Source organism: Eretmochelys imbricata, chromosome 8, assembly GCF_965152235.1.
Source record: "Eretmochelys imbricata isolate rEreImb1 chromosome 8, rEreImb1.hap1, whole genome shotgun sequence".
NCBI classification, from domain to species: domain Eukaryota; kingdom Metazoa; phylum Chordata; order Testudines; family Cheloniidae; genus Eretmochelys; species Eretmochelys imbricata.
In genome coordinates, this window is record NC_135579.1 from 46,623,203 (window position 1) to 46,765,413 (window position 142,211).

Sequence of the window (142,211 nt, forward strand, 5' to 3'; positions counted from 1 at the left end):
CCGACCGATGTACGATCGGGATGCCCGATATTCAGGCGAGGAGGTGGGTGGGAAGGCGAGGCGGGAGGTGGGCAGGAGGGAAGGGGGTGAGGAGGCAGGTGGGCACGCGGGATGGACTGCAAGAAGACTAGCGGGGAAGCGAGCGGCAAGTGGGAGGGCGGGCGGGGGTTGAGGATGCAAGTGGGGTCGGGGAGGGGGGTGAGGAGGCAAGCGGCAGCCGGGCAGGACACACCAGGCGTACAGCGAGAAGCGGGAGGCTGATTTGTCCTGGGCCCTGCACCTTCCCTAGGGACGGCCCTGCTTTTGCTATATGTATGTACAGAAGCCGGGTCTCAGCTGAAGCCTCGAGGCATTACTACAATAATAAAAAATAATAATTATGTGAATCTTGAGCGTATGTGACTATGTGCCTTCCCTTAAGTGTATCTCTCCCTTTATTAAAAACAATGCTTAGGTTCTTTTAAATTGTAATTTTCCCTGATACACGCATTGGAGCAATTTTAACATGAGGTAACAAAGTATTTTATCCATTAATCTCCTTGTTTGCTTAAAAAAAATAAACATACCTATTGCTTATGTCATTTCACAGAAAATGCTGACGTTTTGACTTTGACAAATTTTATAATCTTGGAATCTTCCATTGGACAGAAACTCAATTTTCTGACCAGCTCTGGGATGTGCATTGCTACAGCCGTGGCCACAGGACAGAATCCTTCCGTCTTCAACTGGTCAGGAGAACTACGTGCCCTTGTGTCAGATGGGGACCTTGTCATCTCCCCACCTCAGACTACTGCAGGCATCTCAGTCGAAGGGTGAATGAAATAATCAGAAACAGGCTGATATTGCCCATAGCGCCCCTCATAGGAGACAAAGGCAAGTGTGAACACATCATCCCTGGGCTCTGCAAATTCTATGGGCTCCCTCTTCATTTCAGAAATGAATCAATATATCGTCCCAATGTACGAAAACCTTTAGCAGACGTAGAGCCAGCTACCTCAGAAAATCTCTCATTGGCCATGAAAACTCCAGGATAGCTACACTCTACAGGGGTTCTGCAGCTGGAAAGACCCTGGTTTAGGTAATGAGGCATTCAAGGTAGCACGGCTGCAGTGGTATGATCTCAGCTTCTACTAGAATGAATCAACCTGAGCCGCAGCCTGGCTGGGTTTCAGTCCAAAGGCAAGCTAACTTGGTTTGAGAAGGATGTCTCCAGCTATGGCACCTGTACACAACCAACACCAACACCTTACCCCAAGAAGAGGGATGGTTTCGCAGTGAAGGGGCCAGACTAAGGCTCTGTCTTCAATTTACCATTAACCTGGGTGATCAGCCCCTGGGTTAGCTTAGCCCAGCTCTGAGCATTCCCACAGCAAATCCCTACCTTTGTTACCATGTCCTCACTCTTTCTGCACTTGCCCTTGTGTGTCAGGAGCACATCCCATGGTTCTTTGCGCTGAGAAGCTCTAGGATCCTTTCCTGGTCAGTTGTGGGAGAATTTGTCTGTCCTTTGAGCGGAATTGTGGGAAAGCACTGGAGGACTACCAGCACTTGAGTGATTTCACCTGAATCCTCACTGCAGCGTGGGCGGATTCCAGCCCAAATTGAAGTAGAAGCTGGGTTCTAGCCCAGCTAACCCTGGCTTAAAGGTCTTCTGTGAGGATGGTAGGGTAGGTTGGGTTAAAACCCGGGTTAAGTGTTCAATGAATACATACCGTCGGACTCAGGAGTTCAAGGTTAAATTCATAGCTTTACCACAAATTTCCTATGTACGTTTGTACAAACCCTTTATCTCACTGTACCTCAGCTCCCCCCCTGCGAAATGAAGATGACAATCCCACCCTCTGCCTGGCTTGTCTCTTTAGATTTAGCTCTTTGGGACAGGGACTGTCTCTCACTATGTGTTCGTACAGTGCCGAGCAGAATGGTGCCCAGACCCCTGTTGAAGTTGGGTCCTAGCTATTTATCATAGAGGTGGGTGAATTTTTTTTTGGGGGGGGACACTAGTATATTTGCTGAAAAATGCATTTTTGGGGGCACCAAAACAATTCTCAAATTTGACAAATAGTTTTGACCAAAAAAAATTGCATTTTTTAAGTGAAGTAAAAACAGTTTGTTTGAGCCATTTCAAAATGAAACATTTTGACCTTTCATTTTGGAAAGGCATTCCATTTCAAAACTTAGCTAATTTTAAAAAGGGGAGGAACATCTAAAAAGGACCCCAAATTGAAAACCAAAAAGTTTTGGTTGAACATAATATTTTGATCAGAGACTATCTTAGGAACTTACATGGCCCCGATTACCATAGTATCTCATGGCCTTTAAGAACCAACAAAATTCAGCTTTGGTTTGAAATGAACTGATTTGTTTTCTTATTATTTTTCTGTCCAGCCCCTGAATCACCAAAAGCAATTACTTAGATTGCTTAGAGCTGAGCATCTATCTATCTATCTATCTATCTATCTCTTTCCTATAGAGCAGCAGTTTTCAAGCTGTGGGTCGGGACCCCAAAGTGGGACACAAATGGGGTCGCCAAGTCTGGCATTAGACTTGCTGGGGCCAAGGGCTGAAGCTGAAGTCCGAGCCCCACCTCCCAACCCCAGGTAGTGGGGCTCAGGCTTCGGCTTCAGCCCTGGGTGGCAGGGCTCACAGGTGGCAGGGCTTGGGCAGGCTCAGGCTTTGGTCCCCCTCCTGGAGTCATGTAGTACATTTTGTTGTCAGAAGTGGGGTCACAGTACAATGCAGTTTGAGAACCGCTGCTATAGAGCCATCATAATAATGTCGAAGCCCCAAGAAATCAATTCCTGATATCTTTCAGGAGACTGGCAGGATGCTAACAAGAGAATTATTTGGTCAAGGCCACTGGAAGAAACATGTCAAGAAGGCAGACACAGTGCGACAAAATCTGCGGGTGAAGTCAGTGGGGCTGTACAGGTGTAACTGAGGGCACAATGTGGCCCACTAATTGGGGATGTGAGGTTGTGATGTCTATCACTCACATCATTCCTACATAAGGGAATCCAAGGATAACAGTGCACTCTAACCCGGAATCAGACTCCACTCGAATCAGTGTTCCAGTGGGTATTGGTTTGCAAATCAAGAGTCTGAATTCCATACATGGGCTGTACTTTGCATGACTTTCTCCAGTGTCCAACACAAATGGGCTCTTCCAATGCATTCCAGAGAGGGCCCTGATGAAGGATGGAGCCTGCAATCCAGCTTATTCACTTCCCTTTTTCAAACAAGCCCCTTTCATGCTCCAGCCTCTCTCTGGAGAAACAAAACCATTCTGTTTTGTACAGTCCTGGGCGGGCATGTGAGCTGAATGCTTTCGGATTCACAGCCACTGGAAAAAAATACCAGTTGCTGCAAACTTCTCTGCCTGCTAATGACAGGACAGACAAATCCAGGGCACCTCTAGAAAGGAAGGATGGTTCCAGTGGTTAAGGTGCTAGGCTAGGACTTGGAAGACCTGCGGTCATGTCACCAAGCCTCACTGTGCCTCAGTTCCCCACTCCGCGGAATGGGGAGAACAGCTGTGTCCTACCTCCTAGGGGTGTTGGGAGAATAAAGACAGTGAAGATGGTGAGGTGCTCATATACTCTGATTCTGGGGGCTAGACAAGGATCTAAGAGTCCGACAGTAATGATGCCAAGTGAGACAGGGAAAACTGATCAAGCCCTAAAAAGACAAGGAAAGACACAGCCCAAAGAAGGGAGTGACCTCCTTCAGGTCCGGAAAGATACACAAGGCATTGCCCCAGCTTTGGTGCAATACAAAATGCTATCAAAGACTTGGCACTTGTTCACTGTGCTGGTGGCTTCCAAATGGGGCTGGCATGTGTTGGCAAGAGCTCTTACAGCTGGGGTGATTTCCCATCGAGCTGACTCCTGAGCAATGGAGTTTTACAGTCAGGGCAATTCTTCACTGACCAGCGCAGTGTGGGACAGCAGCAGAACTGTTTACACTGGCACAGCTACTTTAGCAATGGAAAAGCACCTACATTGCCTCTCCATTGCTGGAATTCCCACCGCTGCAGGGCTGCCCCAGTACTAAAAGCAAGGCAACGATATTGATTTAACTACAGAGATCTATCAAAGGGCAGCAGATGCGTGTGGGTTTATAGACATAAGCCTACACCCTGAAATATGGAGAGCTACGTCAATCTGACTTGTGTGCAGACCAGGCCACAGAGCTGGAGATGGAGCAAAGATAAGCAGATGAGATGTGAAAGGGATATGATCTGCAGTATCTGGATGGTCAAAGACTTCAGCCCTTTGGAAACTCCTGAAATCATACACCATGGAGCAGGAGACTCAGGATTTGCTCATTTTCCTGCTTTTCTGGTCTTGCATCCATGCTCTGTGGCTGCTGTTCCATGCAGACTGAGGGTCAGTTCTTGGTCCAGATATTGAAGGTGTCCCTGATGCATGGCAAGAAAGCCTAGTATGGATTGTTCCAGAGGCCTCTGAAGTTCCTTTGGGCAAGCCGGTCATCTGATTATTAAACACTTTCCTGCAGTGCATCTTTCCCATTCTTCAGGGCTAATTTTCAGCATGAGGGCAGGGAGCTGACACTCAAACCCGGCCAACTGGTATCCTCGTTGCATTGGAACTGGGGTGGGATAAGAACTGGGACTGCATTTCCTTTTCCAGCACGTAGGGGCCTGCATCCTTTCAGCACAAGGAGCTGCATACGGCCAAGGGGAGGCTTACTGGTTGAACAATGTGGGGGAACCTTGTTCTGCTTCCCATTCTGTACCTGGTCCATGGGTAAAGAGAGGACGTCAGTCTAGCACCTCTCACCCTGCAATTGTGGGACGGTGCTCCTCACCCTAGTTCATGTACACATTCAGGCCAAGTTCCATGGAGCAGCATCTCCTGACTCTCTTGACATCTTCTTGGAGCAGTGGTTGCTGTCCAGGGGGTATGCTCAGTGTCGCTCACTGGTTCCCTTTTAGTATCCCTGGCCTCAGTCCATGCATTTTTGGATTAGTTCCCCATGTTCTGCTGACCCAGGTCCTTTTTTGGCACCTCCCCTGTGGCTGAGGGGGTAGGCCATTGTGTCCATCGGTGAGGCTTCCTTCAGAGGCCGTGTCTGTCAAAATGGAGATCAAATAGGTCATCACTTTTCACCAGTGCCTACTCTCTCTCTTTCTCCACATACACACTTCCTGTTAAAAGAAGTTGGCAATAGAAGGCGGACACATTAAATCCACCTACCTGATTACTGCTATTAAATCCAAGCTGCTCAGCGAGTCAGTAAGGAAGTAACTTTGGCAACAGTTGCCCACTGTCCCTTGTCACACTTACGAAGGTTATCAAAATAGGGGGGGAAAATGAGAAAAAAGGAAGAGAGCCAGAGTAGACAAGGGTGAAAGAGCCAAATGGGAAAGTGTTGGTAAGTGAATATCTGGAGGTGGAAATGAGGAAAAGCTGCCCACAAAAGAAAATAGGGAACAGCTAAAATTTCCAAAAGCACCTATCTGACTTAGGAACCTAAGTCCTATATAAAGTGACTTAGACACCTAGAGTACATCTACACTGCAATAAAATCCCCCCAGCACCAAGTCTCAGAGCCCATGTCAATTGACTCAGGCTGCAGGCTAAAAATTGCAGTGTAGACATTAGGGCTTGGACCGGATCCTGGGCTCTGAGATCCTCCCTCCTCGTGGGGTTGCAGTGTCAGGGCTCCAGCCTGAGCCCAAATGTCTACACTGCAATTTTTTAACCCCACAGCCCGAGCTCAAGTCAGCTGACCCAGGCTAGCTGTGTGTCTTTTATTGCGGTGTAGATGTACCCTTGGGAGCCGGTAGCAGCACCATCTACCTGCTCTGCATCAGGCTAGGCACTGTGCCATCTTCCCCTCACTCAAGCTGGCTCTCCCAACCTGGCTTGGTAGCGGCAGAGACTTGCTGCAGGGATGTGACTCTCCACCCAAGTCATTAAAGAGAAAGTCCAGCCCTTCTGGGTATCCATGTCCAAAACAAACACAGAAGAGTCCAAGGTTGACCTCGCCCCTCCCTCCTGAGAACCTGGAAGAGTTCTCTTCTCCTCTTCTCAGCTCTCCATTCAGCAGCAGCTCTCAGGGCTTCCAGCCAGCAGTTTCCCTTTGCTCTCCACAAGCTTCTGCCTTACCTCCCCCTCCCCCCCCCCGGAAGACTTGGTTTAGCCAAATGACCTCCCTGTCATGTGTCTTGGCTCATTTTCTCCACCTGGGGAGGTGAGCTAGGTGTGCCACATGTGGGGCTGACCCCATGTCCCCTGAGCAGCCCAGCCACCCTGTGATAGATGCTAAGTCACTTTCGAAAATGGAACTTGGGCCCCGAAGTCACTCGGGTGCTTTTGAAAGATTTTGTCTAAAACTCGAAGGCAAGGTACACAGTAAGGGATGAGGTCCAGACTCAGCTCACTGTGTACACTGTGTACTCTGGAACAATGTTGCACAGTAAAGTGCTCTATTTGTGGAACGATTACCAGTAACTGATCTGTAGAGACAAATCCCCCTGATGCTGGCTGTGGATCTGTGCACATGAATCTGAGTTCAAATCCTGCAGAGTTTGCAGAAAACTCCTTCTGAAACCCAAGCCCAGGCAGACGCCTCTTTCATGTCCCACAGCAGAGCTGTCTCGCTCCCCTGCAGATAATATGGCAGGGCAGTCTGCTACCTCAACTCAACAGACAGCGTCCTAGCTAAGTCCAACAGTCAAGATACATTGGGCATGTTTCCTTAGTATTTTCCTAAGATAATAGAACTTTATAGCTACTTGATGGTTATTTTCAGAGTGCTGCACTTTCCCACCAGCACTGAGTCAATGTAGAGGGTAGGGATTCAGGCCAGCCACTGGGCTGCAAAAAAAACAACCACCATCCCAAACCTCAACGCACACTCCAAACCTCCTCTGAGTTTGGAAAGGTTATGTTCCCATTTTCCCCATGCCTTCCAGTCTTAAGATGAGGCCAGAAGCAGCAGCAGCTGCCGTCTTACATCCACACAGCGAGATCAGAGCCTAGATCACAAACACACGCTTAATTTGCCAGCCAGAATGCCATTCCCAGCTCTGTTCACATGATCTTCTCTGAAGCTGACTCCAGCCCAATGGGCCACTTACATCGCCTGCTTCTCCCTTGGAGAGGTACATTTTGGTGTCACCTTCTGGTTTCCTGGGTGGTCGGAGATGGTGTTAATAAAGGGCCCCTTTCTCCACACTCCCCATTTAAGGGAAGACCAGGATGGGTCTGTATCCTTTCTCTCTCCCCTGAAAGGCAAAGGTGCCTCTTTGCTTGAATCTCCACCTGGAGGGAGAAAAGTGAAGCAGGAGAAGCCAGAGGAGACATCCTCTTGGCCTCCCCTTCTCTTTCCAGGGCACGTGTATGTGGGGAGGGAAATTCTAGCTGTAGCCCAGTGCAGGATTCTCTTGGGATACCAAGAGACAGTGATACCAGGCAGATGTTCATAAGCACCCAGGTGAATAAGGAGCACAAATCTGACTTTCAAGCACTTTTGAAAATGCCACCCACAGCCTTCGTGAACCTGGCAGGTGACTAGTTCTGGGAAAGAAAGGCCAGTCTCTTCCCAGCACTCCTGTGTGCCGCGCCTTGAGTACCGGGATCAGCGGAAATCATCATCTATGGCAGAGATGGAACAAATGAAGCCTCCTAAAAGAAAGGAGCTGGCAGAGAACGCAGCTGCAGCACTTCAAAGCTTTCCTGGAAGCCAGTGGTACTGCAGGGAAATCCAAAAGGGTGACATTCTCCCCACTGCTACATATGGCCAGCCCAGAAGCACCAGAGATCTCAAATACATTCCAGTGGACTGCAAAGCGCTAGACAAGTCATACCAACGTTTGAAGGACAGGGTGATCCAGATATGGACTTCCCTTGGGAAAGGCTCCTGGGGCCAAGTTGTCTGCTAGAGAAAAGCCACTGAGGCCAGTGGAATTATACTAGCAAGTAACATGGCCTCTTAGCTTTCTAAAAGGTGATCTGTCAGGTGAGGCCATTGACCATAACAATAGACCTATGTCACAAAGCTAAGTCCTGTAACACATGGATTAATTAGTTTCCTTAGCTTTTTTCCCCTTTCCAGAAGGAGCCAAAGGTTCTAGGGGATGCGGACGGAGGAGCATGCTTATTGAAATGCCTCGTCTTGGGGCAGAGTGCCATTCAGGGCTGTTGTGTAGCATCTGTCCTTTGTGTTCTGACTCCCTCTGCACTTTATGCTGCGTAGTTTTTATCTGTATAATCAGAATACATTGCCATGGGATGAGATTCCATTTTTATTAAGCTAATTGTGAGTCTCTTTAGTATTTCCGGGACTCTTGGATTTTCTTACTGAGCGGAGACCTCATAATGAAGAAGCCTCATGTTGTTGCCTCCCTGTACATGTGCACATGTGTTTCCCATTAAAGCTTTCCCATTGAAAACAAATCCGACGCCTGTTAAGGCTGGAGTTAAAGGTCTGGATTTATTCCTGCATGAGCCTGAGAAAATGTTACACCACCAGATTAACTCTGTACTCACTGAAAGCATCTCCTAGGCATTGGACTTGTCTTTCCACACTTGATTTTCTTGGTCTAAGGCTTTTCAAAGTCGCCTAAGGAACTTAGAGACCCACTCTACGCCAATCAGATTTGAGCACCTAACTCCCATGGGCTTCTTTCACAATTGCAGATCAGGAGAGGACGGTGATGAATGTAAAAGAAAGTACTTTATAAATCATGTTCCATTTGTGTAAAGCAGGTTAACATTTTTTGACAGCATGCAGGAGGAAGAGATAGCTCAGTGGTTTGAGCACTGGCCTGCTAAACCCCGGGTTGTGAGCTCAATCCTTGAGGGGGCCACTTAGGGATCTGGGGCAAAAATCGGGGATTAGTCCTGCTTTAAGCAGAGGGTTGGACTAGATGACCTCCTGAGGCCCCTTCCAATCCTGATGTACTATGACTAAAAAAAAAAAAAAAAAAAAAAACAACTTTCCTAACAAATGACAGAGTTTCCTAGAAATTGATATTTTTCACAGGGAAATGTTGATTATTGTGACAAAAAGAAAATATTTTCCAATTGGAAAATGATAACCATGAACACTAATTATAAAATGTTTCCCTTTGACATTTTGAAAATATCAAAACTGTCAACACTTCAAATGTGAGACAAGGTGGGTGAGGCATCATCTTCCAATGGGTTACCCTCTGTTGATGAAAGAGACAAGCTTTCATGGAGCTAAAGAAGAGCTCAAAAGCTTGTCTCTTTCACTGACAGAAGTTTAAATCTACATTTCAAAAGGTTTCAGTTCCCTGCCCTCTTCCTACCAACATGGAAAATGACAACTTTTTCCTTTTTGATATTTCCAAATAGAAATATTTTGGAATTTTTTTAACCCCATGGAAATTTTCAATTATTTTGACCTTTTGTTTCATTTTGGGACAAACCCAACTGCGAAATATCATCATTCCGAGTGGGATGGAAAGTCCATATTCAAAACAACACTATTCCTGAGAGAGACACACATGCAGACAGAGACAGAGACATTCAATCTAGTAGTAAAAGACAGCGTCAGAGATGGGCAACTGTCAAAATGTTCCGGAGCCAAAAGTTTGGATGAGTTTCTGAGACTCATTCCAACTCATTCCTAAGCACTTCGATCTTAGTATCAACTTAGACATTTTCTGAGATCAGTTGGCAATATTCATTCCACTTCTTTTGGCTCGCTAATCATTGCATTTAAATACAGTTTTTCATCTACAAAGGAGTAAATGACTAATTCTCACAAGGTGGGGCTGAGTTAGACTTAAACCACAGAGACAAGTGAAAATGCAAGAAAATAAATATGTTACCCTAACTGTTTCAAGAGTCACAACATTTTAGGTCATGTTTTTGGGAGTAATTTGCAGAGCTTATTTTATCCAAACCGAGAGAGAGAGTACAGAAAACAATTTAGCATTCGGGTCAGTCAAAAGGAGCATGTTTCTGTCTGTCTCTTTCTCATCTGTGGGTTTTGATTGTGTTGCGTTTTGCTACAGAATAATTCTATCCATTTGCACCTCTGCGCCACACGGATCCAGCCCTTCTGGCACTGAGTTAATAATCCAGAAGGATTGACAGTATTTTGGATTTTACTGGGTTTGGTCTTATTAACACAGAAATTTCCCCATCAAAAACATAATCTTGACAAGAAAGGCCCAGCCAGGCTTGGCCCACCTGCTCCCTCCCCTCTTTTATAACAAGTTCTTAAGAAACCAGCTGCAGCAATGAGTCATCACCCTCTTTACCCTTTCTAGCTAGCTCACTCCCAGGGAATGAGGTGGGTGTGTGAGGCAAACCTGCCTGCCTGTTACTGGCTGAGGGGTCCTGTTCTCTGTACCTACAAGCTCTGTTTTAGACTGTGTTCCTGTCATCTAATAAATAGTGCTCTCCTCTTGAGTGCCTTTGTTTTCCCATCTAGGTTATCGGCCCTCATGCCTGTCTGACCGTGCTGCCCACAGATCCATTCTCTCCCCCGCCTCATCTGCGGAGTGCCCCATACTATTTCCTCCCACCTGCTGGTTCCTCCCCTCCCTGATGTCTCCCCAAAACTCCAGTGAGCTCCCCCACCCACCTTCTTCCACCTGCTGGTATCTTTCCTTTCCCCTCTCGAGAAGGCCCTATTTACTTTTCCTGTCAGCCACTTCCTCTCAATCTCTAAACTACTGCCCCTACCCAACAGGGAGTCAAAAAACATAAATGGAGGGATCCAGGCGCTAAACCCACAGGAATGTTCTGGGCTGGCCTGTCCATAGACCCACCCCTTTCCCCACTTAGAGAAAAATCTACGTGTTTTACTTGCATTGATGCCAAGAAATTCCATTTGAGGAGCTACAGCTAGCAGCTCTGGGTGAGACACGGGTGAGCTTACAGTCCATTTTCCCTGCCCTCTTCCTACCCACATTGAGACATAGTTAGCTGCATTTTTAGAGTTGTGCAGAAGGATAGTTGTAGGGTGGGTGGGAATCTTTAGAATTAGAAAAAGGGGCTGGGTTTTTTTGGAAAATGAATTTTTTTTCTTCAGAAAAATTATTGACATTGTAGAAATGTTTCATCTTCTGTGAAAAATATCATGACTATTGCATCAACATTTCCCCCAGAATTTTAATAAAAAAAAAAATTTTGACATGCTTCTCATGGGTTTTTGGTAAATGAAAAATGTCAAGACCCATTTCATTAATATTTTTAATAAAAGAATTTGGAGTAAAAACATCACATTTTAAAAAAAAATATCTAAAACCAGATCCCTTTGACGTGAAAGCCTTAAAACTGCAAAATTTCTCCTGAAAATATGCTTTTATTTTTTTACCAACTCTAGAAATTAGGGTGTGCATCTATTATAGACTCTAATCCAGTACCCAGTGAGGTCTGAGCCAGTGCCCTTGGAAGTGATTAGAAAGACCCAGTGAAGTCAGTGGAAGTAACAACCCAGGGCTGTTGGTGTTACAAGCGGTGGCCTGTACTGGGGACCCTCTGAAGCTCCAGGCTGCTCTTTCCAGGCCAGGGGAGAATGTAAGCCAGGCAGGCCTGCTCAGTGTGACACTCTGTCCGTCTCTAGTGGTGGCCAGGCCAAGTGGAGATCAATGATCCTGCTACAATCTTGGCTAAGAGACCACTTCTAACCCCAACACTCCTAGATGTGTTGTTGACAGGGGGAAATCAAACCTGGGACCCCTGGAACTTAAAACATGAGCCTCTGCTCTCTGAGTTAAGAGACGCAGCTCTCTTAACCAAGGCTGTAGCAGGCTCATCAGTCTCTAGTTGGCCTAGTTACCAGTAGAGGAGGACAGAGTCCCATGCTGAGCCAGTTTGGCTGGCACCTGGACTTGTTAGGGGCTACTGCATGTCAAATGATGCTCACCCGATAATCCACCCTGTACTGTAGGAGGAATACAGTCCCCTTCGTTATTGTGTCCTACCTCCCATTCTTTTTTAACCAACTTACAACCATCTTGAGAGGAAGGCTGGTGAGGTGATTACGGGTCTCTGGAGCTCTCGAATTTCTGTCTCTGCCCCAGGCTCCCTGAGTGAACTCACTTGATGACCGTGGGCAGGTCACTTAGAGCAGGCTTTTCCAAAGTGCCCAGCGTTGGCCTAACTCCGCGGTAAAACTGTTGACTTCAATGAGAGCAGAGAAGGCCAAGACTGAACACTGTGTCAATCCCCCACTTAATCTCTTTGTGTCTCAGTTGTGAAATACCTGTGAAATTGGAATAAAAACACTTCCTTTCTCCCATCCTTTGTCTGTCTGATCTGTTTAGACCATAAGCTCTTCAGGGCAGGATCTGCCTCTCACTGTGTGTATGTGCCACATCTAACACCATGGGGCTCTGATCTCAACTGGAGCCCCTAGGCACTTCTGTGGTATAAACCATAATAGTAAGGCCAGGTCTGCACCACAGCAGCACAGCTGCAGTATGGTACCTGTAGTGCAGACATGGAAGCACATGTCCTCACCTCTAGGGTGCCCCCTTTTGCCTGGGCATGGCATTTAAGGGGACTTCACTTCTTTTTCTCCCCTTTGTGGCCACTTCCTTGGCCATGATGTAGGGTTGCCAACTTTCTACTTGCACAAAACTGAATACCCTTGCCCCACCCTGTGCCCCGCCACTCCTCCAAGGCCCCACCCTTTCTCTGAGGCCACACACCCCATTCACTCCATCCCCCCTCCATACCCTCACTCGCTCATTTTCACTGGGCTGGCTCAGGGAGTTGGTGGTGTAGGAGGGGGTGGGGACTCTGGTTGGGAGTGCAGGCTCTGGGGAGGGGGCCAGAAATTAGGAGTTCAGGGTGCGGGAGGGGGATCCAGGCTAAGGCAGTGGGTAGGGATGACGAAGGGGGTGAGGGCTCTGGCTGGGGGTGTGGACTCTGGTGTGGGGACTCCGATGAGGGATTGAAGTGTAGGAGGGGGCTTTGGGTTTTGGAGTGTGGGAGGGACTCCAGGTAGGGGGTTGGAGTGCAGACTGTGTGTGAAGGCTCTGGCTGGGGGTGAAGACTCTGGGGTGGGGCTGGGAATGAAGGGTTTGAGATGTAGAAGGGTGTTCTGGACTGGGACCGAGGGGTTTGGAGAGAGGGAGGGGGATCAGGGTTGGGGCATGATTGGGGATGAGGGCTCTAGTGTGGGGCAGGGATGAGGGGTTTGGGGTGCAGGAGGGTGCTCCAGGCTTGGACTGAGGGGTTCAGAGGGTGGGAGGTGGATCAGGGCTGGGGCAGGGAGTTGGGGCACAGGAGGGGGTCAGGGGTGCAGGCTCTGGGCAGTGCTTATCTCAAGCAGCTCCCAGAAGCAGTGGCACATCCCCACTCCGGCTCCTATGTGGAGGCACGGCCAAGTGGTTCTGTGTCCTGCCCCATCTGCAGGTGCCACCGCCGTAGCTCCCATTGGCCATGGTTCCTGGCCAATGGGAGCTGTGGAGCCAGTGCTTATGGCGGGGGCAAAGTCCTGAGCCCCCTGGCTTCCCCTACATGTAGGAGCCAGAGGCGGGACTTGCTGATGCTTCCAGGAGCTTCACAGAGCCACGGCAGGCAGGGAACCTGCCTTAGCCCCACTGCACCGCCGACTGGACTTTTAACGGCCTGGTCGGCAGTGCTGACCGGAGCCACCAGGGTCCCTTTCTGACTGGGCATTCTGGTTGAAAGCCAGACACCTGGCCACCTTACCATGATGGACAGTCGCAGCTGATGTCTTCTCCCATCTCCTTCTCTGGACTCTCTGTGGCTCTGCCCTCTGGCCAAGTCACGCAACAGTTCACTCCCTTTCTGGGGTAACAAAGGTCCAACTTAAGAGTCCAAATCACATGCATAAACTAATAGTGCTTCTGTCCCTCTCAGGCACCATTGATGCCCTCTGCTTCTCAGCCCTGGCAGAGCATCTCTTGTCTTGCTTCTTCCCCAGCAGGATTCCCTGGCTGCTTCCCTTCACCAGGGACTCCAGTAGTTTGCCTGTGGGGATCTCCCAGCTCCTGTCACAGGCCCTAACTCAGGGCTCCCCCCACAGAAGCCTGCTGTGCTCCCTATGGGTCTCTTTCTCCTGTGCTCTGAGAGGGTGACTCACCCTGACTTCCTCAGGCTCCTCCAGAGGGAGCTCCCCTTGTTCCTCCCTCCAGGGACTCCCCCTCTACTGACTTCCCAGCTCTGTTTAAGTAGCACTCTCCCTGCTGCACCACCACAGCTGCGGGTCAGTCTTTCTAACTAGGCCTCATCACACTTGGCTAAGGTCATTAATTAGCCCTTACTCTCTAGCTTCTCAGTGAGGCTGAGGGCTAGCTGCTAAGTCGGGGCAAGGCTGAGCACAGCTTGCCTCCAAGGGCTGGCCAGCCTGTGACAAGATGCTTCCTACGTTGACAGAAGGTGTTTTTTCTGTTGATTCAGTTAATCCACCCCTCTAAAAGGTGATAGCTAGATTCACAGAAGTTCTTCTATTGACCTAGCCATGTCTACACCAGGGGTTAGGCATGAATTTTTTTCACAGCCCTGACCAACGTAGATAGGTCAAACTAGTTTTGAAATGTAGACCAGGCCTCAGTCTCCAGGAGCAGAAAGAAAAGTGACACTGGGCTCTGGTTCGACTGCCATTCCTCCAGTGCCCTGCCCTGGTGCTCTCTCCAGGCTAGCACAGCAGACACAAATGCATGATAACAAATGGAAAGGGTGGCAGGGGCTCCATTTATTGAAAATGATCATTTCTATTCTAGTGCAAACATAGTATATTTTACATCACAAAGCAGGATATAATTTACGGAATATATTTTCACAAAATCTCAAAACCCCTCAGTGGTGTTTGCATCCAGTCCATCATCTTCCCAGTGTTTTTATTTCCCACCACCACTTAAAATTCCATACAGTCCATCACCACCTTGTTTCTGGACAGACCAAGGATGGAGAGTTGCTCATCAGTATTTGTTCATGAGTGTCAGAGGGGGATATGTCTCATGAACATGTTCTACCGTATGGGTCCCCAAACTTTGTGACACTAAGGGTTAACTAGGTAGCATCTAAGGAGCCCAGACAGAATGCACCTGGAGCTTCCACTAAAGCTATGGAGAGTTTCATGCCTTCACAATCAGGCCCCTAATTTGCTTGTATATTGATACAGTTTTATAAAATACAGAGTAAACACATGTGATCACACTATTGTGCTTTTGCTGGGTAGATGAACAGAAAATTGTTTGTTGGTTGAAGTCATCAGCAATGAAAACCTGCAGTTGATCAACTTTGTCCGTGGACTATATTTACAAAAGCTGGTGGGTGCTGAGTGCATTTTTGGATGTGGTGGTTTTGCATCTGGCCCTTGTCGGGATACTCCCACTCTGACCTGGTGGAAGTTTACCAATGGGAGGGTGAGAATCCAGCAGAAGGGACAACTTCACCAAAAATAAAATCCTTCCCGCCTGAATAATAAGGCAAAACCTGGAGACATTTCTATGGCTCCACTGCTGCATATACCTATGCATGCGCATAACTTTACTCATATACAGTGAATGCGATTACTGTCATGAATGAAGTTAAGCATGTGCATAAGTGTTTTCAGGATCAGGGCCTTAGTTAAGTCCTGGTATTTACAGGCATATCTCAGTTTAAGAGTGACAACAATTCAGGGAACACAAATTGGGCAACTTTGGTCCCTGGAGTTTGTACATTTGTCCTCTCTGAGCGGTTTTCCCACCAGCATGAGAAATGGATTTCTTTGCTGAGACTCAAGGTGATTTCTGCCTCATAGTGTATCAAAAAGTGGAGAAGGGCTAGGGTACCACAAAAATGCAGCATTTATTGACTGAAAACTTTGGCCCAGATTCTCAGCTAGACTTCATCAAAGCCATGCCAATACACACCCACTGAAGATATGGCTCTTGATTTTAATTTGGATGTGAGTCCCCTCCCCCAAGCTCTGCTTGGCGCAGGATTGGGTGAGCTGAAAGTACCTCAAGTGTCAATTTAAAAGCTGAGAAAGAAAGGAAAGCGGAAGCTCTTTGGGCCATTTCCTAGAACAAGGGTCAGTAACCTTTCAGAAGTGGTGTGCTGAGTCTTCATTTTTTCCCTCTAATTTAAGGTTTCACGTGCCAGTAATACATTTTAACGTTTTTAGAAAGTCTCTTTCTATAAGTCATTAATATATAACTAAACTATTGTTGTCTGTGAAGTAAATAAGGTTTTTAAAATGTTTAAGAAGCTTCATTTAAAATTAAATTAAAATGCAGAGCCCCCCCAGACCAGTGGCCAGGACCCGGGCAGTGTGAGTGCCACTGAAAATCAGCTCGAGTGCTGCCTTTGGCATGCATGCCATACCCCTGTCCTAGAAGTTCACTACGGTGATTGGACCGCTCCACACAGCATCTAATCTCAAAAAGAAAAGGAGTCCTTGTGGCACCTTAGAGACTAACCAATTTATTTGAGCATGAGCTTTCGTGAGCTACAGCTCACTTCATCGGATGCATACCGTGGAAACTGCAGCAGACTTTATATATACACAGAGAATATGAAACAATACCTCCTCCCACCCCACTGTCCTGCTGGTAATAGCTTATCTAAAGTGAGCAACAGGTTAGGCCATTTCCAGCACAAATCCAGGTTTTCTCACCCTGAAGAGTGAATTTGTGTGGGGGGTGGAGGGTGAGAAAACCTGGATTTGTGCTGGAAATGGCCTAACCTGTTGCTCACTTTAGATAAGCTATTACCAGCAGGACAGTGGGGTGGGAGGAGGTATTGTTTCATATTCTCTGTGTATATATAAAGTCTGCTGCAGTTTCCACGGTATGCATCCGATGAAGTGAGCTGTAGCTCACGAAAGCTCATGCTCAAATAAATTGGTTAGTCTCTAAGGTGCCACAAGGACTCCTTTTCTTTTTGCGAATACAGACTAACACGGCTGTTACTCTGAAACCCATCTAATCTCAGGAGTTCTGTGAAGATGAACCATCACCCTCCTTAACCCCAACACAGAAACACAGTTATCCAAAAGGAGACAATTTCTCGCTGCTGGGAAAACTCAGCTCCGAATTCATAGTTTAAGACACCACATGGTATTTTGTGCTGAGCTATTTCCTTTCATCTGAACATCTCCATAAATGAAGCCTCACAACACTCCTGTGCGGTAGGTAAGTACTAGTCTCCCCATATTGCAGAGTAGGAGAGCCAGGCACAAGAGGTGAAATAACTTGGCCAGTGTCACACAGTGAGTCGGCAGTGGACACAGCAGCTCAACCCGGGAGTCATGACTCCTAGTGCCCTGATAGATAATACAATGCACCTCAGAAAATGGGAGATAACATTAAATGCTTTCCAATATTTACACTTTCTTGTAAATGTATTCCTATCCCCTTCCAGAATGTATCTGTAGGCTGGTGCTGGAAATAGTGGATAATTAAAGGGTCTCTTTGTTCTGGCACATATCTAAGTCCCATTGGTTGTGTCTACACAAACATTTTTCATTTAAATTTCTCCCTATTGCACTACCGTCCACTGATGGTAACAGCAGACGGAGGTTGAGTGTGGGCCAGTCACAGCCATTTTAACCACTGTGTTGGCTCAGTCTGCTCTGGGGGCTATGCCCCACAGTGATTTGAACACCAGTAATTGTTGATTGCTGTGCCACCAGCAGAATGGCACTTTTGGTAGCGTAACAATAGTGTCATCCCCCAGGTAATCAAAAATCATGAGTCAGCCACCCCCAATAAATCGTAAGATCGACTTAAAAATAATAATTCATATAAATGTAAAACTGGAAGAGACCCCAAGAAGTCATCTGGCTTGTCCCCCCGCCCACACACATGAGGGCATTGGGTCCTGTAAATATTGGGTCCTTTTTCTTTACTGTCTAACTTTTGAGCCTTTAGGTGACACTTGGGTCACCCTGTCTCGCTTTTCTCCACAACCACAAGGGTTAGAATTTTGGGGGGGTGCAGTAGGGGGATGCTAAATAAAAGCTGAGATTTTCTTGCAATCATGTGACTCCAGGACCTGTGGCTTTAGGAACCCGTCAAATATCCAAATAGGGTCATGAGGGTCAGCAGCCTTTATGCAATGGTGGGAAGTCTGAAGCGGAATGCTTGTGCCGACTAGGCAGTGGCTGGCTGTACAGAACTCTTAGGGACATCTACAACTGTACATGACCCGGCTAGCTAGAGCTCAGAAGCTAAGCAGAGTTAGATAGAGAACTAGAGGGGTAGGACAATCTGCTTAAAAATCTGAACTGTTTTGAAGGGCAAATTCTACTCAAGTCGGAGGGAGGGACGGCAAGTCTATCTGACCGGCATGGCATGTGGACTCCTAAATGGACTGTCCTGTAAGGTTGGGCAGCACAGTTGCACCCTGGTGTTGGTGACTCAGCAGGAGGCGCTCATCCCTTGGATTCAGTCCTGAACCAATCCACACCAGAACACATGGAGGCGCCGTCTTTTAGATACAACCAAAATCCCGGCTGCATGGGGGATTAGCTCCTCACCTCATGCAAACCAGCCTAGCACTGCAGTCAGCGGAGCGACACTGTTTACACCAGCTAAGGATCTGGCCCTTGGTTCATATGCTTTTTGCAAGTGTTAAGCCTGATGCTCAGGCTAAATTCTAATTGATATTCTGCCTACATAACATTTCACCTTCATTTTAAATGGCTGTGCGTGGTTTTAGAATGGTGGGGCCCATTGCCAGACCAAAGCCACATTCCAGCCAAAAGGTGCCTGCTTCAGCACCTAGATATAGATCTACGGTACTGTTTGGGAAATGCTCTGTGTAGATATAATCATCAGATCAGTGCCCAATGCTTACTCACATCGAGTAATACCTTGAACGGTCCATTGACTTCAGTGCGGCCATTCAAGGAGCAAAGTTCTACTCAGTGTGAGCAAAGGTCTCAGAACCTGTCCCTCAATGGCTCTCCTTCTGTACATAAGTGTTACTCGGCATGAGAAAGGCTGGCAGAAGCAGGTCCTCAGGTTTCACTCAGGCATACTCCCACTGGCAGCAGCAAAAACACAAGGGGATCATCTTTCCCTCAGGACATATGCATGGGGGGAAACTTTCCAGGCACACATCCAAGACAGCTCCATAATGTTGTCCCTCCTCTCTCTAGACCCAGACAAGGTGGGGGGGAAGTACAGAAGGGGATTTGATAGGAATCTCATTCCTGTCTGAGTCTCACAAGAGGCAGGGCGTTTCAGGGGGAAAAGCACTGCTGGCCCCTGCTGTCTTACCTTAGTGTGGAATCCCTCCATGGTTGGAGAACCCCCTCTATCACCTGGCACGGTGCCTAGTGGATAGTCCTGTGTCTTCGGTGGATTTCCCAAGATCTGGCTGGATCTGAAGTGCTGGAAGGCCAGAATCCTCACTTCTCTGGAGGAGCAAACCTTACTCACTCCACAAAGGGAACCTCACAATATGTCTTTCCCCAGAGCCTTGTTGGATGGGTTTTCCCAGAGGAAGAGATGATCTAGCCCTGAATATTGACCTCCTGATTTGGATCAACTGGACCCTGAGTTTTGCCTGACTAAAGACACAGGGATTTGGCCGATAGCTTGTAATGTGCTGTGGCCTTCTGTGAGATGAAATGTTCTAAGCATAAGCTATTTATTATTACTATGATCGTGAGCAGCATAAGACCATAAATGGGAACCTGGCACTCCGTCTCTATAGAAACTTGGCTGGAGCACACACATCTTGAACGTTTTCAATGTATTTTTATTTTGTTTAATAAAAAACACCAACCAAGCTTGCATGTATATCTTATATATATAAATATATACAGTATATATAAAACAAATGCGTTTGGACAACACTTTTACCTGTGGCACAAAACATAAGGCATAGAAAGAAGCATAAGGCAAAGTCCTAATCTTTGAGCTCCTGAGCAATCTCCCCTATGCAGACGTGCACTCTGGCTTGAGAAGGATCTTCTCTTCTTTGGCTTTTCAAAGAGGCTGGGCCAGAAATAATCAGAAAGAGGCGAATAAGTTCTAAACTCAAGATGGCTGTGAATGAAACAATGAACATTCCAGACAACTGGACTAGAGGAACTCACCGCGTTGCTCAAAAAGCCTCCTCAGAGGCTAATGATAACGACTTTGCAGCTGCAGCCTTGCTCTGGAGTGATGGAAGGATACTTCGATCTCATGCGGATACAACGGAGAGGGCTTTGGCTTCGGAATTCCCTTTTCTAGAGTGAGCTGGGGCATAGGAAGTGAGGGACACGGTGCTGAACCTCAGGAAAGTCTAGGGGAGAAGTTCAAAGGCTGGATCGATAGGGTTTCTTTTGCAGTCACGTATAAAATAAACAAGAAGGATGGAATTGTCCTTAACTGAAGAAGCTCATAGTATACTGAGCAGAAGCGATAAACCTGACACAAAGTGGTGACATTATCCCATAAGGAAAGAGGAACACCATAACTAGTTTGCAGTTCATTTTTCTCCTGCTTTTGTCCCAATAGTCAGTTCAGGGTTTATTTTTCAGCATGAGCAAACTGCTAAGCAGGACGGGTGTCATTTTGTTTTACTCTTTCTTTGAGACAGTGTTTAATTGACTGTCGGTACTTGGTTCCTCTGTAAACTATATTCCTTTGCTTTCAGTCTCAGGTTGGCAATGCTGTTGGCCATGTTCATGCCCTGGGCAGGGCTAGCATTGGTACACGTAGCAGAATAGGTAGCCATGGCGCTGTTGGGGTGGAGAGAAGAGGAGAAAAGAAAGAAAAACAAAATCAGAATCCAGCTGCAAATCAGGGCTGCATTGAACTCGGAAATCAGTCGCTAGGTGAGCGGGTGCTGGCGTGGGCATACATCATGATTATAATGTTTCAGTTATTGGGTGCAACATTCCTTACCATGACTGGACATTTTAGTAACTTGTCTTTTAGCGCACTGATGGATCACCCTGTTTAACGGCATTTCCCAGGCTACAGCCAGCTGAAGTCAAAGGGTTTTGAACCAGGCCCACAATGATCAGTTTATGCGACCAAAGTACACAAGAATGTACTACAAATAGTCACCAGATGCAAAGTTCACATCTAGAGCCAACCTTTGTCAAAGTTCAGGGGAGCTCAGGTCTGAGGTCCTGGTTCTAGAATATACCGGAAGGAATACACCTGCATTAGCAGGAAGATAGACTAGACACAGCCCTTTTCCACTTCTGACTTCTATGATTGGAGAGTCTTTCTAATGGCAGGTCTACCTTGGGAAAATTTGGGGGTTTACTACAGGTACGGGAGCAACGGTTTTGCCAGTGCGGTGCACATATTCCAAATTGCTGGTGATATTTCTAAGTGGCCGCACAAGTCAGAGCTGGACCCTTACAATTTTACATGCAGTTCAGTTATATTTGCTGCTCGAGACAGAAACGTTCAGATGATCCAGAAGAGACCCTATTCCAGACCCAATTCACAGGAAAATAAACTCAGGAAAGTCCATTTTGCCACAAAGACCCGGATGGACTGTGCTGCCACTTCCTGTATGGAATGGCAAGCAGTTTTCTGTCATCTGTGTTCGAGCCAAGTTTAGTCAGTCACTAGCGTTCATTGTTACATCACCTGAGTGGCCTGGCCAAGGAGTGAAAACTGAGCTTCATACCAAATGCCACCGAGAAACATAAAGAACAGATCGTGAACACTCACATTTCTTACTGCCCAGCCTAGACACGGGCACGGTAGCAGTGCCATGCTTTAGCTTTAGGGAACACCATCTCCTAGACTACAGGAACTATTTGACTCAGCACATCCATTCGGACATTTTTTTCTAAACACTTCCTTTGCATTTTTGGTGGGGCTGTGGGATAAGATGGACCTTTATCACCGGATAAAACCTCAGCGGCATTCCTATCGGGACACTTTACTCCCATGGCCCTGCTCCATTTTCTCTGTTGTCCCTTTTCCTGTTTAACTGCTGATTGGTAACTGTGAACATGGATGTGGCATATCCCTTTACAGCCACCATACGGCTGTAACCTGAGATGTCTAGCACCAATTGGAGAACGAATGCACAAGGTGTTACAGAGTGTGATGGTAACTACCACTAAGGATCATGAGACTGCGGGTGCACCTGGGCAGCACATACATGATCTAACAGTCATCTCCCATAAGGCCTGACCCAAAACCTACTGTAATCAAGGGAATTCTTTGCCCTGACTTCCCAATAGCTTTTGGATCAGGTCTGTCAGCCAAACTGGCTTTATTACAAATGCTCAAACTGATTTCAACTCATATTAACTTTGTGGATGTAAAAGATACTCAGCCTGACGCAGGGAAATAATGGGGGAAAGAGGTCAAAACAGCATTAAGGATGAACAGCTTTGAATAAAATACAAACCCACCTGTACCTTTGTCCTGTATTGTAAATTTAAACCTTCAACCCTGAAGTTTTCCTGAGGTTCAATAACGTTTGGTTAAATTTATTATTAATATTTATTGGTATTGTGGTAACACCTAAGAACTGCAGTCATGGAGCAGGACCCCCTTTTGCTAGGTGCTGTACAAACACAGAAAAAAAGGATGGTCTCTATCCCACAGGGCTTGCAATCTAAGGGTATGTCTACACTCCTCAAGCTGATGTACCCACGCTAGCTTGAATCTGGCTAGCTCGGGTCTCAGAACAGGGAAACTGTGGTATCAGCATATCTGATCCTGCCTGGAACCCGGGGTAATCACTTCCAGGGCTAGCCCGTGCTGCCACAGCTTCACTGCTCCAATACCTGAGCTAGAAAGATTAAGGCAGACTTGGATATGTCAGCTTGAGCTGCAGTCGTACCCCATGATTGCAGTCTCGACATACCCTGTGCAAACTATGTTTAACTTTAATGCTACATCTACCTTTCCAGAACAAAAGTAGAAATTACTTGTTCCAGAGAAATTCCCTGAGCAGTTTTTCAGGAACAATAGGTGTGGGTCATTCAGATAAAAGCCCGATCTGAACTGAGGAACTTGCATTGATTGCCTGATGCTGGTTTAAAGACCCCAAGGAAATAAAGTGCACTGAATGAGTGACACAATTTTAGAAAGAATCCTGAGAGTTTGATAGGCTACATTTCTCACGTGTACTGCAGACAATTGAGGAGTATCAGGAAATCAGTTCAGTTTGGGATTTTGTCAAGGCTATTCCCAGTTTTCTGTGATTTTTGGCTGTATCTAAATATCATAATGTAATTTATGCTAATAGGCTGGCATACACCCCTGCACAAAAGGCCATACACCACTTACGTCCTTAAAATACATTTTGTATGAGACTCAAGTCGTATCTGGGCCAGGGGGTGGGAGAAAACCTGGCGGTGGGCGGTGTTGGGGGGCCTAACACCCCTGCAATAGAAATACGCTGGGAGTTCTGCTCCCATGTAAACTTGTGCATAGCTGGGGGAGTGATGAAGGGGACCTGGAGAAGCCGGAGTGGCACCCAGGACTGGGCTGGGGAGCAGAGAGTGGGACCTGGAGGGTCTGGAATGGGCCCGGGAGCAGGTAGGATCCCCCAGGATCCTCCTTCCCAGCCTAGAGCCAGCTCCCATTCCCTCCTGCCCCAGGCTGAGTCTCAATATCTCCCCTTTCTCTCTCCTACCCTTCTACCCTGCACCCCAGCCTGCCTGGTCCTTGTGCTGGCCCTCTGCCCAGAGCTGAATGTCATCCTCAGAGTTTTGAAAGCCCTCTAATGTATGGAAACCTATTTTCATTATACTGGTGTAGAGCACACAGCACAACAGGGCCCAGATCTTTTACTGGGGCCTGGAGGAACTCCCACGATACAGATAGTGAATAATAATTACACTACCCAGAATCCCAAACAGGAAGAGTCTGCTTGGAGAGTGGAAAAATACTGTAGTGTTTACTAGCACAACTCAAGGTTTCTGTTTTTCATTCAGTTAAAAATCCCAGCAACCTCATCTGCACGACTATATCACAGATCTGGCTAAATTTCATCTCCCCTCACCAGCAAATGGGTAGACATAAATCCATAATAGGTGCCCAGTTCAATGGGATTTGGGCATCTAATTCCTTTAAACTCCTTTTTCCAAGCTCCATCTACACAACAGAGGCACAGCAACGGTGCTACAGCAGTGCCACTGGACCATAGAGGCTTCCTACATCAACAGAAGGGGTTTTCCCATTGATGTCGATAATCCACCTCTCTGAGATGTGGATTGACAGAAGAGTTCTACCATCAGCTTTGCTGCACTTACTGTGTGGGTTGGGGGCCATGAAATTTTTCTCAGCCCTGAACGATGTAGCTAGTTTGACATAAGTTTTAGGTGTAGGCCAGGCCTCAGTCTTTTTGTTACAGTGGCTCCTGATAGAGGCTGGTTTGGCTTCAGTGCTAACCATCCTGCCTGCACCATGAGTTATAATAACCAGGTGGTCAAAGGTCTCTCAACAATAACTTAGGATAGGGGAATTGGAGGAGAGACTAAATTTTCCACTCTCAACACGTTCTACCTCAACAGCAGTCGTCATACAAAAGAACAAACACCTGTCAGGGATGGACTAGGTATATTTGGTCTTGACTCAGCATAGGGGTCTGGACTAGATGACCTCTCATGGTCCCTTCCAGCGATACATTTCTATGATTCTGTGCAATGCAGCATAGAGCTGTGCGAATAAAAAAATTGTCAGTTTACCGGCAAGTCAAAAAAAAATAATTAAAAATTTCATTTCGAGTCTACCCAGAACATTTTTCAAAATTTTCAGAGAATTGAAAAGTAAAAGAAAAAAAAAGTTTCCTTCACCCCGAAATGTTTCATTTCGGTTTCAAGCATTTTCAATTGTTTTTTTTCATTAAATGAAAGGACATTTTGAGGCAAAAAAGTTGTTTCAAGCTAAAAAAAACATCGATTTTGAGGGGAATATTTTGTTAGGGTTTTTTGCAAAATATTTTGATGTTGCCAAATCTGCATTCTTCACTGAAAAAAAGATTCCGCTGAAATTCACCAGCTCTAATGCTACAGGCCTCTACAACGTTTCCAGACACAACAGCTAACAACAGCGTCCTTGCAGCATCTTCGGCCATTATTGGAGAATACTAGGGGAGTCATGGAAAGGGGTTATTATACAACTTGGGAGCCTGGAGCTGGATCTCTCTTTCACTTACTTACGTTGTACTATAGCGACCCCAGCCCAGTGAACTACTCCATAGTCTGCTTCATAGTTTGTGTGATTCTATTCCAGTGCATTTCTTAATCAACTCCAGAATATGTCCAGCAACTGACTGAATTTTGAGGGGTGCAGAGAACAGAGTACACACAGGAGAGCAATTGGCCTATAAAAGATCAACAGTTGAATACCCCCACTGCTGTCTTCTTTTGGTTCCAACATAGGGGTGTTACATTTAACTCCCACCAACACTAAGAAGCTTTGTTTGCATACATTGTAAGATGGTGCAAAGAGGCCAGGATACAGGATTTGAAGCAAATACCTCCTTACTTCTAATTTTGACTCTGCTACTGTGTTTCTATGAGGCCTTGACCAAGTCACTTGCTTGCAGTGGAATTTAGGGGCCAAAATACTTTTGAGGATCTGGGCCTTAATATCTCTGCTTCACTTTGCCCATCTTCTAAATGGGAATAATACATCCCGAGCTAACAGGGGTGCTGTGAGACGTGGTGAGCTAATGGTTGCAAAGTACCTCAAAGATCAGCGGTATGTGGTTTGGTTAAGCACAATGAAATGTATAAGCTCCTGGGTCTTGCCTTTCTCAATTATAGGGATGGCACAAGAGTTGACAGCAGCCCATTAACTTATTTTTCAGACTAGGATAGCAACAAGGGTGTATAAAACTCACTCAGGTGTTTCCAAGACCCACTGAAGTCATTGCACAAATGCATCTTTCCTGTGTCTCCCAATAGCAAGGCAGATCTGGCAGAGATGCTGGGGGGGGGGGGCCCTAGGTGACAAGAGTTTTTCCCTCCCCCCCAGAAGCAAGCCCCCTGTAGACCTTCTTGTGATCACCCCAGCTTCTGTCTTGTCGGCTCTGCTGCTGGTAAAGGGCAGGGACGGTGTGGAAAGAAAGCATTAGCACGGGAAAGCAAAGGCAGAGCCATTTATTTCCCAGCCACCTACCTCAGGCAAAGCAGATCATCTCTGTGGATCTCCTGCCTTTGCTCGCCTTACATCTGCCCTTGGCCACTGCCTGCAGGTGTGAGCAGCAGAGACCACGAGTTTCCCCTACTCTGCCATCCTGCCTTGGGCCTGCACTCCCCCCAGCAGAGCTCTCGTGCCTGCAGAAGGGATGGCCCCAGAGCACAGAGGGGTGTGCTAACTAAGACACCTGGGCTTCACTAGCCCAAGTAGCCCACAGAGGAGTTTGTCACTGGGGGCACGGAGAAGGGGAGGGTCAGTGATTGGGGGGGTGGAGGGGGCGTTGGAACAGGGCTGCTTGTCTTTGAAAGATGAACTTGGGAGCCCAACTCTCCATGTCACAGCAAACTAGGGGGTCGCAACAGGAAGCTGGAGGATGTAGGTGTGTGCTGGGAATGGATGCTGACAGAGCCGGACCCCAAAATCACTGAGCCCTCTGCAGGCCACACGCTTGCCATGTATTTCTGGGCCAGCCATAAGACTTTGTGTACAAACTGCATCCCTGAAGGGGAGAGGACAGCCCTATGAACTGTGTTACCCTGAAAGGGAAGGGGTAGCCCTATCAACTGTAATGTGGTGGGAGGGGGAACCACTATGAGCTTGACTCAGGGCAGGGGAACCCTTATAAATGGCCTGGAAGGGACAGAACATCCCTAAACACTGTGACCTGGATTGGGCAGCGCACCCATCCACACGGACCTGGACCAGCATGGGGCACCCCTCTAAACACTGCATCTGGCCTAGGCCCACCCACCTAATCCGTGAGCCTGTCAGTTTCTTCCTGCTGCCGTCCCTTCTGTGCTCACTGCCCAGGGCCTGGCGTGGCTCGCGTTCGAGCCCACTTCAGTCCCTGCTCTCCACAGCAGCCCAGACCAGCCTAGCCAGCTGGCAGTCTCCTCCTTGCCTTTCCAGTGACCATGCTGCCTCCACCCCATACAGCCCATACAGAATGCCCCCTGCCCCCTGGAAGTTACCTTTGCAGTGTCTTCTAGAATCCGTTATGAAGCCCCTCGTGTAAACAACATCTTGGGAGGGACGAGGATCTATTTTTAAAAGTGTGAGAGGTAGAAATGAGCCACGCGAGTTCAGCAGGTCCCTGGTACTGTGACCATAACAGCCATAGGGGGTGGGAAGGGAGCGGACATCTGCACTCATCTCTCCTGGACCATCTCACCACCCCACTCCTCCCCAGCAAGCAACACTGCGGGCAAAGCCCCCAGGCTGGGATGCATGCTGGGAGCTAACCCCCATGGGAAGGGGCTTTGCCAGCCAGGCAGGTAAAAAACAGAGGACAAGTCTGGCCCCAGTGTACAGGGCAAAAAAGTGGGTTCATTGAGGTCATCTAGTGTCACGACCACACTCCTTGTCTGTACAGAGAGGGGGCGTCCTCAACCCCTCTTTATTCTGTGAGGTGGCAGTGTGGACATGGTTGAGGACCACCGAGCGAAGGTACCAATAGACAGGAGATGCCACATGGCGAGTGATTGTTTGTTGCATGAGTGCTGTGAGAAATAGGCCCGACTGACTTTGGACAGCAGAGACCTTTGATTGGGTACTTTTCTCTAAGGCCAGCACAGGGGGATGTGGCTTAGCTGGGCTGACATTGGGCTGTGTCAGGAGGGAACAACAGCCAAAGGCCTCGAGCCTTTCATTTAAATTCAAGCCACAGTGCTAAAAACATCCTCCAGCCACCTATCCCTCCCCACAAGCCAGCACAAGCTGAGTTCTCTCCTTCCCCCAGAGAGCAGGCCCCAGCTGGCTGGGGACTGCCCAGAGAAGAGAGGTGAGGGCTGTGAATTGTATGAAGTGCAAATGCTAAGGAGATTTTTCCCCTTCTGATTTTACGCTGGCAGCATCTCTCATGGCCCAGTAACTCCCAAAACATGATATCAGGCCGGCTCCCACTCCTGGAGGGGAAAGCACACCCCTCCTCCTTTTAGCAACCGTATTTATCACTTCCTCCCTCCACCGCTCCAGAAAGCTCCCTCTGCTTCGCGGTTCAGCGGAGAGGGAAGCCAGGCCCCTGTTTTGCTACCCTGTTTGTATATTTCCAATACTGGCAAGTCACCTACAGTGTGAGTGGGAGCAACCAGACCTACCAGAGCAACAACGCCAGTGCCAGGAAAAACACTTTCCATGGCAGCAATGAACCTCGCCTGCTCACGTTTTTCCCTTGGCTGAGTCTTGTCCTTGTTAAAAATAAAAGACCTGAGACTTTTAGAGCTTGTCAGCTTGTAAGCCCCAGAACTGAGCAAGTTCAGGCTGGTGCTCTGGGGCCCAACAGCTGAGTCTTGTTGTCTCCTTACCCAGCCCTGTCCCTGTGCCCTAAAGCTGACCAGACAATGCTGGTTCAACCCAGATGAGCCTATTGCTAGACCATGGCACAGGAAGTTCCCAGAACTTTCCCAACCTGTCTAGAGATGGAAGAGTCACGTCAGTTGTTGGCCTCTCTGCTGGGACTGCCAACAAGTTGATGCCTGTGCACTAGGAACGAGAAAGAGGAATCACTCACTAATCTCATATTTGCCACCAGAAGATGGCTTCTTTCAGAGGCTGGTGGCACCCACACCTGCGTTCAAACAAGCATCCCCTAGAGGAAAGACACAGAATTCCCTCTCTGCTCCTGTCAGCCACCCCAGGGCCCAGTGGTTCTAGTTTTTTAACAACAAAAATGGCCAGCTCCTTAAAAGTGCTCAACAAAGGCTACCATTGTATCAGCGTTCCCTTACCAACATGGGTGTTGTTTTGGCGACCCCATTTAATCTAGATGCTGTATTTCAAATGAAGCAAGCCAGAAATTAGTCACGTTAAATTCGATTCTTTATTTAAGCAAGCTCACAAAATGTAATGGCTCCGCCTTTCCCTTCTCCCTCCATTCTTTCTTTAAGCTGTCTGAACTGCGTAAAGGGGCCACAAAGGGAGAAGAAACAGCCCCCTAGAGAATCTCCTGTTGCAAGGGGGTTCCTTGCCTGGCACAAGGCTGACATAAATGTTCTATGCTGGCCCCACTTGCAGCCCCAAGCAGAGGGGGTGTGTTGAGGATGGACCAGGGGCAGGAGAGGTTTGGCCAGAATGCTGTGTGCTCCAGCTGTGCAATGCCTATAGCAGTGCAAATTAGAGCAGTGCTGGGGTTGCTCTAAATTGTGCCAGGAAGCCTCCCAGGTCAGAATTAGGGAAGCACAAAGGTGGCTTAAAGCCTGTGTGTGGGAAAGGAGCAACAGGAAATCCGTCCCAAGATGTGGCTCTCACAGGGTGCTCCCGGTGAGCGTCACTGTCAGATGAAGAAGGAGCTCTGAAGGTGGTGGCTGGACAAGGCCAGAGGAGGCTGATCACCTAGAGATGGGATATGCATTCACCTGTAAGGCGAGGCTGTTCCCCAGGAGAGATAGTCAGTGGGTCTTGGAGCTGGGCGAGGTACTATTGGCTGCTCCACCGCAGTCACGTCCCCTGAATAGGATTTGAGAAGGGAGGCGTTCTTGTTGGCCAGCATGGCTCTCTCGTTCCTGCGGAACTTTGCTCTTCGGTTCTGAAACCATACCTAGGAGGAGGGGGAAAGACAGACAGGCCAGAGATTATAACCTGCTCCACTGATGCTCTGCTTCTCTCCCTGCATTATCAGATACTTGGTGGCCCAGGCACCCTAGTTTGATGGTGGCCTGGAGAGCCAGAACCCCATTGTGAGGAAAGGACCAGCAGTGGATGGGTGCAGTGTGTTTGCAGGAGGAGCTTCCATTATGCCTGAGCAGCTAATTATCTTCCCTACCCGAGGTGAAGCGGCAGCATGTGGGAGGTCAAGCTGGGACCCACAGGGGTGATGCTCATGAGCTGGACCTCTCCTGCTTCTGGATATTCCAGGACCCAGGATGATGCTGGTGGCTTCATGTCTCCACCCCAGTGCCTGAGCACCAAGGATCCTCTCAGTGAAGATGCGGATGTCCTATCTGGTCTTTAAGATCGCTGCTGCTCTGGGACGGGCTGCTGGCTGCTTGAACCTCATTCCTGAATGACAGGGATTCTTGAGAAGCTGCTGCTGGTCCATTGCCCTGAGCTGTAGAAACGGCTGCTTTTATGTTAGGATTTGCCCTCCTGTCCGAATGCGTGGTGATCCCTTTCCCTGATTATGCCTGGCACTCATGCCCTGCCCTAAAATACAACACACATACCTTTGCTGCTAGCCCGTGAATACGCACACATAAGTTTTCACACATACAAACACTCACGCACGTGCGCACAAGTTATTCGGCTCAGTACAGGGGTACTACGTGAATTTGAATGGCCTGTGTGGTGCAGGACATCAGACTAGACGATCTAACAGTCCCTTCTGGCTTTAATCTCTCTGAATCCATCAATGAACAAACATACGCACATGCACATAGGTGTTCTCTCTCTCACACAGGCATGCACGCACACACCCACAAGCTCTTTCCCTTCAGTCCAAGAAACCATCAGAATTTAAAAGGCTGATTTCATTCATTCTCTGACCCATCCCACTCTTGTGCTCTCAAACTCAAACTGCTCAAGGGCTTTACTCTCACCCTCTGCACATCTTGGGGAAACCCCGCTCAGCTGAACTAGCAAAATGTAAAAACAAGAGAGAGTTTATGCTGTTATAACTCTGGTGATAACCGATGTGAACAGAGGTTTGGGAGGTGGACTGTATCCTGCAATGTCACTCTAGGCCTGGATGCTCACTGGGCAGTGGGTTCATCTGTTCTGGTTAAATAAATCTAACTCAAACCTTCATCAGAACCTCTGGTGGAACCCAAGTCTCCTGACACTTGGATAAGGCTGTGAGCAATTTGTTTCCTTGTAACTTTCAGTTTCATACAGCTCTGTGTTTCTGGGCTCTGGCAAGGATTGAGAAAGGTCAAGAACAGCTAGCCAAAAACTCAAAAGGTAATAACAAAATGTTTTTTAAGTACATCAGAAGTAGGAAGCCTGCTAAACAACCAGTGAGGCCCCTGGACGATTGAGATACAAAAGGAGCACTTAAAGACGATAAAGTCTTCACAGAGAAACTAAATGATTTCTTTGCTTCAGTCTTCACGGTTGAGAATGTTAGGGAGATTCCCAAACCTGAGCTGTCTTTTGTAGGTGACAAATCTGAGGAATTGTCACAGATTGAAGTGTCACTAGAGGAGGTTTTGGAAGTAAATGAGAAACTTAACAGTAACCAGTCACCGGGACCAGATGGCATTCACCCAAGAGTTCTCAAAGAACTCAAAAGTGAAATTGCGGAACTATTAACGATGGTTTGTAACCTGGCCTTTAAATCAGCTACTGTACCCAATGACTGGAAGATAGCTAATGTAACACCAATATTTAAGAAGGGCTCTAGAGGTGATCCTAGCAATTACAGACCAGTAAGTCTAACATCAGTACTGGGCAAATTAGTTGAAACAATAGTAAAGAATAAAATTGTCAGACACATAGAAGAACATAAATTGTTGCGCAAAAGTCAACATGGCTTCTGTAAAGGGAGATCATGTCTTACTGATCTATTAGAGTTCATTGAAGGGGTCAACAAACATGTGGACAAGGGGGATCCAGTGGACATAGTGTACTTAGATTTCCAGAAAGCCTTTGACAAGGTCCCTAACAAAAGGCTCTTACATAAATTAAGTTGTCATGGGATAAGAGGGAAGATTCTTTCATGGATTGAGAACTGGTTAAAAGAACAAAGGGTAGGAATAAATGGTAAATTTTGAGACTGGAGAGTGGTAACTAGTGGTGACAAGGTCCCTAACCAAAGGCTCTTACATAAATTAAGTTGTCATGGGATAAGAGGGAAGATCCTTTCATGGATTGAGAACTAGTTGAAAGAACAAAGGGTAGGAATAAATGGTAAATTTTGAGAATGGAGAGGGGTAACTAGTGGTGCTCCCCAAGGGTCAGTCCTAGGACCAATCCTATTCAACTTATTCATAAATGATCTGGAAAAAGGGTAAACAGTGAGGTGGCAAAGTTTGCAGATGATACTGAACAGCTCAAGATAGTTAAGACCAAGAACTTCAAAAAGATCTCACCAAACTAAGTGATTGAGCAACAAAATGGCAAATGAAATTTAATGTGGATAAATGTAAAGTAATGCACATTGGAAAAAATAACCCCAACTATACATACAATATGATGGGGGGCTAATTTAGTTACAACTAATCAGGAGAAAGATCTTGGAGTCATCATGGAAAGTTCTCTGAAGATGTCCACGCAGTGTGCAGTGGCAGTCAAAAAAGCAAACTGGATGTTAGAAATTATTAAAAAAGGGATAGAGAATAAGACGGAGAATATCTTATTGCCCTCATATAAATCCATGGTACGCCCACATCTTGAATACTGTGTACAAATGTGGTCTCTTCATCTCAAAAAAGATATACTGGCATTAGAAAAGGTTCAGAAAAGGGGAACTAAAATGATTAGGGGTTCGGAACAGGTCCCATATGAGGAGAAATTAAAGAGGCTAGGACTTTTCAGCTTAGAAAAGAGGAGACTAAGGGGGGACATGATAGAGGTATATAAAATTATGAGTGGTGTGGAGAAAGTGAATAAGGAAAAGTTATTTACTTGTTCCCATAATATAAGAACTAGGGGCCACCAAATGAAATTAATGGGCAGCAGGTTTAAAACAAATAAAAGGAAGTTCTTCTTCACTCTGCGCACTGTCAATCTGTGGAACTCCTTGCCTGAGGAAGTTGTGAAGGCTAGGACTATAACAGGATTTAAAAGAGAACTGGATAAATTCATGGAGGTTAAGTCCATTAATGGCTATTAGCCAGGATGGGTAAGGAATGGTGTCCCTAGCCTCTGTTTGTCAGAGGGTGGAGATGGATGGCAGGAAAGAGATCACTTGATCCTTACCTGTTAGGTTCACTCCTTTTGGGGCACCTGGCATTGGCCACTGTAGGTAGACAGGATACTGGGCTGAATGGACCTTTGGTCTGACCCAGTATGGCCATTCTTATGTTCTTATGTCACTCACAGGGTGTTTCCAGCCTGAGCAGAAGCAGAAAGCCTTGGCAACCCCATGAAGAACCCTATCCTCTTGTGATTCCCTACCCAATCTTGAAATCTCTTGAGGTTCAGAACAAGTCAAGGGGATCTTTAGCTCTGATATGGACCATTCATGGCAGTCTGGTGGTGTGATGAGACTCCCTGAGTGCACAAAGCTGGGATAACCAGCTCTCTCTGCTTCCCTCTCCCCAGGATCTCTAAGCAATGGTACACGGTTAGAGTGATGCTGCACTCCATCAACTCCCATCCAACATAATAGCCCCTTGGGGCCTGTTACTGCTGCCACAAGTCCTGAGGCTGTTTCAGCTTGCACAGGGGCACAAGGGGGGTTCAAACCCACGTTTGCTTGCCATACGGGGTCTACATGGAGTGCAGCTTAGCCAGACCAGAAAGCTAAAGCCAAGATGCACAACCGAACTTTGGGATCTCAGCTGAACATCTCAACCTTTTGAGGTTTCCCTCATCATGATCCAGAACCTCTTCTCTACCCCCAAAAGTAGCATAGCTTTGCCACTATAATTAAATATTGGGTGTAATGCCTCCATAGGAAGTTCAGTCTACAGTGTATAACCCACACAGCTCACTTTGGAGAAGGCTTCTTGACTTGGCATTTTTGCCTGTGTCGTCAATCTGATTACAAAAATGGACACCACTTCCAAGCCCCTGCTGAGTTGTCTCTGATTGCCAAAGCAGATTTGCACTTGCGTTTCTTTCCTGACACATTCCTACAGAACTTAGCAAATTCTCTCCCTGCTATAGAATTCCATTATCTGGCTGAAAAATTCTACAGAAAGGATCCTATTCTCTATTCAATTCTTTGGATTTTTCAGATATATTTGGGGCAGGGACTGAGGATGAAATTTTCAAGAGTACCTAAGTGGCATAGGAGCTCCCATTTTCAAAAGTAACACGCACCCAGGATCCTAAGTCCCATTGACTTTCAGTGAGACTTTTGAAAATAGGCTTCTAAGTCACTTCTGAAAATTGTGGCCCTTGTCTTTGTATGGATTTGTACAACACCTAATGCTATGGGGCCTCGATCCCAATCTGGGGCTCCAGGGCTCTACTGCAATAAAATTATTGTTATTGTCCTGTTTGATTTCTATAAAACCCTAATGTTTCACTCTATTCAATATGATAGAGCTTTTCAGAACGATCTCTATGGCATTTATATGTTTGAGAGCTTTACTGACAGTAAGGCCCATGTTCTTTAACAATCCTCTATCTCTGCAGCCATCGTGCTGGCTGGGTGAAGGCTAAAGCCATGGCTTGCTGACAATACCTGGATGAGATGGGTGGAAGATTGACTTCTGGCATTACTTACCTGAACTCTGGCTTCAGTGAGGTTGACTCTGCGTGCGAGGTCTTCTCGTACAAAGGCATCAGGGTAATGTGTCCTCTCAAAGACTCTCTCCAGCGCCTGGAGCTGGCTGCTGTTGAAGGTGGTCCTGTTTCTTCTCTGCTTTCTTTTCTTCTTCTCTTCCGAGTTCAGCTGATCATCTAGAATGGGAGAGAATCAGACAGGTGAAGTGCTGGAACTAGATTACTAGTGTTTCTGAAGCATCAACAATTACCTTTAAAAAAAAATTTAGATCTCTGCATCATTAATTTAGATCTCTGCATCATTTGGATGAGAGATAAAAAACAAGATCCTGGCCACTTGGATCAAAGTTGAGACACACATTTTTCATAGATTCATATAAATGAATATATTTGGATGCCAGAATAAATCATCCTTATCATCTAGTCTGACTGCCTCTGGAACACTGGCCAGAGAACTTCCCCCAGTGATTCTTGTATCAAAACCCATAACTTCTGGCTGAGCTAGAACAGACCTTTTAAAAGAGATTAAACATCAATTTTGGAAGTCTGGGCCTATGGCTTCATGTCCCTTTCTTCACCAATTGGTCCTGGGACTGGGACTTTTCAGCTTGGAAAAGAGATGGCTAAGGGGAGATATGACTGAGGTCTATAAAATCATGACTGGTGTAGAGAAAGTAGATAAGGAAGTGTAGTTTACTCCTTCTCATAATACAAGAACTAGGGGTCACCAAATGAAATTAATAGGCAGCAGGTTTAAAACAAACAAAAGGAAGTATTTCTTCACACAGTGCACAGTCAGCCTGTGGACTTCCTTGCCAGAGGATGTTGTGAAGGCCAAGACCATAACAGGGTTAAAAAAAGAACTAGATAAGTTCATGGAGGACAGGTCCATCAATGGCTATTAGCCAGGAATGGCAGGAATGGTGTCCCCAGTCTCTGTTTGCCAGAATCTGGGAATGAACGACGGGGAATGGATCACTTGATGATTACCTGTTCTGTTCATTCCCTCTGGGGCACCTGGCATTGGCTGCTGTCGGAAAACAGGATACCGAGCTAGATGGACCTTTGGTCTGACCTAGTAGGGTCATTCTTATGTTCTTTCTTGAAGCTGTCTTTCTAATACAAATGTTTCCCTCTGTTCCACATTGCAGAGGGTAGCAAACCGACAAAAATCTTCCAAAGTTTGGATAGGAAACATGTGGAGGGAAGTGAAGACTAGACTGAATGCTTCCCTCTGCCCAATGCTGGTAGAAGCCCTTCTGTGCAGACAACTTAATGCAGACATAGGGTCAGAGCTTCATCTAGTATACACTGGCATAGCTCCACTGAAGTCAATGGACCAGATCCCCATCTGGTGTAAATCAGCAAATCTCCACTGAAATCAATTTTAGGAAAAGAAAATAGGAACTCTGGACCTATTCAGCTTGGGGAGCTCACCAGCAGTGTGTAGGGCCCTTGATGTGGAGAAATTACGCTGCTAGAGTAGATGTCGAAGGTCCATCAGGTCTGGGCTGGGATTCCTCAAACCCTTCAAACTCTACTGGATTTAGAAGGCCATCCTCCTTGCTTCTTCTACTCTAACATTAATTCATCTTTCCGCCCCATTAGACTATGATCAAGGGACTTTTCTGTGAAGGTAGGGCAGCCTTGGGATGAAGGCACTGGCATAGCATTTAGGAGACCTGATCTGCCATGGATTTTCTCTGTGACTTTGGGCAAGCCCACTTTACATCTGAGGCCTGCAGAGGTTAAGTAGGGATAACATCTCCTTCCTCCCACCTTCTCCCTGTCTGTTCATTTACAGAGTGAGCTCTTTGAGTCAGGAATTGTATCTTACTGTGTGTTTGTACAGTGACTAACATAATTGGGCTCTCATCTCAGTTGGGACTGCTAGAAGCTATCCTAATACACGTTATTATTGGATGGTTTTTGTATTCGGTTTTTCTCTTGGCACATTTTTTGTGATGAAGAAGATAATGTTGTTCTCCATCACTAGCTGTTGCGGTCGATGCATGCTTCTGAGGTCTCCCTAATTTCCAGCTGCTTTGCTTTTTTGCAGCTGAAATTCTTTGACTCGCTACCTTCTTCTGCTCCAAAACTTTGCCAGTGAGACCTACCATAAGTAGCGGCTCCTGCATATTCCCCCTCCTCCATCCCTTTACCACCAGAGGTGATTGGTTCACATGGCTGAGCAAAGGACCAGCTGTTCTAGTACCACTCATTTCAAGTACCTACCCTGTTGCGCTGAAGCCAGAGCCAAGTATTGAACTGAGGATTTAGAACCACCAAGATAAAAACCATGCCCACTGCATTAATAGGGAAATGCAAAGACAATCCTATTCCCATGTGCACAGATGTGCCAGGATACTGAACGAACAGCACAGTGGTCAGATACAATGGTAATCGATCCGCTTACCCATTGTCCTGCCACGACGCAGCTAGTTATGGGTATGCCCAACCTCTGCTGTTTTGTGATAGTGAACTGGATCTGGATGAAAAATTCACCACCAAATTATTTATTGATTTAGCCCCTTGCTGCGAATGGTCCACAGACAGGTGGCGATTTTTACGTATTTGTTTGCTCGTCAGCACTGCTTGGTTCACGCTCAGAGCTCATCCATTTCAGCTTAGGCCTTATTCACAAAGTGTCTGCTGCCAGTATGCATTGTTCCCGAGTCACTGGTTGCCCTACATGATTAGTCAGGTTTCTATTTTCTGCAGTTTGGAAGAACTATACTTTATAAACAGGAAGACTACTCGAAGAACTCATTGATTGGTTGCTTCTCTCAAGAAAGCACCGGAAGATCATTTTCGGGGAGAGAAAGAGGAAGAGAGTGTGCTAGCAGGAACTCAGCAGGGGTTGGGAGTTTTTCAATTTTTCTTTCTCCTCTTCTGCAAAGGAAAAACCATTGCATTTGCCTGTGTGCCTGAGCCTTGGGTTTTTAACAAGCTAGATTCCTTCGTGATTGACAGAGAAGACAGATTTATTTGCTGGCTAGGAGGCCCAATATTCAGCGTTCTCTTGTCATAGTCAAGAAAAAGCAATTGAATGTATCCGTATTTGCTCAGTCCCAGCTGCAAAGGTTACAGAAAAATCCTTGTCTGGGTCATTTAATTGCCTTTATGCCAGGGCTCTGGCTGGGGGTAGGGAGGGGAAATTCACTGTGCATGTCCCTATTCCCTATATAACGTCACACACTATTTCACAAATCTGAAGCAGGCAATGACTTCCACTGGTCTTCATTTTGTGTTGCACAGTCGTTCACTAATGGCTCATCACGGTCATGAAGCACAGAGCTACTGCAAAATGTGCTTCACATGCCCCATTTGCTTGTGGTGAGGGTATTAGTGACAGGTCTCTCCCCTGGCTCCAAGGAGCACTGCCGTCATCCTGCATTAAGTGCTGTGCATCTATTGATTTTCCCACGTTTGGCCGTTAGGGAGCATGCTCACTGCCAATCTTCAACAATTTAGCGTGCTCCCATTGGCATAAGCTGCACTGAACTAGCTTGCTGCTCCGTTTGATTGGTTGCCTCAGTGCAAGCAGCCAAACCTAGGAGTTGCTGTATTCTCCCCCTTCCCAACCACCACACTATTTCCTATATCTGCCATGAGCACGGATTGAAGGTACTGATCTCCATTTTCTGTCATACATCAACTGCTTGCTGCAATCATTAACTGCATGGACAGGCAGTAGTTGTGAGCAGTGGGGTCACCAGTCTATATTGCATATGATTGATTGCTAGGCCTCTGGCTCAGGGGCAGGATGGATTTAGATCTGTAACTCCTACACTTGCTCTAAATAGGAAGGATGGGCTAGTAGAAAGGGCACTGGGTTAGGTTGCAGAAGATCTGCCATCAGCTACAGACTTCATGGGTGACCTTGGACAAGTTGCTTGACTTACCTTGTGCCTCTGTTTCCCCATCTGTAAAATGGAGTAATAATTCCCTATTTCATAAGATTGTTACAAAGCTAAATTCTAACTCTAATGGATTGATTTCTAAGGATGCCACCCAACTGGGCACAGCACAACCTTTCCAGGTGACTTTTAGAGGCAGCAACTCTCACCAGGGCAATTCTCACCAACTATAACAACTTGCACTAGGGTCCCAAGACTGCATTTTGAAGACCTCTGTGCTAAGATAATTGGATCGTGACTTTTGTGTTCTGGACAAAAGTACATCATATACTACAGTAAGGCCACCAACCTTACATTCACTTTTGACCCTAGGCTGCTCATGCTCTCCATGCTGTAGGTCAAAGGCCAATGCACTGACCCATTTACCATTCATCCCCATGGTAATATTTGTAACACCCTTGCATAACGTAACGGAACTTGCAAACCTGGATGTCTGGGTGACAGCAGATTGCTTTTCATGTACCAGCATTTCTCAAAGGACTGTATGTACAGATGATAAGCTATGAGGAGATACAGAATATACATCAGAGATTCCAGCTATTCAACTTAAGGGGGTGGGGGAGTTCTCTGGCTGTGCTATGCAGGCCAGATGATCACAATGGTCCCTTCTGGCCTTGGAATCTATGAATCTATGAATGAATCTGTCTATAAAACAAAACCTTTTCTTGAGCCAGGAACAACACTGAGGACCAAAGCTTATTGGACATGTGCAGCCACCATTATCGGTGTATCTGGATTTATAAAAGAACAAGGATATCAGGGCCTGATCCAACACCAATTTAAGTGCATGGGAGTCTTTCCTTTGACTTCAGTGGAGTATGGATCAGGCCCTTAGTGTGCAAACGGTGTTTGCTATTAAGTATTTGCTATATGGCATTGGTTATTCTCCTGTTTAAAATGGTTTCAAATCATCCAAGCAGGAGCAAAAACAAAACTATGGGACTTGGATGACCCATCACACAGAGTTTATGAATAAACAGTCTTGGATTCATGCATGATCCACGGGTATTTAGTTGCTTGGTCAATAATTCAACAGATAACGATCAAATAATGATACAATGTAATTATAAACAAATTTAGGAAAACTGTTATGGGTTCACAGGTAGTCTAGGAACAGAAAAAAGGGGTTCAATCCATAGACTAAATCCAGCCCTAGTGAGCAGAGACCAAGTAAGATCTCTTTCCCCGTCACAATCCCAGGGCAGTCTGCTGTTGTTCTATGTTAGTTTTACATTGTCTACTCATATTCAGTGGATCCTTACTCACTTCAACCCCCAGATTACCCACAAAAGATAAGGAACCAAGGAAAGACATCAAAGGGGATGAAACAGAAAAATATCTAGCAAGACATTGATATGGAATTAGCTGGGGCCCAGCCAGTTTCTCTGCTACTTGAGTGTATTTTCTGCATAAACATACTAGGGGAAAAATCAACCCTTAAAAGGTTAAAAATAAGAAGAGCCATGCAAATAAAAAGCAAAGTCTGCTCTGGTCAACATCCTGCATGGTGGAAGCTCATAACAGAAAGGCTTCCCGGAGCAGAAGAGACAGCTTGAATATTGGCCCTTCAGTTTACATGGGGTGTCTGCCTTTCCTCACCAATCACTTGAATTGTGAGCCCTTTGTTTACCTTTGCTAACATTGGAGACCACAATGCTGTCGTGGCACTTAAAGAAGTGCTAGAGTGAACGCAAACATCACTGGTAAAGTTGACAGGTGTCTTATAGTGAATGTCTCCAATGAGCAATTGTATCAGAGACTAGCATAGAAAGAATAGAGGTTTGCTTATTATCCCACTCACCAGGTCCCAGTGCAAACCAGTGCAAAGGCATCCTAGGCAAAGGTGAAGTTTGGTTCCTCCCATTACTCCCTGCTCCACCTTATGCAAACTAGCTCGCTTGGAAAACCATCCATCCCTTCGTTCCATCATTACTTCTTCCATAACAGCATTACTGTTCCTGCTTCGTCAGAGACCACAGAGCCCTTTAGTTCCACCAGAACCTTATCATTTGATGCAGTAGTGAGGCAGTGTGGCTCCAGATGTCCCGCAAAACATTTAGGGAGCTAAATTTTTATATACTGGGTAGTCAAACCTTTGGCCAGCTAGGTAGGGAACTATCCAAGAGTTTGCTGGAGCAATAAGACCATGTAGAACATGGTCCGAGATGCCTTGCTCTTCTCAGTAGCTTTGTTTCTTCTGAACTGATCTTAATGAAAACACTGGGGAGTTATTTTCTCCTCTTTATCTCACTCACTGGCCTTATAATGAGGCTTACATCCACCATGCAACAGGATTGATTCTCTGCCTATTTACATTGGTTTTATGCCAGGGGAACTTCACTAATGTCAGTAGAATTGCACATGCATGAACATGGTGTCCCAGAGTAGGGAATCAGACCCATAATAGTTTGACACAGCTGCTTCTTGTAATCTGTACCCTGCCCGGCTTCATATTATTCAACTCTAAGGGTGTATGTACACTGAAAAAAGAAAAAGAAAAAAAAAACAGCAGCAGCGAGCCGCAGAGCCCAGGTCAACTGATTCAGCTCATGAGGTTCCCACTACAGCGCTAAAAGCAGCAGTGTAGACATACCTGCTCTGGCTAGAGCCCAGGCTCTGAGAAGCCACCCCCGCACAGGATTTCAGAGCCTGGGCTCCAGCCTGAACAGGAATGTCTACACTGCTGTTTTGAGCCCCGTTGTGTGAGCCCCGCAACCCACAGTCAGTTGACCTGGGTTCTGAGACTTGTTGCTGTGGGCTTCCCCTGGCCAGTGTAGACATATCCTGCACTGGAACTTTCAGAGGTGTCTTTGGCAGTTAGGCGCCCAACTGCCATGTAATTCCAAAGAGAACTAAGGTCCTAATTCCCTTAGGTCTTTGAAAATTCCAGTCTAAAACTTTTTCTGATGTATGGTCATGTGGACAATGCCATATCAAGTGAGCAGGTGTATTAATAACAACAATTTGCACTGACAGCATCTTCTCTCTGAGGAGCTCAAACATGCATGAATAGCTTCACAGCATCCCTGTCTGTCAGGTCAGCATCTGTTTCCATGCTGTAGGGGGGAAGGAGAGAGCGAGGAAGGGATCTGGGTCCAACAAAGTACTGAAGCATGTGCTTAACTTTAAGCATGCAAATAGTCTCACTGAAATCAATGGGGCTTCTCATGTGATTAAAGTTAAGCATCTACTTTTAAAGTTAAGCATCTACTTAAGTATGTTGCTGGATTGGGACCTTAACGTTCTTAAATATAACAGACCAGATCTTCGGCTAATGTATATCAGTGTGGGCCCATTGAAGTCGAAGGAGATACATCAGCTATAACCATCTGAAGATCTGGCCCAATAGATTTAGAATAAAATAAAGCACTATGCCTCACCTCTCCCATAGTGATACTGCCTTCTTCCCTAGTGTCGCTGGGAAAGGGTGCAGTCCCAAGACAGGAAAGTTTTTATTAAGAACATGAAATCCAAAATGTGTTGTTTTTCTGAGCACCTGTTTGGGATGCTTTTTGCTGTCCATCTGGTAACAGTTACTGCGCCTGAATACCTAAAGTCCATACAATTGGGAACAAAGGGACATTCCACTTCAACTGAAATGCGGTTTTCAGATTCCAAAAGATTTACCGCTCCCATATCTTCACCTCCCCTCACTAGACAGTCAATCCCCAGACAGATTCCTTTCCAGTCTGGGAATGCCTGGATACAAACATGCCCATGATTTCCTTGTATCTGAGAGGAAGTGTTTGGAGATTAGCTTTAAACAGGAGTTTTGAATCTTTAAGCCGAGATGGAATGTGTTAGAAAAGCAAGTGTGTTTAGGAATTTTGGAGCAGTAAAGTATGGCCACACGGGGTAACAGCGGGTCATCCTGATTAGGCTACATGAAGATGAGTGGGGGAAAGAGTGGGACACAGTTTAATTAATACTTGTGCTGAGTGTAGTGTTGGCATTTCTGGTTATGCTTTTTGTGGGTTTATTTCAGCCAGTGATGGGGTTGATATACGAAGGAAGTGATACTCTACTGCCTTCCACCTTGTGTAGTCACCGAAACCTGTGCAGAGGGAGAGAACTCAGCCAGTGATGTGAGTTCTGACAGGGTAGCATTTTACACTCAGAGCACACAGTGCAAGGCAGGGGAGAATCAGTCTCATGGTGGTTGCCTTGTGGTGTTTCAGTTCCTCGGACAGTGGAAACACCGCAAGACTGGCTGCTGTGGTTTGTGGGCTCCACAAATGGTTTCTGGAGGCATTAAAAAAATCCATGAAAATTGTAAGTGCCAATACAAAGTCAGAGATTTGGCTTCTGGGGGAGGTGTCCACCTATGGCTTCCTCTGGAATCCAAATGAAGGTTTCTATTAATACAGGTTCAGCGGAGGATAAGAGGGTCAGATCAGGGAGTCTTTCCATTCACTTCAGTGGGCACTGGATTGGACCTGAAGTAAGGGCAATGCAACAGAGGCATAAACTCCACAGAGGAACCCTAGTGAAACAATAACAAATGATGGGCAACCCTCATAAGGGCTGAAGGTTCAGTGTAAGTTGTCTGTGAAGGGTCGGGTTGGGTTTTTTTCCCCAGTATGTCTGTGGGAACCAGGCAGCTGTTTCCAATCAGCAGCGCTGCGGATAGGTAGTTGCGTCAATGTTCAAATGATACCACTTCACTCTTCAAGTGGAAAACCCAAGTGCCTGAGGCCTGAGCTGGACTCTTTTGTGTTGGGAGTTTGGGAAGGATTCTGAACCCCGCCTGGCTGAACCACATGTGTTGTGTGATCCCCTCCACCCCAAACTGGCCCAAGTTGTTATGAGTTTGGCAGGCATAGCTTCATCACAACTTCATGACATTTGGATCACAACATCCACTGGGCTACATTGCTGCAAACAATCACATTGTGCTGATAGCCCAGAATGTCGTGTGCATTAAGCACCCAGAAGAGGGAGAGTTCTGAGTTTGAGCTCAGATTCTAGCTCATTGCCCTTTATGACCAGAATCTGGGGTTTGCTAACTCCTAGGGACGGAGGAAGAATAAAAGGGACCCAAATCTACACATACTTCAACCTAGCATCCCTGCCACCTGAGGATCTCTCTCTCCACATACCCCAGATGGACTCTGGTCTTCTTTCCGCCTCTTAGTGCTTGATCTTCCTCCTAGAGTGGAACAGCTCAGCCCAGGGGAGCTTGTTCTGCTATCTGTTACCCTACCTCCGATTCATTGCTCCATCTGGGACCCTACAGACTAGAGAAGTGCATTATAGGCTTTTCAATTTCCTCTGAAGAATCAATGTTTGGCCAGTCCTGGAGGCAGGATACAGAATTAAATGGTCCATTGGTCCAATGCCATAAAGTAGATTATTTGTTCCCGTAATACCATAGTGAAGGGTCACCTTATTTCTATCTTGGTTGTCATTTCTAGACACAATGGACCTGGTTCTCTCCCCTTATAGGAGTTTTACATTAGTGTGCCTTCATTGACTTTACTGGAAATATTTCCAATTTACACCAGCATAGATGAGTGGAGAAACCATTGGTTTCTCTTAATATTCATGGGAAGATGGGTTAGCTAGAAACATGGCTGAGATTCAATTAATATAAACCCTAGTGGGGGCCTTCTTAAACTGGGTTAGCTCTTACATCGTGCTTCTCATCATAGATCTCAAAGTGCTTTACAAAGGAGTGTCAGTATCATTATCCCCATTTTACAGATGGGGAAACTGAGGCACAGAGGTGACATGACCTGCCAAAGATCACCCAGCAGACCAGTGGCAGAGCTGGGAATGGAACCCAACCCAAGTCTCCTGCATGCCAGCCCAGGACTCTATCCACCAAGCCACACTACCTCTCTTAATCAGATTCAAGAGCGTCTAAGGAGGTCACAAATCAGAGCCCAAACTGCATATAGACCAGTCCTAAGATGCTGAACATACTGATTTCAATGGGAGTTAGGCATTTAAGTATCTTGAAGAACTGGATCATTGGATCACTGCTTTCTCATTTCCCAAATATTTCTCAGAAAGGAGTTAGCCCCTCAGGGCTCTCTTGGGGTTTCATACCTCATCTTCTGAAACATCTAGTACTGGCCACTATCAGAAACAGGATGTTGGACTAGGTAGACAGTGGGTCTGATCCAGTCTGGCAATTGCTACATTCCTGTGTGACTGTTACACACTAGGAGCCACGAGCTCAATGCTGTGGGGAGTGGATGAACAAAGGAGAAGGCCTGAAAAATGCTAAATGTGCATCCTGTCAACAGCCCCAAAAGCATCATCGCAATTTGCTTGGTTCTTACGGGCATGAAGGGAGATGCCAGTGATTCACAGCTCGCTCATTACAGATGGGATCCAAAAAATAAAAGGTCAATAAAAGGCGACTTTGTGCAGCCACTGAATGGAAAATTATGAGCAATCGTTATATTCCAGTGACTCATGTGAAGGTCACCCCTGGCCAATTCACCTCTGCCATCAATTGGCATGGAGCGTGGACATTACTCACCCCATTACGGGAAGTATCTGGACACAGACTGCTAGGCAGCTAAGCCCAGTGGTGGTTTCCCTTGACCACCAGCTTGGGTTAATTACAGGGACAGAGACTACTAGAGGGTGTAGCCACAAAACCCCCAGTAATGTCAATGAGCGGCTAAGTCATCCCTTAGGCAGCTTTGAAAAAATCTCAACCACCCTCAGCACCTTGATTTCTATTCCCCTCCCACCACTGTCACCATTTCATTGCCTGGAACACCCTTTTCTTTTCTTCTTCATCTTTTCCTGCATTTGCTGAATAGCAGAAAAGGGTCAAAACCAGCATCTGAATGCTGCTCTCTGGTAGTTCAAACACAGGAAATGTATCATGGCTCAGACTGGTTCACATCCTCCAAAGCCCGACCCCCTTGCATGCCCATACCTATCCCAGCCTATTAAGCGCCTATCCCACACCCGCCCCATCTCTGGACTGGACCCATGACATCCCTCCAGAGGGCGAGGGGAGAACGTTACAGGGTAGACACCTGCCCAGATCTAAACGGCAGTACAGGGCATATAGCACTTTGCTGTCCAGGTTACTCAGCACATGCTAAAAGAGAGAAGAAGGACCATCCATTGGTTAGAGCACTAGCCTAGGACTTGGCTTGAACTCCCTGTTCTGCCATATGCTTCCTGTGTGGCCTGGGGCAGATCATGTATTCTCTATAAGCATCAGTTCCCCAGTAGAGATAATAGCAGTGCCCTGCCTTGCAGGGGTGGTGGAAGGTGCTCAGATATTGTGGCGATAGGGGCTGTATAAATACCATAGAGAGAGCCTGAGATGAGGAAATAGAAAGAGGAGAAATAGGAGAGAGAGAAATACTATAACAGGACACAATATTTGTGTGTCAACATTTGCTGTTATTTAGATTGTAAGTAGAAGGATTGGCAGGACTCAAACGCAAGCCTGGAGGCCTATCACGCAACCAACACCCCCACACTGCCACCCGGAGGCAGCTGCAACCCAGACGCTCCCTGTGAGCCACAAACCACAGAGGCTGACTGACAGTTGTCTTTAGCGACTGCTGATTGGCTCCTTGACCTTACATAAGCCCACGGGGAGTACCGGGAAGTGTCCAGGCAACAATATGGATTCCCAGCTAACTGCCATCACAACCCTGCTTCTCTGCCTTTGAACTCCCGGTACTGACCTTGGCTCTGATTTGGATCCTGATTCCTGACTGACTCCCTCAACCCCAACATTGAGATTCCGATATGTTGTACTGATCCGTGGCCCAATCCTGACTCAACCTTGGCTCCTGACTTAGACTCTGGCTTTGACCCTCAACTTGACTCCGACACCAGTTCTGATCCCTGGAATCAGTTCCTGATTCCCAAGACCTTGCCACTAGTCCTACCTGCCGTTGCCTGGGATCCTGACAATAAGCTCTTTGAGGCAGGGGTTGCCTCTGACTATATGTTTGTACAGCACCATGCACAATGGGCTCCTGTCCTCTGTAGGGTGCTCCAGCCACTGCAATTATAATAATGTCAGAAATTGAGGCAAAAGAGGAATAATTTAGACACAGCTACTGATTATTATAAACACAATAATCAAATCCACATTGAAACTAAACAGTTTGATTTAATCCAAGAAGGGAATGAGGCTTTTTCAACCCGAGACATTTAACCACAAAGCATAGGATACGCCAGGAAAGATTTTTTCACATCAGTTGTGTAAGCTGGAAGCTCAATGACTTAATTCCAGAAAGAAAGCAAGAGCATTGAAATATATTCCCAGGCCTCAAAATACTGAGTAATAACCCAATATTGAGTCTGACTCACAAGATTTGGTAGGAAAATGAATGGGGTTTGTTTAGTGGAAAATGTTGACTTTTGGCAGAAAAAAGTAAAACTGAGTTTTCTGCCAAAAGCCAACAAAAAATTCAGGTTTGGTGTTTGCCAATAGAAAAAAGCAACACTTTTTTGAGAAAAATAGATACTTGCTGTGAAAATTTTCATTTAATCAAAATCCAAATTTTCCAGACCAAGAAAAATGGTTTGATAGGAAATTTTTGAGCAATCTACTTCCAGGAGTTCCAGGAGATTCCTTGCCGTAGTCAAACCTTGTGTGTGGCCATAACTCTTTACCCAATTGGATCCTTGCTTGGCCCTAGTGACATTTCCTTTTATATTTGAAACACCCTCCACCCCACCACATTGTGCACAAGTTTTACACACTACAGAACAGGGAACTTAGAGGGGGAAAAGGGCTGAGAAAAGGAATTCAAAACTAGCATTGGGTTTGTTCACAGAAAGAAATTAACAAAGACATAATGAAAGCAGTCGTTACAGCATGATCGCAATCTATCCAACTCCAAATTATCAACAGAAGTTACTTTTCCCATTACAAGTTGCTGGAGGCAAAAACAATTAACACAGACAAATTCTGGAAAGGCAGCGCCAGTCTGGGGAGCAGAGTGCATATGTTTCTGAGCTGCTCTGTGAGTCAGTGAAACTGGAAAAAAAATCCTCATGTGAATGTATATTATATTCTCCCAAAGAGCCACTTTAAGAGATCATCTTCAAACATTCAGTGGTTAGAAAATGCCAATATTAAGATTTCAATTGCAACCTTAAAGAGACTGTGTCAATCTGAAGATCACTTTTTCCCCTTAAAATTTCTATTTATTATTGCTAGCAGTAACCCTGAAGACCGCTACCGTGGAAAGAGAGTTGAGAGAAAAATTCTCTCTATTTTTCAATTTATTTTGTGCCTTGGACAGCATTTGGTGTATGGTCAATTTCATCACTCCCTTATTGAGGGTCATTTGCACTTGGTATCTCATACTGCCATCACTCTCATGCACTCCTCACACTCTGCATGAGACTATTTACCAGGAGCAGCAGTAGTAAAGTTGAAACTGGAAAGGCAGCAGGCAGGTTTGAGCACAGAGAGAAAAAGGGGGAGAAGAGACCCAAACATGTAAGGGTTTGCTCTCAAACCAGGGCTCCAGGTCAGATGGTTCCCATAATATAGTAAGTCCTGTATGGCTCTCAGACTCCAAGGCACGTGTTTGGAATTCCTTGTCTGTTTCATACTTTATTTTACATATTGTAATTTTTATGTGACTTATCACGTTGGTCCTTGGGAAATGAATCAAAAACAAACACATTATAGAAAGGCTTGCCAGTGGCAAATTATAGAGGTCAGGCTAATGACCACAGAGGTCCCCTGCTCTATAAACTATGAATCTACGGCATGTCTACGCTGCAATCAGAGGTGTGATTGCAGCTCCAGTGGATGTATTTGCACTAGGTTTACATGCACTAGTACAGCTAAAAATAGCAGTGTAGGTGTGACTGGGTACACTTCAGCACCAGATGTATAAGTCCACCAGGTACCTTGGGCATGTGCTTGCATTGCAGAAGCTGGAAGCCCCGCATCTACAGTGCTCTTTTTAGGCATGCTACCACAGGTATAGCTAGCACAGGTATTTCTACCTAAGCTGCAATCTCACCTTCGACTGCACTATAGACCTACCCTATGTGTGGTTGTAACTGGGCAACACACCCCAATCTACGGGTCCATGTCATCATATCTCTTAAAGAACACACAGCGACATAAAACTATGCAAAACACTCCCCAAGCCAGCACTAGTACTATGAAGTCAATAGACATCCTCCCCTCCCTGATATATCAAAACATTGGGTTCCATCACCCACCTCACAGTCACAAGACCCCGACCCTGCCAAAACTTGCGCACACGTTTAACAGGCAAGTCTATAGCACTACTCAAGAGTGAAAATGTAAGCCTGGGTATAAATCTTTGCCGGCTTCAAAGCCAGGTTTACAACATCTGCATCTCCGGCCATCTGTTCCTCATCCCCTCAGTCATGTCTCCCGATGTCTCCTGCTACCCAGAAACCCTTCATAAGGTTTAGTGCAACTGTTTGAAATCAAATATTGTATAACACAGTTTTAAAAGTGCCTACACTCCTTTTTCACTTCCTCCTGCAGTGTGTCTGCCTGTCTGCTTTCCGTTTCTGTCACCGTCTCATTTCTCTGCAAAACAACTTTTCCTTTTTCCCCTCTAAAGAACCTCTCTCCATATTCATTCATTGTGAAAATTCCTGGATCATCAATGGGTTACTGTCGTATTCCTTCCTGACCCCAATGAGTGATCATCTAATCTGGTATCTCATTTCCAATGGTGGCCAGTAACAAATACTTCAGAAGAAGGAGCAAAATACCATGGAAAAGGCAATGAGGAAATATCCCACTCATAAGCAAAGTGTACTAATCAATTTGCCTCATTAGTATCCAGAGGCAGTAAGTGCCACAAGGTAATTGTAAAAGGCATCAACAAAAAGTATTTCCATATATCTCTTTTACAGTTGCTGCCCCTTTAATTTTAGCTGGGGCCCTCTATTTCCAGTACTTGTACACCTTTCTCCTTGCATTGGGCAAGAGTAAGGAGTGCCTGACTGATCACTTTAATTGGACAAAGCCCACAAACATCTTGCAGCTGTGCACAGGTTTAAAGCCACATGAGACTCCCGTAAGTCATAGTGTGAAAAGAAATCAGCAGAGAAACACAAAGTATTCCTAAGGATCCCCTGGCATTTCAGGGACCAAACTGCTGGTTGTATTTTTTTTATTTTTTTATTTTGGACCGCTGGAAGAATAAAACTCTAGTAAAACCAACTCTGGGGATATTCTTTCCTACCTGTTATCCTGGCAGAGTGCTCCAGCCCTCACTTGATCTCACACACTTTGGTGGAGGAGCCGTGATAGGTGGCAAAGTCTCCCAGAATTCCTGGAGTCATCGTAAAACAGGATGGAATTCACAGCATCCCTCTGGCTTGGTGAATCCTTAGCAATCTCATTCTCCTTATTAAAAGCCTATGATGTATATGACTTATGAGGGAGGAGAGTACCCAATACCTGTCTGGTTTTAACTTGTACCCTGGGGAAAACCAGCAAAAAAACCCATCAGTCCATACTCCTGCCCTCTTAAATCTTCAGTGACCCCGTTGAAGTTAACAGATTGCACGTGGTGCATATTAAGGCAGAATTTAACCCATCATCCTTGGACCATATTCATAAAAAGCAGAACACCTGGAGGCTATTCCTCATCATTTACATTTTTCCAATATGACAAAATATAGTGTGTTTGTTTTCACAGATTATTATGCAAGATCCTCAGCCCTGTTCTGGTCCCTGTGCATCACATAAAAGTGCTGGAGCAATGTGAAGGGTTTGTTAAAGCCCCATATCTTCCCAGGGCATAGGCATTGCAGGAGAGATTGGAATGCTGCTGTCAGAGGACCCTCTTGCAAGCCCTGGTGTAGGAGCAAGCTGAGGATGGGGCTGGGGGTGAGAGGGGGGTGTCAGAGGTAGGACTGGAACATGCAGCACTGTGGAGACTCCAGGTAGCACTACAGTCAACAGGGCAATCCTTTAGGGTAGGGGGCGCTCTCGAGAGTAGCTCAGGATTTGGCAGGCACAAAGGTGGCTTAAATCCAGCTCCCTGGGCTGTGAGTTCTGTGGTGCACATGTAATACAGACAGACTGCGGTCGTCAGCAGGCAGGGTCAAACCTGGGACCTCTGGAGCTTAGTGCATGAGCTAAAAGCCATATGACTGTTAGCTAAGGCTCTAGAGCAGACTCATCAAGCTCTCTCTAAGTGGTCTCAGTGCCACTAGTTGGGACAGACCACAACACCAGGAGGTGTGTAGGTTCACACAGAATCTCACCTGTTATTATTATTATTCATTTATATTGTGGTACTGGCTAGAGGCCAACGAGGTTGCTGCCCATTGTGCCTTCCAGCCTCTCTCTCAAACAGGCCAATCTGTGGCCAGGAACATATGCAACTTCACTTGTTTTTACTTTGTACTCAGAAAACTGCAAAAATCCATGTGGGTTTCAATTGGGAAGAATGGAAAAATGAAAGACATTTTGTACAGGGCAACTAAAAATATTTTTGCAAGGAGAATTAAAAAAAAATAAAAGATTGCAAACCAATTGTTTGGCATTTTGTGCATTCCTAATGGCCTTTTCCAAACTCTGCAGGAACTACAATGCTCTACAAAGCCACCCAGAATTCCCTATAGCCTGCACTGGCAAAGATTTACTCATTCCTACTAGATTCATTAATATCTTTGCTTGTTTGGGTCCCACTACAAGCTAGCTTTGCTGCTGGGAAGTGTCATTACTACATAGCCTTGTCCCACCTGTATCTGGAAATTCACTTTGACATGTTATTTTGTATGTATGGCCCATGTGGGCCCACAGTCAATGGCCTGTATGATAGGAATACCAGCTGGCCTTCCCAGTAAACAAGAATGGTATTTACAATAGATATTTCATCTGTTTATAATTTTAACACGCAGACCTCAGACAGCTAGCGAATGTCAGCTAAAGATCACCTAGTGTGCCAAATTCTGTTCTTGTTACCAAGGACTGGATCAATGGTGCTGTAATTCATGGCATTGACAGGATGTTATGGGAAAACATAAGATGCAAATGAACGTGAAAAAGAACATTATGGTCAGATCTCCGAAAAGGTCATTTTCCTTTCATTAACATCCAAATGTATTTTGACCCAGCTAGATGATTTCCCCCAAGTAATGCATGCATCTTGGAACCATTAGCAGATTTTCATTTAGAAATCCTGATATAAACCACTAATGCATTTTATGGGTCCCTCCTGATCAGGCCTGGAAAAATGATGGCACAGGAGATCCAGTAACAACAGAACTTGAGCCTGGTTATTAGCTTCCAGGCTACATGCCTCCTCCAAGAATGGAACATCCAAAGAGGCACTGTGTTCCATGGATGCTGAATAAAGATCTTTTTATCTAACATTGTTAGAGTACGGAGTCTGTGGGATTAGAGAGTTTAGAGCTATTTAAAAAACTAACTTCGTTTCTCATTCTTTTCACTGAAACTGGTAGCCTGCTATTAGCAGGTTCTAGCTGAAAGATGATAGGACTGGAGAAAGGAAGAGTCTGTGTTTTCTTAGGTACAACTTGCAGCTCATATAAGATAACAAGATTCTGCAGAATTAGCAAAACTATGGGCCAGATTCAGAGTTGGTCTATAATGGTGTAAATCCAGAGTGACTCTGTTGACTTCTTTGTAATTATCTAGATTTACAACAGTGTAAACAGTGATCAGAATCTGACCTAACTTGTATACTTAGTCTATTACATACACTGAATGCATTTCACATTAGCTAATAAATTGCTCCATCTTATGTCTCTTAACCTTTTGAAATGATTAATATTTGGAATGTATTTTGAATGGTCCTCTGCCAAAGTCTAACAGCTATCTAGAGATTTGAAATCAAAAGGATGAGAAATGGAAACCTATAAATTCCCACTAGAAGAGGCAGGGTAATTATTATCAGAGCTTTTGAGAATTGGGGGAAATGAGTGATATGTTGGAATCTACACTGTCCAATATTACATAATGATCTTCACTTCTATGTGATGAATATATTATCAAATAATTCTCCATTAGTACCCTTAATCAGTCATAACTAGTTGACACCCCAACCTAGAAATCTGGATGATTCAAGGGATTGGCAAATGAACTACAGAACATTGCACCTAGAATACTGCTTTAAATTTGGTTCAGAGCAGTAATAGCACTTCACCCTTCTGTTGCATTTTAATCTAAGGATCTCAAAGCACTTTAAAGACATACAATTTACCACACTCCTATTAGGTGCATGTTATCATCACCCCCATTTTATGGGTGAGTAAATTGAAGCAAAGAGATTTAACGACTCACTCAAAGTCACACAGCTAGAAGAACAAGGGATGGAAGCCCCAGCCCCCCCACTCTAACCACTAGGCCATGCTGTCTCGGTGAACAAAAGTCATGCGAATACTGTTTCATGGTCTATCTGCAGTCAGTCAATTAGCTCAGCCACTAATCCGGATCTTGGATACAAAGCCACCATCACAGTAGATGATGACATCACTTCGTACGCTCGTCTCATCAGAGAGGCCAACACTTGAATGGGCCAAAGAGGAAGCTACGCTCTCACCTTTAGCTATGGACTGTCTAGACATATTGGCAGGGCAGTGCTGAGGGATTTATATTGCCGTTTCCCTGCTTCCTGTGTTCTGCTGAAAGAGAATTTCTGCTTCCAGGGCTGGCAATACGGCATCTTGGATAAATTTCATAGAGTTGGCCAAAATAAGCCAATAATTCTTGTAAGGGAAGATTTTAAAATTCATTTGTTTTGTTTTTCCAAAATTCCTTCTGAAATTTTTTTTCATGAAAAGGCAAAAAATGAAAAAAAATTAGCTATTTTTGGTTTTTAAAAAAATCAGTATTTGAATCCCAAAAAATGACAACGTTAACAACAATTGCAACAGAAACCTGAAATATTTTAACACCCAATAAAATGTTACCAACATTTTCTCTCTCTGGAGGTAAACATTTCAATGCCCCATGTGTCAACTTTCATACGACCACTGAGCATCTCTTGTGGATGGCCAGTACCTCAAAGCAGGATCATTTTATTAGAGATATGGAAACCAGCAGATCTGTATGTTTCCCACACCCGTTCAGTTCACAAATCACTCCTAGCAGACTTCCAGCCATACGTTTGAATGTCTAGAGTAGGGGCAAGAAACAGAAGCTAAAATCAAATGTATTTAAATCTCAGATTGTTGTATCTATGCAAGGCAACAAAAGGGAATAAACAGAGACGTCCTAGTGCTACCTAGAGACTGAGACATGTCACCGAACTGCCCAAGAATAATCTAGTGCCCTGGCCTCACTTATATCCACCAAAGACCAGTGTGGTGGGGTAGTCTGCCCCTTGAAGGCACTACTGGCTAATGGTACATCCATCCTGCCATCTGGCATGGCTCTTTACAAGTTGAAAGGTCTGATTGTAGACACAAGGACCTGGGAGATACTGGAAGAGAGGAAGCAGTCTTGCAAGTAAGAAGTGTTTGGGAGGAAATCCCATTACTGCTTCTTTAAGAGTTGGAGTCTTGCAGAAGAGGCAGAGCGAAACTCTACTCTCACCCAACCAATCAGGGATGAGCTGGGAGAAGGGGACCAGCATAAATATTGCAGAAGACTGCTAAACCCTCTGAGCTTAGGACCAAGTGGGGCTGGCTGAGGGAGAAGCTGGCTACTACCCAGCTCCAGTAAGGAGAGGAACAATAATTGCTTGAATGACCCAGCTCCAGGAGGAGGGCTGGGGCTTCTGCCATAAGGAGAAGTCATGGAGACTGAGAAATGACCCTGAAGGGATTGGGAACAGAGCTTACAGGGCAGGCTTCAGGGGAACCCTAAAAGCCAGAAGCACCTTTTGTTTATTTGGGACTTTTTGTTATGGACCCTTTTGTATGAGGTTTTACAATAAGCCAGCCCCCCAGGAGGGTATTTATTGAGTCAAGCATCAAGATGGCCTGAAGTAGATTTATTGGCTTCCTGAGAAGGGAAACGGAGGCAGGGAGTAGCTGCATCGCCACACTAACTCAGCAGGAGGCACTATAGGGAGGGGATGCCCTATGACAGGCAGGGTCTCTTCTGTGTTTAGTACCTTAACCAAACGCACATCAGGCAGACACAGCAAATCAGAGATCTAGACCGAGATGAACACAGAAGGCAAGTTACCTCTCTGTGCAACATCAATAGAGTTACTCCAGGCATGAATTTCATCCAGTGGGGGAAACTCAGCAGTGACATAAATGATGGGCTAAGGGCCCCAGGCTGGGTATAGGATGGTTAGAAACTAGGTGTCAGTGACAGTGTTGGCTTGTACCAGCTCAGCATTCAGGGGGTGCACAAAATGAGTGCCACTGAAATGCTCACTTAGTGAAAAGGTTACCAAATACCTCCATTTAACCTGTGCAACAGGCCAAGGTGGGCATGCCATTCATCTTTTAAGATTACCAAACGGCAGAGGGTCCCTTGAGGACCTGATGGCTAGAGCATCTGCACACCATATTTGTGAATTGGATGCGGATACAAACTTTGTATCCACGCAGGGCTCTCCTGGTTGCTGACAGCCATTATTGTCACTGCCCAGAGGGAGCGCAGCATTTGTGTTGTCAAGGCCTCTGCCAGCTGGGCTCAGAACTAACCTGGTTTCTCATTGTTAGCCTTTGGGACTACACAACCAGTAACACCCTAAGCCTCATCTTTGGGTTGATCATAGACAGAGCGTATTTCCCTCTTCTGTCCTGTGCAGGTCACCAGCTCATTCAGGTAGAAGGCAGAGCAGTTCCTGTCTCTAGGCAAGATGGAACCACTGTGGTGATCTGCTCATGAAAGCACATCATGGGCCCTTTTTCTTTCCCAAATTTTCTTAGGAAAACCCTACCCAGCCAATAGGCCCAGGGGGACAGAAGAACCAGTCAGCAACTACTATCACTGTAGGATGGACACTCCTTCCTCTCATGGCAACCTCCAAAGCTCTCATATGACCCAATCAGAGAAGTGGGAAGGGGCATCCGCACAGGCATAAATAGGCTTTGCCAGAAGGGATTCTTACAAGTCGACATTCCTGCTGTGGAGGAGACAAAGAGATCTTATCCTCCACTGTCACTCACTGAGTCACACCCCACAGAACTAACCCAAACTGAAAATCAAGTCTTAACCAGAAATGTTTGTCCTGAACTCCAGAAGAACCCAGCCCCTCTGTTGTGAGGAGCTACCAGCCCACTTCCCTGAGATCACTCACACCTGAGATGGCCTCTCTGGACATCAGGGGCAGCAAGCCAAGCCAAGCGTTGGCCCAGTAACCTCCTCCCTTCAAGGATCTGGTCCATTCATGCTTAGGAAGCACCAATAGAAATCTGAGCCATGACCTACCACTCCTGGCTAGTGAAAGAGGTTAGAGAATTTGGGACCCTTGGTAACTGGGATCACCAGCCTTTCCTCTGAAGAAGCAAATCTGCCTCCCGCCCTGAAACCTATGCTGAACAGAACTTAAGAAACCATTACTTAAAGTAGTTGACTCACAAATGACTGCTCGGTGTCCCTCCCATTTCTGAGCAAGCTAAGCAAGAAGCTAGCAGAGAATCACGTCTACCTCTCTTCTGCCAATAGGTAGAGCCCTGCATAGATACAAAATTTGTATCCACATCTGATCCGCAAACATGGTCTGCGGAGATCCACAGATTTGCAGGGCTCTCTCTGTATAAAATCTGGATCCGCATCCATCCACGAACCACAATCATGGTCCATGGATATCTGCAGGGCTCTACTATTGGGAACCCTATGAGACAGCTTCAGCCTTTTCCATCTTGCCTTTCCTATCCTTCTTCTCTGACTTTCTCTGTGAATTTGGGCAAGTTACGGCGCTGCTCTGTGCCTTAGTTTCCCCACCTGTAGACTGGGTATATAATACTTGCTTCACAGGGGCGTTGTGGGGATTAATTGACTTTTGGACAGTTCCTTGAACATGCAAAGTCCTGTGTAAATGCTAGGTGGTAGTATTTAAAAAACTGGAGAGCTGATGGGCCTTAAATCCAGTCAGGAAAGGACCCTTAATATAGAATTGGCCATCTGATCCTGAAATAGGGTTTTTAAATGCAGCTCGTTACGTGTGGGCTGGAAAAACAGAAAAGCATTTTCCACACAGAAGAGGACATCCAAGAAAAGCCCTTTTGGACTGAAGTTGGCAAGGGGCTGCCGAGCATTTATCTTTGGCATAGAATGTGCTCTGTCAGGGGGTTGTAACTAACAATACATTGAAAAACATGCCACAGACTTCCACTGTATTTTATTTGGCATGGAAGGATTATTCCTCAGCACAAAGTATTTGCAACTGGCATCAGTTAAATGAGAAATTACAACCTTTAAAAGATCTATTTATCATCGGCTGCAAAGTATGGAATTTGCCGTGCAGATTATGCACCATAAACAGCGCACTCACATACTCTGCTACAAGGCGTTTGGCAGCGAGCAGCTAATTTATGATGGACAGTTAAGAAGTTGATGTTTAGTGCCCCTTCTTCAGAGATTTTGCAATAAATTACTCTCCTCAACCCCATGCCTTCGGTTTGTGTGGCTGACAAATTCAGAGCATTTGGATCAAGCTACAATCAGGCTGATATGCTTTTTAATTTTTCCTTTTAGAATAGCCTGTCAGAGGTAATCAGCAATCTGACAACCAATTTTTGCCACTGGCTCCAGCCAGGCTGCGAAGAAACCCCCTAGTGACAAAGCAACATTAAGTTAGTTTAAGGGGTACATTATTTAAAATGCTGAATACATTGGGTTCTGATTTCAGTTCCAACAGTGGAAATCCAGAGTAACTCCAATGCAGTCTGTGGGCTAGATTCTCACCTAATGTGAATCAAAGTCAATGGAGCTATGTCAGTTTACCCCAGCTGAAAGACTGCCTCTGTATGTTTCGGTTTGAAGTCAATAGAGTTGCTTGCTCTGGATTTACACTGCATAAGGGAGAAAAGTTTTGCCTTTACACATCTTCATACTGGCACAAACGAACTTAAACCACCTGACTATCCAACTGCACTGGAAGTCTCACAAGAAAGGTCTATTTCAGGGTATTCCATAGAGCAAGGCGAGGGCAGAACATAAGAACAGCCATACTGGGTCAGACCAAAGGTTCATCTAGCCCAGCATCCTGTCTTCTGACAGTAGCCAATGCCAGTGCTTCAGAGGGAATGAACAGAACAGGCAGTCATCAAGTGATCCATCCCCATCATCTAGTCCCAACTTCTGGCAAACAGAGGCTAGGGACACCATCCCTGCCCATCCTGGCTAGTAGCCATTGATGGACCTATCCTCCAGGAATTTTTCTAGTTCTTTTTTTAACCTTATTATAGTCTTGGCCTTCACAACATCCTCTGGCAAAGAGTTCCACAGGTTGACTGTGCGTTGTGTGAAGAAATACTTCCTTTTGTTTGTTTCAAACCTGCTGCCCATTCATTTCATTTGGTGCCCCCTAGTTCTTGTGTTATCAGAAGGAGTAAATAACACTTCCTTATTTACTTTCTCCACACCAGTCATGATTTTATAGACCTCTATCATATCCCACATTAGTCATCTCTTTTCCAAACTGAAAAGTCCCAATCTTATCAATCTCTCCTCATATGGCAGCTGTTCCATACCCCTAATAATTTTTGTTGCCCTTTTCTGAACCTTTTCCAGTTCCAATATATCTTTTTTGAGATGGGGAGACCCCATCTGTATTCAGTAGTCAAGATATGGGCGTACCATGGATTTATGCACTCTGACGACCTCAGACTGTGTGGCACAAGACTAAAGGACAAGCATCTTCAATCACTAGAGAAGGGCAAGGAGCTGTATTTTTTAAAATGAGAATTACCCTGTCTGCAAGGTTGTACGTGTGCATGTGTCTCTGTTCCTGTAGCCTGGCCCATCCCCCGTCAATCTGCATCCCAAGGGAATCCTCTGAGAAGAATGTTTCCTCCACAGCATCCTCTCCCTACCTGGTCCCTCCGGTGGGGCACATGGAGCTCCATGTGGAGGTTGAGGATGACAGGCCATGGAGCAGAGGAAGTGCTGCATTCCATCCCCTGCTGTGGGCCTAGGTTTTCATGAGGCAATTACCTTCCTCTGGGTCATTTCTGTGGCTGCTACTGAACAACCCCTGAAGGATCTACCCATCTGCAACATAGATCCTGCAAAAATCAAATCAGCCATGGAGAGGGGGACAGCTAAGAGGCAGATGTCCCTGCAGGAGAGCTCCTGCCTCTTTGCAGAAGGGTGGCCCCTTTCCCACTGAGATCTGTGGGGCAGGGAGAAAGTGCGCCCTCCCCACCCCCGCAACTCTTACCATTAGAGGTTATGCTGCTGAGAGCTCCACAAAGGAAAACCTCAAGGTTCTTTTAAAACACTTCTGATATTTCCGGGCGGGGGGAAGGGGGTAGGTAGTTAAGTGTGTGTGTGAGTGAATCAATGACCTGTTACTTGGTGCTATCCTTTCCCAAGAATCACACGACTCTGGATATCTCTAATTTTGTTAAATTAAAAGAGGGACCCAAGCCAATTCTCAGTCCAAAAATAATCTCTTTCCATTGCCTCTCGGAATGAACTCACAAGAAGTGAGCCTGAGCTAAACTAAAGCTTTCATCCAGCAAACCCCAGGCCCTTTTCCTGAGTGGTAAATGTTCTCTCTCTCTCTGTGAGAACTTTTCTGTTTCCTTCCTCTGGTGGCGAGCACGCTCTGATTCAGAGAAAGCAGCTCATAACAACCTGTCAAGACCAGTTTTAATTGACAAAGACCCTTAGTTTAAGATGCTGGGGTGGGATATTTAAATTAGTATAGGGTTTTCCAAACAGAAAAAAAAAAGTTTTGGGGCAGGAAGATTAAAACGATTTTAAAGGGCAGCTCATCTACCCCCACAAGGGGAACATGCGCTAAAGCAGCATTTCTGCTGGAAGCACTCCTGGAAATTTGTAGGATTACAAAGAAAATAAAAAAGGACCTTGTATTATTTGGTCCTGTTTGAAACAGATTTGAACATTCTAGCACATTCCACATGGCACCTGAATTAGCCCCTGACTTACCTATGGGTTTAACTTTAAGCAAGTGCATTGTCTCATTGGCATGAAATGTAAGCACATGTGAAAGTTCTTGCAGGATCAGGGTGAGAGAGATTAGCTGTGCTGCATCATGGCTATAATAATTCATTGCATTCTAGGCATTAATTAAGGGCACAGATCCTCAGCTGGGGTAAATCGCTAAATTAGACCATCTGAGAATCTGAGTTTAGGGCCCTAATCCTGCAAACGTGTGGCTCTGATTACAGGATGAAGGACATAGGAAGAAGAAATATTTATCGGTCTAGGGCTCTTCTTGATGTGGCTGTGTAATTCTCCATAGGGCCTATTCCCTCCTTGATAGGTTGCATAAGTCCAATTCTTATTATGATTTATTACTGGTAACATGGTAGAACTATTGCTAACCCCAAGCATTCAAAAATCATGAGTCAAGCTCCCAAAATCATAAGATAGGCTTAAAAATCATGAGATGTTTTTAAAAATAATACATAATTAAAAATAATACATTGAAGGTCCTCTTGCTTGGTTGGGTTTTTTTTTGGGGGGGGGGTTCTTCTTTTAGGCTGCATTTGGATCACATTTTCAAGCATTACTCCTCAGCTATTACAGCTAGAGACTGATGGGTTTTTTAAAAAAAATTAAATCCAAGATTCTCACTTATTCACATGGCTCCAGGAGCTGGGGCTTGAAAAAGAATCACCAACCACTGCAAGACTCACAATAAAACAACAAGAATTGGCAACTCAGACTAGGGTCCGGTTGCACCAGGCACTGTGCATACACGTAATAAGAGAGAGTCTGTGCCCTAAAGAGTTTACAGTCTATATAAGCAAGCCACACAAAGAGTGGGATCCCATTAATAACAGTCAGTGGTTAGCTAGTTTAGCCAAATTTTAATTTTCAGTACCTAAAGTACACCACCTAAATCCATATTTAGAAACCTGAAGCCAATGGAAGTACAGCACCTCTGAAAATCAGTTCATTTATAGTTAGGTGCCTAAATATGGATTTAGATTACTAGCTTTAGTCCTTTGAAAATGTTGGCCAAATACATAGCATTTTTACTCAGGCAAATCCTGGAGTCCTTTCTCAGTTCTTATTCAGGTAAAGAGTCCATTGAAGTAGATTTTTAAGTTCATTCTGCTACCCATCAGTGAAGAGACTCGTGGTCACCATCAGAGCGGGCCCAATAACACCAACAGTCATTTGAGACTATTTTTTCCAACAATTGATGTAAAAAATGTACCAGAATGTTATTCACCTAATCAAACCATCAATCAAAATTGATCAAATAATTAAAGATATATTTGCAAATGATCTAGGCACCAGTTCAGAAAGATGCTTACACACAAGCTTAACTTTAAGCATGTGTTTATGTGCCCTTTCTGAACAGGAATGCTTCCCTGAATCGGGTCTTAGTTAAGGAAAAATTCATCACATAAATTATTCCCAACAAATATTTTGACCAACTCTACTCACAATATTAGAATCCCGGGAGCTGGAGAGGAAAAGCTCCTATTAAATTATAGACTTCATCTATTCCCTAATAAAGGAATTAACATTTATGAAAACTGATATTACATTTAATTTTAGCTAATGGGATTGGCAGTTCCGTGAATACATTAAGAGACGCAAAAATACTCCTGGTGACTATCACTTAATTGCAGATAATGTACAAGTTGTATGATACAGTTATAGAATATAAAGGTTTCCCAATAAATCTATTTTTATTAAAATTATGACAGACCAAATGTTTCCTCTTACGTTTGTATTTCACTAACCTTGGTAGTTTTATTATAGAAACAATAACTATAGATAGGCTTGGAAGGATTTGATGTGTATTGGTAAATGTCAGTAAATATCACCGTACACACACAAACTGATGAAAAAATATTTCCATTGATAATAATCAAAATGTACAGGCAAAGTAAGAAAAATGCTGCTGGAGAACTTAACCTTTGATTTAATCATATTTACTGTGAACATTGTGACATGTGATTTTGACAATTTGCGTTTTAACAATTATAAAGCAGTATGAATACGTAAGATAGTGATTCTAGATGCCCCATATGTTGAGTGCCCAACTTGAGACACGTTAGCCTTATTTTGAGAGAGCAGATGCTCAGGACCTTTAAGCTGCCTTAAGTTGGACACCCCAAATCACTAGACCCATCTGAAAATTGTGGCCAGAACACTTTTGATCCCAGCTTTACTCTGGTGGGATAAATGCCATCTGTACAGAGCTAGCTCTGCTGCTGCTTCCCATGGGAGAACTTCCATTGTACTCAGAGCTCTACACTGTGACAATTTGATGGGTAATGCCACACCCCACAGTAACTCTGTTCTTTTAGCTAGATTGATAGGGAGGTGTGCAGACCTGTTGTAGGTCAAGTCCAGCTAGGGATAGTGAAACAGCGCAGATTAAATAAAACAATCTGGATTCCCTGGAGTTTCATTCCTTGCTTGAACTAAACCTAAAACCCACTTAAAAAGTTTGAATAACAACTTTTGCTGTTGTTTTTCTGTCCTGTTGCTGCCTCTGGGTATGCGAGCTGTAGTTCAGAAAAGCATCAGATGCTGCCAGGGAGCTGTTTTCCTGGGATTTTCAGCTCAGTGCTGTGGAAGCAACTGATCAAAGCAGCATCTGATTTATAGGGTACCTAACGAATTCCCCAAATACAAGAAAACTGCACCATGCAAAATACCCAGAATCAGAAAACATTATTGCCTCAAGATCCAAAGAAAACAGGCTACATAAGCTAACCTAGCAGAGTCACTGACCCCTGTGCTACTCCAAACACAACTTCCTCACCTCCACTTCTTGTGACTAGTTATGAGCCAATAGTCCAAACCACACTCACTGTAACTCCACTCAACTCTGAATGAATTCTACCTCTCACCAGTTTGTTCACAAGTACCTACCTAAGGAATTTAGGGTGTGAGCTGAAGCGAGTGGAGAGACTCCCATTCATTTCAAAGGGCTTTGGATCAGGCTCTGAGCACCCCTGAATGCATACACAGTGCATCCTTTCTTCAGGAAATTTCTCCATGGTACATACATGGGTCCCCCCATTGCCATAGGACCTGACACCTCACAATCAGTAATGTAAATACACGCGCAGCACCTCTGTGAAGTAGGGAAGTGCTATTATCCCCATTTCACAGATGGGAAACTGAGGCATGGAGAAACAAAGTGACTTGCCCAATTCACAAAGGAAGTCTGTGAAACCACTGGACCATCCTTCTTCCTCCATAATGAATGAAACTAGCCAAAAATACTACTATGTTTTCAAATGGTCGTGACTGGGGCATATGAAAACCAGTTTCCTCCAAGGCCGTGCTCTGCTCCTCGGAGAGGACTGTTTCCATGACAACTTGCAACTTTCCAAGTTGAGCCATTTCAGCTTTTTGATCCCCTCAGGAGAAAGTGTATTTTTTCCACCTTCCTCTCACTCAAAAGTCCTTCAACTGTTTTGGCTTGAACTTTTCCAAACTATTCATCTGGGGAGGAGAACAAACCTGGCAAATTTCAGCTTCAAATACAAATGCTTCAGCAAGTTATGAGTTATCAAAAACTGGGGGACAGAAAGGAAAAATCTTTGCAACCTTAGCTATATGGGAGTGTATGTACAGTGCAAGTCCAGTTATCTGAAAATCCTAGTTATCTGAAACCAGGGTGTCCCCCATGTAACCCTAGTTAGTTAACAGCACTACCATTTATCCAAACATCCAGTTATCCAAAAGTTTCCAATATCCTCCTAGCTATTCGGATAAACAGGAGTGTACTGTATCTGTGTCAATGACCCCTTTGGGTTTCTCTGTACTGCACCTTTAAACTGCAGCAACATGAGATCTACACTTAATAATGTACCAGGAGAGTGGGAAGAAAATTTTAAAAGCACCAAAGTAACTAAACATTTCTTCCCCTTTCTTCCTGGTCTCTGCACTCAGGACAGTTGGCATCTGGCTCTCTACACAGCCTGCCATATTGCAGTGGCAGGAGTTGAAAATGTACCTGGGACTTTCAAAGCAGCCCCAACAGAAGGTCTTTTCTCCCTGGAGAAACACCGTGTGGGACTGTCTGGAATCATGGACAAAATCAGGGCAATAGGGACTGCATTCCAGAAGAGACCGAGAAATGGAGAGAATCCAAGAGCCATAACTCCCATTGGCTTCAGTGGTAGTTGGGTATGTGCAGGAGGAGCAGAATTTACCCAATGGTGATTTGCCCAATGAAATTCTATTGAGTTGGGTGCCTAACTCTCTTAGGCTCTCTTGAGAATTCTGGCCTAAATTCTTAAGTTTTCCCTCTTCCATCCCACTTCTTTATGCCTCAGTACTCTCGCCCCTATTCCCACCACCATCCCTAGAGAGCTGCACTCCCTGGGGCTCCTGTCCTTTCACCATCAGATAGCTGCTTACATCCTGCAGCTGGAGAATCAAGCTCTGGCAGACTAACAAACAATCCGCCCGCCGTAAGACTACAGCACTGCAGGAATACAGGGAGAAATTCTGGCTCCATTGAAGTCAATGGCAAAACTCCCATTGACCTCCCTAGGGCCAGGATTTCACTCTTAGGGTATGTCTATACTACAGCTGGGGTGGTGTGATTGCAGCACATGTAGACGTAACTGAGCTAGCTTTGATCTAGCTAGATCGGAGCTAACTCAAGTAACAACAGCAGTGAAACCAACACAGCATGGGGACGTGCCTGGATTAACCCTGCCCGCCCAGGACTCTGGGTACGTACTCAAACAGCTGTGGCTTCATTGCTAGTGTTACTTGCGCTGGCTACATCCAAGCTAGCTTGGGAACGTCTGCTCATGCTTTAATCACCCCTCTGACATACCATGGGAGCATGTCTACACTACAGTGGAACCGCTTTGGCTATGCAGCTGTGTCGCTGGAACACCAGAGTGTAGATGCTTCCTGCATCGTCAGAAGGGGGTTTTCTGTTGATGGAGTTAATCCATCTCTCTGAGAGGCCACAGCTGGAAAAATTCATGACACTGTTCAGGGCATGAAAGTGACATAGCAAGGCAGGTCTAATTTTTAAGCATAGACCAGGCTGCTGTCTTTGTACGTGCTCAGGGATTTACATATTTATCCACTTCTCTCCAAAAAAAACTATATGGCCTCCTCTATCCAGAGCCATATAGTCTGAGTCCAGCTTGGTTTTCACCTTAAGTTAAAAGCACGGAGCCCTCTTTGTTGCCCTCAGTTCTGCAGTGTGGGATTTCCACACCGATCTGCCTATTAGTTATTCAGCAGCGGTGCCCACAGTATCCATCACTAGTTCCTTATTGATGTTCATTTCAGGGGTGTGGCATGGTGGAATAACTCCCGCTTAATCCAGATCAACATTCCTGCACATCTAGCTAGATACTGAGCATATCGGAGCACCCAATGTCCCTGAACTGTGAGGGTTCTGAGAAAACAGGACCGTGATGCAGACTGTCCCAATGAAACCATCCCTGGTTTCTTGGTTTCCCATTTAAAACCAACCCTGATTTTAACCCTGATTTCTTCTACAAATCTTGCTAAAGTCCCCTGTATGCTTTTTCCTATGGAAAACACTATGCCAGATCATCAGAGTCACTGATTAAGTGAGGCCTAGTCCAGGTTCGCTTACTCAAAATCCAGCTTTCCCATCCCTTCAGTAAAGGGGTCACACATGTCACAACTATTCTGCCGCGTGACTAGCAGAGGGGTACATCAGGTATTCCAGTCCCGCTCACACTCTCAGCTGAGTGTACGGTGCAAGGCACCTGGGCTGTTTCAATCCAGCCCCCAAGTCTCAGATGAGTGAGCTTTACAGAGGTCTCTCGTGTTACATTCCTGCTCTGACTCCCATCTTGAAGGAGTGAACAGAACAAGGATCTGTCATGTGGCACTCCCAGCATGCCCTACTCTTGCTTGAGTGCACAGTGCAGATCCTATGTCTTTTTAAGCACATTCCTGTGCCCATCCCATCCCCATGAGTCCTGGGCAGTAGGATCTGCTCCTTGTGACATTCCAAAAGATCTGGAGAAGTGTTTCACCCCGAGGACATTACACTGTCCTATCCCGAGCATCTCCAATGCAGTTGTGTATCTCCTGGTCACTCTGTAGTTGGTTGCTGTCCTAATGAGCATTGTTCTTCTATCTTTGCATTTATTCCCATTTAACCACTTTGAAATGCGACTCTCCCCTCTGTCATGTTAAACAGTGAGAGGCCACACACAGGTTTGAAGTTGCTACGTCATTTCTGTTCTCTCATCCTAAATGTCCTTTATGATCATTATTAGAGTGGACAACATGGGGCGGGGATAGTGATCCAAATTTGGGGTCATTTGGCCCAGGGGTTCCGAAGATTTTATATTACAGTGGCACCAAAAAGACCCCAATTAAGGTGAAGGCCACAAAGAGCGTACAGTCTAAACATTCAAGACAGACAAAGGGTGAGAGGGGAAATAGGCCCAGAGTGGGGAAGTGATTTGCTCAGTCACATACAAGGTCAGTGGTAGAGTCAAGAAGAAACCGCAAATCTCCTGAGTGCCAGCCCAATGTTCTCTCTGCAAGCCCACATCGCCTCCTGAAAGAGACCTTTACTAGGCATATCTTTACAGTGAGAAGCCTTTACTTTCTGGTTAGGCAAGTACCAATCTTTCTGGCCTCTTTCTTTAATAAGTTGGCTGTCTGCATAGCACAGCCAGCTGGAAATCCCTCTAAAGAAATCAGTCAGTGAGGATAGGTTTTCATAATGCTTGTTTATCTCAGCCTAAATTGTACACAGCTCAGAGTGTGAGAAGACGGATGGTCCTTGGGACCTGGGAGACCAGCTTCCTTGTCTGCCATTGATTTCCTGTGTAACACTTAGCCTCACTGGGTACATCTACACTGCAACTAGACACTGGCCGGTACCAGCTGACTTGGGTTCGCGGGGCTTGGGCTAAGGAGCTGTTTAATTGCTGTGCAGACGTTCAGGCTCAGCCCAAGCTCTGGGACACTCCCTCCTTGCAAGGACCTAGAGCCCGGGGTCCAGCCCCAACCTGAACGTCTACACAGCAATTTTTAGCCCCACAGCCCAAGCCCCATGAGCCTGAGTCAGCCTGAACTGAGCCAGCCATGTTGTGGGTCTTTTATTGCAGTGTAGACATTCCCTATATGTCAGGGGTGGGCAAAATATGGTCCACAGGCCAGATCTGGCCCGTCTCACATTTCTGTCTGGCCCACCATGACTAACATTTCTGTCTGGCCTCCTCTGCCCCCTCGCGATTTCCGAGTCCAGGCCGTTAAAAGTCCCGTGGCACAGACATGGCCCCACACCACTCCCGGAAGTGGCTGGCTGTGGCTGGCGTGTCTCTGTGTGCCCCTGGTGGAGGGTGGGGGTGGAGGCAGTTCCACACACTGCCCCTGCCCCCAGCACTGTCCTCGCAGTGGGGGTGGTGCTTGTGGATATGGGCAGCGCACAGAGACCCACTGCCTCCCTCCCCGCAAGGGGCGCACAGAGATGTGCCAGCAGCAGCCAGCCACAGCTGCTTCCAGGAGTGGTGTGGGGCCATGGCATGCAGGCAGCCTGCCTGAGCCCTGCTGTGCCGCCTGCCAGGAGCTGCCTGTGGTAAGAGCCTCCTGGCCAGAGCCTGCACCTCACATTCCCTCCTACATCCCAACCCCCGTCCCAGGTCAGAACCCCCTCCTATACCCAAACTCCCGCCCAGACCCCACACCCACTCCTGAACCCCAATCTCTTGCCCCAGCCTGGAGCCCCCTCCTGCACCAAACTCCCTCCCAGAGCCCACACCCCCATCCTCTCCTGCATCCCAACACTCGGCACCAGCCCAGAGTTCCCTCCTACATCCAAACTCCCTCCCAGACCCTGCACTCCCTTCATTAATACAGTAGAAATGTGCAGCCCGTGATGACTTACCAACATTCGTGGAGTGGCCCCCCTGCAAAAATTATTGCCCACCCTGCTATATGTTTAGCATTGTGGGGTGCACAGGTACTAGTGTACAGTCATATAGGCACAGAACACAGACAGACCCTTAATATGCAAATCTCACTGTATGTCACTTCCTGTTGTCAGGGTTACATCCCAGGTGAACAAGGGACTTTTGGTTTGCTGACAATTCTGGGGGAAAAAATTATACTTGTTTCCAGCCGAACCAAGAACGTATCCTTTCAACATTCCAGCAAATCAAAAAGTAAAAATTTCAGATTGAACAAACCACTTCATTTTAACAAACTCAGAATGTTGTGTGTCAGTTTTGGCTGGTTCTGATTTTTTTTTTTTTTTTTAATAAATGTAAAGGACATTTTGAAATAAAAAGTCATTTCAAGCCAAAAAATAAAAAAACAAAAAAAAAATCACAAGATTTTGTCTGATAAAATGTCAAAATGAAACATTTTGATTTTTTTCAGAATTGATTAGGGTTTTTTCCCCTTTCTCAACCAAAACAATGCAACGAACCCGACACAAATTCACAAAATGTTTCAGTGCCGATGCCACTGCATTTTTCACTGAAAAAGAATGCATCCGACGAAGTGAGCTGTCGCTCAGGAAAGCTCATGCTCAAATAAATTGGTTAGTCTCTAAGGTGCCACAAGTCCTCCTTTTCTTTTTGCGGATACAGACTAACATGGCTGCTACTCTGAAGTTTCATACAAGGTTATTTTGCCCAGCTCTAGCCATAACTGAGCTCAACCAGTAGATGGCACCAAAGTAATGAACAAATGGTCTCCCATTTTCCTCCTGTGCTTTCCCCTGTTTAAACATGATGAGCCCATTCTAGCAACCTTCCCTCTTGCTTAACTATCTAAAGGCCGAACAGCAGTCCTTCATCTGGGATGGTATTGAAAAAGTTTTTTCTGAACTCTGCTCAGCATTACATTCACAGCCTCTACTTCTGCATCGAGTCCAGTACTTTTCTACCAAGAAAAACAAACTTTCATGTGCAATTGTTATACAGGGAGCGATTTAACATAGGAGGGTGTGTTTGCTCATTACCTGTCTGTTGCGGGTCGGGATAAGCTGCATCCTACATTCAGTCTGTAATAGCATTTAGCTTATTTATGACAGAAGAGTGGAGGAGCACATATGGGCTGGAGTACTTGTGAATAGAAAGCCCGTGACCATAAGGACAGCGGTCTTGATTCAGTATGGTACTTGAGCATGTGCCTAACTTCTACCATGAGAATCATCCCATTTTGTTCACTGCTTAAGTGCCTGACTGAATAGAGGCCCTGACCCAATCCCCACTGAAGTCAGCGGAGTCCTTCTAGTGACTTCAGTCAGCATTGGATCTGGCCCTGTGTACTGCAGCCGTAGGGAGTCAGGGGCAGCTGGCGTGTGTGGGATTTTTTGCAGTGTTTATTTACACACAATCCATATTAATTTCTCTGAGCCAAATTCTTCTCTGAGCTACCCTTGTGCAGCTCCATAGCACTAGCTCACCGGTCCTTCTGGGAAGGACGTTGCAAGGTCAAGCACCTTCTGACATTTGGGAAGTCGCTCACGGACATGGGAATGGGATGGGTAGCCTCACTTTTAATCCAAAGATGGGACCAAACTGGCCCACAGCACCCAAACCCTTCTGATCTTTAGATCCAGGGCTGAATCCAAACCTCAACGCTCCGACCCGTCTCTACCCAAAGAATCACCCATCTTCATGTATCACCTTCAGCCACCTATTTACAACAGGAGCCTCCCGTACTGACCTATTTGGTGCACACTAGTTATATTACTGGTCGTTCTATCTGTCCTGTTCTCCTGAGCCCAGCTCCACTCCATGATATCATACAGGCCTCTAGCAACATCAATGAACACCTTGTAAGCAGTTGGTGGCTGCACGTTGGTAAAGAAGTCCTCAGCCCAGCAGGGCTGCCAGGTGTGCTGCATGTATCCTTGCATTTTCCAAGTTTGGCTGGACAGTCTCTTAAAGTAGTTTCCAGAGCCCAGGTCCAATTTGGTCCATTCCCTATCACTGCACGTGGCTTGGGCTTTTGCAGCTGTGCCCAGAGACCATCCATTCAAACCGATGAAACAGAGCAATCCATACCTGGCAGTCATGCCAAAGCAAGCATCTTTTCGCAGAATGACTGGGATGCAAGGCATTTTGAACAGTTCTTCTGTTCACAATGATTGTGAGACACCAACCGGGTGCAGCAGCGCTGAAGAGTTAATACCAAAGGAACGCAGGATAAGCCCAAACCAGAACCCAACATCAACCCCACCCGCACCCCCACCCAAAGTCTTTCCCTCACCCTCCATTTTGGGAAAGGCCAGCTCTGGATCTGTACATTGTGTCTCATACCTATTGCTATAATGGGCCAAAACCAAAATCCTCAGTACAAACACCCTTGAACTTTTGGAAAGTTCTGATTCAAATGTGGAATCCCCCTTCATAGGGGCGATGCCAGACTGGGTAAGACCATAGGAAGTCAAGTATCCTGTGCCCAGCAGCGGACAGTATCCAGTGCTTCACAGGAAGGTGAAAAATACCTCATAATGCCCAATCTGTTGTACCATGGTGAACACAGTTATCTTTTGGAGCCCTTCTGTGATCAACTGGTGCCCTGAAACAGGAGCTGATTACCTTTATCTTACCCTGTATACTATTTATCATTAGATGATAGCCATTATGAAAGCCTTTAGTAAAGCCAGTCATGGGGGGACTCACAGGAAAGTGTGCAGGAATCGATGAGAACTCTTGAGCTTTTTCTTCAAGTTCAATAAGAGGCTTGAGTCCTTCATACAAGTCTTTTCCTTGCGAGTTCCCACAGCTCTCCAATGAATTGCTCTGTCCTCCCTCTCACAAGACAATTTCACACCCCAAAATATTTTTAGCCCAACACTTAAGAGATTAAGTGATCCCTTTAATTCCTTGAGTCAAGTAACTCTTCCCAGAACACACACACACACACATAACTGTATAACTAGCAGTTTAACGCAAAAGGAGCTATTGGGAAACCTGCCTCCTCTTTGTTCCCGAGGGTGAGCTCCTGTTTGCTAATTCCCCTCCTCCTCCGTGACTGTCAGCATGATTATGAAGTGCAGCAGTTGCCAGCTCCGAGTCAGCTGGTGGATTATCATCTCAATAACGCTCATGCAGAATGAGCAGCTGGGGCTGGGCTGAAACAGCTGGAGAAAAGTGACTCACAGCGATTGCAATGCACACACCTGGTCACTCTGATCTCAACGGGACAATAGGGTTCAGTCTGGTGCGTGAGAGTCATACAAGCCCCAGAAAGGTTTAACAAGCAGCACCAGCCTTGAGAGGCCAGTAGAACCCAGGGGTCTGGTCCTCCACTGGCTTGGCAGTGCTGTGACACCACTGACTTCACTGGAATTAGTCCTGATTTACACCAGTGGGACCAATGGTCTCAATCCTGCAAGGTGCTGAGCACTCCAGCCCCAATCCAGCAAAGCTTTGCTTTAAACTAGTCCCAAGGACACTGGATGAGTCAGTGGAAAGGGTGGGAATAAGAGTCAGGATTTCAGGCCCCCAGGGTCCAATACTGACCAGCAGACATCATTCCCTCCCTGGTTCAGATCCTGTGCAGAATATTTCTGTCCAGGGAAAAGCAACGCCTTGCTAAACATTTGACAGTCAAGACCAATAAAGTCTCTAGCTAGTGATGTGTCAGGCAAGGAGTCCCTAGTGCTGCGTTCCAGCTTGCAATGGCTGAGTGTCAAGGAGGACTCGGCACGAGAGGAGAATGGCCAGCAGCCAGGAGTAGGATTTGCCTGTTTTCTGAAGAAGAGAATTAGAAGATGGCTGGGGAGATGAGCAGGATTTGAAGAGAGGTAGGAGCTAGGAAGGCGAATCAAGACAGTTGGGGGCTCTCCCATGCACTGAGGGAGAGACAAGGCACCCACTGAAGGAAACAGAGGGCTGAGGGCTGGGACTTCTTGATGACTGTTGATAAATCCAGGGAAGGCTCCCTTTGACTTAGGCCACAATCTAGTGCCCATTGAAATCAGTGGAAAGATTCCCACAGACATCAGCGAGCATTAACCAGGCCCTTATAGGCTGCTAAGGCACAGGTGGAGGAAGAGAACCACTGGCATACAGAACAAATCTCCATTTATGACAGAACAAAACTGAAATGTACGTAATGATGAAGACCCTTTTTAAAAAAAAAAAACCATATATTATCCCCTTCAGTCTCGACACAACCCAACCAGTAAGAACAAGCCGAATTCTTCTTACTGGCCACACAGGGTGGTGATGATTATGACGCAGGGTTACCTAACCTAAACCTAGTAATGAGGGCCACATTTTCCTTTCAGAGCCATTAAACTTCACCTGATACTTTGTTCAGCTGTGACACACAGAACTCTGATGGAAACCAACAATGGAAGCTGCAGGCCAGGCCAAGCTGGGATAGCTCCATGGTTAGGACTCTAGCCTGGAAGGCAGAGATCCAGATTCAAGTTCTGCTCTGCCACAGGCTTCCTTGGGAAAGTCACCTAGCCTCTCCGTGCCTCAGTACCCCACATGTACAATAGCACTTCCCTATTACCAGGCCGGGGTAGAAAACCATATTAAAGCTTGTGAGGTGCTCAGATGTCAGGGTAACTGGTACCAGATAATACCCAAGATATGTACACTGTGAAGAACAATTATAGTTATTGAGGGCTGTGACTTTTTCAGTCAACATGAGCTAGTTTGGGGTAGTTCTGGGGTGAGTTTGGAGTATGTCTGAACCAAGTTCCAACAAGCACACCCAGGGGGAGTTTGGCATGAGCCTGGGGGTGGGCTTGGAGTACATTCCAGCAAATAATTTATCACAATAATTTATTTGATTATTTTTGCCTTTCCCCCCTCCCTGCTGAGGCAATATATGGGGGGAAAGGGGACATGAGGGTCATATGCCCCCCAGATTTGTTGCTTGTCTTGGACTGAGCATGCTCAGTAACACTGCTGAAGCCAGCTGCCCTCACTCTGCCCCTCTGCCCCACACTATTGGCAAGCACAGTGGTCTCTGCCTTCCTGTTTATGAATTGTCCATAAGAAGATTGCATTTTCTTCAAGTATCGTTATAATTACTTGCAAAATAATTTCTGGGATTTTCCAAAGTGCCTACTGGGGTTAGATGTATTTAAAAATACCACCCTCTGCAAATTATCCTTTGTGTGTAGTGAAAGGTCTTTGTGAAAGTTCTTTGAAGATGAGAACCATGTGGGCAGTTAGTTGTGTGTGATTTAATATCAGGAATTCAAAATTCAACCAGCTTCGACGGGACTGATGTGATTGTTTCTATTACCCAGTGCGATGAAGGGAGATTGTAGGATCAGTTTACCAGTGTGAAACACTCATGATTAGGAATTGAGGATTTGTTTCTGGGAGCAATTTTTCCATTTTCATAGACAATCCTGCTAGTAAACTTTTTTGCTAGGATATTCACGGAAAGTGGTTACCAAATGGAGTGCGGACAGCTGAAGAACTGGCTTAAATTTCCAACGGAAAGTTCACAGCAATTGTTCCGGATATTATTTTATTATTATATTATTTTATTTGGGTAGACCAAAGGTCCATCTAGTGCAGTAGCTTATCTTCTGACAGTGGCTGATGCCAGGTGCCCCAGCGGGAATGAACAGACTAGGTAATCATCAAGTGATCCATCTTCTGTTGCCCATTCCCAGCCTCTGGCAAACAGAGGCTAGGGACACCATCCCTGCCCATCCTGGCTAATAGCCATTCTTTTTTTGAACCCTGTTATAGTCTTGGCCTTCACAACATCCTCTTGGACCAGGACTCCATTGTATTGAACAACCAATCCAGAATTTCACCCAAAATCCACACTCACTACAAATTTGGAACCCTTTCCGAGGCTAGAAAATGTGTAAATAATCTTTTTTCAAGTTCAATAAGATCAAAAACACCACAGTTACCAGAAAGTCAGTTCACATGGAATATTCAGCATGGCCAGAAGCGGAAAATACCAGAAATCTCATGTGAAATCTTGTTCAGCTAAGAATTCCAATTTAGTTTTGTGGACTCTAGGAATCCAGATAGTTCAGAGAAGATGCACAGTGATATCCATTCTTTTGTTGCCTACTAAACCCTACATCTTTAGTGGCTTTCCCAGCATCACCATTAACAGGGTGTGTGAGGTTGTTTTGTTCCGTGAGTATGGAGTCTGGTTTGGAGAGGGATAGCTCAGTGGTTTGAGCATTGGCCTGCCAAACCCAGGGTTGTGAGTTCAACCCTTAAGGGGACCATTTGGGATCTGGGGCAAAAACTAGGGATTGGTCCTGCTTTGGGCAGGGGGTTGGACTAGATGACCTCTTGAGGTCCCTTCCAACCCTGGTATTCTATTATTCTAATAAGGGAAAGACTGGGATACCTTCCCCTGCATTATCATCAGAGCTGAGTAAATAGTGCAAAAAAAAATGGCTATCTTTTGTTGAAACCTATAAACAAATTTGCACTGAATGTGTTTACTTTCTGCAGCCATTCCAGTGAACAAGTTTACTGGCAGGAGTGTTCCTTGAAACCACAACTTGTAAATGAATGTTGCAAAATGTCCATAGATGTTGTGGCCAAAAAGTTCTCCTAGATCTTCTCATCTGACCTCCTTTGTGACACAGGCCATAGAATTGCATCCAGTTACTCCTGTATTAAGCTCATTAACTTACGTTTGACCAAAGCAGCTCTTCCAGAGAGACAGCCAATCTTGATCTGAACACTTAAGAGATGGAGACTCCACCACTTCCCTTGGTAGTTTGTTAATTGCCCTAACTGTTCACCTTTTGTGCCTTATTTCTAATTTGAATTGGTCTGGCTTTAATTTCTCAGCCATTGATTCTTGCCCCACCTTTCTCCACTAGAGATATTCATGGAAAGCAAATTTCAAATTCAAAATGATAAATATTTGCAAGGGAAACCTGATTCTAAGAGTAACACTCATCCTGTCTGGGAACACAAACATAGCACATGCCAAATGGAAACATTCTCAGTTCAAAGTCTGCGCTCTGGAATACTTGACACACTAGACACATCAAAGAGTTCATGAACAAACCATAAGCTCAGTGCCTCCTATAAGGAAATCATCATCTTCATCTACAGTGAGTGTGAGTCAGAGAACAGTAGCAGTGATCACAACTTCACACATGCCTAGCCATTATCAGTTTTCTGTCTGCTTTCCATCAGAGGTGTCTTGAAAGAGGACAAGGGAGTGGCTCTATGGATTTGGACTGGGAGCTTTTAATACTGGTGCTGGAGAAAGCCTGAAAGTACTTGTCACGGAAGCAGAGTGATCTAGGCTGGCATGGTCAGTGGTGCTAAGACAAGAGGTGATGGGATCAGGCCCCAAATTACACAAACAATACACATCTATGGAGAGAAAGGGGGATTGTGTGGCTAAAGGCACTACACTCAGGATCAGCTCCCATCTCTGCCACAGCCTCCGTGTCTGACCTTGGGCAAATCATTTAACCTCTCTGAGCCTCAATTCCCCACTATGTACAATGGGGATAACAATGCTCTCTGTCTCGCTTGGCTATTTCAATGGTAATCTAATGGTAATCTCGTCAAGGTAAGGACAGTCTTTTACTGGGTGTTTGTACAGCACTCAGCATAATGGGACCTTGATCTCAGCTGAGGCCTCTAGACACTACAGACAGTAACAAAACCATCTCCCACATAGAGCACCAGTCCCAGCAGATCTCAAAGTGGTGTGGGAGATGGAGTTTTCCTTCTTAGCAACTTTGTGTCTGGCAAAATCTTGCAAAATCTCTGCTCTTCCAGATTCATGGTCACACACACACACAGAGTTCTGGATCAAACAGTTGTTGTCCAGTTCCCCAGCAGTGATTCAGTCTCAAAGAATTTGTTTTCCATTTCCCCCCCCCCCCACATGCTTTGTCTTATTCTGTCATGACATAATGCCTTCCTGGTGCCTCCTGGGCGCCTGACCTCACCCGGCACCGCAACCTTCTGCGTGTATCCAAAAGGGAAAGAAAAATATCCCATGCTGGGAAAATGGCTCTCCTGTCTTGATGGAGGTAGCAATCGGAGACTGATGCTCGTCAATCTGCCTGCTAAGTGTAATCAGATCATGAGCATCAGGGCACAAACTGATCAACACAGAGATCAGGAAGAAATTCCACCCTCCAACCCCCCACTCATCAACATGAAGCATTTCACAATAGCCAAGTCTCACATCCTCTTTCCCTGCTCAAAGACCAATGGAGCAGGCTTTGCAAAGGGGAGGTGGCCAAAGGGAATATGTCTATGGAGCTCCAGTGTAGGATGTTCATCCAGTCTCCCAGCCCCCTGCACACAGAAGTGTTTAGGCAATGGGTCCATGTTGTCAAGGGACAACTAGTCATTCCTTAAGCACATTAGACGGAATGGAGCAGAGCCCCATAGGATCTTGGAACTTGCCACCATGTTAGCTCAGTGTACTTCTTTTAGGTGACAAATCCGAGGAACTGTCCCAGATTGAGATGTCATTAGAGGAGATTTTGGAACAAATTGATAAACTAAACAGTAATAAGTCACCAGAACCAGATTATATTCGCCCAAGAGTTCTGAAGGAACTCAAATGTGAAACTGCAGAACTACTAACTGTAGTCTGTAACCTATCATTTAAATCAGCTTCTGTACCAAATGACTAGAGGATAACTAATGTGATGCGAATATTTAAAAAGGGCTCCAGAGGTGATCCCGGCAATTATAGGCCAGTAAACCTGACTTCAGTAACAGGCAAACTGGTTGAAACCATAGTAAAGAACAAAATTGTCAGGTACATAGATTAACATAATTTGTTGGGGAAGAGTCAAGATGGTTTTTGTAAAAGGGAAATCATGCCTCACCAATCTATTAGAATTCTTTGAGGGAGTCAACAAGCATGTGGACAAGGAGGAATCCAGTGGATATAGTGTTCTTAGATTTTCAGAAAGCCTTTGACAAGGTCCCTCACCAAAGGCTCTTAAGCAAAGTAAGCTGTCGTGCAATAAGAGGGAAGGTCCTCTCATAGATAGGTAACTGGTTAAAAGATAGGAAACAAAGGGTAGGCATAAATAGTCAGTTTTTCAGAATGTAGACAGGCAAATAGTGATGTCCCCCAGGGGTCTGTACTGGGCTCAGTCCTATTCAACATATTCATAAATGATCTGGAAAAAGGGGTAAACAGTGAGGTGGCAAAATTTGCAGATACAAAATTGCTCAGGATAGTTAAGTCCCAGGCAGACTGCGAAGAGCTACAAAAGGATCTCTCAAAACTGGGTGACTGGGCAACAAAATGGCAGATGAAATTCAATGTTGATAAATGCAAAGTAATGCACATTGGAAAGCATAATCCTAACTATACATATAAAATGATGGGGTCTAAACTGGCTGTTACTACTCAAGAAAAAGATCTTGGAGCCATTGTGGATAGTTCTCTGAAGACATCCACTCAGTGTGCAGCAGCAGTCAAAAAAGCAAACAGAATGTTGGGAATCATTAGGAAAGGGATAGATAAGACAGAAAATATCATATTGCCTCTATATAAATCCATGTTACGCTCACATCTTGACTATTGTGTGCAGATGTGGTCGTCCCATCTCAAAAAAGATACATTGGAATTGGAAAAGGTTCAGAAAAGGGCAACAAAAATGATTAGAGGTATGGAACAGCTACCATATGAGGAGAGATTAATAAGACTGGGACTTTTCAGCTTGGAAAAGAGATGACTATGGGGGGATATGATGGAGGTCTATAAAATCATGACTGGTGTGGAGAAAGTAAATAAGGAAGTGTTATTTACTCCTTCTCATAACACAAGAACTAGGGGTCACCAAATGAAATTAATAAGCAGCAGGTTTAAAACAAACAAAAGGAAGTGTTTCTTTACACAACGCACAGTCAACCTGTGGAACTCTTTGCCAGAGGATGTTGTGAAGGCCAAGACTATAATAGGGTTCAAAAAGGTACTAGATAAGTTCATGGAGGATAGGTCCATCAATGGCTACTAGCCAGGATGGGCAGGGATGGTGTCCCTAGCCTCTGTTTGCCAGAAGCTGGGAATGGGCGACAAGGGGTGGGTCACTTGATGATTACCTGTTCTATTCATTCCCTCGAGGGCACCTGGCACTGGCCATTTTCAGAAGACAATACTCAGCTAGATAGATCTTTGGTCTGACCCCCACATGATATTGTTTCTGTTTCCTAATTGGATTTTTCAAACTTTTCTTTTAAAAAGGATACTAAGGTGTAATCAGAAGCAAATTACAAGCAATCAACACTACTGACTAGTGACTACTGTTGTTCATGCACAAATATCCTTGTTCCCATGTGACTATGGGACATGGGAAAACCTACATATACAAACAAACTGTGAACAAAGATCCATTGCACAAAAATATACATGAAGAGTGACTAGCCACGGGAAAGAACATGGCCAAATCAAAATCCATTGGAAATTCGAATGTATGTCAGCGACCTGCACTGGATTTACAGCTTCAATGAAGCTACGTTGATTAACACCAGCTGATGATATGGTTTGCTGGTTTTACAGTAATCTACCAACTTTACAAAGCCAAATCCTCAGTGCCTTCCTCCAGCCCTCTCTGTAACTCTCACTGACTCTGGCCACTGAAACCATACCACAGTGTGATATAAGTGACCACATCTAACCAACACAGCTCAAATCCAGAATATCATATAGGAAAGACTGTCGCATATCAATCCATTGGGTAAAAATAAAACTTACCCAACACATGCTGAATGAACTCAAATACATTCAAGGAAGTTGCATTCCATGAGCAGAGGAAGATGGTATGTTTTACAGCAAATTATTTGCTGCAAATTACTCTCTCTCCTCCAGGAGGTCATAGGCTTATTTCTCGCTAAGAAATAACCACCAAGACACTGGAAAGTAATGACCAGCTTAGAATAATCAAGGGCCAGAGGAGAAACCAATGAACCTAACTGTGTCACTAATAATACCTGGCTGTTATACAGCACTTTTCATCAGATGTCAAAGCATTTTCCAAAAGGAAGTCAGTTTCATTATGCCTATTTTACAGATGGGGAAACTGAGGCACAAGGTGTGACTGGACAAGCCCAAGGTCACTTAGCAGACCAGTAGTACATATAGGACCCTGGCGCCTAGTTCAACACTATATCCATTAGGCCAGAGGTTCTCAAACTGTGTTCCGTGGACCACCAGTGCTCCACAAGCTCCATACAGGTGGTCTGTGATAATTCCCTTTAAGGTGCACACCTGGGTGGCCACACACAAGAGAATGCAGGGCCACCCACTTAGTTAGTGGAGCTGTGCAGGCGTGGCTCCACTAATTAGGTGCCTGGACCCTGGAGAGGACACACATGTAAGGTGAGGTGGTAGCCTTGGGGGGACTAGGTGGGAGGGGGCAGTGGGGTGAGAAGAGGGCATGGGGGGAATTTGGGATGTGCAGGAGAAAGAGGCAGCAGGAGAAAAAGGCAACTTTCCCTAGCTCCAGGGCTGTAGCTGCCGGGGAGAGACCCCACTCCTTTCCAGTCCCAGCTCGGGGGCTGCCGCAGTGGGGGAGAGAGGGTACATCCATCGCATTAGAAAGGTAAGACTACTGATATTAAAATTTGAGTGACCCCTATTCTGCCTCCTCACAAAGCTCTCTAAAAGCTCAGCTACTATGGCACTAAGATTTCTACAGTGAAGTTTTCCTCCATGAATGTCCATTACAACCCTCACTTAGGGCTCAGTCCTGCAACCCTGGCACATGGGAATGACCTTAAATAAGTTATAGCGATGGATGGTGCATGCCAGTAGCCCCATACGCCTTCACATCTCTCCATCCCTGAAGCACACAAATGCAGTCCCTGGTCCAGTGCCCCAGTGAGGGGCCATTCAATAAGGACAAGGTTGAGATGAAGTCAATGGGGTGACTCTGATTTGCACTCACTGAGGATCTAGCACTCAGTGGTTTGCTAAACATCCCCTGGAAATGCTGCTCCGTGTCCTAACGTTATCTTTTCGGGGGGAGTCAGTAGCAAGTCCCCACAAATATTTGGGAGCCACAGACCCCATTTTTGATAACTTTCCATAACGACTTGCAGTTTAGGAATAATTTGTCCCAAGCTGTGACTTCCCCACTGGGTTTACAGATAAAAAGCAGCAGCTCTTCCCACCTGAATGAGAGGAGAATCCCATATCATTGTTCAGAATGCAGAGTGATAATGGTTAGAACGTTATATTCAGGCCTCCACACATGAAAGGGCAAGATCGTTATAAAGACCCTTATGAAAATATCCCAGGTTTCAAGTGGGGAAAAGCAACTTGGGGTCTCACAAGGCAATTGCAGCCATTTCTAAAATGTCAGATCACAAACCTAACAGCAACAGCTTGCCTTCCCCGCAGAGTTAACTGGTGTGCGAGCTGAAGTGTTATCCCTATATTGAGGCCCATCGCCGCACACAGACCCTGAGCTCTAGTGCAGTGTTATTTTTAAAGGAGTTGTCTGACTCCTTTAGAAGCTAAAACTGGGCTCAGCACAATCTGTCAAACTGATGTGTAATGTTGAGGCAGGCTACTCAAGCCACCGCTAGTCCTCTAGTCCTCCAACACCATCCCACAATTCCCTCTCTGCATCCAGAAAGGACAGAGAAGGTGTCATAAATATAAAGGGAAGGGTAAACACCTTTAAATCCCTCCTGGACAGAGGAAAAACCCTTTCACCTGTAAAGGGTTAAGAAGCTAAGATAATCTCGCTGGCACCTGGCCAAAATGACCAATGAAGAGACAAGATACTTTCAAAGCGGGGGGGGGGGGGGGGGGGGAAGCGGAAACAAAGGGTTCTCTCTGTCTGTATGATGCTTTTTCCAGGACCAGAGCAGGAATGCAGATCAGAATTCCTGTAAAGAGTTAGTAAGCAATCTAGTTAGATATGCGTTAGATTCTGTTTTGTTTAAATGGCTGATAAAATAAGTTGTGCTGAATGGAATGTATATTCCTGTTTTTGTGTCTTTTTGTAACTTAAGGTTTTGCCTACAGGGATTCTCTATGTTTTGAATCTGATTACCTTGTAAGGTATTTACCATCCTGATTTTACAGAGGTGATTCTTTTACTTTTTCTTTAATTAAAATTCTTCTTTTAAGAACCTGATTGCTCTTTCATTGTTCTTAAGATCCAAGGGTTTGGGTCTGTGTTCACCTGTGCAAATTGGTGAGGATTTTTATCAAGCCTTCCCCAGGAAAGGGGGTGTAGGGCTTGGGGGGATATTTTGGTGGGGGAGATGTTTCCAAGTGGGCACTTTCCCTGTTCTTTATTTAACACTTTGGTGGTGGCAGCTTTTAACCTAAACTGGTAAAAATAAGCTTGGGGGTCTTTCATGCAGGTCCCCATATCTGTACCTAGAGTTCGGAATGGGGAAGGAACCTTGACAGAAGGTCTCCCACAATTCACTGGGAAATAATTCACAGACCCCACCAGTTTACCGCAGTGCAAAGAACCATGAGATAACGTCTTAGCGTCACACCCATGTGAGGGCATCACTAGTGGAGACACAGAGCTGGGGAGTTATTTCCTAGCCTGGTCATTCTCACTCAAGCCAGGCTAACTTGAGAGGAGTAACTCAAGTGTAGATAGCTCAGGTTAACTCTGCAGCGAAGACAGACCCAAAGAAACACTTCAGAAGGCAGCGCAGACTTCCCCTTCTCCACACTAGTCCTTTTCCCTCAGAGCATTTGTTCTTTCAAGTTGGCAGGGAAGATAACAGCAGGTGAACCAATGGCCCTTTACAACTCTCACAGCTTTCTTTTGCTAAGACATGGCCTCCTGCTAGGCGGGGATGTTCACCATTCTACATCCCTACCCAGGAGCCAAATCTCCTTTGGGAATTGTGTATCTGGAGGGGAAGGAGAAACACAGCAATTCAACCTCGCCTCAGGTCAGGTCAGACTTTATAGAGGCCAGAGTATATAATATTGTGACACACTGTAAATTACTCATGATGTGCTTAATTATGCAATAAAAAAAACTTTTCGGGAAAATAACCACATAACCCCCAAGGGTATACTTAATATGTGAATCACAAATGATTAAGTATAGAATAAACAAGCAGCATTGAACTACCTGGCTGTAATCCCATCAAGGGGTTCTGGTAATGTCATAAACCGGGGGAGCAAATTTCAAATGGCCAGAAAATCGCAGAATGAATTCTTACCCTGTAATTCAGCACTTGCTTAGTCAATATGTGTTTTAAAATCTCGTCTTCTCCCCCTCTTAACTTTTTTTGTTACACCCTTTCCCAGCTCTTCCACTACTCTTCCCTCATGCCCATCCCCTCCACAGACTCTGAAGCACCTCCAACATGACTGATGTAACCATAATTGATGCTGATTGTGGGAAACCTCTGTCAGTTCAGGGCCCAATTCTGTTGCCACTCTGAGCTCCAAGCAACTATACAATCTAGGCCCAATTCTGAAGCTGCTACTAACAGGAATAGTTTCATGGTCTTCAGGAGAACCATTCACATGAGTTGGGGGCTGCAGAATCAAGCCTCTGAATACTAAGGAATGAAATATGTAAACTTTGCACTCATTGAGCAGCATTTACTCACATTAGCAGTCCCATTGAAAGCAACTGGTGTAAGTAAAGCTTGCACAAATTAGCCCTAAAATAATATTTTCCCCCATGCAATGCAATCAATCATTGTTTTATGTTTATGTTTCATTAAATGGGACAAATATACTTCCTTGTAGTAGAAACTCAGAAGAACACAGAATGCTGATGGTCATTAAAGGCACTCTGTCAAATACCTCAGAAAGAACATTTTGGTTTTATAATTGATTTCAAAATCTAGTGTTAGAAATGTTTTCACTGAATTAGTTTGGGGGTTTTTAATTAAAATTCAGTAAAAACCTTTTTAAATTAAAAAATTGGAAACTTTGTGCTGAAGTATCGAAAATACAAACACAGCAGGAGAGCTAGGAAGTGAAACTGACTATAATAATTTGCTCAGTACACAAGAAAACAGACTTTACTTACAGTACTGCAGACAGAGAACACGCTGCTTTATTCAGCTAATCAGTGACTCTCAACCTTCCAGACTACTGTACCCCTTTCAGGAGTCTGATTTGTCTTGCATACCCCCAAGTTTCACCTCACTTAAAAACTACTTGCTTACAAAATCAGACATAAAAATACAAAAGTGTCACAGCACACTATTACTGACAAATTGCTGACTTTCTCATTTTTTACCATATAATTTTAAAATAAATCAGTAAACTTATCAGAATGTAAATATTGTACTTACATTTCAGTATACAGTATATAGAGCAGTATAAACAAGTCATTGCTTGTATAAAATTTTAATTTGTACTGACTTCGCTAGTGCTTTTTACATAGCCTGTTGTAAAACTAGGCAAATATCTATATGAGTTGAGTACCCCCTGAAAGATCTCTGTGTACCCCTAGGGTTATGCATACCCCCTGGCTGAGACCCACTGAGCTCCATAACAAATGGCGGGTGGGGGGGTGTCAAAACACCCAGTAAGTAAACAGGAAATAAGGGTGGGATGGTGCATGGCTCCAACCTGTTATCCTCTAAGTAATGAACACCTTGATTAACACTTTACTACAAATCAGGAAGTGAAAATGATTATAAACAGAAAAGTTTAGTTTTATTCTCCAAAGTAAGGGCAGTGTTCAAAAATAATGAGTCAAGCTCCAGAAAACCATCAGACTTCTTTTAAAATAATACAGTTTGGAGTCTTTTTCTTTGCCTTCAGGTTGCACTTGGGTCATGTTTTCTAGCTTTTCTCTGCAACCATGAGAGTGAGAAAGTTGCTTTAAAAGAAAGGAAAACTGAGATTCACATTTACTCCAGGAGTTGGGCTTTAAGACAAATACCAAATACTATAAGACTCACAGGACCAACAGTGACACGCAAAAAATGCACAAGCAACATAAATGGAGAAAAGTAAATCAGACTTTTAACAGATTTTTTTTTCATTTTTAATTATCTAAGTCTTGCCCTACAACCTTTACTCACATGAGCAATTGTTACTCATGCAAGACATCCCAATTAAGTCAATTGGACTACTCACCTGAACAACGATTACTCAGATGAGTAAAGTCTGTCGGATCTATCACCTGTAGTTATTAAAATGGAGGTAATTAATGTTTTAAAGAAAGAAAAGGAGTACCTGTGGCACCTTAGAGACTAACCAATTTATTTGAGCATAAGCTTTCGTGAGCTACAGCTCACTTCATCGGATGCATAAAGTGGAAAATGCAGTGAGGATGTTTTATACACACAGACCATGTTTTAAAAATAGTTTTTGTCTAAACCTAACAAAGTGGAAAGGATTTTTCTCGTTAACTTCAAGAGGAGCAGGATTGGAGCCTGAATTTCTATTTTGACAGCATTCCTTTGGGGATGCCCAATTACATTCAAGAGTTAAATGCATTGACCAGTCTGCCTTGTTTACATAGTCTGTAACCTGTTGATATAACCAGCCAACCGTTTCTGTACAATTTCCATTTGCCTACCGATTACAGAAAATAGGAAAAAATACTAACAGCTGCTAGTTCTAGTCAATGTAAAGTTCCTGATTGTTTTCTCCTATTTTTTGTCCATCCCAAGTCCATAAACTCCACATCTCTTGGGAAGAACCCTGAGTTTTGAGAATAAAAGAGGCTAAAATCCAGAATGCTAAAATAAACCTTTCCAAAGAAAGAGCTTGAATGGGATCTCTGGATGATCTTTGCCCCTTATTTTGCATCTGCTGTCTGTGCATCTCACCCAACCCATAATGCAGGTTTTCATTCATATAGCTTTGGAGAGATTGGATGTTTCATACTGGTGGCAGGCTATCACATTTGGGCAGAATGCAATGTTCTGCCTTCTTTTCAAAAGCAAGTTGTTTTAAGGGGGTGTCTATGCAAATAAGAGCACTTAGTAGTACCAGTGGGAGTTAGGCACCTAAATATTTTTGTGAATCCCATCCCACATGTCTATCGTGCCATTGATCTGAGAACCTCAAACAACTCTACAAACACCCCTTCATATGGAAGCATTAGCTTAATTTTCAGCCAGCACATAAAATGATCAAAACAGGAGTGGAAGCTCTAGTTGAATCAACAAAAGGGGAAGAGGAGAGCTGTGGGAGAGCCCTGCTTACCAAGCCCAGGAGACGATGGGGAGCAGAGAGCTGTGTTCCTACCTGCTCCCCTTATTTTAGTTCTGGCTTTCATAGAAGTGAACAAAGGTACAGAGAGGGTATGTGACTTGCTGAGATCACACAACAAGACATAGGACAAGCCAGGACTCCTGATTCCCAGTCCTGTGCTTTAACCATTAGCCCATAGACGCAACTGAATCTAACCACTTAGCCTGGGGAAAGACGCCTTAGTCCTAAGACAGTTAAAAGGACTATAATAAATTAAGATGCAAGGGATTTGTATATAAATCAGGTAGAATTGATCAGGAAATTATTTTTCCCCATAAAAAAATTCAGTGAACAGATATTTTCTCATGTTTGTCATCATTTTCCTTCAAAAATTGTACAGGTTTTCATTTTTTTAAAAAGAAAAAAATCAATAGCAAGGGGATTTTTAAAGTTTCAGCCAAAAACCTCTTCATCGGCTCTAAAGCTGAGATCCTGCAGCAGCACTCCGATTCAGGACCTCTAGAGACCCCACCCTGAAGAATCCATGCCACCTTCATTAGGGTGTTCTCCTAAGGAAGGACACAAAGGACTTTCAAAGATAAGTAATGCTGGGTTTTTGCACAAGATAACTTTCCCAAGGAAGTGCACAGGGAAGAGGGGATAGGAGCTGTGGCTGGTTATCTATAATGGAGGGGTTGCCCTCTATGGAATGGAGGTCAGGGCCCCCGTTGAAAATCGAAATACAGGTCCACCTCAGCTTTAGCAGGAGACTCATGAAACAGCAGCATCTTAAACTGAACATTGGTTGTGTTTTGTCTTATGTTGTCAGGGGGAACTTGGTCTTTAAAACCCTTCCAGTTCAGCTACAGATGTGGGTCAGTTGGGTATAAATTAAATCGGCTTTTATTCTTTTAGGGTCTGATTTTCAGAGTTGCTGAACATTTGCAACTCCATCTCAAGTCAACAACCCGGAAAATCAGCCTTTTACTATGTTGACAATGTCCTCCTGATAGACATTAAGAGTAAAGTCACTATTTTGTCAGATTCTATACACTATTAGACTGGGTTAAAAAAAATGAATGAAACATTTACCTATTGGAAAATGATGTTTCATTGAAATTAAAATTTTCAGTGGGAAAAAATCAAATTCAGCTGAAAGGTTTCATTTCAAACAAAATGTCGAAACAAAAATGTTTCACCATTTCTGATTCAAAACTTTCTGTAACTTTTCATTATACAAACAGTTTCAACTCTTTTCCTCCCAATTTGGGACTAAAATAAACATCAAAATATTGGAATTTCCCACAGGATAGAAAAATCCATTTTTGATCTTTTCTACCCACTACAAAAATTTCTCTGGATGATTCTTACTTTCCTTCCTTAAGCAATGTATACAACAGTGAAGCCAAAATAGATAGATAGATAGATAGATAGATAGATAGATAGATAGATAGATAGATAGATAGATAGATAGATAGATAGATAATTTGATCTGTCCTCTAAAACATATCTGATTTTTTTCAGAGAAGGAGAAAAGATTATACCATTATCTCCAGTATATTTTTCTTGCCTTAAAATACTTTTAAATTCTACCTTATAGGGATGTCTGCTGCCCCAGGACCATTATTTTAAGGTCAAATTGATCACCACATTTGGAATCATGAAAAAAATTTCCCCCAACGGGAAAGGAACCATCTGATATTTTTGGTCCTTTTCCTGCAGGAATCAAACCTTTCTTGCTATTACTGTGAGCTGATTTGGGCGTTAGTGGAGATTAGTTATTCATATCTATACATAGGTGTACAGTTAGGCAACAAAATATTGTTGTCTCAACTTTTTTTTCCAAATGAAAACCGCTTTTTGATCGAAAAGGTAGTCTATGCAAAATGTCCATTTTCATAGAAATATTTGGGGTATTCATCAAAAAATGGAAGTGCAAAAATTTTTCAGTTTTACCCTCCCCCGCAAAAATCTGGTTTGGGTTCTGAAAATTGAAAAATGATTTTTGTGGGACTTGACAAATCCCCTTCCCCCCCACCCTTCCCCCCAAAAAATTCTAAGAAAAATATTTGTTTTTGTTGATTTTTCACTAGGAAAGAAAAATCATTTCCAGTTTAGCCCTAATCAGGAGCAAGCAACTTCCAACCCCACGTAGTTTTTGATTGTCACTTTCCTGTCTGTCTCCCCTAAACAATCCATCCCTGAAGGACTGGGATAATTAAAGGACAGCTGGAATTTCTAACCTTCCCCTTTTTAAAACCTCCTTACAAAATTATAATTGCATTTAAATTTGAAGCAAAAGACCCTTTTGAAACAAAAGTCAAAACATTTCAATTTGAAAAAAAATGGAGAAATAAGGCTTTTTGACTTTGTCAGAACTTATTTGTTTTTTGACTGAAACAATTTGGCAATTTCAGCACAGATTCGAGAAAGCTGTTGGTCCACCCAGATCTGCATTTTTCTGCAAAAAACTCATTTCAGCTGAAAAATTATGCCCTGCTCTAGTTGCAGGTCATAAAACAATGTGTATTGCTACAGGGCAATATAAATAATTAGGCGATGCTGGTAGAAATGCTATAGTTAAGGCTATATTTGTTTTTTCAGTTAAAGTGGAGTCTAAGTAATTTTGTTAGGAATGTAAACAGATGTTAATTGTAGGCATAATTAACCCAATCACTTCTAGGGACATTTCATTTTCTGGATTATTACAAGTAAATCTTTTTAATTATTTAGAAGACGGAAGGAGTTAAAAATAAGCTTTTCTGAAATATGGTGTTTAACTTTTTTTGGTCTAAATTTAAAAATGGCTTTAGTTTTAAATATTAAACTTTGGATAGATTTCAGTCTAAACAATACCTACCATAGATTGTTGGGTTTGTTTTGTTTTTTAAAGAAAAAGGTTATTTGTATTATTCCTCATAACCATTTCTAGTTCTACTACAAGCTCAGTTGGAATAAAAATTACCCAAGCAAATGGCAACATTTGCAACTTTTTGTGTTAAATCTCTGGCATATTGGAATTGTAGCTGTGAGCTCTTTTGAGAGGGAAATATGGATAATCCCCATCAATGCGAAACAATGCTGGGTGGTTTGGTTGGGTGGGTGGCTGGGATATGTATTTGCAGGAGGAGCGAGTGTTCTGTTTGTCCTCATTTGGGGGGAGTGTTTCAGGGAGAAGATGCAAAGACCCAGTGAATCCCTTACATCTGCTTCTCAAGCTGGATCTCCCAGGAGAAGAGAAGCCTATTCCTCTCCACATTCACCCAGACCACCGCTGACACATAGCTCCAGCTTCTCTTTTCCCTTCAGAGAAAGCAGCCCCTCCTGATTTCCACTTCTTGGTAGGCCTGATCCAACTTTCCCTGAAGTCTTTCCATTAACTTAGATGGGAGCTGGTTCAGACTCCAGGGATTTGCCAAAGTTCTAATGCTCTATTCTCCAATGTTTCGTACCTAGGATGAACGTGGCAGCCAGATGTGAGCTAAATCCAGGTGCTCCAGCCCCAGTGAAATGCACAAACCCTCCTCCAGGCCATATCTACAGTACAAACTTTGCTTGACGCAAGGTATATCAATGTAAAGCCGCCGCAGTTAGTACATCGCTTGTGCGCGTGCATACTGGACCACTTGTGTTGGCACTGCATATACTCACCAGAAGTGTTTGTGTCGCTGTGCAGTGTGGTGCACCATGGGTACGTATCAGAGCGTGCAACTCGCCACCATTCAGTGCACTGTCTTTTTGGACATTTTGGCAATGCCTGGTAGAGCATAAAGGAGTCACAAGGGTGTGAACGGGAACAAGGGGTCAGCTTCCCAGCATGCAGCTGTCTCCATCCCATTGTCATCTAATTCCCATATCTTTTGCACCTTTTTAAAAACTCCTGTGAATCTTCTCAGCACTCCTCTGACAAAAGCATGGCGCCTGCACAGCTCTGCACTATTGTCATAAGCATTGCAAACAGAGGACGCACAATCCTCTGTTATTTGCAGAGCCGTACAAAGAACCAAATCAGCAGGGAACATGATTTCTTGGAGGACAGATTGCCGTGGGACATTCCGAGAACCAATTCAAGGTTGTTGGTGGTGCTCCTGGAGCAGCTGCAGACGGTGGAATGCCACTTCTAGCCCGAGAAACAAGTATTGACTGGCGGGATTGCATTGTAATGTAGGTTTGGGATGATGAGCAGTGGCTGCAGAACTTTTGGATGTGCAAGGCAACATTCCTGGACCTGTGTGCCAAGCTTAGCATAGCCTTCTAACACAGGGACACCAAACTGAGAGCTGCACTGACAGTGGAGAAGTGAATGGTGATCACACTGTGGAAACTTACAATGCCAAATTGCTATCTGTCCTTGGCAAATAATTTTGGAGTTGGAAAATTCACTGTTGAGGTGATTGTCATGCATGTGTATAGAGCCATTAATCATATCCTGCTATGCAGGACTGTGATGCTTGGCAATGTGCAGGACATAGCAGATGGATTTGCAGCAATGGGGTTCCTGAACTGTGGTGTAGCGATAGACAGTATGCACATCCCCATTTTGACCCCAGCCCACCTTGCTGCAGAGTACATCAACACAAAGGACTACTTTTTTATGGTTATGCAAGCATTGGTGCATCACAGAGGATGCTTCACTGCCATCAGTGTTGGCTGGTCAGGGAAAGTGCATGATGAGCACATCTTTAAGAACACAGGACTGCTCAGAAAGCTAAAAGCAGGGACTTTCTTTCCTGACCAGCAGCTTTCCATTGGCAATGTTGAAATGCCAACAGTGATCCTGGGGGACTCAGCCTACCCCTTGCTCCCCTGGCTCCTGAAGTCATACACCAGCTATCTCAACAGCACCAAGGAATGATTCAACTGTCGGTTCAGCAGGTGCAGAATGACAGTTTAATGGACTTTTGGTAGATTGAAGGGATGTTGGTGTTGTTTATTCACAAGATTGAACCTCAGTGAAAAAAATATCCCAGTAGTTATAGCTGCCTGCTGTGTCCTGAATAATATCTGTGAAGCAAAGGGAGAAAAGATGCTGCTGGAGTGGAGGGCGGAGGCTGAGCAGCTATTTGCTGAGTTTGAACAGCTAGACACAAGGGATATTTAAAAAGCTCAGCACAGAGCTATAAAGCTCAGGAAAGTTTTGAACAAGCACTTTAACAGTGAGCCACAGTAATCCATTGTGGTGTACTGTGCTCCACCTTGCCCTGTTGTTTGGGGCCAGTTAGAAACTGTATGGCCCTTGGAGTACATCTATGGATATAACACTGTCAATGCACCTATTAATTTTGCAGTGCTTGCTGTGCATTTACAATAACACTGTGTTTTTCATTGATCCTGTGAGTTGTGTCACTCTGTTCAGTAACAAGTAAGTGAGTGCATTCAGAACTTCTAGGCACTCTGAAGCATATGTTGTGATGAATTATTTTCCAAATAGAATTTTATTCAGTAATAAAACCAGCACAAGGAAAAATCTTTGAAATCTAAAAGCAAATACATTAAAAACTTAATAAATTAATGGAACAGAACAGGAGGAAAAAACATTCACATCCAGTTTACCTATGCATACATCAACCGTGGCTCTCACAGGTTGGTGTACGTGAAACTGTGGTTGTCCTTCATGTCCCCTGGGGTGCACTGGTAAAAGTAGGGACGCAGACCCTGATGCCATATGGAATGTTGAGGGGGATATAAGGAGATGTTGCAATGGAATTCTTCATGGATTGCAAAGGGTGGTGAACTTGGGATTGTTGAACTTGTAGGTCTACCAGAGTCTGCAGCATATGTGTTTGCTTGCAGAGAAGCCCCATTATGTCCTGATAGGTCTCCCTCTCCTTTTCCTGCTGGGACTCCTGGGCCTTTTGCCCTGTCCACTCTTTCCTTCTCCAGGCTGTCTGCAATGTTCACTCTCCAAGACCTTAGTCTGATGCAACCAAGACTTGCAGGATCTCACTGAATATGTCATCCTAAGTCCTCTTCTTTTTCCTCCTTATCTGGCTCAGATGTTTCGCGGGGGTGAAGGGAGAGCCCCTCAAGGCCACAACAGCAGTAGCTGCAGATAAAACACACACAGGTACCATTGTCACTATAGTCACCACAGAAAGCAAAAGTTAAGATTCAGAACTCTCCTCCCTTGCTCCCCTAAAGTTTTGAACAGGACATGCTTATTAACACTTCTGCTTTGGAGTGTTTGTGCACGGCACCAATCACTGCACCATGGAGAGTATGGCCCACCAGGGGTGAGTGGAGGTAATTGCTCAGCTGCATGAAACTATGAGCACAGGGAAATGGCACTGAATACTAGCACCAGCCATGGTGATTTTAGCTAATATCTCACTCCTGAGAATAACCAAGGCACAGAGAGCACAGCTGCTGCTGGCATTCTGAAGATTCCTGGGCCCATATGCTGCTAGTCTGTTTACTGCAATGGTGTCAGCCAAAGTTATCCCTGACTGGCGTGGGAAAGCGTCCTACCACAGAAGAAGAAATAAGGCTGCCATCACTGGAAGCCTTTGGGAGAGGATGGCAGAGTACCTCCATGGAAGTTTCATCGAGATCTCAAGGGGATTCAAGGGATGTCCCTGTGTACACAAACTGTTCCACATGGTCCATTCCCTCCTCCCCCGCCACACACACACACACACACCTAACTCTACAGAGGAGTGAAAAGCAGATAGCAACTCCACCTCTCTTTGCTGTACTGCTACCTCTTCTAGTGCAAGTAAATTAATGACAAGGTGATAGCTGTGTTCTGTTAAATTGGGGGAGCCTTCAGTACATCACTGAATGGGGAAATACAATTACACACTTACCGGAGGTTCCTTGCCCTGCATTGGACTCGCCCGTGCTCCACTGCCAGGACTGACTGGACTGGAGTCTCAAACAGGTCCTGGCTTCGGACATAGCTGGATCCCCTGGTTGCAAGTCCTCTATCCTCCTCTGCTTCCTCCTCCACCTCCTCGTCCTCGCTGTTCATGCTGTGATGAGGGCTCCTCAGAGGTATTCACAGGGGTGCGTGGGGTGGTGGTGGAGTCTCTGCCTCTTTGTAAAAGCGGCTGGTCTGCAGCTCAGCACCAGACTGACTGTTTGCCTCCCTGGCCTGCCACAATTCCTTTGCTTTCATGCAGTACTGCTGCTGATCCCTGTTCTAGCCCTTCTCCTGTATCCCCCGTGCATTCTGCTCAGAGACATCCATGTTTCTACAGCTGTTCTGCACAGCCTCTTCTCCCCACAGGCCCAAGCCAGAGCGTGGCTGGAGCACACAATGGAGAGCTGCTAGGTGTGCTCACCAAGCTGGACAATCAGGAAAAGGCATTTCAAAAATTCACAGGGTTTTAAAAGGGAGAGGTCCTTCTGGTCACTGTGACGTTGGGCAGTGGAGTTCACAATTGTGACCAGAGTGGTCAGTGTCAGGCATTGTGGGACAGCTGCTGGAGGACTGTTAGGATAGACAGAAGTAATGCACTGGCTACATTCATGCTGCATCAACCTCAGTACATCAATCAGGGCTCAGTGCGGTTCAGGGACATGGTGTTACTGCGTCACCATAATGGGGCACTCACATCACACCAGGGGGAGACTAATTTAAATGCAGACACATGCACAATTAGATTGATGCAAGGTGGCTCTTGTCGACCTAACTTTGTACACCGGGCCTCAGTCTGATTCTAAAATCAGCCAGCAGCATAAGCTCAGATATACTCGACAAGGAGAAAACAGCAGCCCCAGACTCTGGGGAAGCTCAGTTCTCCAGTATCAGCTCAAAATGTCACCCTATCAGCTGTGTTAGTTTAACAGCTTCAGCGGAGTTTACTTTGGGTATCAGGGCAAGAAAACCCAAAGGCAGGTTTTCAGTGTTTCCCCAAGTCTCCCTCCCCAAGTCTGGTTTGCCTCAGCAAAACACGTGCGTGTTGGTAACACCGAGACGTAAATAGTCTCTTTTTTCTGTACTTTGAAATCTGCTGATGAGAAGTGCAATCTGAGAGGGAGTTACTAAAGTAAATAATAACAACAACAGCGGCGTTGATTTTGGTGTGGAAGTTCAGACTGATGGGATCTCTGGGAGATGATTTTTGACTTTCAACTGAAAATAAGGATAGCATTGTGGCTAAACAACATTTGCAGGTTACACTTGCTGTATTTACCTTCAATCAAACAAAACACAATAACGCGCTAATACTAAATGATTACTCGAGTTTGCCTCTTTGGAGCTGATCGACCCTGAGCAATGTCTCGCTGGAATATTACAACCTCTTCCCCCCTCATCTCAGCGGCTGCTGCTATAACCCCGCGGGAAGCTGCCAAGTCAGGGGCAAATCCAGCTTCATATATTTCTTCCTCAGAAAAAGAAAGTCCCTTTTAAATCGGATTTCAGGCAGAGCCCTGGAGCTCCGAGGAGTCTAGAGAAACTTAAGGCCTGATTCAAAGGTTGTTGACTTTAATAAGATTTTTTTTTCCATGCAACTTCGGAGCCAGCCTTCCCAGCAGAGCAGGCAGCCCCCATGCAATGCACACAGGGGATCCTCAGAGGAGTAACCAGCGCGGCAAGTGCATCGCTTACCATTTCAGATTGGGGGCTGACAGGATGCAGCTCCCTGAATGGGAAGCGATCTCTGCTAAGCGTCCAGGGAACTGGTGCCGCAGTGGGGAGGGAATTCAGCCAACCCGCGCCCCGCGAGCGAGCTTCACGCCGCAAAGAGACATATTCGCATCAGAGTGCTTTAGCGAGCAGGGCTTTTAGGTCCGTCCTCTGCCCCCCGCCCGCCTCCAGCAAACCTGTAAACGCAGGCGACTGGGGGTTAAGTACAACAGCCCTTTATAAAGTAGCAAGCGCCTGGAAATGCTGTTTTAAAGGAAGGCTTTCTTGTTCGGCGGGGTGCATTAGTCACTGACTTTCAGTTGGGGCTTGAGCGCCTAAATCCCTTAGCGTTTGAAAATCTCCCTCCTCGATTCTTCTTTCCTTAGACACCCCAAAGAGATTGCTGGGCTAAACCCCACATCGCCTTACTCACCGGAGTAAAGGTTGCTCACAAAGGCGTCCCGCGGAAGTCGCTGCGGGTACTTTTGCTGTGGGATCGGGCCCTCCATGGGAATTCAGCTTCTTTCTAAAACGATCTCATTTCACCGGATCGGTAATGAGAGGTACAGAACTAACACCGGTGGCCTAAAGGGCCAGTGGCTTTATTCAGATCCAGCCACCTCTAAAATCAAATTCGATTTTTTTTAAAAAGTCCCTGCTCTGTGCTGCTTCGCTGGATAAAATATGAGCCAATCCACGCACCCTGGGTCCGTTTTAGTCGGGTACATTCACTGGCTGGTGTGGTTAAGGCTAAGCAACCCCTTTGTATAGCTTCCAGCCATAGAATTTCAGGAGGAAGAACCCTACCGAGCTAAGGAGATTTTTGGACCACATAGACATTAGGTTACATTAGTATACATACAATTATTTAAAATCAAAGTGTGTCGTTTTTTTAAATGCCAACAATAGCAAACGAAAAGGTAGCAAATTTGGGAAGAAATGACAACTTTAAATATGGAAATGATTGGGATTGTTGGAAGTATAGATAGATAGATACATAGATAGATAGATATTCTTGTTGTTACTGTAGGTTTGTCTATTTAATGTGTAAACCCTTGCAGGTTAAATAGCAAAGACTAGCTGCTATTCCAAATGGTAAAACTCCTATCGCATGTCACTGGAGCCAGGATCTGGCCCAGATCTCCAGGCCCCGTTGGCGTTCACAGGAGCGTTGGAAGGACTGACTGCAAAGATACTAGACTTTTAAAAACTCCAGCGACTTTTTAGCGCTGTCAGAAGCAGGGCTGGCTGGAGGTTCCATTGATCTGGGCCGGGGTGGCTGTTCTGTCTAATCCCTGCCCGCTTTGTAAATGTTTGGAGACTGGCTGGAGGAGGAAACGCAATCCTTATCCAAACAGCCTTTTAACCTCCAGTCCTCTCTGCCCCGTGAACGCTTTGTATGAGCCTGTCATAAACCTAATTAATGATCCTTGTTACTTAATCTGAAACGGGGCTCCTGGCAAACAGACAAGCCTCTTGCCGCCGCACAGAACGGATTTTGAAAAGCATTTTGGTCCCAACCTAAATTCAGCTCGACGAGTTTCTCTCTCCTGCACCGAGAAGTCACTACGGCGCAGCTGCGTCATTTAACTTGCTGGGCCTCAAGAGGACATGACACGCGCCCCGCTTTCCATGGCTCTCTTTTCTTTTCTTACAGCAAACGAGAAAAAAAGTGGAATACACAGAATGCTAGTCGGATGCTGTGGATTTTGTAGCGGTGGTTGAATAGAGGTGTTCGTCTGTAAATCCTATCGGTTTAGGAAACATGGGAATGTAAGAGCTGAAATTCAGATATCAGGGTGGTTATTTAGCACAAGTATCAGAATGAAACTTGGCATTTCATAGCGTATCGTCAATTCTTCTAGGAGGCCAGATTGGGGAATTGTTGGAATAATCCCTGAAATAGACCAGCAGCGATCCGTGCGATTCCACTGCTTCTCCCATGCGGAGCCCTCATACAGTCCGGACATTGCAATTGACTTAAGGGGCCGGATTTTGCCAGGGGCTGGGTCCCTTCCGTGTGAGATCGGTGGATCTCTGCAGTCCCAAGCCCAGTCCCAAACCCCCCTCATTCGCCGCGCCCCGGCAATAGAGTTTTGGGCTCCCGGGGAGAGAGATCGGGCTAACACGCAGAGGTTGGGGACAGCGTTGTGAATCCCCCCCCCGCCCAGCTCTCTTCATGCGGTTCCTTTTCACATGATCTCTAACATTTTCCAGGCTCTGGGTGTATTTGCCGCTGTGTTCGTTCTCCACCCTTCAGTAAAAATTTAACTGTAATGATCTCACAGCGCCATACATACGTTTGATAAGCTTGTTTGAGAAACAGGCCTATAAAATGCAACCTCCCAGCAACTAGATGCCACATTTGTGCCTGTCTGTTGTTAATTGCCTCCCTCGGTATGATAGTTAAGCAGATACACTGGGAACGTGCTACATGGTTTCATGCTTTGGTTAGATGGTTAGTGGAAACCAGACAACGTTATTTTATGTTTTTAATTTAACTATCCCTAATAGCGTTTGCAAAGCTGTATGGAGACAGTCAAAGAAAGTATGACACCACACTAAACAAAGTTGCCAGATATAAATATTCCCTCAGGGCCTGAGTTTTCGCTGAAGTCAATGGGAATTTTAGCACAGTCTTCAGCACAAGCAGGATCGAAGCTTTAATAATAGCCGCTAACGGAAATATCCGTTGGGAGATAAATGATGAGCTGTGGCATTAATTATGGCACGCTGGGGGGGATTTTAAAAACGGATTGGGGCTTTGAAATCTGCAGGAAAGTTCTCTGTGTAACCGACCAGACGTGGCGAAACTGGGAGTAGGTCTGCGACATCCGTTTGTGCGTAAGGGAGAATTTCTCGCCACTGTAGAGGATGGTATTTTAATGTACGCTCTGCTAATGCGAGCCATGTGATCCGAAATTAGAAAAGAGTTTGAACTTGTATGGAGACGAACGACAGATGCATTATAAAGTGGGCTACATCGCATTTATAAACCGGATCTGTATGTTGTAGCTGCATCACATCGTATGACAATTTCCTAGAGGAAAATAACGATCTCAGGAATTTTATTCCTAGTTAATAAAGCATTTATCTCGCCGTGCGGACAATAGCTCGTGCGGCTGGATTGGAGCACTCCATGGACTCTGGTTTGCCCAGCCACTTTCTTTGCAAGACTTCCGTCTCCAAGCACAAGTCCCGCTCACTGATGCATTTATTCTAGCACATCACAACGACCCCTGATTTGGGAGAAGTCATTTCACTCAAGGTGTCGGTCCAGGATACACTCGCTTACGGTTCGTGCCCTCCCTGCGCTCAGATGATGAATATATTCCCTTTAATCCCTTTCTTCATGACTAATAGATTCCCCCTGCCAGCGCTCCGATTTGTTTCCGTGTTTTGGTAGGGGGACAAACAGCCCAGCTCCCACTTCAGCATGGTGTCTCTAATTGACTTCTAGTCTACTTTTTATGGCGACATATGCTTCTCACAAAGCTCTTATTAGGACAAGCTGCTTTCACTAATTGAGAGTTGCAGAATGCGGAAGGCAGGCTGGATTTCACATCCACCAACTCCAGGGGATTCAGGGAAAGAAAGGTTCCCTGCACACTCTGCATCGGGTCCCTAAGATCAGATAACCAAGGCAAACTAGTCTCCTCCTCAGAAGAGGATACCATTTCTAACCGCCGCTGCGCATCGCAGATCCCAGGGAAGCGCCAAGAAGCACATGAAAGGCTACCTAGGGAGAGATCCTGTACCAGCCCTTGTGCGCAATGCTAACTCGGCCGAGCAAAGATTACGCAAGTGCAGAAGGGCTGCCGGACTGAGCTGTCGGAGGAGTTATTCCGATCAGCTGGAAAAGCAAGGCACGTGCAAGTGCCAATTAGGAAGCTGATTAATTGTGAGCTGCTAGGTCACATATGATCAGTACCATGAGCTTTACGATTGCAACTCACACAACCGAAATAAATAAATAAATAAATAGCCCCTTCCCAATTAGAGTAAAAGCAACACAGGGAAAAAATTAACTCACCAACTGTTTAAAGCACCGCCTCAGGGGCAACTAACGCAACCCTTTTAATACCGATACCCACATTTTTTATAAATGTGCAGGAAGATCCCGACGGGAAAGTTATGCACGTGGAGGGCTCGATTGGGGGCGGACAGGACACGTTTAACGACACGTAGCTACACATGGCTCAGCTTTCTCGTGTATTTCACTCGCTCTCTGCCATCTGGCAACGAATTCTCGGACTTAGGGGCGAGTTTGGCATAGAGGGACAAGGCCTAAAGCCCTCACCAGGCAGCTGACTCTAAAAGGATATTTTAAATCTATCTGAGGTGGGCATAAGGAAAGCTGCCCTCAGGCGTAGATGGTCAGTACCTAGCCAGTATATAGTCAATACCTAGCTTCCTTCCCTGCGTTGGTGCGTGTAATTTACCACCAAAGCACCACCGCTAGAATCGCCCACAGTCAAGTCAGCAAATATTAACCTGATCCCCTCCCCGCAGCCTGCCCTAGCCATGAAAGAGCAGACGACTGAGAGGAGCTCAGTATGTCCATTTCTGTTGTGCTTCGCAGAACTTCTGAAAGATTCTGCTTACTGAAAAGAAACAACCACAACTTAAGTCTGGATGGATGGCTAGATCAGTAACGTACGCCTGGTGAAAAAGCAGTTGGCTTTTGCAACCCTGTGCCCGAATGAAGCCTTCTGTACTCTTCTTGTTTCCAGTTTTGCACATCAGATAAAAGCAATGTTTGTAAAAGTTGCATTTTTTTTCATTCACTTGCAAACACGTCCCAAAGCGAATGTGGTTTCTCTGGGTGGCGGGCTCACACAGGAGCAAAGCTCCTCAAGCCTGTAGCCCTCAGGCTGGTGGGCAGAAGGGGGAGCCTCGTGCAGGGATGGATGGGGGCTGAGGGATACACCAGTGAATAGCGGAGCCAGCCGGGTACAGGGCGCACTGCTTTTGGGGTTAGCTTTAATCGTGTGGCTGGCTTCAATGCATCTCTCCGCGCGGTGGGTGTTGCTGGGGCCTCTTTCAGCAGGAAAGGTGATCTGTTTGATCCTATCGGAAAGGTGCAGGAGTATTCCTGTGTCCCCTTCCCCAGCAGCCACAGTGGCTCCGTTACAATCAGCGAAATCTCCTGGCTCATCCCCTCAAGCCAGGCACTCGCCGCACTGATCGCTTGTTGGCCTGCCCCAGCTCTGCCGCTGTACAGCGCCTAGCACAACGGGGCGCTAGGGCGCCACTAGGGCTCCTGGGGCGCCCCTACAGTAAATAATGGCCCTACCTGTGTCTGAGCCATTCCCTCTGAAAATAAGAGAGATGGACATTAAGGCAGCGTCAGGACCCTGTGGCTGGGATGCCCCAAGATTTAGTCCATCAGCCCTTAACCCAAAGTCCCCGGGTTAAATCCATGCTCGGTTCCACCCGGGGCCGGTGGGGCGGCTCTGCCGGGCAGATAAAGGAGGCGGTTTTGGGCGTCCAATACAGCAAAGGGGGAGCGCTGATTAAACCGACTCCACAGCTCCGGCCTGCCCCCCCACACACACACCCCGAGTTGGCCTGTCAGGACCCGAACCGCCCATGTCTCAGTATTAAACCCCTGTCCATTCAATCCGGCAGTGCCGGTAAAACCAGACTGGAGCGAGCGTTTCTGGCCTAGCCGGCTTCGCTCGGGCAGCAACCCCCCTCCACCCCCGTAGAGACTGGATTGAAATCCCGATCCTGTTCCCAATGGCAAAGCGCCCCGGAAAGAGCCAGCAAGTAGCAGCTACTCGCGATCTGATCCTGCTCCCACTGGAGTCCAGCAGGGTTCCGGCTCTTAGGTGAGAGCAGAGGACTAGGAAATTCATCCCCACCCTCTGGCTGCCCCTACTCTTCGGGCTTCAAACCCTCTTTGGAAGAGTTTACTCGTGTTTAAAAATAAGATACTTTGTCCTGTATCTAAAGTGCCAGAGACATCCCCTAGCTCCAGATCTTTCTTTTAGCGCCATCCACAGCACGTTCTGGCTGCAGATGACCTGGGACAAAGGTTCTTAAATCAGCAGGAAATAAACTGAAGAGCTCAGCCATTAAGATTGGCCAGTATGGGAGAAGAAATCCGTGTCTCCCACTTGAATGGGGCATCTGCTTTTCCAGCTAGTTACTACGTGAAGGAGGAAGGATTTATTTTTCAGAATGTACTAGGACAGTCAGGTTTTACTACTTGAGGGTGGAACGAAAAGCCAATCTCCTTCTCTCGAGTAAAGGGACATGAAGATGAAGAAATCATAGTAAAACTAAGCATCCTACCAGGGCAAAGTCTGCTGGTTTGTTCCTTTTCATTTCCACTCAAATTTAAATACACATTGGGACCCTAAAATATAGTTCTCTTTTTAGTGAGTGAGAGAAAAAGGCAGGGAAGGACGTTCTTTGGTTTTGCTGTGATATTTTAGCGATGTACTTGTGTGGAGTTGTGGTGCTTGTGTTGAGGTGGATGGGGGGAAGGTATCTGCGACCGGTGGCTCCAGGGGCCTTTTCCCAACCCCCCTCCTGGCCAGTCCCAGAGATTTATTAAAACCCTTCAGGTTCCAATAAGTATTCTTATTTTATAGTTCAATTTACAAGACTTCTTAATTAAAGACCGATTCGGATTGAATCCGAGCTCTGATTACTGATCCCTTATCAAGGGCAGTCATTGCCGAGCGTGGAAAGGTGTTAGAAACCCCTGGATGCGGCTTTAGATGCGGATTTCACCCCTCCGCCAGCCGCCCTACACAGCGCGGTGTGTCTGCCCTGCTCCCTGGGTACCTAACTCACACCCGCACCCCTGCTGCAGCCATCCCCTGTGCGATTAACAACCGTGCGTTCCTGGTGAGCACGTCTCCCCAACCTCTCCTGCCAGGCGCACACGGTCTCTCCCCAGCCCAGCCGCCCGATGTCCCGCTTGTGACACTGACGCCAGCGCCTGACTTCCCCGGGACCATGTAGCCGTTCCCCACCAGATACTGGCCCCTCTGCCCGATCCAGCAATAACTGCCATTGCTCACTCCCAGCTGGCCATCTCCAAGCCCTTCAGGCGCGCAGAGCTCAGACCGAACCCCCAATCCGACTCTCTCTTTCCAGGACAAGGACAGTCGCTTTCAAGCCCAGTCTTCCCCCAGAGTAACGCTCCCTCTGCTAAAGGACACAGCTCGAGCTGTGAGATAGTGTAATTACGGCAGCTCCCCCCGCCCCCCCAAAATTAGTTTGATCACAGGCTGTCCCCTGCGCGCTGCCGCCTGCTTTATCTGCGCCCCTGCGTTGCGCGCGGGGGAGCCCAGGTCTCACTTACTGTCCTGCTGCGGGGTGTCGCTGCCGCTGGTTAGCCCCGGGGATTCCAGCAAGCTTCTGCCGGCTTCCCCTACGCTCTCGTCCGCCTGAGCCGCCACCATGTCTCCGGCTTCCTCCAGATCCAACAGGTGACTGACGGAGAAGTTCTTTTTGGCCTGTAAGTTGTCCAGGTTGCTGGGGTTCTCCAAGCGGGTGGCTAGGACGGCCTGTCTCTCCATGATGTGGGCATAGCTGGAAGTCATGGTTTCCTCCAAGTCTTAAAGGGAAAGTGCAGGCAAAAGAGGAGGGAAAGAGGGTGTGGGGGGGAATACAAGGGACCCTCCCCAAAATCTCAGACGCTGTCCCCGGAGCAGGGGCGCTCCCTGGGCTTCCTTCGGCAGGTTCCAGGGGGCGAATCCGGCCTCCCTCTGCCCAGTTCTCACGCGAAAGTGACACAGAAAGCGAGAGAGAGAGAAGGAGGGAGGGGATGGGGGAGGGGGGGAGAGGAATCGAAACGTGTCTTTCAGGAGAAGCGGCGTATTCCCAGGCAGGCACCAGCAGCAAGAGGCTTGTCCCGGCTTTAAACCATCTCCAAGAGAGCGCGCTGCCCCCTTTGCGCTCCTGGTGAGTCTCAGGAGTAACTGAGGTTTCAGGTCACGGGTGCTGATGTCTTGCAGATGTACTCGCGAGTATTAGCTCTCACCGAAGGGAAGACGAGGGTTTTCAGGAGTCCGAAAGAGCCCCCCCCGGTCCCCGGTCTCGCTCTCAGTTGCTCTCCCCCTCCCCTCTCAGTTGGATCAAGCCGCTCTCTGGCACTTCAAAAGGGCCAGTATGGCACACAGGGGAGACTTTGCAGGGAATACATGAAAATTGGAGACCCAAGGGAGGGCAGCTCGAGACTTAATAGGGGCCTGTAATTACGTGGCAAAGTCTTTGTGCTGTTTCTGACGTTTTACAGACCCTCTTCTCCAGCGCAAACTCTCCCCCCACCACCAAAAACACACTGATTAAAAACTCCCCTCCCCCCTCGCCAACATCTGATGTAGCGAGCGAGCGAGCGCGGGGAAGACCCTTTGCTTGTCTTAAATAAAGATCGAATTCTCTCTCTCCCTCCTTGCAATAGGATCTCTGGCAGAAAAGTCAAACTGAAAGCCACAGTCACTTCAAACAGGCTGATTATTTTGCTTCAGCATTAACTCCTCCTGATTTGTTTTAGATCCTGTTGGAGACTCTCATTTGCATGTTTTGATAACAGCTGCAGGGGAAACTTTTGGAAACAGTCCATGTCCATTCCAATCAAGTTTTCTCCTATTTTTTTTAACGTTTCCTGCTGTTCCAACCGTTTGGCTTCAGGCTGTTAAGAAAGACGAGAGGAACCCAAACAAGGGGTTGGATTTAATACACAGATATTTGAACCAGACACTATATTATTAAATACAAGCATCAGCAAGCAACAATTAATGAAAGTTAATGGCTAGGGCGATCTGTTTGAGAGGTGCGATGCATATTTCAGGAGCCTTCTTTCTGCACCAAGTGGAAAGAACAGGTCTCCTTGCTGTTAGAATCCACGGAAATAGGGGGGTGGAAGAGATTATTTAAACAATTAAAACCCATTCTGTAATTCTGAACGATCTACACTCAGCTCTGGACAGATCAGAAATCATTAAAGCCGGAGAGAGAGTAGGAGAAGGCATTTAACGTGAACCCAGAGCCTTAATTCCTGTCCAGGTGAAACTCCCTTTGCAATCAACAGGGCTTGTGACCAAATAAAGAAATGGGCCCATAGTCTGGGAGAGCTGTGTAGAGCGATAGGAAAACTTCTGATTCGTTCAATTAGCGCTCGGCCAGTTCAGAGGTTTTCGTGAGCCCCGTTTTGCAGAAAGATTTACTCACAAACTTCTGTCCTCGACTTGAAGAGTCGAACCAAGAGAGAGAGGGGCGTCTGACGTGCCCCCAGGTGTAATGCTGCAGCAGCTTGAATAGCCTCATAAGGGATGAATTACTGCATGGACAGCAGGTAAAATATGACGTGCTTATTTGTAGAGATTGCAGCTAGCTGGCTCTCAAAAAAATCTGTTCGATTGAAGAGGGGTCAGGGAGGAGAACTAAGAGGGTTGCATGAGTTTTGAGTGAGGGAACTCCCCAGGAGAGAGAAAGACCCATGTGTTTAAATGGCCGGAGCCTGGGCTCCAAGCTGCCATAGCCAGCCCAGAATTTCCAGCCCCCTGATCTGAGAAAAGAACATTTGATGCCATCAAAGGGCTGCTGATTGAAACCAGATGTGCTTTCCTCGGCTCTTTCCATGCATTTAATTAAGGAGCCGGGATAGAGGAGACTTTTTCATCATTAGGTCTCCCCCCTCCTCCTCCTCCCAAAGTTTCCCCTTCCCAGCCTGGAGCGCCCAGAGCTGTGCCAGCGCCCCGTTTCCTCTTTGCATGGACAAATCTGAGCTAGCTAGAGAACCCGCGGACCTGTGTTTGCGTGATGAAATGCGTGTTTAGGAATCAGTGTGTGCCCTTCGGGGGGAGGGGAGAAGAGGGAGGGTGTCTGGAGGGAGTGATTTTTTCTGGGGGTGTGCTTGTGGGTGTCTTTGTGTGTGTGTGTGTGTCCGGAAGCACATGGCGGAGCGTGTCTGTGTGTTGAACAGGAGTGTCTGCCTTCCTGAGGGGGCCTGCCTGTGTGCCTAGATTTGTGAGTGGGTGTGTTTGGACGAACGTGGGGCCCTGCGCGTGGCTGCCTGCCTGTGTCTAGCTGCAGCTTTGTGTTTCTCTGACTCGAGTCAGCCATGTAGCTGGGCACCCCGCAGCCAGCTCCCCAACGCTGAGCCCCCCCCCCCCCCCCCCCCGCCTTTTCACCGGCTTGCTACTGCTGCTTTCGCTTTGAATTGGCTCCGCTTTTCCATGCCTGGCCCGGCAGCTGGTGCGCCCGGGTGCCAGGGAGTGGCCGGACAGCCTGGTGGTGCGGGTTTGCACGCGAGGTGCAGAGGGGAGGTGCGTTGCTGTGCCCCGGCTGGCCCCGTGGGGCAGCAGAGAGGCCGCGCGTGGGGGAATGCTGGGGGACATGCGGGCCGGGGGCAGCTGCGGGTGGGGGGCAGTGTCCCGGCTGCGCTAGGTCCAACCAGCTGGGCCTGGTGCCCCGGGCTCAGGGGTTGAGGCCAGAGAGCTAGGGTGGGTGCTGCGAGAAATGAGAGACCCTTAAAGCACGGAGCTGGAGGAGAGGACACTGCGGATTCCCCACGCCGGCTCCCTTCGGAGTGAATTTTTGACGCCTCCACCCCATGCCAGGGTGGAGCTCACTCCTTCCTGGGCGCTGGCAGCCGACCCGTGACCAGAGCAGCTGCACAGGACCGGGACGCCGACCCGTGGGCTCTAGGCTGCGATCCTCAGCCAGACCTGCGGGGCCAGCCCCAAATGGGAAGGGTGGGGGAGGAGGGCTGGTTTGCAGTTGGATCGGAGCGATGGCCTGTCCAGTCCCCGCGCCCTGACCCAGGGCTCGCTCCTATGTGTACTGACCGGACCCAGCTCCGGCGCGGGGATTGGGCTGCGGACTGTAAAACCTCCGAGGGCTCCGAACCAGGTGACCTGCTCCCCGCAGCCAGCATGACGCGAGCTGAGATGGGGCCCGCGGCGGAATTAAATCCTCCCCCCCAGAGAGAAACAAGACGATCCTTCGAAATCTCTATTAATCCCTCCAACAGCTGCCTAGGCGAGTTGGGTTTATTTAACCTAGCTCTTTGCACCAAGCAGCCAGTCGGGGGAGAGCCCGCTTTTCCCGGCCTGCCCTTTAAAGCCAGCAGGGCTAGAGACACCCAAATCCGCCCAGGTTTCCCCAGTTTGTGATTAGAGAGGGTGGTAAATAAAAGGAAAGAAATCTAGGCGCTGTATCTCCAGCAGGTACACACCTAATCTAGGAGAGGGGCGAAGGGGGGATGGAATCGCACACCGGCCAAGGGGCAGAGTCCAGAAATTAATCATAGAATATCAGGGTTGGAAGGGACCTCAGGAGGTCATCTAGTCCAGCCCCCCTACTCAAAGCAGGACCAATCCCCAGTTTTTGCCCCAGATCCCAAGTGGCCCCCTAAAGGATTGAACTTACAACCCTGGGTTTAGCAGGCCAATGCTCAAACCACTGAGCTATCCTTCCCCCCCATTAGCTCATTTCAGGTGCCCCAAAACAAGTCCCGCAGATATTAGCGGCTAAAGCCTCAGGTGGGGAGCATTGGGCACAGGCCCCTTGACTTTCACAGTGGCAATTCACCCCAGCTGCCCAAGAGGGATGGAGAGTGGGTGTCTGTGCGAAGGAGGGACGATCCCCTTTAGCTGTGCGCGCTGCTGGAGCTAACCGGTGTGAACGGGAGCTGAAACTTCTCTTTCCAGCCCGGCGTGAAATCGGGGCAGGTGGCAGGGAGGATCCCGCCTATGATCTCCACTCCCGGAGCGTGGGCTGCTGCTGGTTGAAAACACCCAACCGCTGGGTCCGAGGGAGAGTCCAAGTGCCCGCTGCGCTCTAGGGGCGGCTAGCGATGGGGGGCTGCTGCGATCCCTTCTCCTAAGGGGCTATCGCTCCCTTCAGCTCAGCTCCGGACCGCTTCCAGCCCAAGCGCAGCTGGGGAAACGGAACAGCGCCCGCGGCTGCTGAGCACCCCCCCGCCCCCAGTAGGCAGGAGCTGGGGTTCCTGCGGCGCAGTGGGCAATGCACGTGCTGCGCACCTTACACACAAGCCGCTTGGGCCCGAGCCCCGCGGGAGTGGGGAGGGGAACCTCAGCGGGCCAGCCAGAGATGGGGCGCGCGGGCTGGCGTGGGGAGAACGCGCAAAGGTTTCCCCAGGCGGCCTCTGCCGGGCGCGGACAAGGAGCGGGGTAAAATGTTTGCACGTTGCTCCCATGAGCCCCAGCCTGCAAAATAAATGTACACGGTGCTATGTCAAATGTATGTTTATCACGGTAAGAACAAGTAAACCAGTTTGCATCGCCCCATGGACATGTATATGGTATGTTGGCTATCAGAGTAACATGCAGCATGCATACGTGTAGATGTTGCTCTGTTAAATGTTTGCGTATTGCTATGACACCCTAGATACAGTAAACTTGATGTAGCTTAGCGAGTGAAAATGTTTGCATGTTGTTACCATAATATACCACGAGGTAGAACTTTAATTTTAGCGCACGTTGTCAATTATGATAACACGCAAACCTTTTACCTCCTTAAGGTAACATTTATGGCATGTTATGTATTTTACATGTTTTCAGCAGAGCAGCTGACAATGCAAGTAGATGTAGCTACGCGACATGCCGTTACCATGGCACAGGTACATGCAATAATTAAATGGATATACAATCTGGCAAGGTTGGTTTTTATTCGGGATTTTCTGCCCATATTGCAATAAACTATTAAGAACTTTGTCTTGCTTTCTACACCAAAAGCTTATTCAATGGGATGAACACCGTTTATTAATTCATATGAATTTAATGTTTGCGTTGCAACAGTGCCCACCAAATTTTTTTTCCTTTCAATGTCACTTATATGCCTGATTTTTTTTTTTTTCCTTCGCGTGTAACTGACGAAGTTTTTTCAAATCCCTCTGAGCAAGAGAAACAAAAATGAAGCCTTTATAAATGGAAACATGTCATTCCAACTTTGGAGATGTGAAAGGAATATTCCCTCACGAAACGTCCCAAAAGAAGTGTACAAAAATAGGAGTAAATAAATGGAAACCAGCACCCTTCCTAACTAATAAGCGTGCAAAGGAGCGATTTAGGCTTTCCCTTCTTTTCACCTGTCTTCTGGTCCCGTTCATGAAAGTAACTCTCAAACCCTTGGCAGCTCACTTGTTTTGGCTTTGGCTTGTTTCTCTCTGCATGCATGACAACGCGGAAGCCAATTCTTTTGCTGCCTGTAATCTAGGTCTATTCCATTCGCCATCCTGCCTTCATTTCTTCTACACCCCAGGCCGGGGATGCTTCAAATCTTGCCAAGAGCTGCCAACTGTAGTGGGACCAGACAAGCACATTTCATCTCTCTACTTGGCTGCTGTGGATTGAGGGGAATATATGGTGGTAATTTTGTAGTCTCAGCCCACAGATCTAATTACAAATGTAATCGGGACCTCTCCAAAAAAGAGCCTGATTTCCTTCCTCTCCCTAAACGTCAGCCATTTCTGCTGCTTTGAGTCAAGGCTAAAGCAAACCCTAGACTAGCTTAACCTGTCTGTTCCGTTTGTGGTGTGGTTGTAACTATGTTGGTCCCAGGATATTAGAAAAGACAAGGTGGGGGAGGGAATATCTTTGATTGTAGTAATAAATCTTTAACATTTTGAATCTCAACATCCGCTGTTATTAAATAATTGGTTCTTCCACTGTCTGACCCCTCCCCTAATTTCCTGCAACTGTGAAAATTTAAATATAGAAAAATAAAACATGCTTAAAATCCATAATTCCACATAAGTGTGGACATTTTGAATAGATACAAATTGAAAAACATGCTTAAAATAAACATAATTATCCCATAATTATTGAACATTAAAACTGAATTTTGCCAAGACTCTCATAATACATCAGAATAAAGATGCTGGCCAGGCACAAAGCTATCAGCACATTTTACAAATATTAATTGACACAAGTCCTCTGTGAGCCATAAAGGTGGGGGAAACTGAGGCAGGGGGCAGTGACGTGACTTGCCTTCACTAAACGAATGAGCGAATAGCAGAGGTGGGAACAGAACCCATATTTCTTGACTCCTAAGCTTTAGCAGCAAGGCTATCCTGCCCCGTGTGCTCCCTGGCAGGGTGGATAACATAACAGGATTTACATGGTGTAATTGAACAATGACACCGCAAATGCTGAAATAACATGTTGTTTCAACACTTACCGGGTCATGAACCTGTGATTTCAGCACTTACTGACGTATCACTAGCCTGCTTCAAGCTGAACACGTGATTCCCCTCCTTGTGTTCAGCTGCCATCTCTCCCATCTCTAAAGACAGGGGCAGGGCTTTGGCTGTGTGTGGGGGGGGAGGGGCTTTTCAAATGTGATTGACCAAAGGAGGTGTAAGACACTAATTTTCACAGGGGCCGGGCCCCCCTGCCCTGCAAGTACCAGGCAGTGGCAGTTCCTGTCTCAGGGGGCTGTGCCTGGACATTGCCACATGGTACAAAGGGTCATGGCGGTGACCCCATGGGCCATATCGCAAGAACACTCAAATCTGGTCAGGATGGAGAGGCAGTTGGGCGAAACCTGGGTAGCTCCATGACCCTGTTTGGCAGGTCGCAATGCCTGGAGTAGGGAGCCAAGTCTAGCCCCACAGGATACGAGCTGCCTCTGTTGGTTGAGTGGTGGGGAGGGGATTACTGTCCAGCTCACCTCCCATTCCCGCCACTCCTGGGTTGCAAAATCCAGCTCTCCCACTGTCTAAAACCCTTCCTCCAGTCCTGGCCTTTCCGTTCATTCCTCTCTGGAGTTCCACTTCTCCTCCGCTCATATTTCCCAGAATGCTTCTCTGGTCCTTTGTCTAATGCCTTCATGCACCACTAGCTCAGCACCTGCTGGCCTTGCAAAGTGCAGGTCCTACCTCTTTCTTGGCGCTACCCATCTCCCTATTTTCCCAAGACCTATACTGCTCCTGAACATAAAAGAATCCTTCAGCAAAGACTAAGCACCTGGATTAGTACATCCACTCACACATTTGGGCCTACATCTCATAAGATGTCCTGCAATCCTTGCCCACTCTTGACTCCCAGTGGCTTTGATGCAAGCAGCACAAGATTCCACCCCCTCTGGTCTCACACAGCAGAGATGGAGGCTCCCGCAGATAATTGTTGTTCTGTCTGGAGTCAGATACTGTCGGGCTAATCTGCAGTCATCACTTCTGTGACTAAGAGCTGCAGGATTGGGACTGCTCTGATCTTTACCTGGCTTTGAGTGCATCGTTAGGCATCAATTTTGCCTGTTCTCTCTCAGTTGTCACCAATGAATAGTAAGTAGCCTGGCTCATATTTTTACTAGTACCACTGACCTAAGTTCCCTGTAAGTTGCACGGCCGCACAGCAGCCTATTTAGCACCAGACAGGTGCTCAGAGAATCGGCCTGGGGATCTGCCGCCCCTCCCCCAGACCCAGGCATGGCTGGAGCAGCCTGGCCCAGAGCCAGGCACGGCAGGAGAGGCCCAGTCCGGAGCCAGGTGCGGCCAGGGCACCCCACCCCCAGCCCAAAACCCGCCCCGGCCTGGCCCTGCTGGGGCTGGGAAGAGGTGCCTATCCTGCAGTCGCAGCCCTGGAGCTGCCACAGCAGGGAGAGGCACCTCTCCCCCCAGCCCAGGTGCTGCTGCAGGGAGCGAGAGCTGGGGGGAGTCCTCTCTCCCCTCCGTAGCCCACTCCTACACCCCAAACCCTTCATCCCCAGTCCCACCCCAGAGCCTGCACCCCTAGCTGGAGCCCTCACCCCCTGCTCCCCAGCCCTCTGCCTCAGCCCTGAGCCCCTCACCTTCAGCCCCATCCTAGAGCCCGCACCCCCAGCTACAGACCTCACCCCCTGCACCCAACCCTCTGCCCCAGCCCTGATCCCCCTCCCACACGCCAAACCCCTTGGCTCCACTCCCACCACATGCATTTTTTTATGTGCACCGATATGAAGGTGAGGTGTCACATATCACCACTATATGGGTGCACATAAGAAAATTAATTCTGCACATGGGTGGGAAAAATTAGAGCGAACATTGCCACTGGCTACTGCAATTCACTCCTGACTCCCCTTTCCTCCTCCCCCAGGGTGAATTTGAGTCCATCAATAACTAGTGCAAAAAAATGATATATTTAGAGTCACCTTCATGGCCTACCCTGCTTAAAACATAAGGCCGAGATTTCACTTTATAAATTAGTCTTTTATAGTGCATTATTTGACAGTGTGATCTTAATGAAAAGGAACAAAGTGATATATTATTGCAGAAGATGAGGTCAGAAGGATAACAATATACTCTGCCTTGATTTTGGAACATAGAATTGGAGCTTTCTGATTGGCCATTGGTGATGTCATAGCATGTCTATAATGCCCAGTGACTGGTCTAATTCCTGTATTTTTATAGATATAAATTCCATTTCAAAGCAGCAATAAGATACGCTCCAGGCAGTGCATTTGTCAAGTAGTAAAAATGAGCCCTTCTGTTTTATGACACTACCTGAGGTGTATTATAATCACTCAGAAGTGCACTGCTCACTCTTCTTATTGTTTAAATATGTGCTTCTAGGAGATTGTGGCTACACTTGGTTGGGAAAGATTTTTCAGTAACTGCAGACTGTAGCTAAATGACTTTGTGGGTCAGGCAGGCAGGAAAGCAAATACAGAGAGCTTTGGAGACTGACAAATGCACAAAAAAAAAAATTACGAGACAGACACTGAACCAAATCACAATCATACAGTTTGAATTCAGTGCACCAGAGTCTGGGCAGAAGCTTACGGCCATGCAACCCCAGAAAGGCTGCCTGGTTTTTGTGGTTCTCTGTGTTTGTGTCCCCTTTTTTTGTTGTTGTTCTTGGGTGTGATCCTGGAGCCCTTGTGTAATTCTACCAACGTCAATGGGACTCACCTCATGTTAAAAGATGCAGTCAAGCCTGTAGTCAATCGGCCCTTTTCTAGTAAAGTTCTAAGGCATAAGTCATAATGTCAATGGAACTACTCAAATGCTTAAAGGTAAGCACATGATTACATGCTTTGCTGAATCAGGGCCTTGGGAGTCTTTGGCAGAGCCAGAAAATAAACACAGATCTCGAGTCCCAGGCCAGATCATAGACTATCATCCCTCTCTTGAGCTGATTGCCATAAATATTGTACAACAATGGCACAGCAGTTCTGTTTTACTGTAATTATTCCTGTATTTGAACAGGGAGGGAAACATTTTTTCCCTTTCCTTTTCCAGGTGAAATCCCTTTTTAAAAACTCTATTTTTAAACAGATTTAATGTTGGTGAAGGGTGCTGGACTAACAGGCGTGAGACTGATGTCTTTTGAGACCCTTATCCTCTTAATAGATTGTATTTTAATATCAAATTTCACAGTGCAGTTTTACATACTAGAACATTTCCACTGGCAGACTGCATTTGTGATCTCAGTCTGCTTGCTGTGAATCTGAGACTGACGCTTCAAAAGCTATCTAAATGACACAAAAGACTACAGATTGATTCGACTAGACTCATGCATGGAACATGCTTCAAAAGTCAACCACACCCGGATGTCTCATATGAATAGAGTGAAGACGCTGTAGAAGAAAACTGGAAAAAGTTTAAGACCGGAGTAATATCACCACTATGTTGGTACTGGGAGAGAAAGCATGTGATGTTAAGCAACCCTGGATGACTAACAAAAGTGTAACCCTAATAAATATAAGACAAGAATGCAAAGATAGAAGTGAGGAATACAAAAAGTTACACACATTCAGAAATAATCGTTGTCCTGTCTGGAGTCAGATACAACGACAACCTAGTTGGCAGCATTTCAACTAGGAAAGAACTTCATAACACACTTGCTGCTGTGAACAATGGCAGCAAGAAATATGGAATAATGATCAATGTTACAAAGACAAAAAGTAGGGTAATAAGTAAACAGAGCAATGCACAAGGTAGGCCACATCTATACCTGGAAGGTCAAGTGCTGGAACAAATGAATAGTTTCCCCTGCTTAGGGAGTCTAATAACATCAGACAGAAGATGCAACGAAGAAATTAAGTGAAGGATACACTTTTTTATAAGTTGTATTTGACAACTTTTAAAAGACTTCTGGGTTGTCCCAGAAAATTAAAAGTGTGCAGTGACACTAGATTGCTGAAGTGGTCAGCCCTCCTGTATAGATTTGAGAGTGGGACACTTACAAAGGAATAGAGGTGACTCAGTGTTCAAGTTTTGTGTTCTAGAAGAACGTTAAAAATTATCTGTTGTTAGCCAAAACTACAAATGATGAAAAGGATGAATTAGAAAAGACCACAACTACCTGAGACCCTAGGTCAGGGATGGGCAAACTACAGTCCGTGGGGCAGATCCGACCCATCAGGGCTTTGGATCTGGCCTGCAGGATTGCCACCCCTATGGCACTGCGGGGCTATGGCAGGTTCCCTGCCTGCTCTGGACTTATGCTTCTTCTGGAACCAGCTGGCACCACGTCCCTGGGGCCCCGGGGAGGGAGAGGGGGGCAGAGGGCTCCGTGCGGTGCCCTCGCCTGCAGGCACTGCCCCCCACAGCTCCCATTGGCCAGGAATGGGGAGCCTGCCTTAGCCCCACGGTGTACCACTGCCACCCCAGAGCCACTCAAGGTAAGCAGCGCACCCCGCACCCTCTCCTGCACCCCGCACCCTCTCCTGCACCCCAACCCCTTTCCCTGAGCCCCTTCTTGCACACTGCACTCCCTCTCGCACCCCAACCCCTTTCCCTGAGCCCCTTCTTGCACACTGCACTCCCTCTCACACCCCAACCCCCTGCCTCAGCCCTACATTCATGGCCCTGCATGCAATTTCCCCACCCAAATGTGGCCCTCGGGCCAAACAGTTTGCTCACCCCTGCCCTAGGTAAAAGACTAACATCCTAGTATGGACACGCAACGCACCAATCACAGAGCCACTCAGTTCCAGCATTCATACTATCCATCCAGATCACAGGCAAACGAGGAAGAAAGAGAGCTAGTTACACTGGAATCACCACCAGACCGTCTGGTATCCCAGGGAGAGCGAAAGTTTTCCACGTCTGTCAGGACTGTGAAAGACAGAAGGTGATGGTCGACAACCTCTGCATTGGTGATGTCGCTTGATGATCCTTTTACGGCTAGACAAGAATCGGCACAGCTCAGGCAGTGGTAGGGGAAACATCCCACTTTCTCCTGTCAACCTGCCCTGTTATTACAGTAGCACCTCCAGACCCCAACAGAGATCAGGTCCCAGTTGTGCTCTGGGTTGTACAGACACCTAGTGAGATACAGTCCTTGTCCCAAAGCGTTTGCAATCTATATTAATAATAGATGAAAGAGGAAGCAATGGGAAATTGGCTTGCCCGAGGTCGCACTTTCTCACGGGAAAACAAGGGCTAGAACCCAGGTCTTTGTATTTCCTGTCTAGAGCCTGGCCCACTAGACAATGCTGCCTGCGGAAAATGCCACGATGAGGGGGCAGATCATTCTTCATGGCCATGGAATCTTGTTTAAAAGGCTGTAAAATTCTTCTATTCCTCCCCCTACTTAACAAAAATCCTATTACTAGTTTGCACTCTTAGATCTTAACCCTTTGAGGTACTCTGCCTTCTGAGTGGGATCTTCAATCCCCATTGCTTTCCAAGGGCTAGAAAAATACTTTTAAAAATGTCAGCTGAGATTCTCACATAATCACAGGGCTTCAGGAGCTGGGACTTTAACACCCTCCTCCTCACCAATCATCAAAAAGCACAAGAGATGGTGACACTGACTACAGTACCAGTGTGTGAAATGAGTCTGGATGATCTCAGCCCAGCCTCCAGCAAGAAAGCTGCCATTACAGCGGACAGCTAGCTAGCAGCTTCTTCAGCAACCTCAGTGGTGCAGCCAAGAATTAAATGGGCTTGGAATTATCCCTGTAAGAAACTGACTCTGTCAGGTGCCGAGTGCCTTCTGGAAGGTATTATCTTCTACTGAAGAAGTCATCTAGCTTGTGTGGTCTTTAAAAGCAGTCGCTGTGGTTCAGAACTGTGTCATATTGACATGGGGGGAGGGGGGGATTTGCTGCTCTCTGTGTTATGTCTGTTTTGTGGCTATCCAAAGGGCTTTAGTCTCCAAGGATCTTACACCTGCATTAAAGCAATGTTAAAATAAAATAATGCCTCCTCATTTGTCTCTTCCTCCCAAAGTTAAGGTGGGAGAGCATAATGGATTGTTTCCCAGGGGTTTCAACAAAGGGCTTTTAGTCAGGTATAAAACACACTTGATGCAAAGAAGTAGAACTGCACAGGGGGAAAAGGGAAACATTGTAGAACTTTTAAAAAAATTCAAAATGGGGTGAATTTCAAAAGATTTGGACCAACTCTATCACTGGCCAAAATATGAGGGCACGGAGCCTTGTGTGAACACTAATTTGAACATTTTCCCCATGTGACTTTCAAATTTTGATATTTGAAGTTGCATTGAAATTTTGAAATTTGCCAAATGTAGATCAGCTCAAGAAAGAAGCAATAAAGAGTAACCACATGTGTATCCTATAACTGAGTTATTGTATTAAAATAACCCACAGTATACAAAACATGGGGATGACGTTATGAGAAAGGTGAATATCATTCTGGGTGTATTAACAGGAGGTTCCTATGTAATACATGGGATATAATTGTCCTGCTTTACTCTGCAGTGGTTGTCAGGCCTCAGCGGGAGTACTGTACCCAGTCCTGAGTGCCACACATTAAGAAGGATGTGGACAACCTGGACAGAGTCCAGAGGAAAGCAACAAAAAAAGATAAGATTTAGAAAACCTGAGCTATAAGGAAAGACTTTTAAAAAAACTGGAGAAAAGATGACTGATAGTCTTCAGATATGTTCAAGGCCGTTACAAACAGGAGGGCGATCAATTGTTCACCATGTCCCCAGAAAGTAGGACAAGTAGTAATGGGCTTAATCTGTAGCAAAGGGGATTTAGGTTAGATATTAGGAAAAAATTCTGGTTAAGCACTGGTATAGGCTCCCGAGGGATGCTGTGGTATCCATGTCACTGGGGGTTTTAAGAATAGGTTGGACAAACGCCGGTCGGAACGATCTAGGTTTACTTGGTCCTGCCTCAGTGCAAGGGATAGATGACCTCTTGAGGTCCCTTTCAGCCCCCCCTTTCTATGATTAATATGTCTGATATGTACAAAATTGATAAAACATGTTCACTATACCCCCTGCTGGCTGGGCATGGTCCAGCAGGCCCTCCTCCTTTTTCACCCACTTCTGACAACCACTCTGGACCTGTGGTGATTACTTACAATCCTGCCCCCTCTGGGGTGAACCAATAGTCCAATGACCTCATGCTGGGCACTCAGGGGATTTCATTTGTCTTACCCTTTGTCAAGGGGTTACCACTCCCGCATCTCATCTGGCCAATAGGAGAACCCAGGCCCTCTCTCTCCTCTGGGTCCCAGGCCAGGGACCGTCCAGGTCTGCCTGAGTCAACCCCATGATGCCTCCCTGGTCCACTTTCTACTTTGCCATGTCTGAGGCCTTTCTTGCAGCCTCTTCCCAGCTTACAGTGTATCAGTGCTCCTTGAAACCTCTTCAAGCTCAATGTAGAGCTTCTCAGCATGGGCAGCCACCCGGCTGATTCTGCTGAAGGGGCTTTTTTCCACTCCCCTGGCAAGGCATCCCTGCCCCTTTCCCTCTATCAGTGCCCACAGCCCTGGGCAGATTCCCGCCCCTTCACCACTGCCTTGGGCTCTCTAGGGAAGCTCTGTCTGCCAACAGTCCAGCTCTGCTCCCTAACTCCAGCCAGGTTTGTCTCTTGGAACGAGAGCCAGCCATCTGCTCTCCTCCATACTCAGCCCCTGCCTGAGCCAGGTTCAGCCCTTTTAACTCCTCCCTTCAGGCTTGACACCTGGGGCAGGTGAGTCAAGGAGATATTGAAATGAGCTCACAGGCTCTCTCATTAATCCCTGCTGGTCCAGCATGAGGTTGGTACACCCCACCACACATATCCTCCAGTGTTATTTAGATATTTAGTTTTGTGTGATCAGTGTTGTATTGTTTCACTTCCTAACCTGCAATTGATCCATCTATCTATGCCAATACGCACACACAGACACACACGTGCGCGCATCTTAAAGCCTCAACACAGACTGATCTGTCAGTTGGAAAACAACTGTGATGGGATCTCTTATGAAAGAGCCCAAATCCTGAGGACTTGTTGTCCCATTCAGCACTAAGAAATGCCCCGGGTGTGGGGGAGGGAGACACAAAATGCTGCCAGAACAAAGGAGCACAAGTTGGGAGTGGTTACTATAGTAGGTCCAACTCCCATTGAAAACAATGGGACTTGGATGAAACCCATAACAAGGAAGCGCCAAAACAGAAAATCTGCTTCTTTATGACAACAAGCAGCACAGGGGCCATGAGCACAGCCTCCCTATTGGCCACCGTCTAGCCGCTGGAGCATAGATCAGTGCAAGCTGAGCACCGATCTTGGCCTGAAACGATGGGTCTCTTGATTTGCTATTGATAGTATAGTCAGCTGGCAAAGAGCATCAGAGCCCTGGGGTAGAATACAAGACGACTGTATAAGCACAACCAAAGGGGCTCCAGTACTCAAATTACACAGGAGGCCTGATTCTAGCTCTCATTGAGTGGAACCTTACTAGGGACTTCACTAGGGTGACTTATGCAGTAAGTTACTATTCAGCCTGAGCAAGGAAGGCAAATTCCCACCCTTACTTTATATTTGATTCAGGTGAGCATTGAGCACCTGACTCTGCCAGCCTCACTTGCTCTGAGTCAGACCGGACTCCACAAGGAGTCTCCCTGAAATCAATGGCACAGCGAGGTGTTACTCGGTGTGAGAAAAGGGAGCAGAATTAATCGTGTTCCCGTTTCACTCCAGCTGCTCTGTGCATTCCCTCTGGCTGAGACCTGAAACTGACTTGGAAGCTTTCTGCAGCAGAAACCAGAGTTTGGATAAGCCAGCAATTTAAACAGGTTTTATTACCAGCCAGCATTGCAAAAGCACTCAGGGGTCATCCAGAAACTTTCATCAGCACCAGGGGTCACTGGATAGCACTTGAAGACAGGAGACAGGGGTAGCGGGGAGGGAAACCAAATAAATAAATAAGTGCATTTAAACCCCCGCTTCAAGTAATCTATATATTTAAAGAAATCAGTGTTCTTTACAATCAGAAATGCTAAAAGAGCTGTAATTGCCAGCAGGAACTGCAGACCAACTGCAAATTTAGCCAAGAATTTTATCCACATACATTTCCCCCCCTTACCCCCCACCCTTCGCAATTGGAGATGAAAGTTTGGCCCTGTGGTGGCTTTCAGGCTGGTATCAGATATCGCTAACCCTGAAGGAAGAAACCTTCCCACCAAAACCCTCTCGCTGACAAAAAATGCATCCCATAATCAGAGCCTGGGCAGACAAATTGGCACCAGTGCTTTTTTTCTTTTTCCAAGCGAGGACTAAGCCCTCAGAGTTTAGTCACAACTTACAAATATTTGGGGGTATTATATTGCAAGGGGGTGGGGGAACAGAGGAAGGTAACTCTTCAAAGCTCAGCTTTCACTCACAGAAAGCGAGTTTATGCTCTCCATAAATCTCCGGTGTAAGTGGCCATTAAAATAGCATCTAATTTAATTAAAAATCTCTTTTAAATGCTCATTTGGATCTTGCAAACCAATGATGTCATTTGCAAGCTATTAATGAATTGACAAGGGAAAAAAGAACTTTTTTCAGTGCATTTAGAGCTCTTTTAAAAGCAAATATTTAAATACCAGGGCCCTAATCCAGGAAAACACTTCAGCACATGCTTAATGTTAAGCACGTGCTTAAGTGCTTTGTTGGCTCAGAGCCGAATGCATACTTAGATTTTAGGCCCCAATTCTACAAAGACATGAATATGCTCAATTTTACACCTATGTTTAGTGGGACAACTGACATGCTTCAAGTTAAGAAGTACATGCATTAAACATTGTGGATCAGACTCTTAAGATTGCTAACAATTGGCAGACCTGGTTTAAAAAAAGAAGAAGAATTTTGATGAAGTACTTACCACATTGTTTTTTGAAGCAGCTTCGAATGAGACGCAAACACAACTAAATACCAGTCTCAGAGCGGGACGGGTGAAAATCCATCCCACATTTTTCAAACTAATAATTAGGTATGTTTTTAATTAAGAAACTGTTAACTGCTTCAGAACTTGAACGTACATGGTGTGAATTAATGTTAAAGCGGGACTGACGACATTAACAACGCCCAGTGCTGTGGGTTCATCTTTCAAATAATAAAATGGGAAACAAAAAATGTATTCCAGGCTCTCAGAAATCTAATACATCTTTAGGGCTATGGCTGTAAAGTTTGTTCAGTAATTTATTAGGGGTCCAAATCAACCCTTGCTGAATAGCTTTGTAGTGTAATAAATATCAGCCTTGTTTGTTTTTGTAATGAGAATAAAACCATACCGCTTATATTTCTAAAGTGGATAATTTAATTCCATTGTAATGAACACACTAATTATCCAGACTGGCCAAGGAAAAGCTTCACAAACTTTGCAGAAAGATTGGAGGAAAAAAAGAGTGCTCAAACACCCAGCATTATTGAAAGGTAGGAATTTGCTCTCTGAGCAAAAATGCTTAACACAGAAGACTACAGCTAGATTATTATTACAGTAGCATCTAGAGATCCCAACCAAGTTTGGGGAGCCATGTTGTGCTAGGTGCTGTATACACACACAGTGAGAAACAGGCCCTGCCTCAAAGACCTTACAGTCTAAACTGGCAAGACAGACAAAGGGTGGGAAGGGAAACATAGGGGACAGTGACTTGCCCATCGTCAACCAGCAGGTCAGTGGTACAGCTGGGAACAAACCCCAGGTCTCCTGACTCCGAGTCCAGTGTCCTATCACCCTCTGTCTCCACATCTGCGATTATTTCCCAACAAGGTACAAATATCAATTTCCCCCACTGTCAAATGAAAATCCATCATTTCTGTTTATATTAGGTTAATACTGGGCTATCAAGTGATTAAAAAAATTAATAGCAATTAATCACAAGATAAAAAATTAATCGCAGTTTTAATCACGCTTAATAATAGGATACCATTTATTTAAATATTTTGGATGTTTTCTACATTTTCAAGTATATTGATTCCAATTACAAAACAGAATACCAAGTGTACAGTGCTCATTTTATATTATTTTTTATTACAAATATTTGCACTGTAAAAAGATATAGTATTTTTCAATTTACTGCATACAAGTACTGTAGTGAAATCTCTATCGTGAAAGTCAACTTAAAAATGTAGATTTTTTTTTTTACATAACTGCACTCAAAAATAAAACTGACAAATAATGCAAAACTTTAGAGCCTATAAGTCCACTCAGTCCTACTTCTTGTTCAGCCAATCGTAAGAAACACAAGTTTGTTTACATTTGGGGGAGATAATCCTGCCCATTTCTTATTTACAATGTCACCTGAAAGTGAGAACAGGCGTTCACATGGCACTGTTGTAGTTGGCATTGCAAGGTATCTATGTGCCAGATATGCTAAACATTTTTATGCTGCTTCATGCTTTGACCACCCTTCCAGAGGACATGCTTCCCTGCTGGGAGAAAAACATGTAGAAAAACCATCCAAAAATATTTTGAATAAATTTCAGTTGAAATTCTATTATTGTTTAACAGTGAGATTAAAACTGCAATTAATTGCGATTAATTTTTTAAATCACGTTAATTTGTTTCAAGTTAATCCCTTGAGTTAACTGTGATTAATTGACAGCTCTGGTATTAACCCTTCTCCTGTGACACAGATTAAGAGTCTCTCACAGTTTGTGTTTTGCTGGTAGATTTCTCTTTCATGCAAACTCCAGTTACATCAGCATTCCCTGAAAGTTACAGTAACGCTCCATTCCTGCATCCTTTGCTTTAACCTCCTGAAACCTGGGCGCAAAAAGATGCAGTTAAAATACTGTGGGATTACTCCCTTTGGGATCCAGGATTCTTTATTTCTGATGGAACCCATTTGCAACAATAAAGAGGAAGGGACAGTAGATATGGTTGGGATGATGTAGGAAATATTAGGATGAAAATGATTAGGTAGGTTCCTTACTGCTTCCTGAGTAGAGCTGGGTGAAGTTTTTCTGGACAAATAGTTTATTCAATGAAAAATGCAGATTCAGTCTACCTGAGACTATTTGCAAATTTGAAATGAATAGTTTCAGCCAGTCACAAAATAGCCAGAAGAGGAGTGGGAGTTACTGCATATTCCTTGCCCCACCCCTCTACCGTACTGTAACTTTTAGCCCAGAGGGCAGGGCACTCACCTGTAATGCAGGAGACCTTGGTTCCAATCCCTGCTCTAGAACAGACTCAAAATGGATTTTTCTGAATCACCCAAAATTTTCAGATTTGGTTCCACCCAAACCCGAGCATTTTTTGCCTCCAAACCTGTCACCGAACTGAAAAATTAAGTTATTGACTCAGCTCTATTGCTGAGTCAGTGGGAGTAGGGCCGCCATAGAGCAGGGAAGGATGGGGCACTCCAAAAGAACTTACTTCTTTCCCTTGCTGAAAATATCCCTGCTCGACTCCCCATGACCCCCAATTGCCTGAGTAACCATTCAACATTAGCAGAGCGTTTGTGCAGCAGTAACAGATTAAGGGGGCTGATGACCAGATAAGCACGTCCAGTACATTCAATTACACCACAAGCTTTCCTGGGGAAGGTCGAAAAATTACAGCCAGCAATAAATAAAGCCTTTGGCTGTCAGAACACAGGCAGTCATTCTTTCAGGCTTTTCTTGGGGGATACACTTAGCATGCTGATGTGACTGAAGCTGCGTTTGACTCCGAGCTAAGGCCCAGATGCACCCAGATAACATAACATAGCTAGCCATTCAAAGCTGAGGTGTTAGTTATCTGATTTGCAGCTAATCAATTGGAAGTAAAATGCTGCGGTCCATACAGCTACATCGCACCACAGCCAAATTCCCTTTTCTGCCATGTTCTCAAGTGAGACGGTTTCCATATAGATAGGAGTGAGGGAGTGTGACAGGGATGGAAGGAGGAGAGAGAGCAGCATTGCTTAGGGTGTGATCCATGTCGGTATGGGTGTTGAATCAGGCCCATGAACTCAGAACCTCAACTTCCAGCAAAACCAAGTGCTGAGAGGTGCCTAAAGACCTTTGAGGACCTGGGGCTTTATTGCTAGTTGTGGCTGCAGTGAGTCAGCGCTTATAGCCCTTTACTCACTTAAGTCACCTTTACTCAGGCAGCAGTGAAATCTCATTGACTGGAGTGAGTAAGGGGAGACAGGGACCCCTGATTCAGCATGTCTGAGTGTTTTGCTGAATGGGCACCTGGGTTCCTATATGGGCCTAATCCAAAGCCCTCTGAAATCAACAGGAGTCTTTCCATCGACTCCAATGAGGTTTGGATTAGGCCTTTATTAGCTGCTGCAAGCAATTTTCTTTCTAACTAGACTTCCATATGTCTAAAAAAAATCTGCCAAGTGCTGGAGTTTGTTAGAGTAAATCTGTGCTTTATTATTCAGCTCCCCCTTTCAGTCAAGCCCCCCTTTTAGTTCCTTGATCAGGCACTTCCAGGTCTCATTTCACTCCCTCTCTCCAAGTGCCTTTCATTCTAAAGCAAATATTCTCGCTGCAACAGACTCCGCCGAGCCCCCAGCCCCCCAGAAATTCATTATACTCTGCAGGGAATTTTTATACCTGGAAATTATTGGGAAGAAGAAATGGTTTCATGTGTTGAGGCAGGGGGGTGGGGCAAATCTAGGATATCTGATCTGAAAACTTAGCACATGTTTCCAAACTGGTATGGCTAGGCTAAAGGGTCTGAGCAGAGGTGACTGAAAATGTTCAGGAGAAACTGATGAATATTTTGATCATTTGTGGAAGGCAACTTCCCTTTTCATTGACAAAAAACAAAATATTTTTAAAAAAAAAGACCAACAACAAAATCCACCCTTAAAACCAATTTGCTCTCCAGCTTTTGGCAACTAAGTTTTTTTAAACTGAAAATTTTGGTGGTTTACAAGTGAAACTGGAGAAACGTAGATAAAAAAAGAACATTTTTCAGTTTTTTTTCAAAAAAAGTGGGGAAAGTCATCCATTTCCTTACCTATATGTTGGTGACAATCATTTTGGTAAGCAATTTAGGAAGCTGCATACTATTTTCAAAAGTGACTTAGAGACTTAGGAGCCTGAATCCCATTGGCTTTCAATGAAACTTAGGGCCAGGTTTTTAAAGGTATCTAGATCATAAATACCTTTGAGGATCTGGGCAATAGGAAGCTAAGTTCCACTGAAAGCCAGTGGGATTCAGGCTCATAAGTGGCTAAGTCACTTTTGAAAATGGAACTGAGGTTTCTAAACCACTTGGACATTTGAACATTTTTCTGTTTAGCTCTTTGCCTCAGTTTCCCTCCCTATTTCACAGGGCTGTTGCATGGATAAAATCCATTAGTGGTTGTTAGAAGAGGCTCAGAATCTAGAATGCAATGTAAGAGTTTCCACTGATGTAAATGATGACTGTAGGGCAATAAAGAATCAGATGCAATGCTTTTCCTGTTATAATACATTATATATACACATGCCCCTTCTTCACCAACATGACTGTTTTTAACACAGAAGAGGTAAAGAGAAGAGATTTAGTGCTCATTAGAACAAATGTTGCACTGTGCCTTACAGATTTCAACATGTCTCATTAAAATTGGTCTTGTAATTTACATATCCTTTAATAAACAAAACTTAAGATGCATAAACACTGCAGCGGATATAAATTTTAACTAAGTATGTTGGGGGAGATACTAGAACTTCATGATCAGTAAATTGGACTTCATCAGTGGTTTTCATATTTATTTGATTTTGGAGTTCCTCCACTAAAGCTGTAAGTTTTGTAGCGTTTAAATTACGAAGTGTGAAATAAAGTATTATATGCCATCAGAATTCCTCTCAAAAAAAGATCCAACTAATTAATATCTTTTGGCTTCGCACACATTTTTTTTTTTTATGAATTTTCACACTTGTGGGATATTAGAGGCGGGATTAGGATTTTAACAGCCTCACAGACGTGCGGCATTGGCAAAGAGCTTGCTTCCCTTTGTGAGCTAGGCGCTTGCCTAGCTGATCTCTGTGGTGTTTTCAGACATTTCCATGCCACTGAAAAATAATCCTTGATTTCTACTTGTTTGTTTTCTGGAAGTCACTGAATAAAGTAAAGACATTTCCTGCTATTCTCTATATTTTTCACTTTGGGGCAGGTTCATCTACTGCTAATGGAACTTCAATGGGAAAGGCACGTTCAATGGGAAAGGCATGTACAAACAGGCTCGTACATGAACAGGCTCATGATTAGTAAGGGCTGGATTGCCCCCTCCACAGTAATCTCGCTGAGAGAGGAGAATAGGTTACAGAACTGTTTGAAACTATATTAACGAACAGAATGATCAGACATGCAGATGAACATGATTTGTTGGGGAAGAGTCAACACAGCTTTTGTAAAGGGAAATCGTGCCTCACCACTCTATTGGAATTCTTTGAGGGTGTCAGCTAGCATGTGGATAAGGGTGATCGAGGGAATACAGTGTACTTGGACTTTTAGAAAGGCTTTGACAAGGTACCTCACCAAAGACTCTTTAGCAAGTAAGCTGTCATGGAATAAGAGGGAAGAACCTCTCATGGATCAGTAACTGGTTAAAAGATAGGAAAACAAATGGTAGGAATAAAGGGTCAGTTTTCACAATGCAGAGAGGTAAATAGTGGTGTTCCCAATGATCTGTACTGGTCAACATATTCATAAGTGATCTGGAAAAGGGGGTGAACAGTGAGGTGGCAAAATTTGCAGATGACACAAAATTAGAGTCACAAAGCAATCTCGCAAAAGTGGGTGACTTGGCAACAAAATGACAGATGAAAATCAATGTTGATTAACACAAAGTAATACACATTGTAAAAATATTCCCAATCCTCATTTAATACCAGGCACTCAAGTTCACCCATCTTACTATTTAGACTTCTTGCATTTGTATACCAGCACTTATAAAATTTGTTAATATTTAGCTCTCTGACTTCATGACATATAATTGAATGGGAATCTTTTTTGCTTGACTCTTAATTTTCAGTTCCTAATTGTATTTTACCAACTTCTATCGTCTCCTCTTTACCAGGATATATAGAATTCCCTTTAATAAATCCTCCCCTAAGGGATGTGTCTGTCTGAACTGTGCGCTCCTCCATACTGACTTTCCCCCAGCCCTTAGTTTAAAAACTCCTCTACAACCTTCTTAATTTTACATGCCAGCAATCTGGTTCCTTTTTGCTTTAGGTGGAGCCCATCCTTCCTGTATAGGCTCCTCCTTTCCCAAAGGGTTCTCCAGTTACTAACAAACCAAAATCCCTCCTCCCAACACCATCGTCTCATCCATGCATTGAGACACTGCAGTTCTGCCTACCTTACTAGCTCTAGGCGTGGAACTGGAAGTATTTCAGAGATTGATACCATGGAGGTCCTGGACTTTAATCTCTTACCTAGCAGCCTAAATTTGGCCTCCAGGATCTCTCTGTATCACTAGTACCTTCATATACCATCACCGGCTCCTCCCCAGCACTACACATAAGCCTGTCTAGATGTCTTGAGAGATCTGCAACCCTCATACCCAGCAGGCACTTCACCATCTGGTTCTCCTGGTCATCACAAACCCAACTATCTATATTTCTAATGATCAAATCCCCCATTACTATTACCTGTCTCTTCCTAATAACAGGAGTCTGTTATCGAATGCACACACACACACCACCTGCCCACAAGGCAGGTAATCGTACAGTGCAATAAACTGGATAGCCCACTCTGCTACTGGACTTCTGCCTGCTCTAGTTTGCTGTTGCAGGGTTCTTTGTTCTTTTTGGGGGAGGGACGTTTATTGGCCAAAGTTTAAAAAATGTGTATTAGGTGTATCTGGCTCTCACCCTCCATCTCTAGACTCCCCTCTTTGCTAGCTCCTCTGGTAGCTTAAGAAACTCCTCTGGTCCACCAAAAGATAGTTCTATCAATAGCTATTAACCAGGATGGTCAGGGACACAACCGCATGCTCTGGGTGTCTCTAGCATCTCTGACTGCCAGAAGCTGGGACTGGACAATGGCGGATGGACACTCAATAATTACCCCCTTCTGCTCAGTCCCTCTGATGCATCTGGCACTGGCCACTGTCAGAAGCCAGGATACTGGGCTAGATGTACCATTGGTCTGACCCACTGTGGCTGTTCTTAGTTCTCCTCAGTCATTCCAATGGGGGTGCAGGGAGATCAGAGTTTTCCCCTCTCATGGAATCTCCCATGGAACCCACTCTCAAGTCTGGTGAATCCCCATAGATCCCAGCAGATCCACAGGTGCTGAGGGTCATCCACACAAAGGCTTTGATCCACCATGTCAGCTCTGGGGCCAGTGAAGTCAGGGTCCGACATTGGCTGTGGCTACCTGTCTCCTTTCCTAGTATCCTCAGACACCTGAGGTCAGAGAAGATCAGTCCTAGCTGCTCACTACAGCATTGCTCAAGTTGCTGGGAAAGGGTATGACATTATCTGGAGGGACCTGAACTCCATTAAAGACAGGGAAACCATCCATACCACCCCTTAAAATAGGTGGCAGAATTTTAACAAGGGGCACCTGGCAGTCATTTCCAGCAGATCTCTGAATTATTACTGATAATTAGCACCTATCCAAGATCAGGGCCTTAGTGTGCTAGGCGCTGTACACACATGACAGAAGATATTCCCTGCCCCAAAAAGCTTGCAATCTAAGGTCCTGATCCTACAATTCAGAGGCTGACTGCTGTGCCCACGAAGAGGCTTGTTGAAATTCACATGGCTTCGTGCAGGCCTAGCAGTCATGCCATCTCTTGCAGGACTGGGGCCTAAATCATTGAGCTCTTTCTGTTAGACCATACTGCCAGTGATAGGCATGTGTGCATCTATTCCTCCGAGGGGTGCGGAGATGATGAGCTATCAGAGAGACAGGAGGTGCAGGGGCTCAGAGCTGCTCCACTGGTTATTCCTCTGGATACATAGAGGAGACCAATTTCCATCTCGAGTGCAAACTCTTCACTTCAGCAGCCGAGCCACATTCAAATCCTAACACTGGATGTTTTAGTGCCTGGCTCCTTTTAACTGGCACATGTTAAGAGCTTTGAATTAACAGGTGCATAAAAACTGTCAAAAGCCACTTAAATCTCAAGACAGTCTGTCAATCGGATTAAAAAATATGGTGTTATGTAACCACAATCTCTCAACACTTGCAGCATGTTATGGCATGACAAAGCCAGGTGCCCCTTCCTCCCACCAAAAGCTGCAGTTTTTAATCTTCCTCTTGGGGAACAAAAATAAAAGAGTAGACTCCTGTCAGGGAGCGGTTTCCTTCTTTCGCCACCAAATGTAGAATTCTCCCACCCAAAGTTATCCTAGCCTATGCTGCAGGATGGGCAATAATCAGTTCTATCATGCTGATGGGTGGAAGATCTCACAACACCCAGAGCTAGAGCTGGGGACTCCAGGCCATACAAAAGGGGAGATTTCCAGCTTTCCCACGGGAGACACAGTACTTGCTTCTAAGGCTAGACAGTCCTGGGAAATCAGACTTTCAAATCAGGATATTTTTTCCCCTCTCAAAAAGCTATTTTACATCATTTTTAGAGGGTTTCTAAGATGTATTAGTTAGTTTTTCCTCTCTGCCTGAGTCCTGTGCAGCTGGACTTATGGTAACAAAAGTTTCTGGCTTCCTAGGGGAAAGGGTGCAAGATTTAGTTCCAGTGGAATTTTCAAACTCTCTAAAAACTGTCTCTCTTTTAAATATATGGCAAATATGGAATACATTATGCAATGGTGGTGGACTGGCCTTTGATTGGGATGACCGACCTGCCCCACTCATGCCTTTGACACTTGTGTAATGCAGCTAACTCCAGTGAGTGCTAACACAATCCTTCGTACCACACCACATCACGTATTCTTTGGTGATCTCTCTAGTAAGGGCCAGCTGGGCTATCAGCTATCAGCGATTCCATCTCTGGTCAACGGAGCACCAATCAGAAGCCTGAAATGTAAATTGGATTGATCCAGAAAATTTCTGAGCAATTGTTGGGAAGGAGAAGGGACAGCTGGACAAAGGATAGAAGGAGGAAGTTGTCACCAGAGGTTTTCAGCAGAAAGGTTTGGGTTGAGTTACTGACTTGTCCATCTGCTGCTGTTTATGTGGAAGTCACCTGCTGAAGAGTGACTGTGGTTGTTTTTGTTTCAAAAGAAGCTAATATAACTCCATAGATTAAGGCCAGAAGAGACCATTATGACCATCTAGTCTGAGTCCCAAATGAAACAGGGCAGAGAACCTCAGCCAGTAAATATGTCTTATCTCAGTTTGTGGTGACTGTGCCTTCAACTCCAAGAGACTCAGGTGAAATTGGATAATTTATGATGGCTGGTAAGAAGCACACTTCTCATGGACATAGCTGAGTATGAGGTGGGATAGAGCATGCATCAGCAGTGGCCTAACTCTGTTCCCACTGGAGCACTGCTCCACAGGGACAGATCAAACAATCAGTTTGTAAGCACCTGGAGGATAATAGGGTTATAAAGAATAGCCAGCATTTATCAACAACAAGGACAAATCATGCCAAACCAACCTAATTTCCTTCTTTGACTGGCCTAGTGGATGGAGGGAAGCAGTAGACATGATATACCTTGATTTTAGTAAGGCTTTTGACACAGTCCCAACATGACATTCTCATAAGCAAGTTAAAGAAATGTGAGCTAGATGAAATTAATAAAGGGAGGGTGAACAACTAGTTGAAAGACCGTACTCAAAAAGTAGTTGTCAATGGTTCGCTGTCAAATTGGAAGGGTGTATCTAGTAGGGACCCACAGGGAACAGTCCTGGGTCTGGTACTATTCAATATTTTCATTAAAGACTTGGATAATGGAATGGAGAGTAAGCTTATAAAATTTGCAGATGACACCAAGCTGCAAGGGGTTGCAAGCACTTTGGAGGACAGGATTAGAATGCAAAATGACCTTGACAAATAAGATAATTGGTCTGAATTCAATCAGATGAAATTCAAGAAAAAGAAGTGCAAAGTACTTTACTTAGGAAGGAAAAAAAAACCAAATGTACAACTACACAATGGGGAATAACTGGCTAGTGACAGTACTCCTGAGAATTATCTGGAGGTTATAGTGGATCACAAACTGAATACAAGTCAACAATGTGATACAGCTGTAAAAAATGCTAACAATTCTGGGGTGTAGTAACAGGAGAGTCTTATGTAAGACATAGGAGGTAACTATCCCACTCTACTTGGCTGTGGTGAGACCTCAGCTGGGGTAATTTTCCAATTCTGATCACCACACTTTAGGAAAGATATGGACACGTTGGAGGGAGTCCAGAGGAGAGCAACAAAAATGATCAAAGGTTTAGAAAACCTTACCTTATTTCACCAAAATCCCCAAAAGACCAACCCAGCTCACTGTTTCTGATATCCCAGTTCATAGCAGGATGGGATAAGCCATCTCTGATATTTTCAGTGCCTTTAAAAAAAAAACAGACAACAAACCAGTCTTTTCCATTTTTCTATTTGGCTATTGTGCTTTTAGGAATTCCTGCTTTTAGTTATAGTGTCTGTTAAATGTTCAGAAACTTCAGTTAGAGTGTCATATTAATCATTATAGTTTTATTTCCCATCATTAGCATACTACTGTGACTACTTCTAATATTCCAGTCGTCTGAAATAAATAATAAGAGATGAAAAAATGTCACCAATATTTGTGTAGATAACCTTGTATATGTCAATAGACTCATAAGCCTCGGATATCTATAGTCAACCCAAGAAAAAATGGTAATCCCACAATGGCTACTGCACAATTGTAAAACTGGGGTCTGAAAGGCAGGACAGTCTAGTCCAGAGATCAGCAGCCTTTGGCACGTGACCCATCAGGGAAAGCAGCTGGCAGGCCGGGACAGTTTGTTTACCTGCAGCGTATGCAGGTTCGGCCAATCGCAGCTCCCCTTGGCCATGGTTCACCGTCCCCGGCCAATGGGGGCTGCGGGAAGTGGCGTGGGCCAAGGGATGTGCTGGCTGCCGCTTCCCGCAGCCCCTATTGGCCAGGGATGGCAAACCGCGGCCAGTGGGATCTGCGATCAGCCAAACCTGCATACACTGCAGGTAAACACACCATCCTGGCCCGCCAGTGGCTTTCCCTGATGGGCCGTGTGCCCAAGGTTGCCAATCTCTGGTCTAGTGAATAAGGGCGGCAGGGTTCTATTCCTGATTCTGCCACTGGCCTGTGTCTCTTCTTGGGCAAATCACTTCACGTCCATGACTCAGTTTCCTTTCCCCACCTTTTGTCTGTCCTGAAAGTTTTTGGGAGCAGGAAAGTGTACAGCACTTATCTCAACTGGGGCCTTTAGGCGCTATCAGGATACAAATAGTAAATAGTACTAAAGTAAGTAGGTATGACACAAAATACACAGGAACTGATATGTTGAGTATAGAGGAATCACGTCCACATAATTCCTTTCTGGAGCAGGAAACTGCACTTTAAGCACTCTGTGCCTCAGTTTCCCCATTTATAGAAAATAGGGGTGTTGTGAGGCTAATAATACTTAATACTTTTGTAAAGCACTTGGAGATGCAAAGACGACACGTGCCATGGAAGTTTCAGGGAACATTTTCAAAGCACCGTACGCATTGGTGGAGGTTGGTGAATAACCGGTACCCTTATTTTACAGCTAAGACCCAAAGACGTTAAGGTACCTGACTAAGGAGGTAAACTGAATCAGTGGCAGGCCTGGGATGGGAACTTGGGAGATCTTAAGTCTATTTCTTCGATGCCTATTAAATGAAGTAGTTAATAGAACTGATTTTTACAGTAGAGCAAGATTTTTGTCAAACATATTGGACCCAGCATTCTCAGAAATACAGTGGACCACACCTTAATAGATTTCCTTGGGCTCCTCCACTGGTCTCTACCTACCGTTGTCTTAGATGGAAGTTCCTTGGGGTAGGGACCATCTTTTTGTTCTGAGTTTGTACAGCAGCTAGCACAGTGGGGTCCTGGGCCATGACTGGGGCGCCTGGGTGCTACCGCAATATGAAGTATTTACTAATTGTTATAATCAATTAGTCATAGTAGAGCAATTGGCAGACACTTCCATTCTCATTCCGTCATGCAGGCCACCTCCCCTTCCACTCATATTTGGGAGCCATTCTATTAGCTGAATAATGCATGATTTCTCAAACACACCCTCCCACCTGTCTAACTGATGAAATAATGCAAAAGTTACACATGAGATCATTTGTTTGACATCTATCAAAGCTGTAACCTGGCTAATAGGATTCAAACAGTCCTGTTAGTTCATCTTCCCAAGATGCTTCAAAGAGGGCCATGTATCTACCCATTGGAAACCTAAACCCGAGCACACCACATCACTACCTGTTGGAGCCCTAATCAAGACCCTAGAGCCTGATCTTTTGGTTACCTTTTGGAATACTAACCCTACCCTCAAGCCCAAACACCTACACTTTGAAATCCCTAACCCTGATCCTTGGGCACAGAGCCCTGACCTTTCAAACCCCAACCCTAGAGTCCTACCCTTGCGAACCCCACCCTGCCCTTTACAGCCCTAACTCTAACGACTACCAGGCCGGGAAGCCCCACCCCCAGGAACCCTTACCCAAACCCTAAAAACTGATCCTTTGGAACCCTACTCCTAGAGCCCTACCCCTGAGCAAGTATTACAGGGAAAGCTAGTTTCTGCTCATACTCCCACCTTTGCAGACATCTGCCCTCCTTGCTTAGCATCATCTGGCACGATGGACTCACCCTGATAAGCAGAAGGTATCATGTGATTTTATGATGAAAAATCGCTGTTGCTAAATATTTTGATTGGAGAAAAGCAGAAAAACAACTGTTATTTTGGGAGCTGGAGTTGGGGGAGAGGGGGATGGAAAAAACAAACAAACAAAAAAGCAGCAAGTGGAGGCAAAGTGGAATCCCTGCTGGGAACCTGGACTAGCTCTTCAAACAATGGTAAGATTTACCTGTTATACAGTGTTATAAAAACCCTGCAGGCGAACAAGATCTCTATACGTGGAGCTCTGGGCCTGTGTACATGTTCCTCCCTGCAGTGAAGATAACCATCAAAACATATTGCACGCTCGACCTCCTGTGGTGAGGGAATCTCGGTGTGTTGGAGACACGGCTTGTGCAATGCTAATAGTACTATAGATATATGTACATGCAAACCCAGCACAAACGTAAGCTAAACAAAAATCCTTAAATGTGGTGCTTTATTTTTTTAAAGCTGGAGCCAGATCAGTATTTTGGAAATTGGAGCCCATCCCTGCAGAAAGTTGACAGCCCCAGACGAGCCTGTTTCCACAAAACACGTGGAAGATACTTTAAAGAGTAGGAAGCCTGGATTAGATTAACCTATCAGTAGGTCTAACGCTATGCTGAGCGCTGGCAGGTTACTCAAAATATTGCTAAGATTGGCGCGTGTATTTCATGTCTTTCTTGCATACGATAACAAGATGAGTGGATAAAGGAAATGCAGTGAATATTCTGTGTCTCATTTTTAAGTAAGATATCTGATGCAGTCCCAAATGACATACTGGCAAAGGACTAAAGAGATCTGGATTCACAGATGGCTACAAAAATTGAACCCAGACAGAAATTATGAATGGTCCAATATCAAGCTGGGAGGAGTCGTCAAGTTTGTTCCTTCAGGGATCTGTTCTGGGTCCAGTATTATTTATCATATTCATTAAATGACTTGGATGATGGAGTGAAGCATTCCCATATCAGATTTGGAGCTCAGAGGGATCACAAAAGCTCTGGCGGATACGATAAAAATGCAGTGTGGGTTTGCTACATTGGAGAAACAGGCTGAAAGAAAAACTAGAGACAAAGTAATTCAAATACACTGCACAGAATAGGTGAACTTTAGGTAGGCAGCACCACACAGAAGGGGCTTAGAAAAAGTTAGCGAGGAAGATAAATTGCATGTGAGTCGATAATTGAATGCTGCTGCAGAAGAGGCAAAAGCTGGGTTGGAGTGCAACAATAGAGTCTTCTAGCTAAAAGCAGCAAAGTCATTTGACAATCCCTAGCACAATGGAGTGGGGGAGGGGGCTGTAACTGGGAATCCTAGGCGCTATGGTAGTACAAATAAAGATAATCACAGTCATAAAATAACATCCCCCCATTGGTGATGCCTGATTTCAAGTAATGGATTCAGCTCTGGGCAACTTGCTTTAAAAAAAAAGAGAGAGAGAGAGAGAGAAGAGCAGCAAAAGTGATAAAAGATTCAGTGGGGAAAGAACTATAAGGCAGATTATAGGAAGTTTTGTTTTACCTCATCTTCCATTCCCCAATTTGTTTTTGTTGCAGCCCTCTGTTGTGTTTTGTATCCACTAGGCCACACTGCCTCCTATTAGTCATTACAGAAATGCTGGTAGTCAAGAAACCTGGGTTCTACCCTGGGTCTGCCACTGACTGTGGGTGGGACCACTGATGGTGTATAGAATACGGGAGACCATTTATATTTTTAATACCAATATTATAAAATTACAATGAATCATGCCAGAGATGCCATATAAGAGGTCCGTGAAAATGTTATTATTTGCCAGGTATGATCATCTTGTTTGTGTGTTTGTATCACCGTTGTATTGTGAGCTATAGTTATGCATGGTATATCTGTATTTCCAAACTTGTGCTGTGTTTCTGGGGGACACCCCCAGACAGATGGCATCACCACTGCCTAGCCTATTTGATGGCCCATCAGCTGTACAACATACCCATTGAAAGGAGCCAGAGGATACACCCTTCTGAGTCAGCAAGGTATATAGGGACATGCCTATGGCCAAAACTCTAAGGCTTTTCCATGCCATGTGCTTGGGACACAGGAAGTACAAGCCGCATGGCAAAGGATATAAAAGACAGCTGCATCATCTCCATTTAGTCTTCATTCCTGCTTCTTACCTCTGGAGAAACTTCTCTACGAACTGAAGCTCTGAACAAATGACTGAATGACCCATCCAAGCTGTGGATGTATTCCAGCAGGACTTTCAAGCCAGCAAACCCACCAGTGCTGCTAAGAACCTGATATATGGATTTTGAAGTCTTTTAGATGTATTGATTGCTTGACTATTTAACAACTCTCTTCTTGTTCTTTCTTTTATAATAAACCTTTAGTTTTAGACACTAAAGGATTGGTTGGCAGCATGGTATTTTGGGTAAGATCCAAACCAATATTGGCCTGGTATTGTGACTGGCCCTTTGGAATCAAAAGAAGATTTTGTATAGAAAGCAGAGTTTTTAAATAACTTCTCATTGTACTGGACCTACGTGCTAATTAGGAGCCAGGGAACTGGAATGCAATAAAGGGAGTTGTGAGATTTCTTTTTTAGCTTCTTGATAGCCAGTGTGGGGGATCAGAAGTGCAGTTTGTGACTGGTTAGCAAATCTAACTTCAGTGTTAGCCACCAGGTCCGGGAGAATCTAATTTCCTTTTTGCAGCCTGCCCTGACCTTGACATTTTCAGTTAGGGCTACCCTAGGCACCTCGGCTCACAGTACCTTCCCCTCCCTGTGCTTCTGTTTCCCCTCCCACCCTTTGTCTCATCTATTTAGATTATAAACTCTTTCAGGAAGGGAATTGTCCCTTACTATGTGTTCGTACAGCACCTAGGACGAAGGGGTGCTGTTCATACACACAGTAGGGATGACCCAAAATTCAGATACTAACATAAAGGGATGTCATGTCACACAGGGAACAAGGACCATTTCTTCTTGACTGATCAGTCAAGAAGAAACAATAGGCTTAAATCTGAAGGGTCAAATTCAGCACAGCACAGACCATGAGAAGATAAGAATTGCTAGCCTGGATCAGGCTCATGGCCCATCTAATCCTATCTCCAGCAGTTCCAGCACTGGATGTTTCAGAAGAAGATGCAAGAGACCCTAGAGTGGCAGTTATGGGATAACTCAAGAGAGGTTACTTCCTTAGACCCATTACTTAGAGGTTGGCTTATGCCCTGAAGCAAGAGGGTTGTGTAGACTGCTGGCCTGTTTTCCCCTAAGAAAGGAAGATCATCACACGCAACATCTGTTCAGGCCCTTCCTTCACAACACAGCCTATTTTTCCAAACACAATAAAACAATTCAACATAAATGCCCCATGAAAACCTGTCTTTGTTCCCCTTACCCAGGGTCTTCTGCAAGGGCCCAGAGCATCCAGACTGTACCTACTCCACAGCCTGCCAGAGCACCCACACTGCTGCCTGCATTTCTTCATCAGCTGAGATCTCTCAGCCTTTATAAGAATCATCAGGGGTCCAGCTGGCTCTGATTGGCCCCCTTCCCAGGCACAACCACCAGTGCAAAAAAGGCACGGTCTCAAAACAGGGCTGGCTGGCCACCTATTCCCTAGCCCTTACGGGGGCAGACCACCCGATTACAAGTTTATATCCCTTATTAAAAACTATATTCTGTCTAAACTGAGTGGGAGTATCCTCATTATCCATAGAGATACCTAGATTTTGTTGTGTTATTTTTAAATCTTGCTCAGCTCCTGTCCTCATTTAATGTCAGGATACCAACAAGGGCAGTCAGGACACAGGGTCAGAGCAGAGGGAAACCTGAGGCTGGGAGCAGGTCATAGTCAAGTTCCAGGCCAGGGTCGATACCAAGGTCCAGATCAGGAGGCAAAGTCCAAAGTCAACGCAAGAGCTCAGGAGCGCTCACTGCAGCTACAGAAGATCCATACAGCTGCGTGGACTACCCCTTGAGTTTATATATGATGGGGAGCCAATCAGGAGCCACAGAGCTGCTGCCTGTCAGACTCCTTGAGGCAGGACTTCCCATGGTCTGTGCCCACAGCAGGTCACAGAACCATGAAGAACATAGTTTGTCAATCACCAGCAAAGTCAGCTTGTGGACGCATCTCCCAACTGAACCTTTGAATTCTTTGTGGTTTGTCCATTGCTATCATGATGCCCACCCCTCTCTTCCTCCTGCACCCTTTTTCCTTAACACCAAGCATGGGGCAGTCAGAGTTGTAGGAAAGAGATCTACGCTGAGCAGGCTGAGAGGCCTGGTGTCACACCAAACTAGGTCCCTCCTGAAACTTGACATTCTTTTTCCAGTTCCTACTCACGCTAAGTCTTTCCCCCCACAAAGGAGGAAAACACACCTCGAGGCTGCCTGGTTTTCTGTACCGTTGTTAAACACAAGTACTGCATTCTACTTATTGAGTACAAATGTTTTCCCCAGTTAGAATGTTTTGGACACGCTCCCCCTCCAAATACACACGCCAGGTGCTGCAGTCAGATTGGCGACATTAACACCCATTGCTCAGATTTGTAGTGATGGAACAATAAAATAACTGACAGCGCTGGCTAACAAACAGGTGGGAGCTGGCTGGTGGGGGAGGACGGGGGATTCTGGGGGAGGAAAGGAGCAGGGGCACTAAACCTGCCCAATTCTCCTAAAGCGCCTCATTACTGCTGATTTATGTTCAGCTAATTGAGAAAATGACTCTAACTCCTCTATCCAGTCCTCAGTTCATAGAGCCCCTGGGCCTTTTAGTGTCTCAATCTGTTTTTTAAAGGTATGATTTAAACCCTGTAACAGGCTGTCAAAGGCAAGGATTTGAAGAAAAAAGTTTCGTCTGACATCCTATATATACATATATGTATTTTTTAATGCTTCACTTCTCCAGTTACGTGGCCTTTCCCATCCTGCCTGGGGGAGGTTGCTCCTGGGACATAAATCAGGAGAAATGCCAGAGGAAACCAGTCTCGTTCCCCTTCAAAGGAGCCTGCGCCCACCTTAACGGAGTTAGAAGAAAAAGGCAATTAGCAGGCATGTGGTTGTCATTATGCCAAGAAAAATGGCTACACCTCTCCCAAAAGCCCTCTTCCTAGAGAAACCCCCCACGTTAGGAGAGGCAGCGTTGTGTAGTGGAAGGAGACAAGTCCACAGAGCTACACTCTCCTGGGTTCCCAGTCAGGTTCTTCCACCAACTCCCTCTGTGGCCTTGCAATAGTCTAAGCCAGTGGTTTTCAAACTTTTTTTCTGGGGACCCAGTTGAAGAAAATTGTTGATGCCCGTGACCCAACGGAGCTGGGATGAGGGGTTTGGGATGTGGGAGGGGGTCAGGGCTGGGGCAGAGAGTTGGGGTGCAGGGGTGAGGTCTGCGGGGTGGGGCTGGGAATGAGGGGTTCAGGGTGTGGGAGAGGGCTCTGGGCTGGGGCAGGGGTACAGGAGAGGGTCAGGGCTCTGGGCTGGGGGTGCAGGTTCTGGGGTGAGGCTGGGGATGAGGGGTTTGGGGTGTAGAAGGGGCTTTGGGTTTGGGGGGGCTCAGGGATGGGGCAGGGATGCAGGAAGGGGGCAGGGCTCTGGGCTGGGCGTGCAGGTGGGGTGGGGTTGGGGATGAGGGATTTGGGGTGCTGGAAGCAGTTCCAGGTTTGCGGGGGCTCAGGGTGGGACAGGGGATTGGGCCGCTGGAGCGGTCTTATCTCCCATGGCTCCCAGTCAGCAGCACAGCTGGGGTGCACTGTGGACTGCGCTGCGCCCCGGAAGTGGCCAGCTGCAGGTCTGGCTCCTAGGCAGAGGCACACAAGCAGCTCCGCGTTACTCTCGCCCACAGGCACCGCCCCACCAGCTCCCTTTGGCCAAGAACCAGGCGATGGGAGTGCGGAGCCAGTGCTCGGGGCAGGGGCAGCAAGTGGAGCCCCATGGCCCCCTTGCCTAGAAGCCAGACCCACTGTTGGCCGGTTCTGGGGCACAGCACGGTGTCGGAAAAGGTAGGCACTAGCCTGCCTTAGCTGGGCAGCACCCCGACGGGACTTTTAACGTCCCGGTTGGCGGTGCTGACCAGAGCAAGGCAACCCAGCACTTGAAATGCCGCGACCCAGTAGTGGGTTGCGACCCATGGTATGAAAAATACTGGTCTAAGCTTTGTGCTTCAATGACCCCCCTCTGTCACACAAGAATAATAGTTAACTTCACGCCTACTGGTGGAGAGAAGATAAATGAAATGTTCATAATGTGCACTAAGTCTATTTGTTATCTATTAGTGTAGCTTCAGTTTGGGGAATACTAACAGTGAAGGTTTCAGAGTAACAGCCATGTTAGTCTGTATTCACAAAAAGAAAAGGCGTACTTGTGGCACCTTAGAGACTAACCAATTTATTTGAGCATAAGTTTTCGTGAGCTACAGCTCACTTCATCGGATGCATCCGATGAAGTGAGCTGTAACAGTGAAGAGCGTTTAAGCATTTCCCTTAGGTGTTACTGATGGATGTAATTCCAAGAGGTGGGTTGGTTTAGATAGCCTCCTAAACGTGCAGGTGTTCATCAAAACTTTATTACTAAGATTACAAGCTCTTTGGTAGAGGAACAGTCTTGTTCTGTGTTTGTACAGCACCTAGCACAATGGGTTCCTTCCCCATGACTGAGGCGCCAGTAATCTTAATGATCATTATTCAGAACCAGTTACATCTACAAAACAGTGTAAATGGAATTAAAAGACGTCTACTGTTGGTCTGGATCCAGGGGGTTGGGTTGGGCAGATCTCTAGAAAAAGTGGTGGCTGGTTTTTTTTTTTGGATCTCCCAAATGATTCCTGGTTCAAAGTTTTGGCTTACTGAAGTCAAAGGGAGTTTTGCCTGTGCAAGAACTATAATACTGGGCCCTTACATGCAACTTTTCCTTGATGTACAGCTGATGAAAAAGTCGGGAAAAAATTCAAAACGTGAAGTTTGCATTATGCAGTGTTTGAAACAGACCTACTGGTTTGTGTTTTGAATATTTTTCAAAATTTTCAGTCAAAGTCAGGGTTTCAATTCCCCTTTTTCATCGTGGTTTGGATAAAAACATAGTTTAAAAAAATCAAAAACACACACACAAGGTCTTTGCAACACTGAATTTTTTGAGACAAATTTTAATTCTCAAAATAGGTGATTTTTTTTCAGTGACATAAATTTTCTTCGAAAGATTTCTGTCCCACTCTCTTTCTCCTGACGGCCTGGAATAACATTCAGTTAGTCTCTGGGTCTGGTAGAGAGTTGCATATTTTATATTTTACTAGTAGTTTTTCATCTTCCACAAATATGCTAAGAAGTCAGTGCTGGTGAAAGGTCCCAGATTAGCAACTGACGCTCTGGAAACTAAAGAGCACTAGTAGACTTCAATGGGTAGTGGCAATGGAAGGGTATTGTCAGAATAAACACACTAAAGATTGTGAGGCGCTTCGGTACTACACTATTGGAGTCCAGATAAGTACCTTAGATAGATAATAAAGACCTGATAACCCAGTCAGAATTAAACAAGAATCCCCCACAAGCCCTTAATCCACATTAAATCCCTTTTAACCCAATTCCTTCTCATAAGGTTTAGGGAACAAACAGGTCTTAGGATGTAGGCTCTATTGGACCAAGCAGGAGATGAAGGAGAAAGGGTATTCCAGCACTGCAGGTAGACTGACATTGCCCTGCTGCTTACTGTTAAAGCAGTTTGTTTTGTGACTGCTTGGGCCCAGATCCTCAAAGATATTTAGGTGCCTAACTCTCATTGGTTTCATTGATGGACGTGAGGTGTCCAATAGCTGAGGTTCTGTTCCTTTGTGGCTACTGATCCTCTTCTTGTAGGCACCTTTCCCAGCATGCTTTTCTTTGGACGTGTCTCTTTTACATTTGCAGACACAAGCAGCTGGAGGCCTAAAATAGCCATTTTATTGCTGCTGGCTGCATCACACACCACATCTAGCTGGTGTGCGCTCTCCACACTTATAGGCCAGAAGGGACCATCATGATCACCTAGTCTGACCTCCTTTTGTTTTCCCTTTATTACTCCTGAGGATGTGGAAAAGCTTCACAGAAAGGATAGCCTTGTATTTTGGAAAATATTAGAAAGAAGTTTATCTTCTTGTAGAACTTAAATCTTTTTTGAGACAGTCGCCTGGGGCTAAGAGCTCTTCAGGTCTCATAAACTAGGCAGGGATCTGCTGAATCAGTAATCAGATGGGAGCCAGACAAAAACCCAGCACACAGTAGGGAGTTTTATTGGTTATATAGTGAGTAGCATTCCTCTCCCTGAATCAGAACCGAAACAATACTACGGATTAGGTTTTGCAAGCCAGTCAAGTGACTGCCTATTATTTGACTACAGTCAAATATTCCAGTAAGAATACCCTGATGTAGGTAGTAGCTTACCTTTTTGATCACATCATGGAGCCATTCTTTCACTTTTTAGAACTTTATTTCATTGTGTTTCACATTTTCCTAAGTTCAAAGTAACCTGTTTTTTGTAATTAGGCATAAAAAAACTACATAAAGCTAAACCTAGGCCATAAAGTCTTATGCTTTTTTTTGTTATTGTTCCAATAAATAAGTGCTTTAAAATATCTGGCCATTTTTTATATTATTTGACAATATTTGATCAATATTGGACCAGTCAATTAACTAATTATTTTTGGACCCTATGCCAGAATCCTATGCCAGATGATTTCTGATGGTACTGTTCTGCTGGAGGTGCCATGTTTTGTTCTGATCTTGACCACTGGAACCAGATTCTTTGGCATAGGGGGAGGTAGGTTAGCACCAATGTGCTTGACCCCATTTTGGCTGAGGAAATTATATTCTGCTTCCTTACATTCCCTCGGCTGCTTCATTTGGATGTGACATTCTTTTGCGCTTCAGCCCCTAAATTGTTGTGTGCTGTGGGCAGGCTGTGCAGAAGTGGCTGCTAGCTGTCCTGCAGGGCTCCAGAACACCAGCCTCCAGGGAGACTGTTAAGAAGCAAGGCACAAACCCCCAAACTGGCTGTGAGTTCCGTACTTAGATTTCACCTACCGACTACCAAGTGTGAACTCCTCAAGCCTTAACATGGAGCCACAGACAGTTCCCTTGGACACTCCGATCTGTCTTGCCACCCAGGCAAACCTGCGTTTGTGATAGATGGTCCCTTACACCCAAGATCACAGCAATATTCAGGTTACTGTCAGTTCCAAACGACCAGCCATTTACCCCAGGTCAATTGCACCTCAGATCTCACACCAAAGCCAACGCTTGTAACTAATCCTATAATAAACTATCTGAAGATTCATTAACGAGAAAAAGGAAATAAGAGTTACATACAAGATTAAAGCAGGTAAACATACACACACACACAAATGAGTTCCAATCTTAAATTTCTTTTAAAAAGGGAAAAAGGAGAATCTGGAGAACTACAGCTTGGTCAGCCTCACCACAGTCCCTGGGAAAAATCATGGAGCAGGTCCTCAAGGAATCCATTTTGAAGCAGTTGGAGGAGAGGAAGGTGATCAGGAACAGTCTAAATGGATTCACCAAGGGCAAGTCATATCTGACCAACCTGACTGCCTTCTATAATGAGATAACCGGCTCTGGGGATATAGGGGAAAGCGATGGTTATGATATATCTTGACTTTAGCAAAGCTTTTGATACGGTCTCCCACAGTATACTTGCCAGCAAGTTGAAAAAGTATGGATTAGATGAATGGACTATAAGGTGGATGGAAAGCTGGCTAGATCGTTGGGCTCAATGGGCAGTGATCAATGGCTCGATGTCTAGTTGGCAGCCAGTATCAAGCGGAGTGCCCCAGGGGGTCTGTCCTGGGGCCAGTTTTGTTCAACATTTTCATTAACGATCTGGATAATGGGATGGATTGGGAACTCAGCAAATTCACGGATGACACTAAGCTGTGGGGAGAGGTAGATATGCTGGAGGGTAGGGATAGGGTCCAGAGTGACCTAGACAAATTGGAGGATTGGGCCAAAAGAATTCTGATGAGGTTCAACAAGGACAAGTGCAGAGTTCTACACTTAGGAAGGAAGAATCCCAAGCACTGCTACAGGCTGGGGACTGACTAGCTAAGTGACAGTTCTACAGAAAAGGACCTGGTGATTACAGTGGACGAGAAGCTGGATATGAGTCAGCAGTGTGCCCTTGTTGTCAAGAAGGCTAATGGCATATTGGGCTGCATTAGTAGCATTGCCAGCAGATGGAGGGAAATGATTATTCCCCTCTATTCGGCACTAGTGAGGCCACATGTGTAGTACTGTGTGTAGTTTTGTGCCCCCCACTACAGAAAGGATGTGGACAAATTGGAGAGTCCAGCAGAGGGCAATGGAAATGATTAGAAGGCTGGGGCACATGACTTACGAGGAGAGGCTGAGGGAATTGGTCTTATTCAGTCTGCATAAGAGAAGAGTGAGGAGGGATTCGATAGCAGCCTTCAACTAACTCAAGAAGGGTTCCAAAGAAGATGGAACTAGGCTGTTCTCAGTGGTGGCAGATGACAGAACGAGGAGCAGTGATCTCAAGTTGCAGTGGGGGAGGTCTCGGTTGGATATTAGGAAACACTATTTCACTAGGAGGGTGGTGAAGCACTGGAATGGGTTACCTAGGGAGGTGGTGGAATCTCCATCCTTAGAGGTTTTGAAGGCCCATCTTGACAAAGCCCTGGCTGGGATGATTTATTTGGAGTTGGTCCTGCTTTGAGCAGAGGGGTGGACTAGATGACCTCCTGAGGTCTCTTCCACCCCTAATCTTCTATGATTCTATGATTTCAAAAAGTAATAGAAGCTTCTATAATGTGCAAAGCTTAGTTGTCCTTTAGGGCTAACCCAGGCAAAGCACTGGGGTTCTGTTGTTTATGCTTAGTAATGCCTGCCCCTCAGAGTCCAAGCAGCATAAAAGATACAGTTCCTCCTTGTTAGGGATTTTTATTCCTTTCCCTCTTCTGCTTTGAGTTGCAAATTCAGCTACTGGGAGGAATTCACTTGCAAGTCTCCTCTTTTTGGGTGAGGGGAGCAATCAACAAAGTCTTTTAGACTCATAGACTTTAAGGTCAGAAGAGACTATCATGATCATCTAGTCTGACCTCATGCACATTGCAGGCCAGAGAACCTCACCTATTCCTGAAATAGATCCCTAACCTCTGGCTGAGTTACTGATGTCCTCAAATCATGATTTAAAGACTTCAGTTACAGAGAATTCACCATTTACACTAGTTTAAACCTACTAGTGACCCATGCCCCATGCTGTAGAGGAAGGTGAAAACCCCCCAGGGTCTCTGCCGATCTGATGCGGGGGAAAATTCCTTCCTGGCCCCAAATATAGTGATCAGTTAGCCCCTGAGCACGTGGACTATCTGGGAAAGAATTCTCTGTAGTAACTCAGAGCCCGCCCCATCTACTGTCCTGTCTCCAGCAATTGGGCATTTTACTTACTGGCAGTCACCAACAGGCCACATGCCATCGTAGGCAGTCCCATCACAACATCCCCTCCATAAACTTATCAAGTTAAGTCTTGAAGCCAGATAGAGTTTTTGCTCCCACTGCTCCCCTTGGAAGGCTGTTCCAGAACTTCACTCCTCTGAGGGTTAGAAACTTTCACCCAATTTCAAGCCTAAACTTGTTGATGGCCAGTTTATAGCTGTCATAAATGTAAAGGGAAGGGGAAACCCCTTTAAAATCCCTCCTGCCCAGAGGAAAAATCCTCTCACCTGTAAAGGGTTAAGAAGCTAAAGGTAACCTCGCTGGCACCTGACCAAAATGACCAATGAGGAGACAAGATACTTTCAAAAGCTGGGAGGAGGGAGAGAAACAAAGGGTCTGTGTCTGTCGGTATGCTGCTTTGCCGGGGATAGAACAGGAATGGAGTCTTAGAACTTTTAGTAAGTAATCTAACTAGGTATGCGTTAGATTATGATTTCTTTAAATGGCTGAGAAAAGAATTGTGCTGAATAGAATGACTATTTCTGTCTGTGTGTCTTTTTTGTAACTTAAGGTATTGCCTAGAGGGATTTTCTATGTTTTGAATCTAATTACCCTGTAAGGTACCTATCATCCTGATTTTACAGGGGTGATTCCTTTACTCCTATTTACTTCTATTTCTATTAAAAGTCTTCTTGTAAGAAAACTGAATGCTTTTTCATTGTTCTCAGATCCAAGGGTTTGGGTCTGTGAGGTCACCTATGCAAATTGGTGAGGATTTTTTACCAAACCTTTCCCAGGAAGTGGGGTGCAAGGGTTAGGAGGATTTTGGGGGGAAAGATGTGTCCAAACTACATTTCCCAGTAAACCCAGTTAGAGTTTGGTGGTGGCAGTGGTTATTCCAAGGACAAAAGGTAAAATTAATTTGTACCTTGGGGAAGTTTTAACCTAAGCTGGTAAAAGTAAGCTTAGGAGGTTTTCATGCAGGTCCCCACATCTGT

General features: G+C 45.6%; 1 protein-coding gene across 2 annotated transcripts; it reads right to left on the minus strand.

Moving 5' to 3' along the window:
* Nucleotides 1-20,513: 20,513 nt before the first annotated feature.
* PRRX1 (paired related homeobox 1) lies at nucleotides 20,514-100,510 on the minus strand. 2 transcript variants are annotated; one of them, XM_077824909.1, is made up of 4 exons: nucleotides 100,270-100,510; nucleotides 34,374-34,549; nucleotides 29,398-29,579; nucleotides 20,514-20,652 (listed from the first exon to the last, which is right to left on the minus strand). In XM_077824909.1, the coding sequence occupies exons 1-4, from the start codon at nucleotides 100,508-100,510 to the stop codon at nucleotides 20,514-20,516; spliced, it is 738 nt and encodes a 245-aa protein (XP_077681035.1). The 2 variants fall into 2 exon arrangements, with proteins under 2 accessions (XP_077681035.1, XP_077681036.1); XM_077824910.1 differs by lacking the exon at nucleotides 20,514-20,652 and adding an exon at nucleotides 27,030-27,084.
* Nucleotides 100,511-142,211: the final 41,701 nt, after the last annotated feature.

What these genes read in the sequence shown, in the direction of transcription:
- PRRX1 (XM_077824909.1), bottom strand. Translation starts at nt 100,510, where the DNA reads ATGACTTCCAGCTATGCCCACATCATGGAGAGACAGGCCGTCCTAGCC. An exon ending in CGACACCCCGCAGCAGGACA is followed by an intron (nt 34,550 to 100,269) that starts GTAAGTGAGACC and finishes CTCCCATTCTAG; the next exon opens with ATGATCAGCTGAACTCGGAA. An exon ending in TCACTGAAGCCAGAGTTCAG is followed by an intron (nt 29,580 to 34,373) that starts GTAAGTAATGCC and finishes CCCTCCTCCTAG; the next exon opens with GTATGGTTTCAGAACCGAAG.